Source organism: Peromyscus californicus, unplaced genomic scaffold, assembly GCF_007827085.1.
Source record: "Peromyscus californicus insignis strain IS unplaced genomic scaffold, ASM782708v3 Scaffold_12__1_contigs__length_115047231, whole genome shotgun sequence".
NCBI lineage: Eukaryota > Metazoa > Chordata > Mammalia > Rodentia > Cricetidae > Peromyscus > Peromyscus californicus.
Window position 1 is genome coordinate 56682015 of NW_026294413.1, and position 133056 is coordinate 56815070.

General features: G+C 47.3%; 2 protein-coding genes across 4 annotated transcripts; one reads left to right on the forward strand and one right to left on the reverse strand.

Moving 5' to 3' along the window:
• Nucleotides 1-7077: 7077 nt before the first annotated feature.
• Nucleotides 7078-16713, reverse strand: Pnma2 (PNMA family member 2). Of its 2 annotated transcripts, none has more exons than XM_052732876.1 (3): nt 16582-16713; nt 12055-12183; nt 7078-11778 (listed from the first exon to the last, which is right to left on the reverse strand). In XM_052732876.1, exon 3 carries the CDS (start codon nt 11387-11389, stop codon nt 10295-10297), a length of 1095 nt encoding a protein of 364 aa, XP_052588836.1. In that variant the 5' UTR covers nt 11390-11778; nt 12055-12183; nt 16582-16713; the 3' UTR covers nt 7078-10294. The 2 variants fall into 2 exon arrangements, with proteins under 2 accessions (XP_052588836.1, XP_052588837.1); XM_052732877.1 differs by lacking the exon at nt 16582-16713 and adding an exon at nt 16040-16145.
• A 198-nt stretch (nt 16714-16911) lies between these two features.
• Nucleotides 16912-120667, forward strand: Dpysl2 (dihydropyrimidinase like 2). Of its 2 annotated transcripts, none has more exons than XM_052732873.1 (14): nt 16912-17429; nt 59227-59315; nt 61802-61986; nt 90945-91109; nt 94750-94811; nt 95286-95366; nt 96072-96140; nt 100865-100985; nt 110555-110711; nt 111051-111192; nt 112673-112843; nt 115441-115620; nt 116370-116535; nt 118183-120667. In XM_052732873.1, exons 1-14 carry the CDS (start codon nt 17088-17090, stop codon nt 118272-118274), a joined length of 2022 nt encoding a protein of 673 aa, XP_052588833.1. In that variant the 5' UTR covers nt 16912-17087; the 3' UTR covers nt 118275-120667. The 2 variants fall into 2 exon arrangements, with proteins under 2 accessions (XP_052588833.1, XP_052588834.1); XM_052732874.1 differs by lacking the exon at nt 16912-17429 and adding an exon at nt 55380-55713.
• The last annotated feature ends 12389 nt before the right edge of the window (nt 120668-133056 follow it).

The window sequence follows — 133056 nt, forward strand, 5'->3', positions numbered from 1 at the left end:
TGGAGTCTCCCAAAGGCCGTGGCACCTGGCAGTTATTTGAAGAAGAAAACATTTTCCAGATTTGATGAAAACTATAATCTTGATATCCAAGAAGCCAGTGAACACCAAGCAGGATTTTAAAAATCACGTCAACGCATCTCTAATGTGTTGAAAACAAGTTAGAAAAAGAAATTCTAAAAAAAAAATTTCAACTAGACAAAGACACATGGTGTACAAAGGACAAAATTTAGAACCACAAATATTTCTCAGAAGTAGTACAAGCAACAGGATAAAGCAATCTTTGATGTCCAGAATTTTTTTAATTAATTTATTTTTATTTTATGTGCATTGGTGTTTTGCCATGGCTGCTGGGTTCCCTGGAACTGGAGTTACAGACAGGTGTGAGCTACCATGTGGGTGCTGGGAATTGAACCCAGGTCCTCTGGAAGAGTGGTCAGTGCTCTTAACCACTGAGCCATCTCTCCAGCTCCGATGTCCAGAATTTTAACACTTTTAATTTTATTTATTTATTTATTTTGCTGGAAGAGGCACGTGTTTGCCTTAGCATGCGTGTGGAGGTCAGAAGACCCCTTGCAGGAACCGGATCTGCGCTTCTGTCATGTGCATTCTGGGGACGAACTCTGGTCACCAGACTTGGCAGCAATCACCCTCACTTGCTGAGCCATCTCGCCAGCTCACATGCAGAACTTTCCAAAAGTCAACCTATAACTCTCTATTTAAGGAAAATAGCCTTCCACAACGCACAGAACGTCAACACGTGTTCCGCACAAGCAGGCTATGATCATTCCTTGTCACAGTCTGTGAAACGTTATTGAAAGAGTTTCCTGGCTGAGAGAACTAGAAAAACGTAAGAATAAATATGAAGCACATTAGCTCTCATTTTCCAGTCTCTGGGGAAAAAAAAAGTTGAAGCCAGAAGACTTCATTTCCAGCTTAGATGGAGTATGTTGGATTGGGTTTGCAGACACACATATGGCTGTGTCTTAGTTAGGGTTTCTCTCGCTGTGAAGAGACACCATGACCATGACAACTTCTATAAAGGAAAATATTTAATTGGGGTGGCTTGCTTACAGTTTCAGAGGTTCAGTCCATTATCATCATGGTGGGGAGCATGGTGGCAGGCAGGCAGACATGATGCTGGCTACATCTTGATCAGAAGGCAACAGAAAGTGTCTGTCTCACTGGGCATGGCTTGAGCGTATATGAACCTGCAAAGCCCACCTCCACAAAGAGACACACTTCCTCCAACAAAGCCACATCTCCTAATAGTGCCACTCCCTTTGGGGGCCATTTTCTTTCAACCATCACAGGGTGAGTATATTAAAAGTATTTTAAATAACAATTTGAAGATATTAAATAATAAGCAACAAGACTGGGCAATTAAGTCAAGTGCCCTCCCCAATTACTCCGGATTACTGACCAGAGGGAACATCAATCACAGTACAGGGATGTTGGTGCCTGTCAGTAATCCCAGCACTTGGAAGGCTGAGACAGGATAAAAAGAAAGTGTGTGGAAGACAGAGATGATTTTCCAAAGCAAATAAGGTATTTATAAAAATGAAGCACCAAAACATTAAAAATATTCCCACTTGCCAGATCCTGTCTCAAACAAATAAATGCATCCATTAATTACATTTCAATTACCTAAAAATATCTTTAAAAAATGCCAGGCGGTGGTGGCCCACGCCTTTAATCCCAGCACTCGGGAGGCAGAGGCAGGCGGATATCTGTGAGTTCAAGGCCAGCCTGGTCTACAGAGCGAGATCCAGAACAGGCACCAAAACTACACAGAGAAACCCCCCCCCCAAAAAAAAAGTCTTAAAATGAAAAGATGGTGATGCTATTCTGTCCCTCCATTGACCGAATTCTTGAATAAAAAAGGCTATAAAACATTTAATGGGCTGGAGAGATGGCTTAGCAGTCAAGAGGGTTTGCATCTCTTGCAGAGGACTCAACTTCAGTTCCCAGCACCCACACTGAGTGGTTCACAACCACCTGTAGCTCCAGCTTCAGGGTCTCTGATGCCCTCTTTTGGTCTCTGCAGGCACTGCACTCATGTGCATATGCCTGTCCATATAGACACACACAAATAAAAACAAGAACTTAAAAATACATACAAGTATATATGTATATATAATGTATACATATATATTTACAAACACATATATACAATAGAGAAGCTGGCGATGTAGCTCAGTGATACAGTGCTTGCCTAGCATGTGTGTTTTCCTAGGTTTAATCACTAGTATTGCCAAAAAAAAAGTGAGATATAAAAACTGATACTTGGACATACAATTCTATGCTTCTATATATTTGTGAAAGACAGATAACAAAGACCAGGGCTGGGAGATAGCTCAGTGATGTGAAACCCTAGGTCTTATACCCAGCGTTAGAAAAAAATAAAAAGACAAGGAATAATCTTAGATGAGAGGAAAGACAGAATAAAGCTAAGGGTGGAAGTTAATTCAATAAAGATGGAGATGGTAAGACAGTAAGAGCTGATTCTCCGCAAAATATCAACAAAATAGCTGAACTTATGGAAAATTATGAACACACATAGACAGACCGACAGACAGATTGGTAGATAATAGATAGATAGATAAGTGATACATAGATAAGTGATAGACAGAGAGATTGATTCAGAATGGAAATGAAGCCATAACCACAAAGTATTAATAATTTAAAACAAGAAAGGGAGATCAACAAATTTGTGTCTTTTCATGTTGAAAACCTGTAAAAACAGAAAATCTGAATGATTAAAATTGACCCCAGAGGAAATTAGAAATCCTGAATGGTTCGATTGCCGTTAAAGAAACCCATTCTTCAGGCAGGCGTCTTCTCAGCGCCCAGGTCCCTCCCCTGGCAAGCACCTCCATGTGGCTCCCAGCTTCAGATGGCACCGAGGGCAGTTTGTACTGAATCCCGCTGAGCTGATAGTCCTCCTTATCCAGTGCACAATAGCATCATTGTCTTTTGCCTGCATATTTCCTCATGTCATATCAGCAGCTGTTTCTCTCATCATTCCTCTATGCAAATATCATTTCCTTATAGCTGCTTCCAGGCTTCTTTATTTGTGTATGTGAGTGGATGGGTGAGTGCCACAGCATGCATGTGAGGGCATCAGAGGACAGCTTGCAGGAGAAGTAAGCTCTCTCCCTCTGCCACGTGTGTTCTGGGCGTTGGACTCAGGTAGTCCGGCTTGTTGGCAAGCACCCTTCCTTGCTGAACCACCTCACAATCCCATCTTTACATTTTATTCTCATCTATTTCTAAATCTGTCTTTTTGTTTCTGATGTCAATAACAAGTGCCAGGGGTGCTCTATGTGTTGGGTAGGTGGTCGATGTGGTCCCTGCCTCTCTTCTTTTTAATTTTTTGGATTTGTTATGGTTGTGTGTGCACGATGTGTGTAGGGGCACTCAGGTCACAGGGCATGTATGGGGTTCAGAGGACAACTTTGTGGAGTCAGTTCTCTCCATCGTGAGATCTAGGGACCGAGCTCAGCTTGTCAGGGGTGTAAGGTAGTCACTTTATCCACTGAGACATCTCAATGGCCCTGGCCCTGGGTGCTTTTTCCACCCCAAGATGCCCAGCCTAGGTACATACAACCTACCCACTCCTGTCCTGATGTCAAAAAAGCAGCTGTGCCAACCTTCCTCCTGGAACAGAAATGTCTAAATTGAGCCAAAATATGTCCAATGGAATACATTTTCTTTTCTTTTGGAACATTTATTTGTTCTTCTTTTATGCATATGGGTATTTGACTGCATGTTTGTATGAGTACCAGGTGTGTGCAGTGACTTCCAAGGCCAGAAGATGGCATCAGACCCCCTGGAATCAACGTTACAGATGGTTGTGAGCCACCACGTGGGTGCTGGGAACTAAACCTGAGTCCTCTGTAAGTCTGGCCAGTTTTCCTAACTGCTGAACCATGTCCCCAGCCCCTGGAATACATTTTAGATCATGCCATCAATAACTTTGAAGTATAAAGGACTTGTGGACAGGCCCAGACTCCATGGTCCATCAATCTGGTTTATATTGTCTTTTGCTCAAATAACAATATAAAATCGACTTCTGTGACAACTATCTGCTCAGGAAAGCTTTTATTTTGGTAATTAAGTTTGTTGGGAAAGACCTCTGGAGACTGGGAGAGACCAGCACAGGGCAGACTGTGTGGAGGAGGGACAGGCCTGGGCAGGACAGAGTGGGGGAACATCTTCCCTTTCTGTGGAGCCTTTCCCAGTGGCTCCCAGCATGGCCCACTGCACAATTCTTAGCCACTGCCACCCCTCCCCCTTGGTAAGCAGAGGTGGGGTGGCTGAGAAAGCCTCAGCTGGTGCTGAAAAAAAAACAAAAACCCTGACAACTAATGGGCAGTCCCAGCTGGTATCTGGAAAGCAAGAGGGAAACCCTACACCTTTCCTGACAGGCACATTGATTTGGGTTTGTGCTCCTGGAGTTTCACTGATCTTTATGAGGATGTCCATCTGGGATGTCAAGGAGCACATGGGCACAGAGAGGAGCAATGTCGTGGAGGTCTGGTCCAGGGCAACTTCCTGCTTCCATCCCTTGGGAAGGCTAGGTTGACAAGTGAGGTGTCTGCCTTGGCCTTAGTGCTCGCTCGCTCTGTGTGTGTGTGTGTGTGTGTGTGTGTGTGTGTGTGTGTGTGTGTGCGCGCGCACATGCTCACATGCGTGTGCCTGCCGTGTTACACATGTGGAGGTCAGAGGACAACTTGCAGGGGCAGGGTTTTCCTGCCACCCTGTGCATTCTGGGGATTGAACTCAGGTCATCAGGCTTGTTGGCAAGTGCCTTTAACCATCTCTCTAGGCCCTGGTTCTAGGTGTTTAGAGCACCAAAGACTGCTGGTGGAGCCCATTTGACAATACCTGTTTGTGTTGGATCCTCTTTCTTCACTCTGCTTCAGGCTCTGTCCCTTCTCATCAGTGAGTTCTGATCTTCCTGCTTTGTCCAGGCTTACAGGACTGTCTCGGACACAGATTGCAATCATTATTATTTTCTTTTTGCTTTTTTTTCCCCTCTGCTTTGGATAACACCCATCTGGATCAGGTCTAAGTGGACAATGTGTGATGGGTCAGAGGCATGAACACACACCAGAAAGAAATGAATATCTTCCTGAGTAGAGCCTAGGTGATGTAGAGCCTGCAGGAATGCTACTACCACCTCCCAGTCTTCCTTGGGGTGGAGGGGACAGAGCAGCTTTGTACTGAGGAGTTTGGAAGGGCTGCAGAACCCTGGGAGCAAGACTAGGGTTCAGTGAAGGGTGTGGGTGGCTACTGTGGGGCGATCTTTCTGTGCATTGTGAATCTATGTTGCTACCATTGGTTAATAAAGAAGCTGCTTTGACATATGGCAAGATAGGAGACAGCCAGGTGGGAAATCCAAGAGAGATAGAGGGAGAAGAAAGGCGGGGTCAGAGGAGATACTGTGAGCCACAAGGGTGGGGGTGGGGAAGAGAGCAAGATGTAATAGAACACAGATAAAGCCACAAGACATGTGGCAATACATAGATGAATATAAATGGGCTAATTTAAGATGTAATTGCTAGCTATCAATAAGCCTGAGCAATAGACCAAACAATTTGTAATTAGTATTAAGCCTCTGAGTGATTATTTTATAAAAATGGCTGCTGCCCAGGTGAGACCGGGAGGGACTGAAAAACTTCAGTTTACAGATGACAGTCATTCAATCAAGACTGTAGCACGATTTTTCTTTGGGCTGCCAGCTCACAAAAAAAAACAAAAACAAAAACAAAAAAAAAAACAACTTACTATTATGGAGACTTATTATTATGAAAGCTCGGCCTATAGCTTAGGCTTGTCCCATTAAGTTTTATAACGAAAATTAACCCATTTATATTAATCTACATTTTGCTTCATGGCTTTTTACCTCTCTTCCATCTTGCATCTCCTGTTTTCTCTCTGTGTCCTCTAGCGATTCCCTGCTTCTTCCCAGAGCTCTTTCTGTCCAGAGGTCCTGCCTATACCTCCTGCCTAGCTATAGGCTGCTTAGCCTTTTATTAAACCAATCACAGTGATGCATCTTCACACAGTGTAAAGGAATATTCCACAACCCAAGACTCTGCTGGTCTTGGCCATTTGTGTAGCAAACCATGGGATGTCCGGAAGATCTGCTGAACATCATGGACATTTGGTAAAACTGATGACAACCTTGCATTTAGTTTGGGAAGCAGAAGCTAGCAGGATGCACAAGCCTGAGTGGCTGATGCAGCTGTGGACATCAGATGGCATCAATGTCCTGAAACCTGCAGGAAGCTGATGGCGTGGCCTGCAGTTTCCACCGGGGACACTGAAAAGGAAAGTGAACTTCAGCATTGGTTCAGGGATCTTGGATTTTTTCCATCCTTGAGGGTTAGGAGTGGAGATGGGACATGAGATGAGAGCCCTTCCTGGAAGGGTTTTGCTCACATGATGGAGATGTGGAGCAGGGCATCCCTTGGAGCGCTCGCTCCTAGTGGTTTGATCACAGTGTGTCTAGCACAATGTGGAATGCTCTCCCAATGCACTCCAGAGAGGTGACACAGCTTCAAGGCCTCCAAAGGCAAGAGGCAATCCCTCTGTACAGATCTACACAGGAGAGCTGACTTCAGCCCTGAATGCAGAGTCTGCCCTTAGGTCCTCTTACCCTTGGCACAACAAAGGCTGGAGAACCGATCTGGGCTTTTACTTTGCCCCTGGAGACACCACTCAAGTAGTTACTAGAAAAGTTCAAGGCCTTTGACTTTAGTTTAACTTTTTTTTTCTTGAATATTTTTTTTATTACTTTTATATGTGTGTGTGAATACCATGTGTGTGTTGGTACCCTCAGAGGCCAAAGAGGGTGTTAGATCCCCTGGAGCTGGAGTTACAGGTACCTATGAGCCACCAGGTGTGGGTGCTGGGAACCAACTCAGGTCCTCTGGATCAGCAAAGCTCTTAACCATTGAGCCATCTCTCCAGTCCCTTTAGTTTGATTTTGTTTTGTTTTTAGTAATGAAACACCTTCAAACATTCACTCAGACGTATTATGTAGGAAGTAGGAAAAAAAAAAACTCAGGATTTCACTAACTCTGATTTATTTCATAACTTCACAGGGGTAACATTTAATTTTTCAGCCTGTTGATAAGTGACAATGGTGAAGCCATTCTCAAGAACACAAAGCCACATGAAGTCAGGATATAATGGTCAATAATGACAATCACTGTGGTTAGGCGGCGTGGACAAAATGCATTTCAGAAAGATAAGTCATCGCAGATGATGACTTTTAAAAAACACTTCTCTTGCAACTTCTTATTCTTCAATTAAACCAACTCACAATCTAGAAGAGCATGTTATCACTTCAAAATCAAGTCAGCTAGGTCACCAGCCACTTCTGGAATACTTACCACGGATGTGGAAGACAGCCAGTGCAAAAGAGCTGAAATGCTTCCCGGTGGGAGCATCACGGCTGGCAGCCTGTTACATCTTTACTTGTTTCCACACAACCAGAACAGTCAGGAGAGCATGCACTGAGTTGACAACAACTACCACGAAAATACCAAGACCCTCAGTGTGTCGAGGGGTTTCTAACTTCCAAAACGTTACTTGAAGTGCTTAAAGGGCACTGTGCCCTTTGATCCTAATGGCAGTCCATTTTCAGATGAGGAAACTGATGTTAAGAGAAGCTAAGCCACTTGCTTACAGCACACAAGGACCTACCACAAGGCTGTACATGAACTGGGCCAGAGCTCTGCCTGGCATGTAAGTGTTGGTTGTTCATGGTGTTCTAGTGCACTCGAACCTGGGGCACACACACAGGACACTACAGTTTTCAAGTCTACGTACAATTACAGAAAGCTTGAAATAGGTACACCAATGCCAGCAGGGGAACTTGGTTTTGCTGCAAATGGGTCAGTCTAGAAACAAAAGCAAGCGTGGTGGACACTGATCATGCTGAGACTTGGTCATCAGGACACTTTAGACCACCTGCTGTGTGTTTGAGATTTAAGGAGTTTAAAATACAATTTGCTTAACATCAGTCTTCTACTGAACTAAGAAAAACACGTTTGAGTGACACACAGCTAGGGGAGGGTGGGTTCCCAAAGTCCCTTCCGGGCTTCTGTCCAGGTATCACTTCTGAGCATTTTGTTGTTGAGACCATTGAACTCATTTGACCTTTGCTTCTTTCTCTTTATAAAGAGTAACACAGCACCCCACACCAGTGACACACACCCCGTAAACGCATACACCACGCTACAAAGAGTAGCTTGCCACACAAATGAAGTGGGGCTTATGTGAAACACATTGCATGTTGAAGCCCTCAGCAGGTTGTGAGGTCCTTTGCTCTGCTTTGCTCACTGCGGCCAGTTAAAGTCTTGGTGGTTAAACAGACCAGAGTGACAGTCACACCACTCCGTGCATGTCCACTTCTGTGCATGTCTCTAAACGTCCGTCTTTTTCTCAAAGACGTCTCTCGATGGCTGTGTACCTCTTGGTAACAGACCAGGTGAACCATCCACGGGTCGAGAGACTGACATTGCAGCTCCTTCTGGAACCATCTACACGAAGTAGAAGGAAGATGTGTGTGGAAGGGGACACACTGCAGGTGACATTAGAAACCCAAAGGCATGATGGTCCTACATCCGGAAGAGGAGGGCCTGCCCCCCAGCTCCCCAGATCCCTAGTACAAGGCCTGTGACTGCTTAGCTATAGATGACAGCTGGAGGAAGTTTCCAGAGTCTAACAGAATTTGCTGATTTGAGACAGGAAATGTCCCGACAAGCCACTCCATCTCATCTTTCAAACTTTATTGCAAAAGCTGTTTATTTTTTTTTTTAAAAACAAGGTCAATTCATTTTTCTATGGTATGAGTCAACACTGGTCTTTCTGATGTGGTTTAAAACATTACGTGTGTGTGTGTGTGTGTGTGTGTGTGTGTGTGTGTGTGTGTGTGTGTGTGTAATGACAGCTTGCAGGAGTTGGTTCTCTCCTTCTACCATGGGGACCGAACCTTCCTGCAGAGGGACACGGAAGAGGAAGAAAGGAAGCCATGCCTTATTTTGTGGTGGCTCTGTAGTGGCTACACAGACAGCAGAGATCCCGGGGAGAAAGAGTATGTGATCTCGTTAAAGGTATTAGGTGAATCCACCTTCCTAATGGGCAATCCATCAGACAGGTGATGGACATTCCCAACTGGATTAACTCTTATGTTTTGGTGAGTTCGGAATGTTAGGTCTCCACCTAGGCAAGTGGTAGATTCCATTTTTCTGACCAGAAGGCAATGGTTTTCTCTTAATGAGACTCAGTAAAGCCCCAATCAAGGCCACTATAAAATTCTCTCCTCTGAAGAGGTAACCCTAAAATCATTTAGGAGATGGGCTAAAATTGGGGAACAGATATAAGCCATTTTTATCATGAAAATCTAGAGATCTACTTCTAAAGCTATTTACAAAGGGATTAGTGTCTGGCTGAGGTCCCAGTCCCACCCTAAAGTGTAACTTCTATGAAGGTGACAAGGAGAAGTCAGAGCTCCTTTGTGGCACTCGTGAGTCAGAGAACCCACTCTTGAAATGCTCCTAAACTGCCTTCTTTTTTTCTAAAGATCTATTTATTTTTATTTTATGTGTGTGCTCTGCACGTATGTATGCATACCACATGTGTGCAGTGCCCAAAGGGACCAGAAGAAGGTGTTGGATCCTCTGAAACTGGAGTTATGGATGGTTGTGAACCACCATGTGGGTGCTAGGTTCTGAACTCCTCTGTAAGAGTAGCAAGTGCACTTAACCACTGAGCCATCACTTCAGCTCCTGCCAGCCAATTTCTATTTCCTGTTCACATCATTACCCCCTCTGAAGACGTTGGCAAGCAACATTACCAACCCAGCTATCTGGCTGACCCTTGGTGGGCTTAAAGGAAACTAACGTACAGGAGTTTTAGGTATTTTAGGGACTTGGTCTTGTATTTACTAACAATCTACTTTAGAGTCCACCAAACCAATCTACTTTAGAGTCCAGGCATTTTTTTTTTTTCTCAGAAAGAAAAATTGAGATGGGACACTAGTGGTGGTACATTCTTCTAATCCCAGAACTCAACTTGGGAGGCCTGATGCAGGGAGAGAGCAAACTCTAGGCCAGCCTGGGCTATAAGGTGAGACCCTGTCAAAACAAAAAAAAAAAAGACTTGGTTCTAATGCTTGTCTTCAATTCTGTATATTAGAGAAAAACCCAGTGTAACAAGATCAGCCTTGTCAAGCACTATCCCTATGCCCACCAAGAGGTGGAAGGAGTGGGGGTAGCTCTCAGTTGCTCCTTCCATTGTCCCAGCGGCTGTAACCCTCTCTTTCCCCTGACTCCTCCCTGCTCTCATGTTCAAAGTAGGCCTCTTCTTCTTCTTCCTCCCGTATGACCTTCATCAGCTCCAAAAAGGTGGGTAGTGGGCCCTGATCCTTCATCTCCCGCAGCCGGCACCAGAGAACATTGTTAAGGTTGGCCCCAGCCATGACCTGCTCCAGGCGTACCTGGTCAGCAATGTTTCGGGGAATAGCCCGTTTTTCCACAGCTCTTCGAAGCAGAGTTTCCAGTCGGAGCACGTAGGCTGAGATTTTCTCCCCGTCTTGCTGATAGGTCTTTAGGTATCTTACCTGCGAGGATCTACGGCTCTCCAGGCTCCCAAACACCTGCTTAAAGGCCTCCAGACACTCTTCCACACTGGCAGAAGGGTTGTCCGCCTGTACGATGTGCATGAGGTCCAGGGCGGGGCCACGGAGGCTCTCCGTCATCCACTTTTTCTTTTCTGCCTCAGGGATGGGCCACTCTTTGGCTATCTCAGTGGCCTGTTCCAACCAGACCTCAAAGGACTCCTCCTCTGGGGCAGGTACTGTGCTCCCAGAGAATACTCGCAACTTACAGTACCTCATAGGCAGCAGAGACCTTGGGGTTTGAGCCATTGCCTGCCCCACCAAATGGACCAGTAACTCAGAGGATGTGCAGGTCGCGGTAGCTGGAGCCACTCCCTCCTGCTTAAGGGCTCGGAACATTCCTGCAACCGTCTGCCCTTCTTTTTCTAGAAAGAGGTTCAGTCTTTGGAGAAACTCAGTGTCCTGATTAGCGGTCTTAAAGATCACTTTCCAGACACCCCCTTTTCCCTGAACCTCACTGGGGACCACAGACATATCTGTGTCCTCCAGGAGTTCTAGTAAAACAGCATTGGTGTTATCTTGCTTCTGGAATATCTTGCCTAGCAGTTGGTAGTTGCCCACACACTTCAGTGCCTCCTGAAGAACCGCCTGGATCTCAGGCTCACCACAGTCCATGGGTATGCCAATCACCATCAATGACTTCCGGTCATCCACACTCATGATCTTACACCACTCCTCCAACAGTGCCACCGCCATCGTCCCAGGATATGCTTTTGTGCTTAGGCCTGGCCTGGCTCACGCCCCAAGCAGCTCAAAGCCTTGTGGGTGGCTTTGTCCTTTTACTTAGTATCAAGAACCAGGCACTTCCTGGGTGTCTTCAGACCCTCAGCAAAGTTGATGGATACTACAGGGTGGACGGGGGTGGGCTGCAGTTATCAGCCCTGTGGCTCTGCAGTGGGTTCGATGCTGTTTCTGAGAGCTGTAGGCTGTGTGGTGCTGACTCTTGTCACTGTGAGGCACCTGGGACAACTGCTTTTCCCATCAAATGTTTCCTGTCACTTCGCCTCTCTCTAGTCAGCGGGGAGGCAGCATCCACTCTAGCACCCAAAGCTCTGGGGAGTCACACAGCAAAATGGCGAGGACTCCTAGGGAAAGAGAGGTTCATTTTTACTATACAGACCTCTACTTCCCAGGACACACCCACATTCTAGTTTGAAATGGGACTAGGGGTGGACCAAGGGCTATGACGCCCACTGCACCTGTGTCTGCCCCACTCTGGCAAGCTCCCTTCTTTACTTACTGTACTTTTGGACTGTGGGGACCAGCTTAAGTCCCATCTCTCCACCCTGAACCCCCACCAGTGGGCAGGATTCGAGACCTTCACCATTTGAAAGATGAGATCAGGAGACATAGTTAAATACCTGTTTATATGTTCCAGAATGTTCCTCAAGAATCAAGGGGCCATGTATTCAGCTTCCAGCTCAGGAAGATGTCTCCCACCTCTATACAATAGTGTGTATGCGTCTTAACTTCAGCCAAATCAAGCTGTCCTGTTACACACAAACATGAATAATGTTTTTAGGCTGGATATCTAGTAATAAAGATTAATGCACTTATTAAAAACATAACAGTTCAGGAAAGTAAAAAAAAAGTGAGTCCTGCACAATTTAATGGATCATCCTAAAGAAGATAGTTGCTACACTTCTTTGAAGAAAAAGCCCACCCAGTTCTGGGGACACTCTTCGGTCTGCAGAGTGCTTGCCTGGCACACATGCAGGAAGCTTGGAGTTCAAGTTCCAGCACCATATAAACTGGGCGTGGTGGTCCATGCCTGTAATCCCAGCACTTGGGAAGTGAAGGCAAGAGGGTCAGGAACTGAAGATCATTCTTGACCACATAGGGAGCTTGAGGCCAGCCTGGGCTACATGAGAACCATCTTTAAAAATAAGTCCAACTGTACTGTGTGTGGTGGCACTCCCAGCATTTGTGAAGATGAGGCAGGAGGATTGTAAGTTTGAAGTCAATCTGGGCTACATAGAGAAATCTTGTCTCCAAAGAAGAAAAAGACATAAAAAAAACTAAACAGAATCATTCAAACATTTAAAAATGATTTTAATGGGTATAACAGAGAAAAATGGAACCTCAGAAAAATAAGTGCACTTCGGAGTTATGAATCAATCCCCTTTGGTTGTGTCTAGCATGGCTTTTCCAGTGTTACACATGGTAAGTTACCAACTCAACTCTTCCTGTAGTGCTTTCAAGGAGAATGGGCCCCATAGCTCATGTATTCAAATGCTCGGTCCTTAGTTGGTGGAACTGTCTGGGAGGGATTTTGGAGGTGTGTCACTGGGGGTGGGCTTTGAGATTTCAAAAGTCCACCCCATTCCCACTGTCAATCTCGGTGCCCTATGCTTGTGGATCAGAAAGCTCTTAGCTCCTGCCCCAGACTGTGCTTGCCTACCTGCTGCCATACTCCCAGCCACAGTGGTCATGAACTCACCCTCTGAAGCTGTATAAATGCTTTCTTCTCTAAGTTGCCTTGGTCATGATCCTTTGCCACAGAGGCAGAAAAGTAACTAAGACACTTCCTGTCATTTAAATTTGACTGGGCCGTTGAGAGAAAGGCAAACAGCAGAAAACATGCCCACACCAGAGTGAAGTATCCATGAAGCAGCTTGCTCTGCATGGAAAGGGAAACCTAAGAATGTAAAAGGGAGTGGTCCTGTGACAGCGTGGTCACTTAGCCATGGGGATGCCTTCAGAGAAGCACCTTAGGTGGCTTCCTAATTGGCTGAACACCACAGAGTGCACTTATGTAAACTAAGATATCCGTAACATCACTAGACCACGCATTCTTTTTTTTTTTTTTTGGTTTTTCGAGACAGGGTTTCTCTGTGTAGCTTTGCGCCTGTCCTGGAACTCACTTGGTAGCCCAGGCTGGCCTTGAACTCACAGAGATCCGCCTGGCTCTGCCTCCCGAGTGCTGGGATTAAAGGCGTGCGCCACCACCGTCCGGCTAGACCACGCATTCTTATGGAGTCATTGTGGTATACCAACTGAAATGTTGACTTGACTGTGCCTTTCAGAGACCTTTGTAGGGTGTATGTTAGGATGCTACAACCATTTCTACCCTTAGCCTGAACATTTCCCATCAGTCTGAGGGAGGCCATATGCCACAGATGCTGACCAGAACTAAAGCAGCAGCTGCCTCAGGAGCAGCTTCCATCTTCCTGTGAAATGCTAAAGGCTGTTCCAGTGTGCCAGAACCAGGGGGGCAAGATGCTGTCTCATCCTGTGCCTGGGAGCATGGGGACCTGGGACTTCAGACCAATCCAGGCCTGAGATTTCCTTGTAAAATATGGGAGTGAATTTCCTTCTCTTGGAGTATTTGGAGGAATCAGAAATGTAAAGAGCACTGGAAGGGCTAAGGATGTAGCTCAAGTTGGTGGAGTGCTTGCCACCATGCAGGAAGTTAGACCCCAGCATTGCATAAGCCAATAGTGGCAATGCCCATTACCCCAACACTTAAGAGGTGAAGGCAGACAGATCAGACATTCAAGCACGTCCTTGGCTATGTAAGGAGTTTGAGGTTAACCTGGGGTTACATACAGGACCTTGTCCCAATAACAACAAAAATAACCAAACAGAAGGCTTTGAATGCCCAGATCCACAGAAAAACTGTCATAGTAAAATTGGTTAGCTTGTGAGGCCTTTCCCCTGAAGGTAATCCTACAAGGGATGGCCTGAAAGAAAGAAAGAAAGAAAGAAAGAAAGAAAGAAGCCCCAAGTGTCTGGAGAGATTGCTCAGTGGTTAAAAGCACAAGTTTGGTTCCTAGCAGCACTGATGTGGTGACTCACAGTTATCTATAACTTCAGTGCCAAGGGATCTGACACCTTCTACAAGGGCCCCAGGCATGCATGTGGTACATATACGTGCATTCAGGCAAAACACCCATATATATATGTATATATAATTAACACATGCCATGAGGTGGTGGTGCACGCCTTTAATCCCAGCACTCGGGAGGCAGAGCCAGGCTCTGTGAGTTCGAGGCTAGCCTGGTCTACAGAGTGAGATCCAGGACAGGCACAAAAGCTACACAGAGAAGCCTTGTCTCAAAAAAAAAAAAAAAAAAAAAAAAAAAAAAAAAAAAAAAAAAAAAAAAAAAAAAACCAAAATAAATAAATAAATTAATTAAATAAAATAAAATAAATCACCCCCCCCCAATTTAAGACCCCAAGTGAAACACCCTTGATGTACAACAGGGTCATGAAAAAATGTTTGGATGTGAGAGAACGCAAGGGTTTCATATTTTTCTCACGTAAAGGGGGCCCACAGGATAACCTGTTAAAGGAACCAGGCTCTGAGGTCAAAGACGCCACTTGAATTACCAAACTAGACACGTGTCCTTCATAAACTCCTCCTAAACCCGTGTCCTAACCTGGAAGGCTTGGAGCGATGAAAGCCCTCATCTCACCGGGCCTTGGTGAAGCATTGGCAAATGAAGCTACTGGAAGCTTTTAACAAAATGCCAAGCACATCCGGTGCTGATGTCCAAAGGCCCTACGCACATAGGGGTCCTCTCAGCTCCTACATAAGCTTGGCGTGGAGTGTGTGTGTGTGTGTGTGTGTGTGTGAACTGTGACTGCATCCATCAAACTATCTCTGGCAACTGGGGGCGTTGGTATCCGCATACAATCCTTCCCTAAGCAAAGGCTGACAATGGGCCTGATTTCTTGGTCACACCGCCCTGTGAGAACATGCTGCAGTAAACTGTCTTTCATAGACCAAACCCATTCTCCTTAGTGAGCATGCTCAGATCTCCCGGCCCCTAAAGGATGGGCAACGCTTCTGCAGGTTTCAGCCACTCTGGAAAAACAAGGGGGGGCCTAAATCCACCAGAAGCAGAACCAGGGGTTGAGATTAAGCAAGGAAGGGCCCAAGATTAGAATGCTGGTTGGAAAAGCCTCCAACCTGGCGACCGTGGCTGGACCGCGGGCACGCGCCCCCCCCAAGACATACACCCTCAAATCCTCACACACTTTGGCTGCGCATAATTCACAGCATGTAATCCTCCCCTAAGCCTCGATAGAACTCTACCCTTAGCTCAAAGCGTTGCCGCCCTAGAGAAATGGCATCTGGTAACCGTGGGGCTCTGGCGCAGTGTGCAACAGGGCGGGGGAGCTGCGGGGGGAGCTAGGCGGGGCGCCCTGAAAACAAGATGTGCCTGGAGTGAGCCTCAGTCTGCTTAGTCCTCAACCATTTTGGGTGGGAGTGGTGGTAACCAGGTGTGTGTGTGTGTGTGTGTGTGTGTGTGTGTGTGTGTGTGTGTGTGTATGTGTGTGTGTAGTGGTGGGAGATACCAAATCCGACCCTCCTGGGCCTCTCCCGGGGCAGTAGCCTACCTGCAGGGCATGAGACTTTCAGATAATGTTGAGGGTCCTCAATCTCTATGTTGAGAAGCAGTGCTGTGATTCGCAGCCCGCATTCTCCTCTACGCCCCCATGCACCACAGGCCTGCATCTTTCTCCGGGTCATTCCTCCCTTTCGCTACGCCCCTCTGCTTTTTTCCGTCCCCGCCATGTTGTGAGCCTCACCTCCCAACCACCGCGGCTGCAAGGAGCGAGATTATTCCCCTTTTCCTCTGCTCCTTGAAGTCGCCCCCGCCCCCAACCCCCAGGTCGTGGGGTAAACTGAAGCTTTGGTGTCGGGCACTTGGGTGTCTGAGACCAGCCCTTGGCTATTTCCAGGATCACCCCTCCCCAGCGACATAGCATCCCAACGCCTGCAGGCTTGACCCTTGGCTCCCCCAACCCTCCGCCCTCAACCAGGGACAGGGGAGCTCCAGAGCCACCTCGCAAAGCCGCGAGGCAGGTGGAGGAGAGGGGCTCAGGGCCAGGATCTGCGCCCTCGGGTCCTCGCCCAGCTGTAGCTGTCCAACACTCACCCTGGCGCCGAGAGCTGTCTGCTGGGCGGCCGCTGCGCATCCATTAGCGGGTGGAGTGGCCGCTTCACTTCCGGAGCGCGGGCTCCGGGTGCCCCCCACCCCCTTGTACCCTCCCTTCTCCGTCCCCTCCCTCTGGGTCCCCTCCCTCCCTGTCCCTCCCTCCTGATCGCGCGTTCAGCCCGCCCCGCCCCGCCCCGCGTTGCCGGGAACTGGCATCCTCTGCCGCAGCGACCGCCCGCCCAGATCCAACTTTGCCGCTCGCTCGGAGGTGGCGCGGCGGCGCCGGGGGGCGTGGGCAGGGAGGGAGAAAGCAGGGTCAGGAGGAGGGACCGCGAGGGGTGGGTCGCCGGCTCGCCAGCCCTCCATCCTTTCTGTGCACCTTGCGGTAGGCAGGGAGCGGCAACCGCGGCGGCAGCTAGGGGCTAGTGCACACCCAGCCAGGAAGACTTAGGGAACCACAGACAGACGGACGGACGGAGAAAATCCTCCCCAGCGCCCCCCGAGCCATGGCCGAGAGAAAGCAATCTGGGAAGGCGGCAGAGGACGAAGAGGTCCCTGCCTTTTTTAAAAACCTGGGCTCGGGCAGTCCCAAGCCCCGGCAGAAATTCTGCGGCATGTTCTGCCCGGTGGAAGGGTCCTCGGAGAACAAGACCATCGATTTCGATTCGCTTTCGGTGGGCCGGGGCTCAGGGCAGGTGGTGGCTCAGCAGCGAGATGTCGCCCACTTGGGCCCGGACCCGCACCGGCAGAGCCGGCGTGCCAGCGGGGAGCCATCTGTTGAATCGGGCCGGAAGGTGGAGATCCGGCGGGCCTCGGGCAAGGAAGCCCTGCAGAACATCTACGATCAGGTTGGTATGGGGGGGTGGGGACGGAGAGCGGGGCTGAACCCTGGCATCTCGCGGAGGACCGAGCATCCCCGCGTGGCGACCGGCACGCGGCGCTTGGAGCTCTGCCTCCCGCATCTGCACGCGCACCGCGCCCTGCCCGCCCCTTCACCGCGCAGGGTGCGGCGAGGCACGGGTTAGCCGGTGGGCGTCTGAGCGCCCACAAAGGCTGCCCTCGCTTCCTTGTGCCTGGGAGGTGGGGAACCCGCGTCAGGGACCAGCTGATCCCTGGGCTGGAGGCAACGAGTGGCGATTGGGGTGGACCACTGTGCTGTTCTTAAATCCTCCCGGGCGGCATCCGATTGCAGCTGTGGCTCAGTGCCCCACCCTTTTTTGATGCAGCTCAAAGAGCGCAGTGGTGGGCTGCAGTCAAGGCCAGAGGACTTTCCTGGGGTCGAGGGGGGAAGGGGCTCACATGGCTCCTCGGAGTGGCAAGGTCTGCGCCTTCGGAGCGCTCGACACCACGGTCCTGAGCTCTGAGGTCAGGACCACGGCCAGCGCCCCGAGCCGTCACCAGTGCCTGGACTCCGGTTCACAGCCAGTTAAGAGTCAGGGAGGCCGTGATGTCACCGAGAAAAGCTAGATAGCCCATGTGGAGAACAAAGTTCTGCTAAGTGTCTCGGCAAGGGCTTCCCAGAGCGCTTCCCCAGCGCTGTTTGGGAGGCACTTTGGGAATGGGGAGAGACTAAGCGGATGATATTCAAACAGCCAAAAAGGAAAGGAAAAAAGAGGATGGGAGGGGAAGAAGGCTTACATTTGGAGACAAGACTCCCTGATTAGAGACAAAGAAGGCGAGCCTGATTATCCGTGGTCATAGAAAATGTTTGACATGGTCCAGTAAATCACAGCAGTGCACATTTCAAATCTAGTGGTCTTTTCACACACATGTCCCTCTATTTCAGGGTGACATTTATACTCGTGTATTTTTTTTCACAGCTTTAATGTCTCAACTGATCATTTATAGTGCACAGTGCTTTAATGCTCGATTGCTGCTTCTCTTCCATGCCCGTGGTGAAGATAACACACCAATCTATGAATGACTCTATATTGAACCTCCATGTGCCTTCCCTTCTAGGGCAGGAGGAAGATTAGTCCTAAAAGTGCTTCCTTTCAGACAGCCACTGGAGAAGTTGGGGGCTGTTTGCACATGCTCACTTCAGGGCTTGCCCAGAGAATGCTCCAGAGAGAGCCTCAGAGAGCAGCTCTGGGGCAATGACTGGGACACCGCTTCCCTGTTTCCTAACATGGCAGAGTGTTTTAGCTTTTGACTTTCTTAGGACCACTTCTAGGAAAAAAAAATCACTTAATTTACACCCACCCACCCATCCTCTGATTTTTAAATTTATACTTTACTAAGAGGTGACTGGAATCTAAATCCAAAAATCTTGTTTTGTTCCAAGTGAACAATTGAAAAGTTTCTTTTTTCTATCTTTCTTCTTTTCTTTCTTTCCTTCTCATTTCTTTTTTTTTTCATTCTTTTTTGGGACAGAATCTCATTCTGGACTTGAACTCATGACAATCCCAGTGCCTTCTGGGTGCTGGGATTGCAGATGTGACCCACCATGACCACCAGCTCCGTCTGTCTGTCTGTCTGTATATCTATCTATCTATCTATCTATCTATCTATCTATCTATCTATCTATCATCTATCTATCTATCTATCTATCTATCTATCTATCTATCTATCTATCTTTTCTTTCTTTTGTGGTGCTGGGGCCTGAACCCAGGGACTAGTGTGTGCTTAAACAAGCATTCTGTCGCTGAGCTACATCCCTAATCCTGATGTTTCAATATTTTACCTTGTAGTAAAAATGGGGTAAGTATAAAATGAGTCCTCATGGGAGCACGTTGGTGAAAGTCAAGACCACATTGCACCGAGGTTGAGTGAGCACTCTCAAGTCAGACACGGTGTAGGGTCACTCCAACAATCTGCAGGAAGCAGAACTATACCTGGAGAATCTGTAAGAGGACACGTGAAAGTGACAGATGAGGTGACCTCTGCATGACAATGGAAGAGCCACTGGCTGGGTGACCGGAGTGACTGTTGGAACACACCCTAAATTTAACATAAACTCTAAGTTGCAAATCTAGGGAACACAGAGGAGGCAATTTGAAGACAAAAGCACCAGATCCAATCCTTAGTTTCAACCCCTGCAAATCCATCTCTGCCTCAGCTTCCTGGTCATCAGCTCTGGAGGTTGGTTCTGGCGCGGCCTTTCTGCAGCCCTCTCTGGTTCATTTATCACAAAAGGGGCATTCCTGTGGGACTTGGTCATCCATAACTAGCAGCATTTACCCAGTTTGGTGCTTACAATGCATGAATTTTTCATGTTTCGCAAGAGGGTGTGCATATATGTATAATGATGGTGACTTCAGAAAGCACAGTTGGCTCACGGTTTTGACAGAATCAGTGGTCATTACTTAGATTTAGCTCATCAGCAGGGTGTCTTCAGGCTTTCAAGGAATTCTAGAAGCTCTGGCACAGGGGAGGGTAGATGGAATGGGCCATATTCCCTTCTCCTCCCTTGAATCTGTTGGTAAGGGGTCAGAGTTGCTAGGCATGATGGCACACACCTTTAATCCAGCACTGTGGAGGCAGAGGTAGGTGGCCTGCGCTACACAATGAGTTCTAGGCCCACCAGAGCTACTTGGCAACATCATGTTTAAAAAAAAAGAAAGAAAGAAAGAAAGAAAGAAAGGAAAAAGGAAGGAAAGAAGAAAAAAAGGAAAAGAAAAGGAAAAAGTATTTTGCTCACCTATGACACCAAGAATCCTTCTGTTGTAGAAAGGCCAAGAAAAGCCAGAGCAGGCTCCTTAGCCACGTAGCTCATGGGGGATGAGAGGGGCTAGTGGATACATTCCCAGGGACTAGTGACACATGATGCACAGACTGAGCAAGCCATGGCCACAAAACCCTAGGAGTGGCTTGCCCCAGGCTTCCAAGCTTGGGGAAAGGGAAAAAGTCAGTAGAGGGGTTAGGAACGAGGAGAGCATCCATCTTCTTGCTTCTCTTTCCCGTGTGTGTGGACAGAGGCCGGTTTGGGCTGCAATGAAGCCATATTGATCCTGAGCCTCTTGGGATAGAGAACAGACGGACAGCTCTCCCACCACTATCAGAAAACACCTGGAGTGGGATACTTATGAAATAAATACAGATAGATCTGCTTGGGCTCGTGGTTCTGGAAGTTCAGATCAGGTTGCCTTATGAGACTGGCAAGGGGGGTATAACATGGAGTAGGGGGGAGGAGGGAGGGAGGGAGGGAGGGACAGAGAGAGAGAGACAGAGAGAAGAGAGCACATAAGCCCCTTTGAGGGCACACCCACAATAACATTGGGAGTTCCTATCAAACCATACATGTTAAAGGTCTGTAATAGCACCTCCCCGAGGATCCAGATTTCACCTGTAAACCTTTGGAAGACACTCAGTGCTTAACTATGGTAGTTGCCCTGCTCACCAGTGAACATGGGTCTTTGAGCCCCACCCTTTCTCCTGGGATCCTTCCCTTCTAGTGGAGATACATTAGGTCAGAAACCTCCTCTCATCCTGGGATACTGGATGCTGAACCCCTTTCAAAGAACTTCCAGGCACATTTAACCATGAGCAACCTGTGCAGACTACAGAGGTGGGCAAGAAACTGTCCTCTGGTCCAGGGCAAATGCCAGTGAGTGGGCCCTATAGAACTCTGCTGAGCTTGGCAGCATCTTGCTGTAGCTCAAACATATCCCCTAAGACCTTTGCTGGAAACGTAATTCCTTGTGTAGCGCCATGTTGGGAAGCAAGGCTAGTGGGAACACCCTATCCTTATGCTGTCAACACTGATGACACAAGAACCTGAGACTCTTGAGTTGCGTCGCTTTTCCTCGTTGGCCAATGTGATGCTTTCTCCCAGGTCACGTGGCAATGATGAAGGCTCACGGTGTGTAACCTCGGTCTTAGACTTCCCGGCCTCTAGACTCAAGCACCAAATGTAATTCTTGTCTAGGGCTGGGGAAATGGCTCAGTCGGTAAAATGCTTGCCGCATAAGTGTGAGGACCTGAGTTGATCACCAGTGCTGACATAAAAACCTGGGTGTGGGCTGGGCACGGTGGTGCACACCTCTAATCGCAGCCCTTGGGAGGCAGAGGCAGGCAAACCGCTGTGAGTTCAAGGCCTCCCCGTCTATGTAATACATTCCAGATCTGCCTTGGGCACACAGTGAGATGTCTCAAAACGATGCCGTGGATTGTGGTGGTGTGTGTTTGTAATTTCAGAGCTGGGGAGACACAGCTGGGGAGAGCCCTGTGGCTCACAGTCAGCCACCCTAGTCAAAGCAGCAAGCCAGAGGGCCCAGTAAGAGACTTCGTCTCAAAAAAACCCAAGATGGATGACTCCTGGAAGGATACCTGAGGTATCTGGCTTTCATACAGTGTGCATACATGTACAGTCACGATATATGATCATGCATGCAAATCTGTACATGCGCATATAAATACATAATAGAATAAAATGAAGAACAAGGAAAATGTCTTTGTTATACGTTACCCAACTCAGGTATTCCGTGACAGTAGCACATAAAATGAATCGAGACAGTCACCACACCTATACACTGCTTTCTAATATTCCTTTCCATTCTGGAGCCATAGCCCCTCTCTCCAAGCTATTTCTCAGCCTTGGATTCCCAGTGTTCCACAACACCATCCCTACCCCATCCTCCTAGGGTAACCCTTCTTCCTCCAAAGGGTGCCATGTTCTAAATTCCCTCTCTTCTCCCTCGTTCTTCCCTCTTCTACTCAACATTCCCAATTCTGAGCAACAGTGAAATCCTGATGGTTAAAATTTCCACACCTGTGTCAATGGCTCATAACCAAGCTGTCCTTTGAGATTCTTGTTGATGACAGATGTGTAGTGGAGGTTTGTCTGGGAGCCTAGAACCAGGCCAATAACTTGATACTCTTAGTGGTCCTCCTGCCTCAGTCTTCCCAGTGCTGGGACTACAAGTATGTCTCTACTTCCAGCTTTCAGTGAGTTCTAGGGGTCAGCTTGTAAGACAAGCACTTCATCAACTGAGACAGCTCCCCAGTCTTTTCTTTTTTTCTCCTAAAGATTTTATAATTCTTAAAATCACAACAAATCATTAGTAACTTAAGAATTCTTGTTCAGCTAGTAGATGTGCAATTAGCTAACTAACTGTAGAGGAAGAAGTAAAAGACTGAGCTCAGATGAGACAGGATTCTCCAGCCTTTTGCCTAAGGCCTGAGCTGACTGAAAGCCTGCCAGCCTGCCAGCTGTAGGCATCGCTCCACAGCAGCTCAAGAGGAAGGTAAAGGTTACCGCTCCACCACCAGCAAACCCTGTACAGATTCCATGCCGTAGACGTTAAGGCTGGGCAGAGCTGTTGCTGTAGCCCTGACAGCAGCAGACAGCTTTTCTTGGGTGTCCTTTGGTACAAGAGTCCCTTTCTACTTCCTTGAGAAGGGAGGGAGAGTCCGAATTGACCATTGTTTGAATGTCACCTGTGTTGTGTCTTTACCTTGGATGTCAGAGCTCAAATGAGACTTAGTCATTGGAGCAGTGGAGAAAGACGTCACCCCTGGACCTCAGGGGGCGGTCCTGTGACTAGAGTGGAGGCCTCTTGGTTTCACCCTCGCCCCAGCCTCGTTACTAGCCGGATAATGTTGGCACATGCTTGCAATCCCAGTACTTGGGAAGTGGAGGCAGGAGAATGAGGGGTTCACGGTCAACCTTGGCCATGTCTAACCTGGAATTTTTTTTTTTTTTTTTTTTTCCGAGACAGAGTTTCTCTGTGTAGCTTTGCGCCTTTCCTGGATCTCGCTCTGTAGACCAGGCTGGCCTCTGCCTGCCTCTGCCTCCCAAGTGCTGGGATTAAAGGCGTGCGCCACCACCGCCCGGCCTAACCTGGAATTTTGAGACCCTGTTCCCAACCAGTGAGATGTCTCACTGGGTAAAGGCACTTGCAATCAAACCTAACAACCTGACTTCAATCCCTAGAACCCACACGGTGGAAGGAGAGGACCAACTCCTGCCAAGTTGTCCTCTGACTTCCATGTTTGCTGTGGCTGACACACCTGCTCATACACACAGTGAATGAATGTAATTAAAAAGTTTTAAAAGGAGACCCTATTTCTATGACTCATGACATCGCTGTATTTCAAAACTAGGAATGTGCTCCAAATAGGGAAATGTATAAATTCTTGAAGAAAAATAAGCAAGCGAACAAACCAAGCAAAAAACTCAACCCATCACTTACACGTCACATCCTGACTCTCAACCGTGACTTGCCTTGCCACACTAGCGTCTCCATCGCAGGGTATACAGCCGCATCCCTTTGAAACCTTCCCTTTGATGGATGTGCTGTCAACCTCCTGGAACTAAGGAAGGGGAGATGCACGGCTGTTTACTGCCCTGACTGCTTAGGCCTTGATAACCCGGGAAGTGCGTGGACAGGGCTTTGAAAGGAGCTGTCCTAATCTGCTCTGTGTTCTTCCCCATTTGTTCTGCAGCTGGGGTCCATCGTGCGTCGTGAACTTCAAGTGTGATTTACTTCTACTGGCGGAGTACCTTATATCCATCCCATTGAACGTCATAGCTTTCTGGGGCAGGCCTGGAAGCAATGTTTGTGTGTTCTGTTAATCCTGCACTGACTTTATGAAGCATGTGCCACTGTGACCCTTATCTTGCAATGGAAGTATCTGAAGTTAAAAGCAATGTCCTAATGAAGTGCAAAGGGTGGGATCTGAACTCAGAACTAGGCATCTGATAACTTCTTAATCACTAAGATGTACTGAGCTCTTCCCTGCCCTCGCTTATTTGACACAGGATCTCATTATGTAGCTCTGGCTGGCCTGGAACTCACTGTGTAGACTAGACTACTCTTAAACTTTTAGCAATCCTCCAGCCTCTGTGGCCTAAGTGCTAGGAGTAAAGCTGTATACTGTCATGCTTGGCTCTAAATCACTTTTTATACTCATCATTTCCTACCCATCTCCAAAAGAACAATTATTGCAAACATGTTCTGAGTGACTACACTTTTTTACTATGCACTCTTCAGTGTCATTTGTCAAATGGACCATTGATTTGTCTTTATGAATGTGCTCCTAACGAACGATATTCTGTCCACTTATTTTTAAACACAAGAAGTATCTTCAACTACCCCCGGGACACAGGCCAAGTCTCAACAGCATGAATGACACCCCTTTCTAAGATTAGAGCTCTGTGATGACAGTGTACCTTTTCCAGTTGCTGTCAATCATTGTCTAAGGCAGCTGGAACTGCTGTAGCAGATTACTATAGACTAGGCTTCTGGAACGCCAGGCATTCATTCTCACAGCTGTGCACTCTTGAAGTTCAAGATCAAGAAGCTTGTAGATCCCCTGTCTGGGGAGAGCAGCTTCATACTCCTCATGCAGTGGAGCAGACTCTCTGTTATAAGGACATTAATCTCACCGGGCAGTTCCACCTTTATGATCTAACATCTTCCAGAAGTCTCACGTTGTGATACAATCTTAGGGATTAGGGTTTAACATACGGATAGTTGAGGGACATACATGGAATCCTCAACAGTCATGGTTGATACATGAGCAGTGAGGGAGTTCTTGTAAAAGCAGTGGCAGGCGGACAGGATTGCCAGACACTTGAGTTGTTTCCAGCAACAAAAAGCTTGGTGGCATAGGTCAAAAGCAGCACACAAGTGGTACCTTGCCAGGGTCAGAGCCTCCCAGTTGAGGGAGAGAACCTGGCCTCAGAGAGCCAGAGCATGGCCTTGAGGGAAGAAAGCCTCGCCTTGAAGAGCCAAAGCCTGGCCTTGAGGAGAGAACTTTGCCTTGAAGGTACTTCTGGGTTTGCGTGGCATATGTGGGCTGGTATTCCTGGAGAAATGTCTAGAAGTGAGAAGGCTGTGTGAGGAGACAGGAAGCCCATTGCTAATCTGGCTCTGCCACCACAGGGCTGTGTGGCCTGCACGGTCCTATGACCTTGAGCTGCCACTGAGTGGGCCTAGGTCTCCAAGGCTTCTTTATCCATTTCCACTAAAGGATCAGAAAGAAAGCTGTGATATTCCTAGTTGTTTTTTATAGCATAAAAGTTGTGTTTTTTACAGTTCAGTGCATGACGCCATAACTATCTAATTCCAAACACTTTCATCACCTTCAAACTAAACCTTGTGCCCAGGAAGTAGACACTTCTATCAGACCTCTGCCAACTATGTATCTGTCCTTATGTCTCTGTGTGTGAATTCGCCTTTAGTGGACATTTTGTGTCCACAGAGTCAAACAGTATGTGGCTGTTTGTTTCTTCTTTAATGTGTGCAGTATTGTCGAGGTTCACATTGTAGTGCGTGTGTGTGTGTGTGTGTGTGTGTGTGTGTGTGTGTGTGTGTGTGTGTGCATTTGCCTTTTTTGTATATTTCATGTCCACAAAGCAAACGATATGTGGCCATTTGTTTCTTCCTTATCTTACTGAGCGCAGTATTGTCGAGGTTCACATTGTAGTTTGTGTGTGTGTGGCGGGGGGAGCTTTCTTCCTTTTACTGGCTGAATAATATGCCTCATTTTTGTGCTTTTCCATCTGTCCCTTAATGGGCAGTGGGGTCATTTTCACCTTTTGGCAATTCTGAATAACTTGGTGACTCACAGTCTTCTCAAAGTAGAACCATATTCTCCACTTTCTTGGATTCTACCTTAGGAGTGGAATTCCTGGGCTCTACGGTAAATAATTCTAGGTTCAGCTATTTTGGGAACAAGCCCACTCCTTTACATTTTATGTCCTCGAGAGTGTGTCTGCAGTCTTTCCAACACTGGTTATTTCTCTTTCTGTGAGTTTGTGGGACCTCCGGGTGGTTTCATTCCCATTCCCAGTTAACACATTGTCCTGCTTGCCGGATGTTGATGTGTCTGTCTAAAAACACCTCTGTTTTTAAGTTTGATTCCTTGTCTTGTTGAGTGATAAGAATTCTTTACATATTCTGGATCCTGCCTCTTCATTGGATAGATGATGGTTGTTTAGTGCTAATTCTGGGTATCAAACCTAGGATTTTGCAGATGACAGCCAAGCTCTCTATCCCTCAGCTCCCTTCAGCCGTGGTATATGGTTTCTGATAATATTTTCTCCCTTTCCAGGTTATTTTTTACTTTTTCAAATATTTATTTTGTTTTTGTTTTTAGTTATGAGCACATGTGTGTCTATGTCTCTCTGTGTGTGAATCATGTGTGCAGGTGACCTTAGAGGTCAGGAGAGGATGTGGATCTCCTGAAAATGGGAACTACAACTGGTGGTTGTGAGATGCCCTCATGGTTGCTGAGAACCAAACCTCAGTCCCCTGGAAGAGCATTGAGGTATCTTAACTTCTGAGCCATCTCCCCAACCCTGTTTTGTTTTTTTTTTTAACTTTTTACAATAGTGTTCTTGAAGAAACAAAAGTTTTAAATTTTAATTTAGTCAACTTATCTCTTTTTTTTTTTTGCTTCTGTTTTTGCTGCATTATCCTTTGCTGTGCTCAGAACCACAGAAGTGCCTGGAATCTCTCCTGGAGCTTGGGGTGTCCTTCCCGCAATCACTGTCACATCACTGAGTCCTCAGGGAGCCTTGAAATTCATTTACAATAGCTGGGTGTCCCCCAAGGGCTTTTTGCTCTGAATAATGAGCCCTCTATCTTCTGGTCCTGCTCATGTAAAAAGGACTCCTTCATTATTCCTGTGCATATGCACATCTAATTATATAACTATGATATTTAATATATACAATAGATTAATGAAATTGTGCGTACATAAACTGTATACTTAATAATATGGGAAAACTGCTTCCCAAGCAAACAGCTTTGGAATGCCAGGGGTGGCGCTGAGGAACAGTGACCAACAAGTGGAACTTAAAACTATTAAATTTGGAAAGCTGTATTCACTGATTTTTTTTCCTATTAGAGTAAAACATATATAACGCAAAATTCACCATCTTAATGATTTAAGTGGGCAGTTCAGCGATAAGTGCAAACATATGTTTGCTCATTCATCAGAATTCTTTGCAGTGTGCAGATCTGAAGCTTTGTCCTCACCGCACTACTGTTCTTCGGCACAAACACACACACACACACACACACACACACACACACACACACACGCACACACGCACGCACGCACGCACACACACACGCACACACACACACACACACACACACACACGCACACACACACACACACGCGCGCGCGCACGCGCGCACACGCGCACACACAAGAACTTGGCTAGCCGGGCGGTGGTGGCGCACGCCTTTAATCCCAGCACTCGGGAGGCAGAGGCAGGCGGATCTCTGTGAGTTCGAGGCCAGCCTGGTCTCCAAAGCGAGTTCCAGGAAAGGCGCAAAGCTACACAGAGAAACCCTGTCTCGAAAAACCAAAAAAAAAAAAAAAAAAGAACTTGGCAACCCTGGTGTATTCTGGTCTCTAAACCCTCAGCACTGCAGGTGTGCCCTGTCTGGAAGCTGCACCGTTACATTCCTGTAACTGACTGCTTTCACTCACCATGACAACATGTTTACCCACGTTACAGCGTGGACAGAACTGCCTTCTTTAGACTGAATGCTATTTCATTGCTAAGACCACATTTTTTTTTTCTCATGGTGCTGGGATCAAATTCAGGGCCTTGCACGTGCTAGGTAAGCACCTTCCACCAAGCTACACCCCCAGCCAAAAACCACATTCTGTTTATCCACTCTTTCACCTGTGGATACGCTGAATCATTTTGTTATGAATGTGGTGTTGAAAATGTCTCTGTGAGCTCTTGATTTCAGTTCTTCTGAGCATCTACCCAGAGGTGGAGTATCATTTGATAACACTGCTTTACTTACAATTTTTATTTCTTGTCAGACAGGGTCTCGTATAGTCCATAGTGAGCTTTGAACTCATTATGTCACGGAAGGTGACCTTGGACTTCGGGATCTTCCTGCCTCTGCATCCTGAGTCCTGAAATTACAGGCATGTGCCACCACATCCAATGTATGCAGCTGGGGATGGAGCAAAGACTTCCTTTGGAAGAGCAGTCAATGCTCTTCATGGCTGAACCATCTCCAGGCCTTTATTTTTTAAGTGTATATTTGTGTGTGTCTCTCTCTGTGTGTATGTGCATGTGAGTGCATTGCCCGAAGAGACCAGAGGCAAAGGATCTCCCTAGAACTTGAGTTTCAGGTGGAGCCGTTCAATATCAGTGCTAGGAGCAGAATTTAGGTCCTCTGCAAGAATAGTGCATGCAATTAACTGCTGGGCCATCTGGCTAGCCTTTTTTTAGTTTTTCTGAGAGGCCACAAAATGTTTCCAAAGCAGGTATGCTGTTTTATCAGTAGAGCAAAGGGCTCCTATTTTCCCACTTCTTAGCCTTTTAAAATCTTCTCTCTCCCTCCCTCTTTTCATCCCTCTTCTTCTTCCTCCCTTCTCTTCTTCCTCCTCATTTGAAATGACATCTCACTGTGTTGTCAGCTCTGGTCCCCAACTCTTGGGCCCAATCAATCCTCCTGCCTCAGCCTCCCAAGCAGCTGGGAGTACAGGTGTGTACCACTACACTTAGCTGTTGCTTTTGTTTTGATAGTAGCCATCCCAGTGGGTGTGAATTGGTATCTCATGGTGGGTGTGATCTGCATTTCCCTAATGATTTGACCAGAGGTGTCATCGTGCTTTCAGCTGCTTCCTGGCCATTTGCACATGTCCTTTGGAGAAATAGTTGTTCACTCCCTTGACCGTTTTTTTTTTTTTTTTTTGAGTTGGATTAAACAGTTCCTGTGTTATAGAAATGTGCCCATGTACTATTAGTAACCACTTCACAGACACATGATGTGCAAATATTTGCACCCTGTCTATAGCTTTCTTCTCACTGTATTGATTATGAACTTTGGTACAGGGAAGTTTTAAAGTCAATTTTGATTTTGGAAGCTGCATGACAAGATGACCTTAGATGACACTGATAGATGCTGTGGTTGGAGTTGAAAGTAAACTTACCACTGCCTAGAATCTCCTGGAAAGAGAGTCTTCGTGAAGAATCATTTAGATGAGGTTGGCTTGTGAGCATGTCTGTGGGGGAGAGTCTGGATTGTTCACTGACGTTAGAAGATCCAGCCCATTAGGTGGCGCCATTCCCGTTATAGAGGGGTTCCCATCCTCTTTTGCTCTCCCTCTCCCTCCAAGGCCTCAAATAACCCCAGCTGGCCTTGAGCCAACCAGCTACGTAGCTGGAGATGATCCTGAACTCCTGATCTCACTACTTCCACTTCTCACCAGGCCTGATTTGTAGTTTTCTTCTCAATGGAGTGTGAAAATCAGGATTGATGTGATGGATTCTATTCTCTAGTGTTTTACCTCTGTTTCTGTTTTAGAACAATCTTTGTCTTTCATTGTCAGTCACAGTCCATTCCTGTCCACCCTTTCTCATCTCATGCCCTATCTCTCTTCAAGGCTCCAGTGAGATTTCCAGGCAGGATCTGCTTTACCTCCTGACCTTGAGCTTGTCCATCAGCAGAGAGCTCCACCATGGAGGATTAACTGCAGCACATCAGCTGAGATATCTTTATAATGGCATTTCTTACAATAACCTCTGATTGGCCTGTGGTATTTTTGGTTGTGTCCTCATTGGGTATAGTCTGAAGTTATCATGGATCATTCAATAATTAATCACTGAACAGAATTATCCAGGTTTAGATAGAATCTCCTAGAGCAATATGGAAACATTATAAGGCTTCTTAGGCTGTCTTAGGGTTTCTATTGCTGTGACGAAACACTATAACCAAAAAGCAAGCTGCGGAGGAAAGGGTTTATTGGGCTTCACTTCCACATTGGGATCTGTCACTGAAGGAAGACAGAGCAGGAACCTGGAGGCAGGAGCTGATGATGTAGGGGCCACAGAGAGCTGCTTCCTGGCTGTCTCCACTTGGCTTGCCTGGCCTGCTTTCTTATAGAACCCAGGACAACCTGTCTAGGGGTGGCCCCACACACAATGGTCTGGACCCTCCCCCGTCAATCATTCATTAAGAAAATGTTCTACAGGCTAGCCCGCAGCCCAACCTTATGGAGGCATATTTCAATTGAAGTTTCCTTCTCTCAGATGACTATAGTTTGTGTCAAGTTTACATAAATCTAGCTTGCACACAGGCCAAATAAGTCTCTGGGCACCCCCACCCCCCCCAAAATGTTTTAAACTCAGTCTTTAAGCTAGTGGGTTCCATCATGACACTGTCATTCATATGTACCATTGGATCTTGCTTATGTTTGTATTTCCTCCCCCTTTTCGGGTTTCATGGATGTTTTTAGGTCAGTTAAGATGTAAAATCAATGGTAAAACTCACAAATGCTCAAGTCCCTGATATAAATGAGATATTTGCATAGAACCTGCACACAGCATCCCGTCTACCTCACACCAGCTGTAAATGACCTGCAATGCCTGCTGCGATATGAATTGCTATAAGGTGCCATTTGGAGGGTATGAGAAGAGGGCAAGTCCATAGGTGTTCTGTGCTGGCTTGTCCATCTTAGTCCTAACCACGTGGTATACATCAGTAATAATATAACATAGTTTTTTATCTAAGTTGGTGGAATCCGTAGGGTGGAACCTGCAGAGTCAGAGAGCCAAGATAAGGACATTTAACATTATTATAGGTATTGTCAGGTGGCCCTCACATGTGACTATGCGTTTAAAACTTTGTAAAGTTAGACTTTTATTTATTTATTCACTGTGTGAGCCCACACGTATGGTCACCTGTACTAAGGCACATGGGTATGGAAGTCAGAAGCCAGCCTGCTGGAGTTGGATATCTCCTCCCACTATGTGGGTCCTGGGGATTGAACTCAGGTGGTTAGATTTGCTTTAAGTCACTTTTAGCCTGCCGAGCCATCTCACTGGCCCTGCGACTGTTTATTTTAGACTCCCACCAGCCGTTCCTGAGGAGCAGACCCATCTCCCATGATGTTACCATCACTTGATAGCAAACTACTTGCCAGTAATGTGGGTTATTGAACTCTTGTAATTTTCTTTTCCTTAAAAAAAAAAAAGGACTTATTTTAATGGTGTGTGTGTGTGTGTGTGTGTGTGTGTGTGTGTGTGTGTGTGTCCACAGAGACCCCTCGGAGCTGGAGTTACAGGTTTTTGTGAGATGGGACTGCTGGACTCTGAATTCAGATCCTCTGACAGAGCGGCAAGCACTCCTAACTGCTGAGCCATCGCTCCAGAATCCCTTGTGATTTTTATTTGCCTTTTCCCTGGTGCTTGTGAGCTGTGTATCTTTTCATATGGTGCCTGGTTATTCATGGCCTTTCTCTCGTGAACTGCGTATTTATAATCTGATTCCATTCTTCTGTGGAGAGGATAATTGTCTTTTTAATTTGTGAGCATTACATATATAATTTGGTTACCACTGCTCACTCTTCAGCCCACTCCAATGCAGCTTGTGTCTCCACCCCAAACTTGTCAGGTTTGGTAAATTCAGCGGCCCCGCCCCACCATTGTCTCGGTGGATAGTCCAGTGTTGTGTAATCTGTTGTTCATTTTCTCTCTGTGGCCACAAAATCCCCCGACAAAGCAACTCAAGGAAGGAGGGGCTTGTTGTGGCCCCCAGTTGGTGGGTGCAGTCCATCATGGCGAGGCAGGCATGACGGCGGCGGCGGCGGTGGCAGGAGCGGCGGCTGGAGCTTGTGGTAACATTGCATCCACAGTCAGTAAGCAAAAAGAGTCTCCCTTTTACCGTCAGGGATCCCAGTGCATGGAAAATGGCACTCACATTCAGGATGAGCTTTCCTTTCCCAGCTAAACCTTTGGGGAAATGCCTCCATAGACAGAGCTCCTCTGTCTCAGGGCTGAGAAACAAAGAAACATCACTGGGACTTAACAGTAGCAATGGTGGGCTTTCTTCGGAGGGCATTTTGAGAAAATGCTTGAGACAGGAAGTCTTTCAGAGCTAGAGATTGGACAGAGAGAACGGTGGGCCATCACCCCATAGAGGAGGGGTACTTCATCCGGGGCGGGATGAGGACACATGTCCAAGGGAATTTCTGAGTCAACAAGTTTTGAATGGTGACAGCAGTGGCAGGGGGCCTTCTATGGTGACTCAGCTCATTTTGGAAGGTGACAGCAGCAGAGGCCTTTTATGGTGGCTCTGCTCATCCATTGCTTGGCTCCGGCTGACAAACGCTGGGTGTTGGCTAACAGATGCTGGGTGTCGTTTTGTAGAGGGAGACGCAGGAAGTCTTGGGACAGTTGAAGGTGCTTATTGAGGTGATGTAAGATGATTGGGTGTGGAAAGTTTTGAGTTTGGTGCTGGCAAGCTTGCCAGCAGTTCCAGTCCGTGTGAAGAAGAGGACACAGGGACCAGTGGCCAGGTTCATCTTCACCCCTTTTATGCCTTCAAGAAACATGGCCTGACTTCCACCAATCCATACAGTTGGTTCTCTGCCAGCTCTGTCTCTTCTGTTGGCCTGCCTGTTAGCCTCTCATACCTTCAGGTCTCAGGGTTCTGTTACGTCTTTAAAAATTGCCGACAGCTTTTGTCTGTGTGGGCTCATATCGACACTTCATGTTAGAAAATAAGGCTGGGAACTAAGGAAGGATACTTATTCATTCATTAAAAATAATCACAGCCCCAATAAGAAGAATAAACCCATCAAAATAAATAATAAGTCCAATAATAAATTGAATTATTTAAATAACAATAAAAGAAACAATATTTGAAAAACGAAAATAAGCTGGGCGATAGTGGCGCACGCCTTTAATCCCAGCACTCTGAAGGCAGAGGCAAGCGGATCTCTGTGAGTTTGAGGCCAGCCTGGTCTACAAAATGAGTTCCAGGGCTACCCAGAGAAATCCTGTCTTGAAAACAAAACAAACAAAAAGAAAGAAAGAAAAAGAAACAAAACCATCCACAGTTTCCACCATTCAGCCGATTTCATCTTCTCTATCATCTTTAGATGTAGGCTTGCAGTTGTTTAGAGACAGATTGTTGAAGCCATCACAGAAAACAGAGCGGAGGGTCCTCAGAACATTAACAACAGAACTAGCAGAGGGAATGGGGCGTGGCCCGGGAGGCTCCCTCATTGATAAGGTCTGAGCTGAATAAAGACTTGAAGAAGTTGGCTAGAAGGCTCTGGAGAGGAATTCCAGGTAGAAGAAAGACAATCCCAAGGAAGGACTGTCTGGAACCCTTGAGCTGCAGAAGGTCTGTGTGTCTGCAGGACTGAGCCAAGGACAATCAGTGGCTGGGAGTGTCATGGTGTTGGCAGGGTTTTGTCAGCCATCCTGAAAATGCTGCCTTTGAAGCTTCTGGACATGGAGAGTCAGTGCAGGGGAGTGACATGATAGACCTGAGGTTCTGAACTGGACCCCTGTGGACAATGGTGGAGCCGAAGAGCTGCAGGAGGCTCTGTAACAAGCCACACAGGAGAGGGCAGTGACCTGGGCCTGTGGGAGGGAGGGGATGGGCTCCAGATTCAGGAGCTGGTGGGAGATCCTGGGGTGGAAGGCTGTAAGGAAGAGTGGGTGTGGCAGTCTCTCTGTTCCTCATTTGGATAAAGTGAGATTCAGAACCACAGGGAGCAGGATGGGGGTGGGTGGGTGGCTGGAAAAGAGCAGCTATAGACTGCTCTTGCTATAGACATTTTGACTGGGAGGTACCTGAGGGACATTTACGTGGGTGTCACATACTGGCTTTGAGTTGGGGGAGGTGATTTCAAAGCCAAAGATAGCTCCAGAATGTGAGCAGGCAGATATCAAATTCAATATGGGTGTCAAGAAATGAAGAAAAAGAAGTCTGAGCACAAAAATTAAAATGCCAAGGCTGAGCATAAGTAAAGGGGCCATCAGAACCGGCTTCCAGGCCTGTCTCAGTCTGTATGTGGCTATAACCAAGTAACTGAGGCTATATAGCATATTTTCAATTTGTCTGTTTGCTGGCTTGTTTGTTTAATTAGCTAAGGCTGTCCTTGAATTCACTGTGTACTAGATCAAGGTCTGCCTTGATCTTCTGAGCTCTTCCCCCACCTCCCAAGCAGTAGGATCACAGGCATGTGCTACCACATCTGGCTTGAGGAGTTTATAAAAGAACACCTTTCTCTTAGTTCAGGAAACTGCAAGTTCAAGAGCGAGGCGTCAGCACCCGCTAAGGGCACTCCTGCTGTGTCCCCACAGAATGGCACAGTGGCAGTGACCTCTATATAGTTAGCCTTGGCTAACAAAGCAAGTAACTAATGGTCTCAGTGCAATCAATCCATTCATGAATGTGGGGCTCTTGTGACCCAAACACACCGTCCACCTCCCAGTACTGCTGCATTGGGGTTCATTCACATCTACTTTGGGGGACACATTTAGGCCACAACAGTGACATGAAGCGAAAAGGAAAAGGCAGAGGGAGTCGTGGAAGGAGGCGATGGGGACTTAGAGAGAACATAGCGATGGTCCAGTGTAGTGGAAAAGGTGCTTGAGGGTTTATAGATGCTTTTAAAGGGTCCTGATGCAACTCTCTCAGGCAGTGAATGGACTGCCTTCTGATCTGCCACAACCTGCAGGAAGTAATCCCAGAAGCCACCTGGAGACTGAGATGGAGATGGGGTGCCATTGGTATGGAGGGGCTACTAGAAGCCCTGGATAGAAAAGTCCATTCAGAGATAACAAGGGCTGGATGACTAGAGCTAGCTGGACTGTGGGAAATGTGCCATCCTTAGTCGCGGATGGAGGGGAGACAGCCTGAAGACGTGCAGGAGAATGGCCAGAAGACGCACAGTACAGGGAGTGATCAAGTGGCTGAAAGAGCACAGAGGTGCAGGGCGGCTGGCAGTGTCATCGACTGTAAGATGGAGTAGGAGGAGACTGCAAAAGGCCCCTCTATCTGGGTTCCCATCTATCCACTGTTCCATGTAGGTCTTTTTTTTTTTTTAAAAAAAAAAAAACATTAATGTATTGATTTATTACATTCATGATATTTATGTCCTGATACTACTGTCCATTTGTGGGGTTTTTCCATCATACAAAATAGAGAGTCTGTCCTTAGGAAATCATTGCTCTATATTCCTTTCTTCTCCATCTTGAGATAACATCTAATCTTTCTGTCTCTATGAATTTGTATATTCTATATATTCCATGTAGGTCTTAGTGTGAACTGTCTCCACAGAGCAGCGTGGGTGGTGGCAACTGTCATGTGCTGTGAGGTGGGAGGGGTCAGGAGTGGGGAGTAGGGGCAGGTCGGGACTTTCAGGGGCATTCAGGGAAGGCAGGTGGGTTGTTAGGGAAGGTCCCATGCATTCATGCATTCCTCTGTTTGGGGACAGATGGGATCTTAGGTCACATTGTATAGTAAGGGGAGGTCCCAGTGATGGTCAAAACAATGGAGTTGAGGATGTAGCTCCCTCCCGAGGCGGAGTCTGGCTTCCAATGTGGAGGCAGGCATGACTTGAGGATGGGGAAGGCACGGGGCTGGTGTCGGAGGGCAGAACACTCAAGTTATATATTTTTGGTGCCATCTATACATAGAAGAGGAGGGTAGGGTCTTCTCCAAGGGCAAGTTGGAGTAGAATAACTTCTGGAGATAGCTGAGTTTTGATAAAAGTATATTTTGATTGAGATATAATCCACATATCTTAAAATTATCTTGGAGTGTTAGTGTTTTTAAAAGTACATGGTTATTTATTGAATATATAATTTTCCCCTTAAGATCTATCTGTCTGTCTATCTATCTATCTATCTATCTATCTATCTATCTATCTATCTATCTATCTATCTATCTATCTATCTATTCATCCATCCATCCATCCATCCATCCATCCATCTATCTATCTACCTGTCTGTCTGTCCGTCCACCCGCCCGCCCGTCCATCCGTCCATCCATTTATCCATCTATCTGTTGAGATAGGGTCTCTCTATGTAGTCCTGGCTGTCCTGGAATGCTCTATGTAGTCCAGGCTGGCCTCAAACTCACAGAGATCACCTGTCTCTGCCTTTTGAGTGCTGGGATTAAAGGCGTGTGCCACCATGCCTGGTCTTCCTTTTAATACTTTGAATTAACACACAAGGTGTTAGTTGTCATTATGACATTTTCAAGCAGAGCACATCTTAGTGCTTCTCCTCCCCTGTCTCTGACCCCTGTAATCCCACCACCCTCACATTCTCCCCACTCTATCTTCTTCACGTCCCACATGTTCTTTTCTGGCCCCTATTCTTACTCATTGCCCGTTTTCATCTTCTCTTGGTTTCCTTCCTTGTTTTCTTAGGCTTCACCTGCATTTTCACACTTTTGTGCATTATGTATGGGCTAGCAATGGTCTATGACATGTGGTTTTGTCTTTTTTGGGGTTGGGTCCCCTCATTTAATATTATACTTTCCAAATTCATTCATTTTTCCTTCCAGTTTCGTGATTTTATTTTCTTTCCAGCTGACTACAGTTTTCTTGTGTGTGTGACTACGTTTTCAGCTCCACGCATGGGTGGATGGGCATCTAGGCAGTGCCCATTCTCTTGCTGTCACAGAGCAGCAATGAACACAGAGATGTGTGAGTATCAGGTATGCAGTCCTTCGGATAGAAAAACTCTCCTCTTCAGCGTATGCAGCTCAGTAGCTTTTACTGTTTACACAAGCTGTGCACCGCCACCGTCGAATATTTACCGAAGTGTTCTCATCAGCCCTCACCCTGACCAAGAGGCCCATTAGAAAGTCCCCATTTCCTCCACTGGTGCCTCTGCCAGTTTCTAATTTCCTCTCTGCCACTATGGATTTGTTCATTCTTGAGATTTTATTTATATGAAAAACAAAAACAAAAACAATAACAAAAAAACCAAGATGTAGCCTTTGGTGATGAGTTTCTCTCCCTGTGCACAATGTTTCAAGGGCAGCCCATGCAGCCTGTGTCAGGCATCCATTCCTTCCTTCAGGGCTGAACAGTGTTACCTTGTGTTGATATACACAGTTGTATCACTACATGAGGAGTGCAGTCTGGGAACTATGTTGCCGAGTGGGTGGTGGTTTGAATGTGAATGGCCCTCAGAGGCTCATATATTTGAATGCTTAGTCACCAGGGAGTGGCACTGTTTGAAAGGATTAAAAGGATTAGCAGGTGTGGCCTTGTTGGAATAGGTGTGGTTTTGTTGGCGGAAGTATGTCACTGGGGGCGGGCTTTGAAGTGTCAAAAGCCCTTGTTGAGCCCAGTTTCTCTCTCTGCCTGATGCCTGCAGACCAGGTTGTAGCTCTCAGCTACTGCTCCATGGCCATGTGTGTCACCATGCTCCCTACTATGAGGATAATGATCTAAGCCTCTGGGACTGTAAGCAAGCTCCCAATTAAATGCTTTCTTTGTTAAGAATTGGCTTGGCTCTAGTGTCTCTTTACAGCAATAGAACAGTGACCAAGATACTACATGACTTCGTTGTTATAGGAATATTATAGAGCAGTATTTCTGTGAGCAACTTTTCCTCATTACTTGGGATAAGAACAGTATGTGAGATGCCCTGATTTGGGCTGATAGAACCAGTTACCACAGACTCATAGCTTAAACACTGAATATTTATTTCTCATGGTTGTGTACACTGGATGTCTGAGGCCAGATGCCATCCTGACTGGGTTCTGGTGAGGGTGCTCTTCCTAGTCACAGGCAGTCAGCTTCTTGTATCCTGACATGACAGCTAGAGTACATGCTAGCCTATATTCTTTTTAAAATGAGGGCATTAGCTCCATTCATGAGGGCTCCATTCTCATGAAATAATGACCTACCAAACACTCTCCCTCTAAATATCATCACACAGGGTCAAATTTCAATAAAATAGAAATCTGAGTGACAAACATTAAGTCCATAATGTTAAGGTTGTTTTGGGGGATTAAATGTATAATAATTGAAGTTTTTGAGTAAGGAGCTGAAAAATAGTAAAAACTCCTATAGTCCCAGCACCAGGGAGGCTGAGGCAGGAGGATTATGAGTTTGAGGACAGCCTGGTTCACATTGTGAGTGCTTGTGTCAGAAAAGAAAACAACAATAAGAAAAAGTTAGCTTTTACACCTTAAGGTTTATTTTTATTTATTTATTGTGTGTGTATATGCGTATCTGTGTATGGGCACAGGATTGCCACTGTTGTGGAGGTCAGAGGTTTGTGAGAATCAGTTCTATCCTTGAACCACATTGGATACTGGGGGTCAAACTTAGATCATCAGGCTTGGTGGTAAGTGCCTTTACCCACTGACCCATCTCATCGGCCCCTATACTATGGTTTTAGTCCGTTTATGCAAAACAGAATGTGAGATATGGATCTTTGTTTCAGTGTAGAGACACACAGATCATTTTTATGAATTTGGATATGCAGCATTGATATATAGTCTTCGTGATTTCTCCCTCTCTGAATTACACATGCTCTATATTTTAAAAAGTAAATTTTTAGGTGGTTGGGCACCAATGGTGGATTTAGGAAAGGGGGAAAATTATGTTTGAACAAAGAGGAATTTGAAATTGAGCCCAGTAGGAGTAGTAGGGCAGACAAATCCTTTTTCCATATAATAGAGAAAAGCGATGGCTGAGTCTGATGTAGGTGTGCAGATGAACAAGGTGGAAGATGAGAGCTAGAAAGATGTGGCTGCCTCTTGACCTGGGTCCCTACAGGGACTCTGAGGATTGGTGAAAAATGTCTGGTGAATTCGATTTCCTTCACAGGTGAATGTATGAAGGCTAGGATCTGTGATGAAGATTGTTTTTGCTGGGTTTCTTTCTTTTTCTTATTCTCTTTCTTTCTTTTTTTCTTTTCTTTTCTTCTTTTTTTTTTTTTTTTTGAGACAGGGTTTCTCTGTGCAGCCCTGGCTGTCCTGGAACTCACTCTGCAGATCAGGCTGGCCTCGAACTCAGAGATCCACCTGGCTCTGCCTCCCGAGTGCTGGGATTAAAGGCGTGCGCCACCACCGCCCAGCTGGTTCTCTTTCTTTCACAATCTTTCTGTCACAGCTGTCACCAACCTCAGTGTTGAGATTGCACATATGTACCATCATTACACACACCCTAATGTCTGCTTACAAAGATTTTGTGGGGGCTGGAACTGGGGTGATACCTCAGCATGTAAAATGCTTGCCCTGCACTCATGAGGACCTGGGTTTGATCTGCAGAGTCTGTGGGTTTTTTTTTTTTGTTTGTTGGTTTATTTTTAAATCCCAGGCATGGTGGAGCACACTTGTAACCCTGAGATAAGTGGCCCCCGGGCTCCCTGGACAGGCAGTCTAGCCTGTTTTGTGAGCTCCAGGCCCGTGAGAGATCCAAGATGGACACAGTTCCTGAAAAATGACAGCCAAGGCTGTCTTCTGGCCTCTACACACATGTGCACACACATGCACCTGTACATACATGCACCTGCGCACACATGGAAACACAGATATGAATAAAGAAGTTATCTTGTGGAAAGCTTTTTTTTTTAACGAAGAGTTTATTTTGGCTTGTATTTCCAGAAGGCAAGAGTCTAAAGTGGTGGAGAGGGTGTGGCATGCCGGCAGCAGCAGGAAGCTGGGTGGTTACATTTTCTTTATGTGTATACATATATGTATACATGCATACGTATATACAGAGATGTAATTTAAAACATTTTAAAATTTAAATAGAATTCAATCATATTCTTCTTCTCCCCCAAGTTCATGCAGATCCTCTCCTCTGTCCTATCCACCCAACTTTAACTTCTTTATCAAAAAATCAAACCAAAAACCTAATATAACAACAAAACGCCCAAAAATCTAGAAAAAAATACATCACCCTAAAAACAAACAAACAAACAAACCCCCCCCCAAAAATCAGACTACTGAGAAATCCTATCTCAAAAGTCAAGATGGACAGCTCTTGAAAAGTAATAGCTGAATTTGTCTTCTGGACTCTACATACATATGCACACACACATGCACCTGTATATAACCGCACCTGCACACACATGAATACACACATACACGCATATAAACTGTAACCCTCACCAAACTGTAACCAAATAAAAGAACACACAGTACAAACCATTATGTATTGGCCAACTACTCCTCAACATGAGACGTGCCGTGGAGTGGTTGATACACCCAGTGTCACTCCATTGGAGAAAATGGATTTTCTCTTTCTAGCAGATATAAATGACAGTTTAGTTGTTAGCTGTTTCCCTAGTGGCTTAGTATTCCATTCATTCATTTATTCATTTTTAGATGTATTTAAATTCAATCATTTTTAAGTGTAACAAAATAAAATATAAGATAAAACAAAAACTAACACATCAGAGTTGGACAAAACAAACCAACAGAAGGAAAAGAGGGCAGGAGAAGGCACAAGAATCAGAGACCCACCTGTTCACACACTCAGGATCCCATAAAAACACTAAACTGGAAGCCGTGATATAAGCACAGAGGACCTGGTGCAGACCCATGCAGGCCGTGTGCATGATCCTTCAGTCTCTGTGAGTTTATGTGAGTATTGATCCTGCTGATATAGAAGTCCTTCTTTTCTGGGTGTCCTCCATCCCCTTTGACGCTTATATTCTTTCTGCCTCCTCTTCCCCTGAGCTCTGAGGGAAGGAAGGGATTTGATGGAGACATCCCATTTAGGACTGAGTGTTCCAAGATGTGGCTGTGGATCTGTATATTTGTTCCCATCTGCTGCAGGAGGAAGCTTCTCTGATGATGGTTAAACCAGGCACTGATATGAATCTGGCAGAATGTATCATTAAGAGTCATTTTATCATTACATTCTCTTTCTCTCTCTCTCTCTCTCTCTCTCTCTCTCTCTCTCTCTCTCCTTTCCTTCCTTCCTTCTTTCCTCCATCCCTCCCCTCTTTCCTCCCTCCCTCCTCCTTTCCTTCCTTCCTTCCTTCCTTCCTTCTTTCCTTCCTTCCTTCCTTCCTTCCTTCCTTCCTTCCTTCCTTCCTTCCTTCCTTCCTTCCTTCCGACCAGTATTACTTGGTTTTCCCCCAGGTCCGTGGACTATCTAGTCTCAGGTTCTTGGTCACCCTAGCAGTGTCAGGTTTGGGTCCCATCTCCTGGAGCGGGCCTTCAGTCAGGTCAGTATTGGTTGGTGACTCCCACAAGCTTTGTGCCGCTATTGCCCTAGCATGTTACAGGTAGAACACCACTGTAGACAGAGGGCTTGTGGCTGGCCTGGTGTTTACATTTCTCTTTTGATATCATGCTGAGTACCTTTCTGAACCAAAGACACTGGAACACAGTGCTGTAGATTCTGTGCAGACACCAGCTTGACATCTCCATGTTCAGTGAGTTGTGTAGGTGTTGTCTTCAGCAACTCGGCCTTGGTGTCAGCTTGTGGAAAGTAACCTATGCTTTTGGCAACAGCCTGGGTTGTTTGGGGATTCCACAGAGCCTGTGGAAAGCTTTTTTTAAGTTGATTTTCTAATGAGTGACTTAAATAAATACGTTCATAGCTAAATTAAGGGCTATAGAGATCCCAGGGAAATCCTCTTGGTCTCCTTGTTGTTGTGTAAATATTTAGATAATTAGGGCAAGGTCTCTAGATCTGGGGGAAGCACCTTTACCTTCTCGCTGGCCCATCTTGATGGCCCATATACTAAGTTTTTGGTCTGTTTATACAAAAAGGAATGTGAGATTTGGACTTTTGTCTCTGTGTGGGGACACACATAATCAGTTTTAAAAGTCATGGCCTTGGATCTTGACTTTCCCTTGTGGCAGAGCCAGGTCTGGGCCAGCTGCCCCAGAGACTTCGAGGTCAAGGCAAATTCAGAGCTTCAGGATGAGGCAGCAAGGGGCCCCAATACCAGCATTTGTGAGGGTTTTTTTGGGGGGGGATTTTTTTGTCATATTTGTAAATAACTTTTTTCTTTTTTATTATTAAGAAATTTTCTATTCATTTTACATACCAACCACAGGTGCCCCTCTCCTCCCTCTTCCCTCCCCCCAGCCTTCGCCCCCCCCAGTCCCCCTCCTATTCCGACATCCTCTAAGGCAAGGACTTCCATGGGGAGTCAGCAGAACCTGGTATATTCAATTGAGGCAGGTCCAAGCTCCTTCCCATGAACCAAGGCTGTGTAAGATGTCCTACCATAGGCACTGGGCTCCAAAAAACCTGCTCATGCAGCAGGGATGGATCCTTGTAAACAACTTTTAATATTATTAATACAAAATTTTATAAAATGACTTTGGGCTTTAACAGTGTTTTAAATAAGTTTGCCTTTTGAAGTCATGTAATGTTTAGAGGATTTTGGAGGCCATGCATGGTAATGAATAGGTGTAGTGCATGTGAATGTTTGGGAGCAGAAGCAGAGGATTAATGCAAGTTCAAGGCCATCAGAATCTACATAGTGAGTTCCAAGTCTGCTGGGGAAACACAGTAAGAAAATAAAAACAGTGAGAAAGAGAATTTGGGTATGCTACATTTTCACTTAGCTTCCCTAATGCTGACACTTTACTACAGTCCCGCTCTCTGTCCCCCTGCTTTCCCCCTATGTTTTTCCTGCATCGCTTGAGAATAAGTGCTCCATCATCGCTTAACATTCTAGTGTTCATTTCCTAAAAACACAAGAACGTTCTCCTTGTGACCAAAGTGAACCATCAAATCAGAAAGTCACAGTTGACATGGTACCACTTTCCATTCCCCCAGAAAGTGTCCCCTGCTTTTTGATTTAGGGACGAGTTTAAGAAGGCCTCAACTCTTTGAGTTGAGATGTTCACCGTGGCAGTGAGACATTAGAGTCCTTGTGATCTCCTTTCTGGTCAACAAAGTCATGGTCAACAAGACCTGTCTAGGTTTAGTTAATAGCCACACTTACTATCCTGGTAATGCCAATGTCCAGGGCACAGGGACACTCAGAGCAGCCACAAAGCTAGTCATGGAACAGACTGACATCTTGTACCCCATGATGTGGGTAGGTCATGGAGGAGACCAGGAATGACTTTAAAGATAAGCTTACAGAAAGCACACAGATTACAAAGACATGACAGATACATTTAAATTGAGGGACAGGCTACAAATAAGTGACCTGTAATCTCCATTAGGTGCTAGAGTCAAAAGGCCAGGCAAAGATTAGTTATTCCAGATTGAAAATCGCAGGGAAACATGAGAACTAAATGCAGACGTTGCTTTGGACAGTGGACCCACCAAAGGACATCAATAAAGAACAGTGTAATATGAAGGAAGGAACCAAAACCTGATGGGCGCACACAAGCTGAGGATAACTGCAGAGAAAAGTGTAGCAAGCAGGTGCTATCTCCTCCTGACACACACTCGAGCTTTGTGGCTGCTCTGTGTGTCCCTGTGCCCTGGACATTGGCACTACCAGGGTAGTAAGTGTGGCTATTAACTAAACCTACAGGGGTCTTGTTGACCATGACTTTGTCACACCGGCAAAAAGGAGATCACAAGGACTCTAATGTCTCACTGCCATGGTGAATGTCTTAACTCAGAGTTGAGGCCTTCTTAAACTCGTTCCTAAATCAGAAAGCAGGGGACACTTTCCAGTCCACGTCATGAATCAGGATTATTTGCCTGGGTTTCAAAACCAGGTGAAGACACCACTAGGAAAATAAGAAAGGCCACAGGCCAGCATTCCTGATGAGCACGGATACTTATAAACACTCTCAACCAAATTCAGTCTCACATGGTTGCACAGCATGACAGGGTGAGATTTGCTTGGGGAATAAAAGGATGTTTTAACACAGGCAAACCAACCTACAACATGCAGACAAGATGGAAGGAAAACCCTACAAAGCCACCTGAAGAAATGTAAAACAGCTTTTCACAGAGACTAACAGTTGTTGGTTAATAAAAGTCTCAATCAAGCAGGTGTAGAAGATGCCTTAGTCACTGTTCTATCTGTGTGAAGTGACACCATGGCCAAGGCAACGCTTACAAAAGAAAGCATTTAACTGCGGCTTACATACAGTTCCAGAGGGTTAGTCCATTATCATCATGGAGGGAAGTGGACAGGCATGGTGCTGGAGCGGGAGCTGAGAGCTTTACATCCTGATCCACGGGTAGCAGGCAGAGAGAGAGAGAGAGAGAGAGAGAGAGAGGAGAGAGAGAGAGACACAGAGAGACAGAGAGACAGAGACAGAGAGAAACTGGACCTGGCATGGGCTTTTAAAATCTCAAAGCTCGCCGGGCGGTGGTGGCGCACGCCTTTAATCCCAGCACTCGGGAGGCAGAGCCAGGCGGATCTCTGTGAGTTCGAGGCCAGCCTGGACTACCAAGTGAGTTCCAGGACAGGCGCAAAGCTACACAGAGAAACCCTGTCTCAAAAAACCAAAAAAAAAAAAAAAAAAAAAACTCAAAGCTCACTCCCATTGACACACCTTCTCCAATGAGGCCACTCCTCCTAATCCTTCCCAAACAGTTCCACTAAATGGTGACTAAACATTCAAATACATAAGCCTATGGGGGCCATTCTCATTCAAACCACCACAGAAGGATCCCATGTCACTGCAGTGAAGCCATTCTTGTATACTCACAGCTGGGGCAAGGAGATGGTTGAATGGGTACAGAACACTTGCTATGAAAGCATGAGGACCTGAGTTTGAACCACTAGCACCCATATTACAAAACCCAGCCAGGCATGGCCGTGTGTCTAACCCTAGCATTGTGAGCAGTGGAGACAAGAGGATTGGTGTGGTGTGCTGGCTGCCAGCCTAGCTCTACATTCAGTGAGACTCAAGGGAATAAGATGGAAAATGATACAGCAGGAAACCTGGCTTTCTCCTCCAGCCTCCTTCTACTTACACACATGTTTGTTTATGTCACAGTGAGTGGGGTCAGGGTAATCCCAAAGCTGGTCCCATAACCAATGGGGAAATTCAAAAATTCTCTCAGTTGGGGGCAAAGTAAGGATGCCCATGTCTTTTGAAGAGAACTAGATAAGGAAAAGAAGGAAAAGCTGCCTGTATTAGTCACTGCTCTCTAGAGGAACAGAGCCAGTGGATAAATTATCCATCCATCTATCTATCTATCTATCTATCTATCTATCTATCTATCTATCTATCTATCTAATTATCTACCTATCATCTATCTACCTACCTACCTATCAATTATGTATCTACCTACCTATCTGTCTATCTATCTATCTATCATCTATCTATCTATCTATCTATCTATCTATCTATCTATCTATATCCACCTATCATCCATCAATTATCTATCATCTATCTATCAATCAATCATCTGTCTATCTTTTTATCCATATATATGTATATATATCTATATAAAATCTATAGCTACATGTGTTCACCCATTGAGCCATCTTATGGCCCCTTTCCCCTCACATCTTGATTTTAAAAAGTTATTTATTGTTTTGAGACAAAGTCTTCCTATGCAGTCTAAGCTGGTCTCAAACTTGTGATCCTCCTGCCTCAGTCTCTCTAGTACTGGTATTACAAGCAGGGATCACATGCCTGACTTCCATCTTGCTTTGGTACACCATAAACTATCCTAAAAAGGAAATTTAGAAAACAATTCCATTCACATGAGCAAGAGAACAATAAAATATGTGGGAATAAATGTAACCAAGGAAGTGAAAGACTAGTACATTGCAGTGTATTGAAAAGTAAAAACTATTCATAAAGGAATTAAGGAAGAGAAAGATAAATGGAAAGAATCCCATGTTCATTTTTAGAATTAATATGTTTTTAAATATTCACCCTGGCTGGGGAGATGACTTAGTGGTTCAAGTGCTTGACCCTCAGAAGTGTGAGGACTGGAGTTCAGATCCCCAGAAATCCAGATAAATGCTGGGTGAGTGTGGTGGCCATCCTGTAATTCCAGCCTCGGAAGGTGAAAATGGGATCTCCAAGGGCAAGCTGGCTATCAAAACATGTCAATGAGCTCTGGGTTTGATTGAGAGACCCTGCCTCAGTAAGTAAAGTAGGAGAGCAAGAGAAGATGAGTCCAACACCCTTGGGCCTTCACATGCTCCTGCACACACGTGTACTCACACACATGCAAAAGCATGTGCACAGGCACGAAAACTGGAAAAAGAAAAACAAACTGTCCACATCACCTACACAAGTGACAGACTTAATGTGATTCCTTCAGATCCTGTTGGCACTTTTTACAGAAATAGAAATCAGTCTTAGCTAATGCAGATCCACCAAGGAACATGACTAATCTGAGCATTTTTGAGCAAGAAGAACAAATCTGGAGGCATCAAAGTTTCTTACTTGAAAATATATGAAAAGCTATGGTGATAAATACAGGGTAGTAATGGCATAAAGACAGAGGCACAGACCAATGCAACCAGATAGGATGCCCAGAAGTCAAACGACATCTCATGGGGATGAAGACCAGTGGTGGAGCCCTTGCCTAGCAGCATGAAGGGCTGGGTTCAGTCCCAGCATCGTGAACAAACGGACAGATCTCCCAAACCAACCACCAAGCCCAGCAACAACCTTTACTTAAACAAAGACAATAGCTGGGAGGTGGTGGTGCACACCTTTAGTCTCAGCGCCTGTGAGGCAGAGGCAGGTGGATCTCTGAGTTCCAGGACAGCCAGGGCTATACAGAGAAACCCTGTCTCAAAAACAAAACAAACAACAACAACAGCAACAACAAACTAGAACAAAGAAAAGAAATGAAACAAAAAGCCCCTCCCACCCAGGTGGTCAGCCAATCCCTGATGAAGGTGCTAAGCACTCACATTGAAGGGAAGCCAGATGCCAATATGATGCAAAACAGCCATGTTGGGAGACAGCTGAGCAATTTCTTACAAAAGGGAATATGCTCTTGCTAGGTGATCAAGTGACCCTACACTTTGAAGTGATGAAGCATGTGTCCAGACAAAACTCTGTATGGAAATGTTTACAGCAGCATGATCATAATTGCAAAACCTTGGAGGCCACCAAGTTGTCTTTCTTTTTTAAAGATCTGTTGTTTTTAAACTTTCTTAATGTGTATGTTTTTGCTTGCATGAGTTTATTCATATGCAGTGTGCCATGTGTATGCAGTGTCTCAGAGTACAGAAGAGGCCATCAAATCTCCTGGAGTGAGCCACCATGTGGATGATGGGAACTGAACCTGAGTTCTCTGCAAGAGTGGTTTAGCGTTCTTAACTGCTGAGTTCTCTCCAACCCCCAAGATGGATATTTTTCAGTAGTGAAGAAAAAAAAAAAAGGTTTATTCACTTGATAGAATAGTAAGTGATAAAAATAAATAAGCTACCAAGCTATGAAAAGACAGAGAATCTTACCCATGTATTGATGAATGTAAGAAGCTAATTTTGAAAGGCTACATGATATATGACTTCAACAATATGACGTTCTTGAAGAAACAAAACAACAAAGTCAGCAAGAAGATTGATGTTTGCCGTGTGTGTGTGTGTGTGTGTGTGTGTGTGTGTGTGTGTGTGTGTGTGTGGTGTGTGTGTGTGATAATCTGTAGAGTGCAAAGGACTTTTTAGGGCAACAAAACAATTCTGTATGATACTGTAATTGTGGATACCTGTCATTGGCTTTCATAACCCATAGACTGTACATTCAAGAGAAAACCTGCTGGACATGGTAGTGCATGCCTGCAATGCCTCCGAGCACTTGAGAGGTGAAGGCAGAAGGATCAAGAGTTCAAATACATCCTCAGCTACATAATGAGTTGGAACTCAATCTATGCTATACAACATCCTGTCTTAAAAACAAGAAAGCAAACCACAGCAATGCAGACTGAACTTTAATGTGAGCTATGTTTTTTAATTAATACTGTGTCAAAGTTGGATATGATGGCTCATACCTGTAATCCCAGAACTTGGAGAATGGAGGTAGAAAGATCACCATGAGTTTGAGGTCAGCTTGAGTTACAGAACAAAGCCCAGCGCTCGGGAGGCAGAGGCAGGCAGATCTCTGTGAGTTTGAGGCCAGTATGGAGTACAGAGTGAGTTCCAGGACAGCCAGGACAGTTTCACAGAGAAACCCTGTCTTGAAAAAAAAATTAAAGAGTTACAGAATAAATTCTTGGTCACCTGGCTCTAGAATGAGACCTTTCCTCATATATATATATATTATATATATATATATTATATATTATATATATATATATATATAATATGCTCACTTGTGGTAATAAATTTATTTCAGGACGTAAGATGCTAATGTGTTAATGTATTAATAATAAGAGAAACTGTGTGTTTGTTGTGGAGGACATATGGAACTCTTGTTACTTTCTGCCCATTTTGTCCTGTGAACTTAAATACTCTAAAATCAAGTTTATTGATTATTTTGAATGGGATCATATTATATAATAATATAGTGTAACTTACTTTTATTCATTTAGTCATATGTTGTGGACACTAAACAGCTAATAGTTGTTGAAAGAAAACAGGTAGAGACAACAGTTAATTGTCACAGCCGGGTCCCTTAGGGTGAAGTCTACAAAGGGGTCCTGAGGTTGACCAGTTGCCAACTCTGTGTTCGATCTCTTTCAACAGCAGGGGAAAAAGCCAGTGGTTGTGGCTTGAGAAGCTGATGGGAAAGGAAGCTGAGGAAGTGAAGACCATGAAAACAGCCCACAGTTCGCCAGAGTAGAGCTGTGGAAGAAGGATAGTGGCAGGGCAGTAGCTGGTGAGGACACAGAGCCCAGGGGTGAAAGGGCTGGAGCATTTCCCCAAGTTCAAGGAAGTAAAGAGTAGAGACATTGATAGCAGTCAGTCTAGAAAGAATATTGCTGCTGTAACAAACAGACCTTGGGTTGTATGGCTTGAGCACAGGAGTGAGTGATTTGAAAGAACCTCAGGTGTGTATGTACATGAAAATCAATGTAATATTGTTGAAATAAACCTAAAAAAAAATCCTTCAGTCACCCTAGCTATATGACAGGGCACCACAGCCACATGGGTCAAGAGGTGTCTTGGCTGGACACAGCAAGTACAGCATTGTCTCCTTCGCTGCAAGATGTTCATTGGTGGAGACATCGCTGCCTGAATAGAAGGGCTGTGGGAGACAGCCTGTATCATGCTAGGAGAGGTTTTCTCTGAGACATGGACACACTGCCACCCTCTGTCAGTGTTGTGTTCTGAAGTGTTGCTGTGGGGACAGTCTGGTGAGATTGGAGGTCAGAGCAGATGACTCTTGCAGAGGCTCTATTCTCTTGCATGCGAGTATGGGCCAGTCTTCTGGGCTGTAATTCTGGTGAGTAGTCAAGATTTACCTGTGTTGGGCCAGTGGGGGATTTCTCCATCATGCTCTGACTGTGCAAGTAGATACACCATGCATCTAGATCTCCACATGCCTTTGAGGTAAACCTTATTCTTCTAGTGGGAAGAACCATTAAGCATTTTCATTTAATTTTGGTGTCCTTCTGTACTGATTCTCATGACAGGAAGTCCAGGGATGCTCAAAGAAGCTACTTTCTGTGTGTGTGTATGGGGTGGGGTGTAAGGCAAGAAAGGGATGGATTTGGGGGGTAACGGGAAGTGCATTAGGAATGGGGGTCAGGGATAGAAATGAGTGAAGACAGATGGTAGATCCCCCATGCCTTCCTCTTGTACAAGGCAGGGCCTGGGTTCTAAATCAAGTTCTTTATTACAGAGAGGACACACCTGCTGAACTATGGGGCTCTTGGATTTGAATATTTCTCTCGCTCCAGTGGGAAGCTGTGCTTGACTAGAGACCTCTTTGTACCTTACTCTATCTGTAAGATAGGACACACTTTGTAGGGCTTGGGGGAAGGTGAAAGATGGGTACTGTTTTTGAAAATGTATTTAACTTGAACTTTGGCAGTGTTGGGGACCAAAGCCAGAGACTTGCATATTCTAGATAAACTCAACCACTGAGGCGCACCTGCACCTGGAGTAGGTGTTTAAGCTCTCAGCCTCATAACTGAATCAGTCTGTGCTCTGTTTCCTACCTTCTTAGCTACAGAGCAACATTGTAGCAGATTGGATTGTTAGTGGAAACCAGACAAGTTGATGAAAGCTAGACTATTACACTATTTTGTAGAAAGAACAGGCCACATTGCGCTTTGGGAAGTAGAGGGAGTTCTGAGTAGGGGTAAAACCTTCCTTTTAGCTCATGGTAGCTCATTTTTTTTTCTTTTTTGTTTTCCTCCTTTAGAAATAGAAGGTCTGGGTCTGCGGCTCAATGCCCAGAGGAGAATAATCTTCCTGAACCTGGCTTTGGGAGGCTCTGGTCCTGAGGGTGGAGCCAGGGTCAGATGATTCTGATGGGCAGACAGGCTGAGGACACTAGGACCAGTACCCTAAAGGCTCTCTCGTAGTGTGCAGACCACTTCTCCAGGACAAAGGAACAAACTGTATGCATACTCCTCATTGGCCACCAGAGGGAAGACCTGAGACGGGAAGGCCAGAGCCAGGTGCCTTGTGTCTCCAGCAGGGACAGAGACCCCAAGGATATCTGTATTCACACATATTGGGGTGCAAGGTGTGTCATGTGGGGTCCTTTGGGTGGTATCCGTGCTAACTGGAGACTGGAAGAGAAAGCTGGATTCTGTTAATTTCTGTGGAGGGCACACTTCCATCTGTGCCCTAAGACTCCTCTCGGCCTCATGTAGCCAGGGGATCTTTAGGACCTTTTCAGAGCCCCAAAGGGGCTGTTCATACCTGCCCAGTTCTGGTAAAAGCAGTGTATGGCTGCCCTAATGGTCCTCATTGATCACTACCCAAAAGATGTACCCATTGAAGGTGGTAGTGGGCTGGCCTCATGTATGGCTGCTTAGCTCTTCTTTGGCAATCTGTGTCCTGTGGGGTTCCATAAAGCAGTCATCATTGCTCGTGGCCATCACAGCAGAGCACTTTAGCCAAAGCTCTTTGATTTAGGCAATGCTCCTGAATACTGTGTCATCCTAACCTCTGCAGAGCACATCGGAGGCTGCAGCCCTGGGCGGCTGGCTGCAGTGGCGCAGGGGTTTGTGGCTTTTTCTTCCTGGCCACATCTGGGTTCTGCTTTTCCTGTCAGCATTTCGTTTCCAAGTGTCTCTTAACATTCTCAGCATTGTTTTCTGTGACATTCTCAGCATTGTGCTTGCACGGTGCCCCTTGGGTGCTGCAGAAGCAGAAATGGTTACTCCAGCTTCCCACACAGGGGGAAGATGAAACCGAGAGCCTTGGTGGGTTGGGCCTGGATAGAATTCATACTGGGTAGATAGTGAGGAACTGAGAATAGCCAGTCACCCCGGAGCGTCAGAACGACAGCCCTCTGCTCACCACCCCATTTTCTGGTAGAAAGATCTTATAAATCTCCTGTGGGTGCTATCTCTACTCCATCCATCTGCATAGCCATCTTTTCCTCCTGCTGCATTCTTTATCAGGGTGAGCAATCACTAAGACTTCGTAATAGGTTCTTAGCTCCGTGAGTTCAAACAGAATTACCCTCTTCCAGGCTCGGTGCTGGGGTGCGCCATGTGGTATGGGTGGCACGATAGGACAAATATCGTACAAGCACAGGATGGAATGATGGAGTGGAGGAAGGAGCCGCTTCAGAGGACAAGGGTGTGGCTCCATATGGGGGTGCTTGCCTAGCAAGCATAAGACTCTGGGTTAGAACCCTTCTTCCCCTACTTGTCTCCAAAATACAACTTCAGAAATCAGTAATGGTGATATTTTCCTAGGGACACCTTGTATGATTCTGAGGTCCATTTTAAGATTAATGACTCTCCCTGATATCAGGCTTAGTCGAACACAGTGGTTTTGTTAGAGGAAACATAGCATAAAAACATAGGCAGCTTTCCCCTCTCCCACAAAAATAAGCTTTGCAAGCAGAATTCTGTTGTGGTTCCAGGGACTTGGGGAAGAGGGGACTGTGTGGACAGAAAAGCAAGACCCAGCACAGTAATAGTGTCAAAAGAAAGAGTGAGTTTGGGGTGGGGTTTTTGGTTTGTTTTGTTGTTTTTTTTGTTTTGTTTTGGCATGGTGGTAATGTGGAAAAGCCTTTTTGGTTTTACCTTAATAATTAAAGTGACAAAGCCTATTTATTTATGTACCAATCATTAATGCCTGCTATGGGTCTCACAGCTTGCTGGACTGCATCTTATATGGTATGAAAAAATAAACAAAAACCAGAAGTGAAAGAAAAGGAAGCACAAAGTTTGCTTTTTTACCTCTTTTATTTTAGGATTTAGTCTTGATAAGTTGGCCAGGCTGGCATTGAACTTGTGTTCCTCCTGCCTCAGCTTCCTGAGGAGCTGCAGTTCCAAGTCTGTGCTACTAAGCCCAGCTAACCACAACGGAGCTCTGGGCATGCTAGGCTAGCACTCTACTACTGGATTGTAGCTCTCTCTCTCTCTCTCTGCAAGGAGAGGTTTGATTTGAAGCTCTGTGTATCTGCTAAGCATCGTGACAGGGTATGAGTCCAGGGGGAGGGGCCTGCAACTGCAGTGGAGGCTGACGTCAGTCTCTGGCTGGGCACCTCCAACTCACCTCTCAGCTCATTGCCCCAGACGACACCAGATACCTGGGGTATTCCATCATAAGGACTGTCTCAGTAGACACCACTGCTTGCCCTCTTCTGGTGCTGGGTGAGGAACTGCAGGGAGATGGGCTCTGGAAGAGACTGTGAATTCAGAATAGACAGGTTGATCCTTGTTGCTGGGCATTTAATTTTTAAATACCCAGAAGTCGGGCTGGAGACTGATAATCATTTCCTAGGAATTTTCCATTGACTGTTTTTAAAGAGAGCTAACAAACACAGTTCGGATTAACCCATCTGTCAGTGTGGATGCTTCTTGCCCACCTTTTTAATCTTCCTGTATTGAACTGGGCAGTAAGTTTGCTAAGATATGCAAACTACAATTATTGTCCTTCATTAATGAAAGTTGTTTTCTCTTCAGGGCCTTCTATGTGCCAAATATTCTCTTAAGCTCCAGTCAGAACAGATAAATCAATTTTAACCTTATGTCTCTGGGCATTTATAGGGAGAAATGTCAATTATCATGGGTTAAGAACCTTGTGTGTATGGCTGTGGGAAGGAGATTGGCACTAATAGGATGGATGGATGCGACAAAAACAAAATATTCCATAGCAAATTGGGAAATAACAAGATGTCTTTAAATCCATTAAGATCAAGAGCAGGAAAGTGCAGCAAAAACAAACGAAGTAACTAGAGGCTATTTTGTTTAAATTAATTTAAATCTCATTATCCTTGCCTGACAAGTAGTTATTTGTTCCTGTGATTTAATAGGACCCTCCTTCCCCTGCTGATTTCTAGCTGAACTTTACTGTTGGCTTTCCCAAGGGAAAGCATATTTTTTGATTTATTTATTTATCTATCTGTTTATCTATTTATTTTCCAGTCTATATTGCCCAGATGGATCTGGCTTTCCCAGAAAGGAAAGCATATATTTATCTCTCTCTCTCTCTCTTTCTTTCTTTCTTGTCCATGATATTGCCCAGGTGGATCTTGATCCTCCTGTCTCAGCATCCTGAGTGCTGAGATTATAGGATCCACCTGCTAAGCTTTCTGAGCCTGAAGTCTGTAGCCATTACCGGCTGACACCAGTACTTAAGATCTGGGCTCGCCCTGCTAGTGCATGTCATACAGTTGGAACAGGAAGCAGGGACTGGCTTCTGTTTTCTTTTCAAGATGTACAGCTTAAATCCAACTTGAACTTGAATGAACTGGCCAGAAGCCGCACAGTCCCTCCGGGACTGTAGATTTTAAGGCAGGAATTGAAAGGGTGGATTTTACACCTCCTTTGAGTCTGGAAAGACAGAAGACCCCTACAGTGGCCAGGTGCAGAAAACAAAACAAAACAAAACAAAACAAAACGGGGAAACAGAGCCCCCAGGATAATTCTGTCTTTATCTGGCTAATCGTTGCTGAGCAGGTGTGAGCCAATTAAACAGATACCCCCCTCCCCGAAAGGCTGCCCAGTGACCTAGATTAAGCAGTAACCACAGGCATTCTTTGATCTCAAGGTGAGAAGGTCAAAGCTGTGCCTCTGGCAGAAGTTCTGTCATCTGCCCGGGGCACCCTTTCCCGGGTCCACAGCACCAGCTCTTCCCCTTCCCCTAGTATTGTTACAACATCACAGCCTGGTTTGACAGTCAAAGGCTCACAGGCCTATTATTGCACTACTAGCACCGTGAAGAGAGGCCTGGAATGCTCTTAGTGACTAGAGGCTGAGTTTCTCCATTACTCAGTTTCTCCTTTCTGTGGGATATAACCTCTCCTATCTCTTGTTCTTGCTCCTTATAACCTATCACGTTGCTTCCGGCTGTGGGGGCCTTAGGACTGACTCCCTGCAGTTAGATTCGCAGCAGCTTTTCCTCCCCAGATCAGAAGGCGCCGCAACCACACAAAAGGAGTCGGTCTTGGTGTGCCAGCTAAAAGGGCGACCAGGGCGCAAGACTGGGCCCTTTTTGCCTCATAGGCGACGGCCTCCATCTCTTGTTCTTGGTAGCCTGCAGTCACAAAAAACCGTTCTGGGGCGGGGCGTCCGGTGCCCAGCAGCCCACGACCTTCCCGGATGCTGTTCGCGTTCTTCCAGCCGTCAGTCCCCTGTCGCAGCAGCCGCTGCAGGGCGGAGGCCGCTCTGGCGAGCAGGGCGGGGGAGGCCGCGGTGCAGTCGCGCGCTCGCCGCCAGCGAGGCCATTGGCTCAGCGCAGTCACCCCACGCGGGGCTGCAGCGGCGGCCTCCGCGGATTGGCGCGCGGGCGGGCGTGTGCGTGCCGCCCGGGCCGTACTGAAGCCCCTCCATCGCGGGCTTGCGCCCCCTCCTCACCCTCCCGGGACGACCACCCCTCCATTGTGCCCTGAATTGCAGATGCAGCATCTGGGTTCGCTGCCAGCCGCAGTGCCCGCTCGCCCGCCCAGGATCAGAGAAAGGGCGCGAAAGGCGCGCTCCCTGCTCGGGCGCACGCACCGCGCCCTGCGCGCACTGCAGCAGTCGCAGCCCGGGCGCTGCGCCTTGCCCCGCCCCTCTCATTTGCATATCTCACGATCCTGGCCAATCAGTGAGCGTCTCTCGCGAAGCGGATGGCTTTTGCCTGGGAGGAAAGGGAGTGGCTGGCGGCGCATGCGCGGTGGTGGCCGACTGGAACCAAGGCTTTTATTGCTGTAGTTTATTTCCACCCCCTTCCCTCCTGTTCTCTCTCCCTCTCTTTCTTTTTTTCCGCCCTAGCTGGATCTGTGTTGGAGGAGAGGAGAAGAGACAGAGGATTGCATTTGTCTCATAGTTTTGAAATCTCCTAACAGCAAGGCCAGCTAAGGGATTGTACCTTTTTCCTACAAAAAATACATATATTTTAAACCAAATCTTTTTTTCCGGCTATCTTTGCTTTAAAGCTGTCCTCTTGAAATTACTCCCCCACCCCCAGGAGAGATGTCTTATCAGGGGAAGAAAAATATTCCACGCATCACGGTAAGTTTGGCACTCCAGAAAGGCGAACAACCTTTTGTGACATAGAATAGCTAAAGAATGTATTTTAAAGGTGGAGGAGAGAAAGAGATTCAACTTTTCCTTCTTGTTGCCAACCGAGGGGATGGTGGCGATGGTGGTGAAGGTGGGGGTGGGGTGGGGGTTGGGAGAGGTAATAACAGTTATAAGGCACGCAATTTGCAAGGCATTGAAATAGGCGCGCGAGTGTATGGAGGTAGCGCGCCAGATCCTCTGTATCCTTCATTGTCAGCACGAGATGCTGCAGCGCTGCCCGCGGGGTGCAAGCAAATGGATGCCAGATTGAATATGCATGGTCGACGCTCGGATATTGTTCTCCGGCTGCGTGCCGCAAGGCTGGGCTCCGGGAGTCCGGTGGTGGGGAGCTTGGAAAACAGACCTTCCCGTGTCCCCCGCCCCCTCCAGAAAGAGCTTTCTGGAGCCTTCTTCCTGCAAGAAGGAGCGAGTTCCAGCCTGGAGGCGTCATGACAGCGAAGGGATGCTGGAAAGGGCAGGGTGTACCGGAATGATGCAGAAGGAAGGGAGGATCGGGACTCGATGATGAGCAGAGAAGGGCGGGAGCTTTTTGTGGACGAAGAGGACCTGGGGAGCCCTCTGGTTTGGGGCTGGGGTCTTGGCAGGGTTCCCGGCTGGCTTTCTCCGTCTTTCCTGCCCCTTCCGCCACCAGGGAGGCGGTTGTGGTGGCGCATACAAAGCGGACTGGGCGGGTGGGCGCTGGGGACAGCAGCTAGCAGGCTCTCGGAGGTAATGGCGCTGGCTGCGACTCGCGCAGATGGCCGGGCCTGCCCTAGACAATGATCACCGGGGCTGAGGTGCTGGCCTCGTTCAAGGCCTGCATCCCTGCCAAGCATCTCTGCGAAGAATTCGGGGATGCAGCGGGGATGCCCCCGCGCCCCCCATCCCACCCTCCGCTTTGCATCTTTTACTGAAAAAAAAAAAAAAAATCTCACCAGTCCAGTTTTCTGCATCCTCGAAGGAAATCCCGGGCAGGGAGAATCGCCAAGGAAATTGATTGTTATATAATGCTGTGTGTTTGCACTGGCCGGCGTGTGGCCGGCTAGGACCCAGGGACACGCAGATTTGAAGGCATCTTCCAAATAGTGAAGATAGGTTTTAAGGTCGGATTTGATGGTGAGCTTTTTTCCCTGCTTGTCTCTGGGTCCCTGGGACCCCGGCCTTCTTTCCTTGGTGCACAAGGACACACCCATCTGCAGGAGCGGTGTAAGAACAGTTGCCCAGAGGAGGGGGCGTGTGCCGGGGGTTTCTAGCTTGGGCTGGGTAGTTCTCAGACAACGGTGGGTACTAGCCTTTTTTTCAAGCCCCCCCCCCCCCCCATCCTTGGTACCAGATCCCAAAGGACTGGCACACAGGATACAACGTAAAATGTTCACTGCTCTGAAGGACCGCATCTGGGGAACTGGGCAGTGGGGGTGGGGAGATTTCCTGCAAACCTCTTGTGATTTGCTGTCTTCGTGCACGAATAAGACAATTTCATTTTGACAGTATGAGGAGGGGGAAAATACGCAACCCACAAACCACTTTTTAAAAGAGCGCCCCCTCTATCCTTTAAAAACATCTAGTTGTATGCCCTAGGACCTATTGGTTCTCTCTGTCACTGTGGCCCGCCTCTTATGTAAGAAGCTTTCTTCTAGAAGGCTCAAGATTGAATAAACTATGATCCGATCTCCCCCCATCCCCCTCCACTGGCTGGAGGATTCTCAATGATGGTTCCTATAGGAACTTCTGTGAGGAAGGGGAGGTAGTGAAGGGCAGGACTTACTGCCTCCCAGACTACAGATATTCCTCTCGAGGAGAAAAGGAGGGGTCCCTGCAGGCTTAAGCCCACTGAGCCTCGGTTTCCCCATGTGTCACGGGAGTAGAATCCTGCTCCGTTCACTTCACAAAGGTTCCAAGACTCTGACTGCTTGGTATGAAGAGCAGGACTAGTAAAGATTTTTTGTTTACCCTCTCCATGTTGACTGTTCTCAAGGCTTTTTCAGTGCTTACATCTGGATAGAGGATCCTACAGCGTAAAACTGAACTGACCTTGTTTTTCAATGTAACAGAAACAATAAATATTTTCTAAGCCCAAGAGTGTTTGCACTTATGTGCAACTGTATCTTGTTTTCTTTGTTCTATAGCACCATGTGTATATTTTAAGGAAATTTTTCCTTTTCTTGGTAGTTGCAAAAGGCAAGTAGTAGTTGCTGAGATTTTATTTTGTCCTAGACTTCTGGGTTGACTGTTATCAAGATGAATGCTGTTCTTTGAAAGGTGTAGCAAAATCAAAGGGGATGACTCTGCTTGGAAGGCTTATATCTACTCTGAAATAAATAATAAACCTGTACATCCACCCAAACCAGGATGATGAATGACATCACATACATCCCATCCACAGCCTTTTGGATAGCTGTGAGTCAGAACATAGCATTTCTTTTATACACTCTTGGCTCTCTCAGTTGGACTAGCCTTTATAATAATAATTATTATTATTATTATTTTTTTTTTTGGTTTTTCGAGACAGGGTTTCTCTGTGTAGCTTTGCACCTTTCCTGGAACTCACTTGGTAGTCCAGGCTGGCCTCGAACTCACAGAGATCCACCTGGCTCTGCCTCCCGAGTGCTGGGATTAAAGGCGTGCGCCACCACCGCCCGGCCAATAATTATTATTTTTTTTTACACAAAAGTGGGTCAGCCATCTGTAGTGGTATTAGACTTAAAAACATCCCCCATGTCTCTAATTTATCATAAAGCTGTTTCTTACCTGCTAAATGGATGTATGTCCCTCCCTCGACCATGTGCTTGTTGTGATTTACCCCAAAGATAAATGCACACGGAATGGACACACTAAGCTGCTGACATCTTGTTATGGCTGAAGTCTCTGTGTTTGTGTAGCATATGCTATGACAACAGACTTTTGGTCAGTTTTCCCCGACAAAAACTTTGCCAAGATGTGATTTTCCTACATGTGGGTGGATTTTTTTTTTTTTTTAAAGTATGAGGTTTAGCCAAAAATCATTTCAAAAGCATTGTCTTCTTTAGCTGGAGTGTTCTATAATGGCCTTTTTGTTTTCAGGTCTAAGGTGTTCTTGAAAAGGTGGTTTGTTTGTTTAGGGTGAGCTTTGCCAGTGTGTTCTGACTCATCATAAACTCAGGGGGCTTAAGCCTGCAGGGACCCCTCCTTTTGTCCTCTGAGAGGAATGTCTATAGTCTGGGAGGCAGTAAGTCCTGCCCTTCACTACTTCCCCTTCCTCACAGAAGTTCCTGTAGGAACCATCATCGAGAATCCTCCAGCCAACGGAGGGAGGGAAGGAGAATAGATTCACCTTGGTTAAGGTACCGCCCCAAATTCCCTGGCTTTGAGCATCACCATTGAATGATGAAAATGTGCTCCTAGCCCCCCTCTCCCTTGGGGATTGGTGCTTCTCTTCTCCTAGGTCAGTTATGTGTTATGACCTTGCTCCCCTCTTCGTTATAGAGTGATCGCCTTCTGATCAAAGGTGGCAAGATTGTGAATGATGACCAGTCCTTTTATGCGGACATATATATGGAAGATGGGTTGATCAAGTAAGTACGATTCATTGCTATGTAGAGGTATATATGTGTACACACACACACACACACACACACACACACACACACACACACACACACACCTTGTTCCTAAGCTTTAGCTCCTTTCATGTAAGTAGTCTCAAGCTTTAATGACTCCAAGAATTGCTAAGCTTGGGCTGGGAATGTTGCAACATTGGTAGAATGTGCATCTGGCATTAGTCAGCCGCCGCCAAAAAACCAAAAGTGACCAATGTAGCATATTTTAAGCTCATTTTTATTGGTGGTAATTAATGAATTTGGGAATTCAGATGCAGGGAATTGGAAGTCACAGCACACACGAACACCCATGTATTATGTAATTGACTATTTTTAACAGAGGTGACACAACATCCTTTTGTTGCCAGCTCACATACTTGCATGCACTTCAGTTTTCCTGGACTGTTGTTGTTTGGGATGGAATACTCAGTCATAGGACATCAATGTGGAATGCAGCCTGGCCTATTAAGATGTATATCTGTTTGCTTAATCAGGAAGGGCCACAGGACATTGAGTTAATTACCAGGAACTCAGATAAATGGCTGCCTAGTGCTGGAGGGATTTTAGGTTTCATTCCTTTTTAAAATTTTTTTTCAGCTGGGTGGTGGTGGTGCACACTTTAATCCCAGCACTCGGGAGGCAGAGCCAGGCTGATCTCTGTGAGTTCGAGGCCAGCCTGGTCTACAGAGTGAGATCCAGGACAGGCACAAAAACAACACAGAGAAACACATCTGTGCCCTTGAAAGTCAGAAAAGGGCATTGGACCCTCTGGAACTATGGATGGTTGTGAGCCATCTTGTGGGTGCTGAGAATTGAACCTGCATCCTCTGGAAGAGCAGCCAGTGCTCTTAACCCCTGAGCCATCTCGCCAACCCTGTTTCATTCTTGAACTGGTTCCTAGAATAAATAAGGCCACCCTGTGCTGCTTATGTATTATGTTCTGGGTTTGGGTATTCTAGGACTCTGGAGGGTTAATTGAGTGGGGTGTAGCAATCTCTTCATGCCTTTCCTCTGGGGATGGCCCATGGGCTCTGGAGAGGGAGCACATCTGTTGAAAGGCAAACATTCCAGCGAACGACATCTTTTAAATAAGCAGTGCTCATCAAACTCTAGCAGCAAGTGAGTCTGGAGAGGGGTGAGCTGGATTGGCTGTGACTGCTTGGAAGCTCTCACCCTGATGGATGAAGCCAGAATGGGTCTTAATGTTTCCACAGCTAATGCTTTCTCCATGTGTGTTTGTCTGGCAGAGTCTCAGCTCTGGCAATCACAGGCTACAACTTTCTTGTTCCTTTTGCATCTCCAGTCATAGGAGAGCGTGATGGGTCTAGCTGAAGGACGCTGGCCTGGAATGGAGCCGCCCAATGCTATTTTTAGTCACAGTTTATTTGTCTTAGAAATTTCACTCCTCCTTGATTAATTTTTCCTTTTAAAAATTGAAAGATGTAAAATAGAAAGATGTAAAATTAAAAAAACACAATTAATTGGATGGTGAGATCTCGACTCAAAAATGAAACCCTACAGCTGTGTGTGGTGGCATACACCTTTAATCCCAGCACTCAGGGGGTAGAGACAGGTGGATCTTTTTGAGTTTGAGGTCAGCTTGGACTACATAGTGAGTTTCAGGACAGCTAGGGCTTTGTAGAGAGGCACTGTCTCAACAAAACAAAACAACAACAAAACCCCCAAGAAACCTCCACAAAACCCTCAAAAACAAACAAAAAACACTGCTACAACATCCCCTCACCTAATGGATATGATGCATGTCCCAAACAGCATGGATATTTGTTTTTCTGCCTTTATCTGAATCCATGAGCACCTGCTTCCATGTTCTACAGTTGTTGGAATTATAGTGTTTACTTTTTACTTTTCTTTTTTCCTCTTGTTTTGCTCTCTCTGCACTTTTCCACCTCTGTTTTCTCTACATTGAAAAGGAAAGTGGTGGAAAAAAATGTTGGGAAGTAGAGTCAGGTCAAGAGAGAACTGTTCTGGAAAACTAGCTGGCTGATGTGTTAGAAGGCGACGGAGTGAATGATATAGAAGTGTTTTGGGGCCTCGTTAGTATTCAAGCCTAGGGGTTTCTGATAACTAGTCATTGGATTAGGAATTTGCTGCCTTGTGTATAAGTTATGTTTGGAGACAGGGGCCTCATTCTTCAGTCTAGGTGGGCCAGGAACTCACTCTGTGGCCAAGACTACAGAATTTGAACTAGAGGTAATTCTCGTGTCAGCCTCCCAAATTGTTGGGATTGTGTGAGCCGCTGTGCCTAGTTTCATAGTTCATTCTACATCTGCTCATGTTTGGGGATGAGGAGTGGGCGGTGCTCCCATGAAAGATTATAGCAACAACCCCAAAAGTGCTCATCATGTAGTGAGGGTCTGTTTACAGCTTAATGAAAACAGATGTCAGATCCGATTTGATTCCACATATCATTGGCCTCTCTCTCACTAACTCTGCTTTCTTAGGCAAATAGGAGAAAACCTGATTGTGCCAGGAGGAGTGAAGACCATCGAAGCCCATTCCAGAATGGTGATCCCAGGAGGCATTGACGTGCACACTCGCTTCCAGATGCCTGACCAGGGAATGACGTCAGCTGATGACTTCTTCCAGGGAACCAAGGCAGCCCTGGCTGGGGGAACCACCATGATCAGTAAGGCTTGGGCACCATCACCTTAGTAGGGTTCCAGGGCAGTGTGAAAATGAGTCTGGGTTGCTAGACCCTAATGTTGGCGAGCCTAGCAGAGCTCCGAGTGAGGGCACAGAGAGAGAGTAAACTGTCTTATTCCCTTGGCCTCATTTTCTGCTAAGCTTTGCTCCTGCAGTTGAACTTGAGGATGGGCTCCTGGGGAGTTATGTAGGATAAGAGGAAGGCTTGCTGCTCAGTCTGATCTGGCGCTTTTGTCCTCCTTGACCTCCAAATATGACTGGGTTCTGAAAGTAAGGCATTTGAAGTCATCCATATTCGATTACGAACATTCCAAGGATAGTTCTCAGAATGAAGATAGGATAAACGAAGTGTTTCCTGTTCGTTTGTTTTTCAGACAGGGTCCTCTGTCGCCCAGGCTGGTCTCAATCCCTCTTTATAGCTGAGATTAGTTACTGATCTTCATATCCCTGCCTCCCAAATGCTTGGGTGATGGGCGTATGCCACCACACTCGGGTGCAGATGGAGTGTTAGCCTGAAGCCTCTACTCCAATGATATGAAGCTCAGTCAAGGGAGACTGGGGCTGGACACTGAAGGACTTAGACTCCTATGCTTTGGAACAAAAACTACCAATAGTAGCTGTTTGTTAAATAGACAAGCCACAGGCTCCCACAATGGTGTCTTTTCATGTGTCCCTCTCAGGGTATTGTGTCTTGGTTCAATCTAATCTAAAGCGTATTCACTGGACATAGCAGCTGTGTTCAGAGTTTGCTTGTGAGCAGTTTGATTCCAGCATGCCTTTTGACAAGTGACTGGGGAGATGGGGAAGCCGCACAGTGGCCTCTCAGAGTCCTGTGTTAGAAAAGGGATTCTGTCCACGAGCAAAAGGCAGGGTACTGTGTCACGGAGGAAGAGTTAAGAGTCGGGCTGGGAGGATGGTTCGGGTCAACACCGAAAGAACCTCGGTTTGTGCTTTTTGAAGCCTGATTTCCTGGGTGTTTTTTGGTGATGACCGTGGCTTTAGGGTCTGTCTAGAAGGTTTCCATCTGTCTTCCTGAAGCGAGAGGAGCAACGTCCAGTGTCTCCTGCATTTTGAATCACACCTGACTCCCTGGTGTTCCCATCGTCCTGGTCTTTGATCGGAAGCACTGGGGACAGCACTCTGTTCCCTTGTCACACCCGTGAGACAGCCCCTCCAGGAGTGTTCTTTGCTGCTCTGCCTTGCTCCAGCCTTGTGGGTGCCGTTCTTGGAAGAGGCCTTCATGCAAACCCCACTTTAACTTGCTGCTCTGTTGGCTGCTTGGGGCTCGCTTGGCTGAATAGGCACTTCCTGACCCCCTTTTTTTTCTGAGTAGCACCTGTGGACCTCCTTCCCTAGGTGGAGGCATCACAGTATGTCTTGTGCTGATCCAGGAGACCTCAGATGCTCACTAGAGGGCCCCCGAGGAGATTTCCAGGGAAGGGGAGTGGGCGCGCTGGCCAGCTCTGTCTGTTGGGATGGTATGTGATGGTGTTAGTGCGGGTTCAAGATGCAGTCAGTTTGGCTCAATAGTAAGGGGGTTCGATGAAAGATCTCATTGAACAGAAGGGTGGAGCCTATCTCTCAGCAGTAGAACTCACGTGTGGGAGGTCCTGAGTTCGAACCACAGCACCGTAGAAGGTAGAAAGAGAAAGACTGTGTGGGTAAACTGTGTGCTCGGGGTTGTCACCCTCTACTTCCATTGCTTTGGTAGTTTGTGAAAAATGCTAACGACTCTTGCAAAAACCATGGTTGCTGATGTGGGCAGGATTCCCAGCAGCCCCACTGCCTTCCCCCTGGAGAGGGGCTCTAATGATACAGGTGAGGAATCAGGATTTTTTTTTTTTCTGTCTTCTGCTTGCTGGGCGCACATACATTCTGCTTGGCTTAAGTGTGTGGCTGAAGCTTGCTCTGCGGGGCAGGGGTAAAACTTCATGTCACTCGGTGCCTGCTTCCCGAAAGAGGCCCCTGGCTTCCCGAGTACATGTTGAAGCCAGAAAGAAAGGCTTTGGGTGTTTTCAAGTGCAAACTTGAAGGGCTTCTGGCTGTTGTAGAAACAAGCAGTTGGGTAAATTGGTACAAAAACTGCCCACACCTTCTCCTCTCGTCCCTCTCAGCTCCTCTAATCCCTGTCACCTGCACCAGGGGTGAATCTTTACCTCTTTCCTTGCTGGCTGTGTTTCCCCTGGCCCTGGAGGCTCCGTTTGTGTGTGGCAAGGCTCTGCCTGCTGAAGAAAAGGCCGCCGAATGTTCCAGTGTAAAAAAGGCGACACATCACCAGCAGAACGTATTATTATCGCCCTGCCAAGCTGCTGTTGATCATTACACAATGGGATCTTTGTGAGGTGACCCAGTGTAGGGTGGTAGGATACCCTTTGCCCTTTCCATCCAGGGATGGGCGGGCAGAGACACCAGACATAGAGCATCCAGACTGGCCCCAGAGTCATGGTGGTGGCTGGAGGTGGTTTGTGGGGGTGGCTGGAATTCTATACTGGGAAAATGGGGGTTGGTTCTAGGACTCCCCACAAGGATAACAAAATTTGAGTGTGTTAAAGTCTCTTATGTAAGACTAGCATAGTATTTACATATCTTCTCCACACACCTTCCTGGAGACTTTGAATAACCTCTAGATTATTTATAACACCTAATGCAATGTAAATGTTGGCGGAAGTTGCTGTCATGCTGTATTATTTCAGGGCGTGTTCTACTTTGCTTTTCTGTGGCTGTGATAAACATCACGACCAAAACCAATTTGTGGAGGAAAGGGTTTTTTTTTTTTTTTTTTTTTTTTGTCAACTTACACTTCCAGGTCTCATCATTGAGAAAAGTGAGGCTAGGAACTCAAGAAGAAGCTTCAGAGGAATGCTGCATACTGTTCACTTGGCTTGTGCTTAGCTAGCTTTCTTATAGGGCCTGCCTGCCTAGGTGTGATGCCGCCCGCAGTGGACCGGGCCCTCTCACACCAGTCATTGGCCACAGGACAATCTGATGGAGCAGTTCTCTAGTTGAGGTTCTTTCTTCCCAGGTGACTCTAGGTTGTCAGGTTTACAGCAGAAACTCACCAGCACAGGACTTAATGACAAAAGTCTGCACATGTTCAGTAAGATGCAATAAAAGAAAAAAACAAACAAACATGGATCTGGAGTTAGTTGAATTAATTATCAGGTGTAGAGTGTATGACCACAGGGCACTGTGCATCTCTCTGAAGCCTGTGCTGGCTGCACAGGCTGGATCTCCAAGGACAGAAGTTGCTGCTGCTGACCTAAGTCCAAGGTTTTTCCTTGAGGTGTGGAGCCTGGGCACGGTGAACACGAGTGGCTCCTCTGCTGTGTTTCCAGTGCCCAGTTCCAGAGCATCGCCTCACAGTCCCACTGGCTTGATTCCCGGAGCCTCCCTGGGTCTTCACTCATTCTAGTGTGGTTTGCCTCTGTAGCCAGCCGATTCTCACCTTTTCTTTCTGTTTCGATTATGTGGCCTCAGCTTTCTGCGGCTGGACTCTTTCTTTCCAAGCTTTGCTCATGTTGTCTCCTTCCTCTGACTCCTGCTGGGGTTCCCTCCTGCTCACAGAATGCAACCCAAGCTGTCTGCAATGTGTTGCGAACCTGCTGGCCAGCCTCGGCTCCCATTGCCTCCCTGACTGCCCTTCCTTCTGCCTGTGAGAATCCTCACCCCTTTGAGGCTCAGCGTAGGTGCCCCCTCCGGGTAGCCCATACTTTCTCTGTACCTTGGCAAAAGGTGGATTTTTATTTCATACTTTGTGACATGTAGTTTCATGTCATGTGTCCATTGAAGCCCTCTGTTTTGTTTTCAAGTTTCCCACCCAAGCAGTATCAGTGCTAGGAGGGATGGATGGACGGATGGAGGGATGGATGGAGGGAGGGATGATGGATGGATGGATAAATAAAAGAAAACTCCGAGGACACTTGATTTGAGTGATGCTGCGTGACTGAGTCAGGTGGGTTTAGGAAGTCTGTGTCTTGTGCGGACTGTGATGGCAGTGGCCGCTCGCTCCCTTAGTGCTCCAGCCACCCCCACCAATGCCAATGCTGTGATCAACTCTGCCAGCGGCTGGGGAGATCCCAGAGCTCAGACGTGTCGGCCTGTGGTTGTGAACGAGGCAGGCTCTCTCCCTGAGTTGTCCTGGCATAAATGCTGGGGCTGGAGACTCACGATGGTTTGCAGAGCGTAGAGAGCTTGCTGTCTGTGGACAGTAGCTGTAGAAGTCATGTGTCCCTGGAGACCCTGGTGGACTCAGAAGCCTTTCCCAGGACCCTTTGTACTTGTCCCAGCTCTCTCTGTGGGTGGAGGAAGATCGAGGGGACGTGGCTCAGGAGTGCCACTGTGGTACATCCATTGCTTGTCATTTGTGCATCCATGTGGCGTTTGGGTTTGCTCCTTGCCTGTGGCAGGCCTGCGTGTGAACACGCAGTGTGAGCTGGATGTGTCTGTAATGGATACTTTGATTATTCCCTCTGCAGTGCTCATTTGAATCTGGTTAGAAAGTGTTTACCAAATATGCGACCACATCACACTGAAGTTTCCAAGTCCGGGCCCAAAGTTGTCACCACAAAATCTGCCTGTGGTGGTGCTTAGAAAGCCACGTTATCCAGTGTACTGTCTGTGTGGATGCTCCCCACTGCCTTTCAGCTTCTTATCTCCCAAGCCCTACATGGATGAAGTCACATAATTTGCCTAAGGACATGAAGGCCTTTTCTGGGCTTGCTCAGGTGTCACTGGCTGGCTGGCTGGATTGGAAGTTTTTTTCCGTGACTGGACCAATTACTTGATACCTGTTGCTGAGGAGAATAAGGAGCATCCTGGAGGACAGTAGAGCTCTTCCCAAAGGTTTAGCCCTCATGTCTTAATGAGGGGATTTAACAAGGCAACTCCACGTAGTTTATCTGGTAGTTAAAAGGAGGTTTATTTTGGGGTAACTTACAGCCAGTAAAGGGGTTGGTTACAGGATCCGAGAGAGGTGAGGTGCAGTCCAACGTGGTTCTCTGGAGAACTCTGACTTGGTCTGCAATCCAGCATCCAGGATCATGAGGAGCAAAGCGGGTGGCACATATGGATCTTGGGCCTTAAGGGCTCCTGTCTTGGCTACACCCCAGGTCATAGGTAGGTGTGGCAGTTACCGGCTGCCTCACTGGGGTGGTGCTTCAAGGTCAAAGCTGGAACCCACTACAAAATCTCACAGGGATTTTCTCTTGAAGGAGCCTGAAGTGTTAGGCTTGTTCAGCCTGCTGCATACAATATTGCAGTTCATTCAGTTATAGCCTACAGAAGGACTTAACTATGTGCCTGGCTAGATCCATTGCAGGGGCACTGTGGGAGTTACCACAACCCACCAGGGTTTCTTTCTTGTATCCTGGTTCTGAGAGTTGGCAGTAACAACCTTAGAGATCAAACCAGCTTAGGAAGGGAGGGATGGGAGTCTTCATCTCCTGAGACATCCCCCTCCTCCTAGATGGAAGTCTCTACTCTGCTGGTGGTGTTGCACACAGATCTGGGTGAGTCTCAGTCCTCCGATGCTTCCAGAGCCTCGTCTCCAGTTTTCCCTAGATGTGCAGGCTGTTAGGAACTTTCCATCAGTCCGATTCCAATTCGTGAGAATGATGACTGGGGCCAGGAGGAGTGGTGGGGCGGCAGGGAACGTATTGGGGCTACAGCCAGGCCTCCCCAACCTTCAACGGTGGATGAGTGACAGGCTTCCATGGCTCAGTCTCTCAGTCTCAGGGTTTCTGTTGGTAGATAAAATTCCATGATCCAAAGATGCCCTGTTCTGTATCCCAGCTGTGTAAATGGGGCAGAGACGTCTGGAGGGCAGGGCTGGAGCTCTGGCCATGTCTGTATGCCCATGGCTTTCTGGGAGCTGGCTACACTGGCTGCTTGGCAGGTTGCTTTATGGTGGTCCTGGACAGCCCTTTGTCCCCGACCTGACAGAGGACTGATGAGGGTACGTCTAGTGGGGATGGTGGATGTTGGTGGGCTGTGGAAGACCCGGGTCCTTGTCCCCATTTTCTCCTGTCTGCCTCCTGTTGGTAGCTGTCCCACCCCCCCACCCCCCAGATTTTGGAGCATCCTAGAATTTGGGGAAGGGCAGTGTGGAAACTACCCCCTTCATCACTTACCTTCCTTCTGCAGTGTGGTGATGCTGCAGCTGTCCCTGGCCAGCTTCTGTATTGAGTCATCAGGTAGAAGTGGTTTAGAAAACATTGCCAGCATGCTTAGTCACTTCAGGAACTTCATGCTGCTTATTGGTCAGCGAGCACCCCTCCTGTGCTCACACAGGAGCTGGGGAAGGACGCCTGTTTAATCACTAAACGGCTTCCCATGCAAGCTTGAGGACCGGAGTTCATTCCCCAGAACCCATGCACCAAAAGCTGGCGTGGTAGGGAGGTTCGTACTTATAATCTCAGCACTGAGGAGACTGGACAATTCCTGGGGCTTCCTGGACAGTCAACTTAACCTGCTTGGTCTATCCCAGGCCCCCCACCCCCACGGGGGAAAGCACAGTAGGAACAACATCAGAGGTTTCCTCTGACTTCTCTATTGGTTACCTTTCTGTTGCTATAATAAGTTACCTTGTGACCAAGGTAACTTAAAGGAGAAAGGGCTTATTTTGTTTTATTGGTCCAGAGAGAAAAGAGTCCAGCGTGGCTGTGAGGCAGGGCAGCAGGGTAGCAGGAATAAGGAACTCCTCAACCATCCTCACGTAGCAGAGAGAGCAAACTGGAAGTGGTTGGAGGATTTAAGTTCTGAAAGTCTGACCCCTGTGAAGTACTTCCTCCAGCAAGATTCTGCTGCCTAAACCTACCCAAACAGCGCCACCAACAGGGGACCAAATGTTCAAATACCCATGACTGTGGGGGACATTTCTCATTCAGATCACAGGAGCTTGTATCTGTTCATGTAGAATAAACACACACACACACACACACACACACACACACACACACACACACACACACATCTGCTCATGCAGAATACACCAGTAGGTACACAGACAATAAATGGTGTGTAATGGTTAAAAACAAAACTGAGTGCCTTAGGCACTAGTTGGCCAAGAGACGTGTTGTTGGGTTGTGGTGGCTGTCGTCGATAGCTTTGGCCCTGTTACTCCCTTAAGGCTCTTTTTGTGCCATTCTTTTCCTCTTTGGGTAGCCATATTTTCCATTTCTTCCCAAGCAATAATCCCTTATTTCTCTGGGTTTTGAGGGCTCTGCCTCAGACTTGTGGCCATTGTTGGGTGAAGCCATTTATTCAAGTTCTTTGCCGTTTGTCAGCCTCATTGCTGTGGTTAATGGTAAAGGGGGTTACAGTGAGTAGAAATTAGAGTTCTTTCTGGCTAGCCCATTCGGGAGGCAGCCCCTTTAGAATGTGACTGAACGTTCCCCTAATGATAGAGCAGATACTGCCCGAAGTTGGGTCGTGGTGGTTCAGGCCCCTCTCCAGTAGAGGGAATTTTGTAGTGATCTCTGGCCAACATTAAAAAGTATAACTGCACATTTGGACCCCCCTGGGGAGTTTTTAACAAACCCCAGGCACAGAAACTTCTATTTCTAGATGGGTTTCGCATTGCTAGTTTGGAAGCTTCCAACATCTAAGATCTTGTTTCGACAGTTGGACTTCTGGTGAAATGGAATGAATGGATGTTCACGGAGGTCTGTAGAAGCTAGAGGTGCCCTCTGGGCTGTTCCCTGCTCTGCTCTCTCCTCTTTGCAAGGGGAGGGGCGTCACTGCTAAGACCTGGTTGGGGGCGTGGCTTGCAAAGCCGCTTTTCCTCAAGAATCTTAGGAAAGCAATGGGACTGAGCCTCCTGATTCCATTGCTGTTGCTGTCCTTGGTGTCTGGAAGGTTTCTCTTCCTTCCTTCCCCAACACTGGTTAGGACTTGGAGTGAGTAGGAGAGGCAGTGAGCAGGAGGAGAGGCGGGAGTTCCGAGATGAGAGGAGTGCTGGGCAGAAGTACATCAGGCAGGGGTGGCTGCCTTCCCCAGGCCCACGGGCCACCCGCTGTGCTGTGTTTCTGCCAGAAGCCTACTGTCTTAGGTTGACTCAGTAGTGTTTATGACCTAGTCTCCCTCTAATGATAGGTCAGGACTGGAGTCCGTCCTTGTGGGGAGCCTGTGTGCAAGGAATCAAAAGATCTTGGTAATAACATAGAATCAGGGTATTCCGGGCAACCATTCAGATCTTTTATCCCAGCTCCACTCTTGAGGCTAGGTGAAACTCACTGGACCGCTTCAGAGGATAAGCTTTATGTGACAGGAGAGCACCAAGAATCAGACCTGACCTGGTTTTCCCTTATAGTGTTTGCTGTTTGGAAGCCACCGTCCCAATGTGTTTCTAGGTAGCAATTTCACATCTGTGAGCATGACAAGGCTTTTATTTCTTATGGTTATGTACAGAACAAGTGAGATTTGTAGATTTTTTTTTTTGTACCATGATATTTGCAAAATGGTTATTCTGATACGTATAGAGTGTGTGTGAATCTCACGTAGCTTATCCATCTTCATCTGTTAGTCTAGCTGGTATGGCTCATCTGTGTATTTGTGTATGTATTTATCTGCCAACCTATCATCTGTCTATATTTACCATCTATCTTTTTCTCTATCATCTGTAAGTTGTTTATCATATATTTATATCTGCCACCTATCTCTACCTACCTATCTATCTATCTAATCATAAGATCCATCTGTCCACCCACTTACCTACTTACTAACCTAGGGCTACTATGACAAAATACCGTATGAGGGCTGTTTACAGACCACTGAAATGTTTTCCTCACAGCTGGGAAGTCTGAGATCAAGACGCTAGCAGATTTGGTGTCTGTGAGGGCCCGCCTTATGAGTCACAGACGCTTGTTTTCTCACTGTGTCTTTACATGGTGGAAATGATTGGGGGGTTCTCTTGGACCTCTTTAGTGAGCACAATAAGTCCATTCATGGAGTTACCACCTCCTAAAGCCCTACCTCTTAATGCTATCTTCTTGGGGGTTGGTATTTCAGTTTTGAAATTTTTGGGGGATGCTACCATTCTTCAGGTCGTTGCTCGCTCTATGACCCATCCATCTACATCTGTCTCTCTGTCTGTCATCCATTCATCTTTTTTATTTAATCTGTCACATGTGCATCAATTTAATATATATATATATATATATATATATATATATATATATATATATCGGCCTCTGTCTAGCTCGTCTATTGCAGGATTAAATGTGCCTTTCTAGAATCTATTGAGTTGCCCACCTATGTGTTGTCTGTCCCATCAGTCATCTGTCTGTCTCTGTCACCTACCGCCTCACTGTGTTTGTTATTTCACAGTACTTGATGGAACCAGGAAGAGAGTTCAAAGTGTGTTTTATGATCAAGTCTACGTAAAGCGGTCCCTCCTTTGAGTACAGCAAGAAAAAACACTGACAAACTAAAGTCAAAATTGTAACTTTTACTTTTTCTTTCCTCTGGGGTCTGGATTTTCTTGGCGGCATGTCTGGCCCTGTAGATATAAAGTTGTGCCTCTGGGACACTCTTCTTATTGGATCTCAGTTCTCAGCTGTCTTTGGAATTCGAATGAGGCCAGTGCTGCACCTCTTCTGAACTACTGTGCACACTGAGCTCTGTGGTGTTCATGGTGGACCCTGCTACCCAGTCTGTATGCTGGTGTCCATTCCTCCCTGAGTTGGTACCCATATGCCCTGCTCCACAGTCGTGCCCTGTCACTTGTTGAGGAACCCAGGCTACAACCCTGGGTCTTTCCTCTCCCAGCCTTGGTGACAAATCCTTTCCAGTGGGTATTTTGGCTAAGGGACCATTTAGTCATATAATGCCTGTGACTCAGGGAAGTGGGCTCGGGAAAGGCCTGCCAGGAAGCAGAGCTCCTTCCCCTCTGGGTGGGCACTGTGAGCCCTGTATTCCTGTTTCATAGCATCAGACCAAGGGCTCCAGTATCAAAGTACTGGTCTCTGTACCATGAGTGGCTGATTCAGGAAGAGACATATGGCAGATGCCTCTCCTGCTTCCCATAGCTGGTAGTCGTTACTTTGTGCTTTCGTTCATTATCAGCACACATCATAATAGATAAAAGCCAGGCTGAATAGAGCCTCTCTTAAACCCAGGAGAGAGTATAAGTCAGAGACCCTGTCCCCAGAGACCTGACAAGTATTCAGGGTTACTCTGAAACCTACTGTGTGGAGCAGGGGTTGTGGGCATTTAATATTTTGGAGGAAAAGAAACTTTGGCTTTAGAGTGGGAAGTGGGAAGTGACAGGAAGTCACAGCTTGAGTAGTTGTGGTTGTGTGATGGGTCATTTTGTGCGTGGAACTTCTCTGAGGACAAACATTTAAGGTCCTGTCCAGTGGATTAATGCACTTCAGTCTACATCCTGTTAATGTGTCTGACACTGGGACTGTCTCACCAGCCAGGCTGATCCAAGCAAAGGCAGACACGTGTTGCTGGACCACTAAGGCGCTCTTCTGTTTTGTTCCCTTGTCCTCCGATGAACTCTGATGAGAACTGACCTCATAGATGCCCTCTGAACTCCTCTACGGACCAGCAGGAGTCACGGACAGGATTCTGTCCTCGTCACAAGACCTGAGAAGAAAGTTCCTTTTCAAGTGCAGATAATTGATTCGGTGCACTGGCAATAGGCAAACTCTGGGCCCCCATTTCCGGTCCTCCCTTTGACCTTGAAGGTCAAGAGCTGATTATCAGGCTAGAACTGAAGGAATGGGAAAAAGCCCAGAGAAGCCACGGGACTTGCTTTGTTACTCTGAGCATAGATAAGGACCTCAGACCAGAGCCAGAGAACTTGACTGCATGCATGCGTGTGTGCATGTACATGCATGTTTGTGTTACTCAGGCACCATCTAACTATTTTTTTGGTCTCTCTGAATTGGTCTATCACTGACCTGGAACTTGCCAAGGAAGCTAGGCCAGCCAGCTCGAGAGATCCACTTATCTCCATTTCTCCAGTATTGGGGTCATAAGCGAATACCACCATGTCCAAGTTTTTTATGTGGACTCTGGGGATTGAACCCAGGTCTTTATGCTTGTAAGGCAAGTACCAAGCTCTTAACCAGCTAAGCTGTTTCCTCAGCCCAAAGCGTTCATGATTATTTATTTATTTACTTACTTATTTATTTATTTATTATTAGAATGTCTGTGGATGCCACAGAAATCCTGGGCACAGCCCTCCCGTGAGTTTGCCTGCAGGATTAGGCTCCGTCCAATCTCCCAGCAGCAGGAAGATTCTGGTATTCAGGCTTTATACTGCATTCCCAACCAACCATCACTTCAAAGGGCCTTTCCTTTTTCTGTAATATAGAGGGAGAAAATGATCAGTTATTGTCCATCTCCCACTAAGAGGGTGGCTACACCCAGGAGGAGAGGCTTGCCACTGTGGTAGTCTACCAAGTGTCTCTGATCTCCCCACAGAAGCCCTGCCTCCATGACCTAGATTTCCCCTGCATCCCAGAGGGCTATTTGGACAGCAGCCCCCAGTAGTGACTGATGCCCTGAATTCACCAGTCTAACTTAATCCCATTTGTGAGCGGCCCCAAGCCCTGTTCAGTGTAGGGCCAGCTTGAGCCAACTGTCCCCAGGCAGGCTGTCCCCAAAGGCTTCTGGGTCTCCTCTTTCTCATGTCTCTGTGAGGTTCATCAGCTCAGCCCTCCTTATTTCTGACTGCGACACACCCCAGGGATGAGGTGTCTTCTGAAGTTGGGGGAGTCCGGGGGACAGGGAGGAGCATCGCCCAAGTCTGGGGTTGGGATCCGGTCTCGCATTGTTTTTCCTTTGTGTAGCTATCCCAGGGATTCACTGAGGAAGCATGAGGTGGAGTGGAAAGAATGTGAGGCCTCACTTTCTCAAGGACATATCAAGGAGGGAATCAGGAGACCTTAGTTCTGGGATAGACTGCTGCTTGTTAGCTCCAGTGAGTAGCTCCGTGTCTGCCTGGCCTTCCTTGCCTGTCTGAAGCCTCTCTTGCCACCTAGCACTTCAGTGAGGGTTCGGGGTGTTGTAGATTAGACAGAACTGGGGTGAGTTCCAGGGGTGGCCTACTAGTTTCCCCTCTGACAGCTCAACTGTTTTTTTAAGACTATCTGACTCCTGGGAGATTTGGGGGCTAGATTTGTTTTGCGAAGTGACTTTGGCATTGGCCATTGTTTTATTGTCCATCTCTCATGCTTCTGTCCTCTCCTTAAAGGGCTGTCATTGCTCTGAAGTGGTTTTTGATGTGTTCCAGAGGTGCATTCTTATTGTTACCTGATTTCTCTCTCTTGTTAAGAGTGTTCAGCTGGGGCTGCTGGAGACTTCCTGTCTTCTGCTACTTTCTATGGCTCTACTACCACAGGTTGGGGCATTTATAAAGCACAGAGGGTTTGGGGTTCATTGATGAGAGTCTAGAAGTCCAAGAACATGGTGGTGGCTTTGGGAGAGGGCAGTGGGGCTGGGGCAAAGCGACAGAGGGGAGGTGCTACATGGTGAGACATGGCCAGACTTGGCCTCTCTTTCTCTTGTAAAATCATCATTGCCATCATGGGAGCCCCATCCCTATGACCTCCTCTAGCCCTAATCACTTCCTAAAGTCCCTGCCTCTGACATAAGAACTTAGAGGTGAAATTTTAAACACATTAATTTTGGGAGCGCTGTGAACTTTGGGGGACACACTCAAATAATAGCAATTCTCCCCGTCTCACTGTCTAGAGAAACATTTTTCTTGCCTTGCTTTGAAGATGAGGACTTGCTTCACTGAGCCCTGTGCCTCACAGGGGAGGGCGGCCCGTGTACTTCCTCCTTCACCACCTTGGTGGGACATCTCTCCTGCTGGGCACGGATTCCAGTTCAGGAGAGAGTCTGGTATCCTAGATCACGGTTACAAAGCCCTTATAAGTCCTGGCTGTAACACCCATGTCAGTCTGTCCCTTGAGGGAGTGGTGGAGCTGGACACCCTGGACTTAGATCTTCTTTGTTATCGTCATTTCTTGGGTGGTGCACTGAGGGGATTTGTTCTTAGGGCAGGGTTGAGGTCACCTGTGTCTTTTCCTCATTCCACACTCATGAAAACCGTGAGTCCATTTTCTGTCTGTGTGGATTTTCTTATTTGGACAGTTCATGTAAGTAGAATCATAACCTGGGTGCTTTTATACTTGACTTTCTTCGGCGGCTCATTCTCAGGGTTCCCCTGAGCTGTGCCGTGTATCAGTGCCCCCGGACACCCCCCATCCCCCCAGCGCTAGGATTATAGACATGTACGTGCTCAGTTTTTAACCTGTTTTGCTAATCCTGATATAACAAGTTCAAGGTCATACATAGAAAACAAGCAGATTATTGGATATCAGGGTCACCACAGGAAAGTGGGACTCAGAACTGCTGCCTGCACAAACAAAGCAAATAAAATCATTGCAATATTTTTTCAATGCATTTCTTAACTATTCAAAGGGACTGATGGAAGAAAATATTTGCTATTTTTTTATAGAGAAGTTTATTAAGCTTATCAGCTTGAAAATATGTACTAAGGTTAAAAGCTTCTATGTACTGTAATAAGCCATAAATAACCAATGGGAAAAGATAATTTAAATATCCTTTTTACAGGAGCAACACAAAACTAAGGATTTTAAGAATATAATATTACATATGCTACCTAAGAGAAAAGCTTAGTGAATTAAAAGAAAGACTCTTTAATTCTGTTGTGAAGAAAGATTCTTCAATAATTACTTTCTACAAACTCAGAGTCTCAGGAGGTGGACCTGGGGAGAAGGAAGGCTCAGCAGGTAAGAACTCGTGTTACCTTTGCAGAGGACCCGAGTTCCATTTCCAGCACCTGCGTTTTGTTCTCAGCTGCATGCAGCTCCAGCTCCAGGGATCCAACACCTGCCTTGTTCTCCTGCACTCGTGTGCACATGAATGTGTGTGTGTGTGTGTGTGTGTGTGTGTCTGTCTACTTCACGACATGCACATGGAGGCTGGAGGAGAAGTTGGGGGACTTGGAACTCCCATTCTACTGTGTAGATCTGGGGATTGAACAGCCATTAGGCTTGGCTGTCAGTGCCATAATTAGTTCATTTTTTATTTTATTTTTTATTTATTTTTTGCTTTACAGTCTCTTTGTTGCCTAGAATGGTCTTAAACTCTTAGGCTCACGAGATCTTCCTGTCTCACCCTCTGAATTCTGGAACGACAGGCAAATAGCATTGTGCCGAATGGACTCCCCCCCTTTTTATTTTAAAGAGAGCGTTTTAATGATGAATAATTTATATAGTATACTATTTTAATGCTGTATTTAAAATACATTTGTGTGTATAGATGGATAGAAGAATGATACAGATATTCATGAAAACAAATGACCATTGAGTATTTTCTTCGGCTGATTGGATGAAGTGCGGTTAGGGGTCGCCAGGTTTTCAGCTTTCAGCTGGTTTTGCATTTGGAGCTGTGCTTGGCCACCTGGGTTGCCCTGCCTTAGCCCTGCTGTCCCTGAGAACAGGGAGAGACTGTTGTGAGCCTGTGTTATTGCGAGCACATGCCGGTGTTGATGTGAGGTGGGGTGCTGGTGGGCATCCCCGGGATGCTAACTGAGCACAGGTCCCTTTTCAGGTTTCTGTCCTGACAGTCCCTGTCAGGCACTGTCCAGATCGGCTCTATTCAGCCTTTCTAATTAACCAGGGACAAAACAGACCCATTGAGCCATCATCCCCAGTGGAAAAGGGAGGCCCCGGCCAGTGTCGTGGCTGTGTCAGGCTCCAGCGAGGCCGTGATATGGTTTGTGCTGTGCTTTTGAAATCAGTCCAGGTTCCTAGGAGGAAAACACCCATCACTTTTTCTTTCTTCTTTTTTTTTTTTTTTTTTTTTGCTTTAAATTGAACCCAGTCAACAAATGACCTCACCGAGTCTTCCTTCCCTGTGGGACTTCATTTGGAGGGGATGGAAGAGGCATTGTGCAATGTTGGAACAAACAGTGAAGGCCAGTTCCTTTGTTTTTGTTTCTTAGTTTAGCTCCAAGCCCAGAAAGCTGATCTATTCCTGACTGCACAGGGAGCCGTCCTGGCAGCTTTTGTACAAGGGGAGCGGGGGTATGTTTGTCCGTGTACTGATGGGGTCCTGTATCCCCTGTGGGTAGTATCTGAGCCAGTCGCTCCTTCCGGTATGCTAATCATGTATTAGCTGTAAACTGTGCCCTCAGATAGAGGTGTGAGCATTGTTGTGTTTGTTTCAATCTGTGTTTTCACAGAGGGTCGTTGTCATCGGGCTGTAGTATTTCTGTGTGGACATCAGGAGTAATGTAAACACGACCCTTCTCATGGATTGGCACAGCGTCCTTTCCTGTTATTGTCTGTGGCCTTTGGGCTTTTGGGAGTATACTAGCTTTGCATAAGTAAATGTGCGTGCTGCTGTTAGTCCCTGCTAACGGGAAGACTAAGTCCTCAAGTGTGTCCTTGGGCTGTCTTCTGGACGAGGAACCTTCTGGAATGAAAACCAAGTTAATTGCATTTTTGCACATGGGAGCCTTGTGGTATATGACCTTTCTTAACTTTCTCTCTCTCTCTCTCTCTCTCTCTCTCTCTCTCTCTCTCTCTCTCTCTCTGTCTTTCCTTCCTTCTTTCTTTCTCTTCTGATGTTCCACCCTGCCCCCAAATCTCTTATTTTTGGCAAGCTGGCACCAAATCTGTGGTCCTGTAGCCCAGGGCAACTGAAAGCTGACATAAACAGAGGAAGTGTCATGAATGACATATTTTTCCAGCCACCTCATCTGGCTAGCCTGGCCAGTGTCGAGGTGGTGCTCACAGAGCCCAGCCCGGCCAGTGCTGAGGTGGTGCTCACAGAGCCCAGCCCGGCCAGTGCTGAGGTGGTGCTCACAGAGCCCAGCCCGGCCAGTGCTGAGGTGGTGCTCACAGAGCCCAGCCCGGCCGGCGAGGGTTGACCTAGCGTCATGTGGAAAATGTTTAGTTTGTCCTCCACGGTCCCCCAGGCTCATCACATCTCTTCACTCTTTCTGCAATTTGCTCATCGTCTGGAGTTTATTTCTGGCAGACTGTGGTGAAAATTGGGAAGTGTCTCTTCTATTTCCCTTAAATGGCCCAAAGGCCCCAAGAAGTAGGGTAGGGGAGCTTGCCTCCACCCCACCTCCTCCTTGTCACTCACACACAGGCCTCCATGCATGTATGAACTCCCATATGCATGCATATACACCCACCCATGTGCACATGAACACACACACACACACACACACACACACACACACACACACACACACATCCGTGTGCATATATATACACATGGGAAAGGGAGTGAGTCAGGTATCCAGCCAGCCTGGGCTTCCTGTGTCCCTAGGGGTTTTGAAAGTAAGCATTGCTCATGCACTTGCAAAGCCTGCTGTGGATGGGCCTGATGTTTGGGGAGATCTCTAGGAACCTGTAGGATCAGGTTGCTTTGCTTTTTATTGGAATGACAGAGAGCTCTGCTAATGAGGCCAGTTTGCTATCTGCTCTGATTGGCAGCTTTCCCGCCCACATTCGAGTCCTCTTAACATTGGGAAGCAAATTTACCTGATCCTAACACTTTCCAGATAGGAAGATTTGTTTTGTTTTGTTTTGTATCCTGGTGTCCCGTTGTGGGGGGTGGTGGGGGTTAGTGCAGGGAATTTCCCCAGGAACTGAGATGTCGCCTTTGCGGACAATCCTCAGAGGATCTCTGCCATTTACCCACTTGTCCCGTAAATAGGACAGCTTCGTCTTGTTCCTTGGGTTTTGGTCTGTTTCTGAAGAAGCCTGTTCCTCTTCAGGGATGACTCATAGTTCCAAGCCTTTCTTGTGGTGCTGTGGCCTTGGCCTTCCCTCTGCAGAGTCTTTATCCAGTTTCCGCCCCCCCCCTCCCCCCCCCACCCTGTTCTTCCTTGCTGGAACTCCCTGCTCGAGGCCACCCTCCTTCCCCTTCCCCTGCTGCTGGGTCGTGTGGCTGGTCTCCCCAAGAGAAGCTTCACCCTTTAGGGACCACGGCACTGGCCGGGAATTGCAGAAATAGCTTTGTCCCGTGTTACTTAGTCATTTGACGAAGACTTCATAGGATGTCCTGTCGTAAGGCCTGGACAGCTGCTGTGCTACAACAGGTGTTAGAATAATGTCTGTTTTACAGATAAGAAAACTGAGGCCCAGAGAGGGTCAAGAACCCTGAAGTTCTACAAGCAGTGAGAGGGGTACCCAGGTGCGAACCCGACACTGTGGTTTCAGTTTCCCAATACTATGGGGTAGACACGTGGCTATACCTCTTTTGCAGATGGGGAAAATGAGGCACTGAGGAGTTATTAACTTGCTCAGCTTCCTGGACCTCATCTGTGGTAGTGCCTGGATTCAAGGCCAGACCTGCAGCTTGTCATGTCCTCATTTCCTGCGAGCTTGGAGTGGACAGTTAGGGCCCTGGGGCCTGTTCTCACGTAATAAGGATTTTCCTGGTCCTCTGACATGTCTTTGAACAAGCAAGTATTTCATTCTGTCTTTTCAGATGAGTGAGTCCCCATGGTCTGCACTGAGCACGTGAGAGCTGGTGAGCTTGGGAACTTGCAGTGTTTCTGAGGGCAGGGTGCTGGCAGGGCTGGGCACAGTCCCTCTTAGGATGTCAGAGCTAGAGGAATTCCAGGCATGACACACCCATCAGAATCAGAGTGTGTTTCTCTCTCTGGTGAGGGGACATAAGCTGCTGTCAGTGATGGTGTTTGTGCAGCGTCTGACCCAGAGTGCCTGTCTAATGACAGGAAACAGGAACCCCACCCCTCCCTCAGCCAGTGACTTCAACATTTCTTGGAGAAATGCTGAGCAGCCCGGAGCCTGCAGCATTTGGCTAGGGCGTTCACCTTTGCTTCTCCTCGATTCCTTCCCCAGGCGACAGTAGTGTCATTCTGCTGCAGGGATGGTATTATCTATGAATTGTTGGTGCCGGGAGGTGAACGTGAAGTAGAGATGGGCCATGGCTTTCTCAGTGCTAGGAACTAGGGCCTGGGCTGTCCTCCTAACCCTGTCTCCATTGTGCGCGCCTAACGGGTCAGCGTTAGCTGGGAATTGTCCTGGATGCAGGTTGGTAGCTGAAGAAAGACTGGACAAGAGTGAGCGCTACTATGGCCCAAGTGGCCACTGGACCAGGCTCTCGTGAGACTGTGAGTCACTCTGCACAGCTGGCCTACTGAATCCTTCCTGTCTTCCTCGGTCCTCCTAGATGGAGCTTGGAAAGTGGCCAGTTTTCTAAAACAAAGGCAGCCAAGAAGAGTGAAGGGGGTGTTGTGTTCACCCCTTGAAATAGCAAACCCGTAAAGTGGGCACCAGTATTATCTGGAGTGACGTCCCCGTGAATTGCTTGGGGCAGAGTGAAGCCGTTCTGCTTTGGTCATGTGAATTGAGTGCCATAGTCCATCCCTTTGTGCTGACCCCAGCATCCTCTCCAGGGAAGACTTTGAAGTAGGGGACCGGTTAGGAACATGAGTGTGTTCATAAGAACATTATGCATCATTGGGGGATGTAGAAAAAGCCATAAGTTGTTCCTCAGGGAAATTGATGGACACCCCCACGGATAATTCTTACTAGAAGATGGATCAAAAAGATGGTAACACAACATGCTCTTAAGATAAAATAAAGTCCCACACAACTAAAAATGAGCATGGCCTGTGATTACACCCCATTAAATATATGTGTCTATCTGACAGATCTGGGGAATAATATGGATGATGAATAATTATTAGTAAGGTGGTAGGATGATGGGCAACATTTTCTTCTATTATAGTGAAAAGGAAAACAAGTATTTAGGATTCAGACCTGAGTTAAATTCCAAAGCTGTTCCATCTGATTATGCATCTTTAAAAAAATCTTTTTTTTAATAACCAATACATTTATTTAGTGTTTAGGGTATGTTCATGCATGGTGGGGGAGTGCATGGAGTGGAGGCTGGAGGACAACCTCCAGGAGTCAGTTCTCTTCCTCTACATTGTGGGTTCTGGACATCAAACATCGGGTCACCAGGCCTGGCGGAAGGTACTTCCACCCACTGGGCCATCTTGACAGCCCTGACCATGTCATGTTCAAAACTTGCCCAGAACCTGGATTCTTTGTCAGGAAAACGGTGGGTGGTCCCAGCAGACCTTTGACATCCTTCTGATTTCAGTTGCAAAATCTCTCCAGGTAGAGGCTGCCCAGCTAGCTTATGTCAGTGGGCTTCGTGGTCACATGGTAACAGCCCGTGTACAAAGCCCCCTGAGGGCTTCTGCAGATCAATAGTTAGGTCTGAAGGTTTCTGGGGTGTGTGTGTGTGTGTGTGTGTGTGTGTGTGTGTGTGTGTGTGTGTGTGTGTGTGTGTATTCACTTGTGTATGTACATGTCTCCCCCACATTGCTCTCTACCTTGTTTTATGAAGTGGTCTCTCACTGAACATAGAACTCAGTGTTGGCTAGACTAGCTGGTCAGCAAGTCCCAGGGGACGTGCTTGTGGCTGCCCCTGTACTGGGGTGCACGCTTGCCTTTCATGTGGATGCCGGGATCTAAACTGTAGTCCTCATGCTTGGACAGCAAGCCTTTTGACCACTTTGCCCACTGGACCATCTCTCCAGCCATGTGACTTGTCTTAGTTCTGTTGCTGAGAAGAGATACCATGACCAAGGCAGCTTATAAAAGGAAGCATTTAATTGAGGGCTTGCTTACAGTTTCAGAGGGTTAGTCCTTTATCATCATGGCAGGGAGCATGGCTTCAGGCAGACAAGCATGGCACTGGAGCGGAAGCTGAGACCTTACATCTGATCCACAACCATGAGAGAAGGGAAGGAGCGAGCGGGCGGGAGGCAGGGATCTGAAGCACTAACTGGGGATGGTGTGGGCACCCCCTCACACACACCCAAGTGATATACTTCCTCCAACAGGTGACACTTCCTAATCCTTCCCAAACAGTTCTACCAACTGCTGATCAGGCATTCAAATATATGAGCCTGTGTGGGCCATTCTTATTCAAAACACCACATGGCTCATGGTTTGATAAAACTTTTAGATAATGCCCAAACCGTGTACAACCTTTACGAATGAATGAGCTCAAACCATCAAGCCCTAGAATGCAAGTAAAGCTGTTTGTGGTGGAGAGGATTGTTCTGAGCCTTCTCTTCCTGTGCCTGGGCCATGCCCAGTTGAGTCTGGTGGACCTGCTCTTGACGTCTTGACCTCCTGCTGTCTGCAGATGGCCTGAGAGCTCTCACCCCCTCCATGTTTTCTCTTACCCCCTCTGCATCTGCTTTTGATGAGTCAGGGAATTACTGCTCATCATTTGACTCATCACTCTCCAAGGGATTTGCATGTTATAAATGACCCTTCATCACGACACACAGATTTCATTAGCCTGGCTTTGATCTGGGTTGCCAGGAGTACATGTGTGAGCTGCAAGGAGGAAAGGGTTTTATGAGGTGCTGACATGTTGACAAGCTCTTAACCTGATGCCCTGAATCCATATTCTCCCACACAGGGGGGTATTTGTCTTTTGACCCTGGGGTTCCCTTTAGAGCTGCCTGCTTCAGGGGACCTGCCTGTGTTTGGAAGGCAGACAAGAGTGTGGTAATGGGTAACCAGCACAATGCCTGGAAGATGGTTGTCGCCGGAGTCTGGGGGCAAGGGCAACTGCTTCACACCCCCAGTTTGGACGGGTTACTTTTCTGTTGCCATGATAAAACCCCATGACCAAAGCAGCTTAGGGGAGAAAGGATTTATTTTGGCTCACAGTTCAGAAACAGAGTCCATAATGGTGGGAAAGGCATGGCGGCAGGCTGCTGGAACAAGAAGCAGAGAGAGAAATCACATCTCCACCCACATGCAGGAAGCAGGGAGGGTGAAACAGAAATGCATCAAGGCAAAGGACTGTCAGAGTGATCCACTTCCTTCAGCTAGGCCACTCCTCCTAAACGATCCAAACCTCCCTAAGCAGTGCCACCAGCTGAGGGCCAAGTTGACAAAAAACTGAGCTCCTAGAGGGGCATTTCTCATTCAAATTACTATAGCAGATAAACCACAGGGCTTGCGTGTCCCCCAGCTGTGACTGGAGGGTCATACTCCCACCCTGCCCACCTACACCGAGTATCAGTGAAAGGAAAGGTCCATGACATCACTTTGGGATGAGCTCAGCCAGGATGCCATGTGAGTCGACAGGATTGCTGTGAAAGAATACAGGCTGGGGTGTGACACTGTAACAGCTTCATGGTCCCCTCCTCACCACTGATGATTCCTGGAGAGGAGGAGAGCTGCTGTTTCTTGAATTGGGTGCTGTGAACACGCAGGCTTCTCTGGGATAGGCGTGAAGACTCGAGATGCTGTTCGAAGGGCTTGAGCGTCAGACTTCTCTGAGTTAGCAGTGCCGACCTCCTCTGCCTCGCTCCCAACTTCCGCCTCCTGTTCTGACTGCGTCCTCCTAGAACTATCCTTCCTGAAGCTCGGAAGGAGTGGGTCACGTCCTCCCACCAGGCACACTCTGAGAAGGAAGTCTGGGTGGGTGGACTTCAGAGGTAGGCAGCTCTAGGTATCTTGTGACAGGCAGCTCCCTTGGTGTGACAGGTGCCATCACCAATGTCCCCCACTTAAGTGCTTATGGGGGGAATTTTGCTTGGTATGAAGAGGGAGCCATCCCTCAACTCCATTGTCTGGCAAGTGCTAGGACCAAGACTGGTTCTGGGGGACACTGAGGCAAATGAAGGTCATGGGAGAGGAGAGGAGGTAAGGGGCCGGTATCACTCAGCTGGGCAGAGGCCTGCTGTTTAGCTGTTCAGATCCCCTCCCAAGTACGTGTCAGAAATGGGAACGGAAGCCAGAGAAGGGTACAAACTGGGAAGTTAGATGAAGGGTGTGAGACATCTTTCTGCACCATTTTTTTTAAAAATCGCATGTGAGGGCTTGGGAAGTGCTTGTCATGTAAGTGTGTGGGTTCCCAGCGCTCAGAAGGTGGAAACAGGAAAACCCCAGATCTGGCTGGCTAGCTATACTAGCCAAACTGGTGAGCTCTGGGTTCAAGTGAGAGACTCTGCCTCAGTGTAGAATGACTGAGGAAGACATCAGATGGCAACCTCTGACCTCTACATGTGTGTTCACAAGGATGCACACTCACTCATACACACGTATGAAAACACACGCACACTCATACCACACATTACACAAATAAAACCTACAATGATCTTAAAAAAAAAAATTAAAATTTCTGAGTCTTTTGAAATACTGCAGATTCCAAAGGGACTTTGTATTCGGGTTTTCCAAGTTTGCAGTTGATTTCCTTGTGTCTTAATATTTTGCTCATGTCCAAAAGCTTAAGGATGGGCTATCAAAGCCGCTGCAGGTCATAAAGAGGGATAAAGTGCTGACTCATGCTGGAGTGGCTGGTCTGGGCTGGTCTTGGAAGCTTCATGATGTGTGGAAGTGCCAGAGGCGACCCCGAAGACCCCACAGCGTACACTTCTATTTCCTGTGATGTGACAGGGATCAGATTAGCGGCTGCTTTGGGCTGGAGCTAATGGGAAGGAAGGGATGAGGAGGGACGGCTGATGGGTGTCGGACTTCTTTGGGGATTGTGTTTTAAAATTAGATGGGATGATGCTTGTATGGAAATGTGAATATACTAAAAATATAGAGTTGTGCCCTTAACTGGGTGAATTTTGTCTTATGTTCAGTCAAGCTCTTAAAAAGAGGTAGAATCCCTTGACAGTTTTTGTAGAAATAGTACAGGCTATAATACAGGTCCAGTGTCCCTCATCTGAAGTGTTTGGGATAAGAAGAGCTTCAAATTTCAGAGTAAGATATTTGCGTATACATAAAGAGTTATTTTGAAGATAAGTCTCAGGTCTAAATATGAAATTCCTAAGAAAGGTTTATTACTGACCTTATGTAATGTCCAGGCCTTTTTTTTTTTTTTTTTTTTTCCTTCTTTGAGACAGTTTCATGTATACCAGGCTGGCCTCCATCTTACTCTGATCTATCAGCCTCCTCCACCTCCTGAATGCTGGGATTACAGACCTGATTTTTCTCAGTGCTGGAGACCGAGACACAGGCATGCTAGGAAAACCTTCTACCTATCAAGCTCTTCCCCTGACCCCTGAAAGCAATTCTGTACAACTGGGTAGCAGGCCTGCAATTTGGCTGGCACTTGTGGTATGAGATCAGTGTGGAACGTCGCACGGGTGTCACGATATTTCAGATTTTGGAGCATTTTGGAATTTAGAACTTTCAGAATTAAGACAATTTGTAGTCATCACTCTCTGGAAATTCTGGGATTTTTCACGGAGAGCATGTCCAGGCCATCCTTCCAGGGCATGCGCTTGGCTCATCATATAACAGGAGGACCGGTGTCAATGGACTCTATGGAGATGCTCTGAGGAGGGAATGAGAGCCATCATGTGGAAGGCATTTCACAGATACTCTTCCCTATGCCTCGTGTTACCCTCCTCCGCTGTGCATGGTTATAGATGAGTCCGGAAATCTCAGTAAACACCCACAAGGGAAGCCACCACAGGCAGCAGACCCAGGTTTTGGGGTGCTTCGACCCTGTTGTTCACCCCTTGTCATTGCCGGCTGCTGGCCAGTGGCTGTGCCTTTCTCACAGGGACAGCTAACCCAGGAAGGTCACCAGAGAAATGTTCTGTGAGTGGTTTTCTGCTTTGCATCCTCATCAAGGACCCCTGCTCCCTCCGGAAATGGTCATAACCCTCTGCCCTGTTCCCGAGAAACAGCTCTTCCCAGGAGACCTTCCATGGAAGGAGAACGGTGGGAAAGTTCACGCAGGCGTTCAGGGACACCAGGGACACGTTTGCAAGTGTCATTAGCTTAGAGGAAATAGGCCTCTTTCTCTCAAGTGCTGGGTATCCCACAGCTCACTAATCAGATACTGCCTTTGGCTGTGGAGGGAGGGCCTAGCCTGGTAGCTAGGGAACTGGTTCTGTTTTGAAAGTGGCATTGCCATTGTGTGGTGGACAGGCCCTCAAAGGCCTAGTGGGTGGAAATGGAAGGAGAGGCGAATGGAAAAACAGTCTGTCCTCAGCCAGAATCAGAATGGCTGCTTATCAGAAACTCACTTCCTCAGGTTCCCATCTGGACCCGTGGTCCCAGAACAGAGGCAAGGGATGAGGGCATGAACCGGGGTTTACACTCAAGACACTTCTCGTGTTCCTTGAAGATGGAGAAGCATGGCGTCACAGTGTCTGAGTCTCTTTCTGGGTCTTGTTACTGGTCTGTAGGTGTCCCTGGCCACTGTCCCTACAGCTTTGTGGAAGGCTGAGCCACAGCAGGCTCTTTGCTTGAGCTGTCCCCGGAGCAGGCATCCCGCATGGAGCATCCTGCATGGAGCTCTCTCGGGTTCGTTAGGTGCAGAAGGAAGCAGACAGATCTTACAGAAAGAAGTGGGCTGTTGAAAGAAACTTTTTTTCTCATAAAAGTCAGAGGACTGACAGTGTAGCTCAGTTACTCAGAAATGGTCTTGCCTGCCACCCACAAGACACTAGATTTGATGCCCAGCCCTGGGGGAGCATGAACATGTATGTTTTTAATGGTAAGGATCTCACATAGGATCTTAAAGGGTATCATGGAGGCTGGAGAGATGGCTCAGTGGTTAAAGAGCACTGGCTGCTCTTCCAGAGGACCCAGGTTTGGTTCCCAGCACCCACATGGTGACACAACCTCCTGTAGCTCCAGTTCCAGGGGATCGGTGCCCTTTTCTGGCCTCTGTAGGCACCATGGATACACATGGTGCATAGACTTCCATGGCAGGCAAAATACCCCTACACATAAAATGAAAATATGAAATCTTAAGAGTATCTCAAAGCAGCCATGTTTATTACTGACAGGATAAATAGAATGAAAGAGAGCCAGTCTAGGGACAGAACTTAGAGAATTTAGTCTTTATTCTCTGGAATGGGCAAATCAAAGCATTCACCGTGTAGATGTAAACCATTTTATCCAATCCAGTATTAAGACATTTAAAATAATCATTATACTCAGTGGGTTGAGCATTATTCCCAGACTGAGCGTTGCTGTTCTCAGTGTCCTCTTGAGCAATGGTTCCCAGGAAAGAGATCTGCTTGATGTCAGACTTCCTGGCCTGAGAGCCTAACTTGAAATCTAATAGATGTGTGAAGCTTGCAAAACGTTCATCTACTGATTCGTACACAACGTAGATGCAAACATGCATGCATGCATGTATGCCTCTGCATAGGTGGAAACATGCATAGGCACGAACAAAGCATTTATATAGGTCTGCACACATGTACACACAAATATGCATGCATTTATGTACGTCTTCACACACACACATACACACACACACATGCAACATACAACTTTGTTCTTGAATTTGTTTAATGTCCCCCCATTTTTTCCCTTCCTTCTTGTTATCTATTTTTCCTGAGTGTCTTTGGCTGACTTATTCACTGTGTAGCCCAGGTTGGCCTCAAACTTGTCAAGCTCCTCCTGCCTCTAACACCTGCATTCTGGTGTGTCAGCCGGGACTAGGTTGTGTATCTTTTTAAAGCCGCTTTAAAGCTTCTGGGAAGGAGATAGACTATAGATAAGGAAATAGAATAAAATACAGCATGTAGAAAAAAAAGATGTAGAGAAAATGTACCAAGTTGAGTTGGTTGATTTGACGGAGGGTGCTGGTGATTGAGTAGATGTAATATTAACTTTGCCTAAAATCACCTCTATTTTAGAAAACTCAGCTTTGAGGAAGGCCGTTTTCCTACCTTGTCTGGTAGAAGGAACATTCCTCATCCAGCAGGGTGGGGCAGGAGGATCTCCAGGTTTCATAGCAGCCCTATGGGTTGGATGGGAAAGCTGACCCTGTTACCAGGAGAGCACAGTTGACCCATCGGATCTAAAGATTCTGCATCTGTGGATTCAATTAATTCTGGGTTCAGCCAAACCGCAAATAAGAAACATTTGGAAAAAATTTCTGGAAAGTTACAAAATGCAAAGTTGAAATTTGCCTCAATGCAAACACCAGGTCCACACAGGCAGAGTGCTATGTGGTATTGCATCAGGTCCTGCAAGCAAGCAATATAGAGAGGCTATAAGGTGTATGGAGGGGGTCTGGAGTGGAGCCCAACTGTAGCATGCTGGGATCTGGGGATCAATTCTCAGCCTCCCCGCAAAATATACAGATGGATGTAGCAGGCAGTGTGCACATATGAATGCAAGGGATCTAGTTGTCTGTGGGGTTTTGGCATCCTAGGGATGTCCTAGAATGTTGCTCACAGATATCGAGGGAACACTTAACCCCATTTGTTTTTTCAACTGATTGAAAGGCGAGATGTGCGTGCCAAGAAGTGATTACATAGGGCATTCAGTGAGCTTCTCCTGTATCTGAACATGGCCCTTGCTCTGAGGAGCGTATACTTTGTACTGTGTGTGTGTGTGTGTGTGTGTGTGTGTGTGTGTGTGTGTCTGTGTGTGTCTGTGTTTGTGAGTGTATATGCAAGTAAACTGCGTGTGTCTCTGAGTGTGTATGTGTGTATGAATGTGTGTGTGAGGATATGTGTGGATATGTCTGTGACTGAGGATATGTGTGTGTGTGTGAGGATATGTGTGTATGTGTCGCTCAGAAGCTATTGCAGATGGTAGTACAATCCAAGATGGTGGCAGTCTCATGAGCTTGATGGGGAGGTGCTGTCTGAGAAAGCATTGAGGGAGAGGATTTCAGCGAGGGGCCACTGCCAGAGCAAGGAGCATGGCGTGGGCAGGAACAGGGTGAGTCAAAGGGGTAAGAGACCCACAGGATGGCCGTGGATGGCGACCGTGTCAGGGACAGAGGCTGTGATGGAGACTGGAGATGTCTGCTAGGGTCAGATCTAGCCAGGCTCTGGGGAGATGCTTGAGTCTGCCCTTCCTGGCAGATGTGCATGGGGATTGCAGCTGCAGATAAAGGGTATTCCAAGGTCTGCCTGGCTTCCTGGGAGCGTGGGATGGGGGAGAGGGAGGGAAGGGGGAGGCAGGCTTTAGCCACAGACAGGCCAGAATGCTTGCTGCTAACAAAGTGATATTTTTGTTGTTGCTGGGGGTAGTAGGGTGGAGTAGAGAGCACAGATTAGGGTGAAAAATTGGAATTGTCTTGATGGAGTGTTGGTTTAAATATTAAGGCAACTCCACGTAGTTAAAAGGGAGGTTTATTTTGTGGGGTAACTTACAAGTGAAGGGATAGGTTACAAGGTCTGGGAAAGGTGAAGCGCAGTCCAGAGGTGTTCTCTGGAGAACTCTGCTTGGTCTACCTCCAGCGTCCAGGGCCCAGGAACCAAGAGAGTCAGCCCATCCGGATCAGGTCTTCAAGGTCCTCTCTCGGCTCCACCTTTTAGGCTTGACAGTTACCGAAACCTCAATGGGGGTAGTACTTCAGGTCAAAGCTGGACCGACTACCCACTACAATGGAGTTTCTAAGGTAGCATTTGGCCAACGCCCTCATCAGTTGACACCATGTTCTAGACACTAGGTAGCTGTGGAACCCTGTCGTTACATAGACCGGTTCTTTGAGATGGTACCTGAGAAGTCCCCAGTGAGCAAGTGTGAAAAAAAAAAAAAGAATTCTGACAAAGGAACCTAGAAGCGTGTTTTAAAATACATCTATTTTAATTGCCATCTGGTAATGATATTGGCTTACGAGGTTCACAGGGGTAACTGCTGTATCTGATGATCATATCTCTGATATGTATGAAGCCAAGTTAAGCCAATCACAGTGTAGTTGCATCTGAAAAGTTTTGATCCTGGGCATAGGAAATATTCCATTTTGGAAGAAAAGTTCATTGCTTTAGGAGCCCAGAGTCCTGAGCCTTTTCCATATTGTTGCATGAATTTGATTGAACCTTGGACAACTAATTTCAGATGGAATCTTAGTGCTTTGTTGTGTGTGTGTGTGTGTGTGTGTGTGTGTGTGTGTGTGTGCAAAAGATGGGCGATAATAGTTCTAGAAAACCTCATGTCATCAAGGAAGCTGGGGCAAGAGCTCTCCAGGGAACCTATGAGCGGTAATAACATGTGCAAAGGCCCTGGGGTGAGGGGAAGCAGCCTGATGTAACAACTGAAAGATGGCCTGTTCAGCTGGAGATAGAGGACAAGACAGAGACGTCTCAGGGTCCTGTTGTGGGGGTCAGCCAGGCTCTTGAAGGGCTTGCTGGGGACTTTAAACTGTATTTGAAGTGCAAAGGAAGGCACCGGGGGATTTCAATCAAGGAGCCCTGTAAGGTTGGTAGACATTCTGTCTGTGCGTGATCTTCATAACAAAGTCTGCAGGTAATACAATCCCCTTTAAAAGCAGCACTGAGACTTAGGACAGCAGAGCAGTGTACCCAGGGGCACCTGCGGGCAACCAGTGGGGCCAGCGGACAAACTGAGCAGCCTGAGTTCATGGTCTTTGTCCTAAATATCAGCCTGCCTTAGTAATAATATTACAGCAAGCTCAGCTTCAAAATGTTTTAAACTCTTAAGATGAAAGATTGTCCTTAAATTACGGAGTGGAATTACACTGTAGAAACCTGAGTGGCTAGGAGTGAGCTGCTGGCTGTTTTGGAGAGGCCCGTCGTACATGGCCCCGTTCCAGCCTCTCCGAGGCCTGGCTGTCTACTGGGGCATCTCACAGCAGCTGGGAGCACAAAGAAAGGCTTGGCTCCTCTAGTTGGCCCTCTGACACCGCCATTGTCCATAAGGACTCATTGTCCTCGGAATGCGCCCCAGGTCTCAGGCACGCGGATTTGATAAATTGGATCTGAGTCGTTCATGCCCGGTTTCACGTGTCTGCTGTCCCATGCGAAGTTTTTCCCTGTTGGGCACTCAGCTGGCTTAAGTGCATTCCTAGACATTGTTGGAGAGATCGCTGTCTCCAGTGGGAACCCAGGAGGCTCAGTGCAGGGTTCAAGTGGGTGAGTACCTGCTCATGCGTTTCCCGTGGTGACGACCAATGTCTGTTCCTTCCTAGTTGACCATGTGGTTCCTGAGCCGGGGACAAGCCTCCTGGCTGCTTTCGATCAATGGAGGGAGTGGGCGGACAGCAAGTCCTGCTGTGACTATTCTCTGCACGTGGACATCACGGAGTGGCACAAGGGCATCCAGGAGGAGATGGAAGCTCTGGTGAAGGACCACGGTAGGTCTTGCAACTCCACTGGAGATGCTTTGTTTTGACTCAAAGCCTTCCTCGAGCAATCGATGGGAGGTTGTAGGCTACAGCTTATGCTGACTACAGGGGTCCTACCCCAGTGTGGGAGCAGAAGCCTATAGGAGTAAGACAGTGTGGCTTTGCCCTGGGGTGTCTTCTTGTGTAACAGCTTCCGACTGATCGCTGGCTTGAGGGATCTGGTCTCAAGGAGTGATTGGCCCTCCAAGGACCAGTGTGGCACTAGGTTTGTCTTTGAAGTTTTGGGGCAAGCATGTCATACAAACCTGTAAGAATGAGGCTCGCTGAGGAGGTTATGAGACTCTTCAAACCTGGGACAACCTGAAGGGTCTTTTCTGCTTCAGAGAATCCCAGGGATTGAGGAGGAAGGGTTCTCAGGCAGACCAGAGGTGTCTTCACTTACCTCTAGGTGCCCCAGGACTCTTGCCCACAGGAGACTTGGGGGGACTCAGTTGGTGGAGCTGAACCACATGGTTTTCCTGGGCCCCCTTCGGCTTGGCTGTGGAATAGGAGTCACTCTTTGGTATGGCGGGGTCTTGATTTGTGGGGAAGTAGTACTAACTTTTTTGTTCTTAGCAGTTCAGAGTCAGAAACAGTACGTGCTGTGAGTGAAAAGTGGAGGCAAATATCTAGTCGTGGAAGCTGATGAGAAAAGCACCCACAGATCCGGTATAAAAGGCTCTAGAATGGGAAGCCAGCTTGTCCATAGACTAGCTGTGCGATGTGGGGCAATTTATGAAACACTTGAATCTTAATAATTTGAAAATCTGCCCTGTGAATAATGGACTAAGATGTTCTTTAAGTTTCTTCCTAGCATGGAGGTAACCATCCCCCTCCCCCAACCCTGCAAACTCCTACTTTTTCTTTTTTGACACTCAAGAGCCATTTTAATAGAGTTTAAAAGAAAAAAAAAAAACCCAAGATAGGTGAGTTGCCTGGAGGGCGGAGGAAGAGAGAAGAGAGAAAGAGAAAAGATCATGCTGCTTGGGTTAAACTGGCATCATGGCAGCCACATGGCAGACAGGCAGCCATGGAGGGGGGTGTCGGGGTGAGGAGGGGGGAGCTGGAGAAGCAGCAAAGCTCAGAGTGTTAGAGAGAGCACGCTTTGAAAACAGGTAGAAAGAAGTGGAAAAGTTGACGTTTTTCTGAGTAATTCAGAAAATCGAGCAGATAGATGTGTGAAGCCTCATGGCTGTAGCCTTGAAACCTACTCCAGGAGGGAGCTGGAATTCTAGGATGGAAAGTTCGTGACCTTAGCTAAAGGGTAATTATTCCTCCCGTCTTTTTAGCATGGCTTAAGGTGAACCTGCCTTCCAGAGGGGCAGTCCCTTAGCCAGGTGATTCCCTCTTAGGAGAGGAGACAGTGATACATCTCCATCCAGAAGTAGATCTCATTTTTTCAGCTAGGAGGCAACAGCTTTCCTTAATGGCCATTCAATGCTACGGTAACTTTTTTCCCACCTCTGAAGAGGTAACCCTAAAATCATTTTGGAACCAGACTAGGGCCCAGAGCTTCCAAACACATTTCTGGCATTTCTAGCTTCTAGTTAGAACCGCTCTTGCTTCTTGAGGATAACCAGATGATGTTGGATTTTAACTTCTAATTCTTAGGGTCAGTCTATCCTAAATCAGTCTAGGCAGGTTACCATAGCAACTGTTGCCTGGCATGGAATGAAAAACTGGGATGCCCAGAGGCCTTTAGCTCAGGCAGCTTCCAGCATCCCCAGGTGGCTTGAATTAAGCTCTGAAGCTCTGAGGTTGTCAAGACAATTGTTTAGAATTGTGATGGTTCTTGGACAGGGATATTTGGTCTGGTGCCTCGGGAGGCAAGAATTCCAAGATGCTAGGATGGACAGCTGCTTGCCAAACTAATGGATTTTTTTCTCATTTAAAAAAAAAAAAATGCTTCTTCAAACCAGCCACAGCTTGCCAAAGAAAAGGCCATTTTCATAGTCAGAAGTTTGTAATTCATCTTCTTGTCAAAGTCAGAATAAATACTTATTTTGGGATAGGTTTTTTTTTGAAAAAAGGTGATAAATGATATGTATATACATATATATATATATATATATATATATATAAAACGTTAGAATTTTTTTAAGAAAATTATTCATTTATTTTATGTGTATGAGTGTTTTGCTTGCACATGTCTCTCTGCACTGTGTGGGTGCCTGGTGCATGCAGAAGCCAGAAGAGGCTATTAGGTCCACTGGGACTGGAGTTACAGACAGCTATGAGCCACCAGGTGGGTGCTGGAAACCAAACCTGAAGCCTTTAGAAAAGCAGCCAGTGTTCTTAACCTCTGAGCGATCTCTTCAGCCTAAGATGCACAGTTTGAATCACTTCTAAGTGTGCAGTGGAGTGGATTCGCTCAACTTACACCTTGGTTTGAATCCATCAGTGTGGGCCTCTGAGATGGGTCAACAGGTAAAGGCACTTGGCACCAAGCTTGATGACCTGAATTTGATTCCCAATGCATACATGGTGTAAGGAAAGAACTGACTCCCCACAAGTTGTCCTCTGACCTCTATGTGCATGCTGTGGCATAAGCGTGCGCGCACGCGCGCGCGTGTGCACACACACACACAACACACACACACACACACACACACACACACACACACACACACACACACACTGCAATAAAAACTCCCCAAACCATCACCACTATCCACCTCCACCTGCATGATCTTGATAAAATGAAAATCTGTCTCCATAATTCCCCCTCCCCTTCCTCCAGCCCGGGTAACCCCATTCTGCCCTCTGTGACACTGACTGCTCTGTGTCCCTCCTGCACATGGGGTGTTGCAGCACCTACCTTTTGTAACTGGGGTATTTCATTCAGTAGGATGGCTTCTGTGCTCGTCCTCATTGTCCCATGCAGCCACATTTCATTTGTAAGGCTAAATGGTGTTCCAGCTTACACAGAGACCTCATTTTGTGTGTGTGTTCATCCACTGATGTTCACCGGGCGTGGGATGGGGTGGGGCGGGTCGTTCCAGCTTCTGATTGTTGTGAGTTATGCTGCTATGTGAGTGCATTCACACTGCAGCTTTAAATTTTGCCAGACTTTCAATGTCCCCAAACAGGAAAATCATAAGAACTCCAAAACAATTTCCAGAAATCCTGTTCCAAGCTTCTTGTTTGCTTTGTCATTCTGTCTGTCTGTCTCTGTTGTGCTTTTTTCCTCTTTCACTCTGTGATGCTGAAGATTAAACCAGGGCTTCATCTATGCTAGTCCAGCCCTCTACTGCTGAGCTGTGTGCCAGCCCTTTGGAGTTTTGGTTTTTTGAGACAGGGTCTCTCTAACCTTCCAACGTTGCCTTGAACTCACTCTGAAGCTCACAGAGGTCTTGAAAGTGTGATCCCCCTGTTTCAGCTTTCCAAGTAGCTGGGATGACAGGCATGTGGCTGCACAGCTGTTTTGTTGTTCCCACGGCATCTCCACCTCTTTTTCTCTTCTTCTGCTTCCTCTACACGCCCCTCCTCCCACGCAGATATGCACGGGCTCACGCCCATGTGTGAACAGCACTGTCGCTGTCTTCTAGATTGTTTAGTTTAGGTGTATCTATTAAAACTCACATGTCTACCTCTCTTTGTCTGTCACTAGGTGTAAACTCCTTCCTCGTGTACATGGCTTTCAAAGATCGATTCCAGCTGACGGATTCCCAGGTAAGAAAGTCAGCCTTTCTGAGAAGGCTCCTGATGTTCTCTTTGGTCTGGTCACCGCTGCCATCTGGGGAAACATTCTTCCATGTGTATATAGCCTGCCCATAGATTAATGGGCCATGGCTGGCAGATTTGGTTTCTGATGGAATTGGCCTTTGATGGGGTCGTGCTCTGCCAGACTCTGGAATCCAACCTTGTAACCTCTACTCAGGATACCATGTGGCCTGGAGGTGGTATTGAGGGCCCCTCATCACACCTGTGCAGAGCTGTCCTCCTCTGCCTCTCACACCTCACTCCTGTCCTTTTGGTTGGGCTGTCTCTGTGAGTGGCAGAGTGGCCTGACGCAGTCCCCTTGAGAGTATGGCTAAGCCTGGCCTACCAGAGCAGCCTGGATGCCATTTCTCCCCCACCAAGGGGGTTTCCTTTGACCTGGAAGATTCAGGTTCTGGTCTCTGAGCTTGCCCTCTTCTTCTTCAGATCTATGAAGTGCTGAGCGTCATCCGGGATATTGGTGCCATAGCCCAAGTCCATGCAGAGAATGGTGACATCATTGCGGAGGTACGGGACTCTTCCTCTCACATCTTTTTTCATCCTGCAGAAAGCAAGCCCAAGAATGTAGGACAGCTTTAGGAGCTGAACACCGGTGTGGGAATCCAGAGGGCCTGGTGTTCTGGTACTGGGGCTCAGTCAGTGATCTCCTGCTAGTGTTCTTAGGGCATGTGGCTCGTTCCCATTCTAGAAAGGCCCTTTCCCTTGGCACAGCAATGCAGCTGTTCTGGATGCAGTCTAGGAACACCCTGGTTACACCTGGGCATCATCATATACTCTGCTGTGGGCCAGGAGTGTGTCTCTACTTGTAGCTTTCCCAGGGAAGGTTCTCAACCTTCCTAATGCTGTGACCCTTTAATACAGTTCCTCATATTGTGGTGACCCCAACAGTAAAATTATTTCATTGCTACTTCATAACTGTAATTTTGCCACTGTTATGAATCATAATGCAAATATCTGATGTGCAGGACATCCATTGACCCCCAAAAGGGTCAAGACCACTGGTTGAGAACCACTGCTCTAGTGGGAGCCGTCTTGCTCAAGTGGGACTGGGATTAGTGGAGTGACCCCTTTGTTTTTGAGGTCTGGGATGGCACTGTGGATCCAGCAGGGCCCACTGTACTTCTTGCTAGGGAACGTTTTGCCCTGGTCTCTAGCTGTCAGCCAACTGAAACCCACCTCCTCTGACCACTTGGCTTTTTCTGCACATTACAGGAACAGCAGAGGATCCTGGATCTGGGCATCACAGGCCCCGAGGGACATGTGCTGAGCCGACCAGAGGAGGTGAACATCTGAGAGTGGGATGTGTGACTTGGTATCTCTTGGACTCTGTGCAGAGCATAGACCCCCCCCCCCCCCCACACACACACCAAGTACCCATTAAAGGTGGGGCTATTTGGATGCACACTGGTCTTTCAAAGAAATGAGTGCATGTGTGCGCATGTGCATACCCACCAGCAATGCCGTCAGGCCCCCAAACATATGATGGAATCACAGAGCCCTTTTATATCTCTGAAACACACATGAGGAGCCCTTATCCAGTGCAGTACGCTCAGTGGGGACTCGTGGTCAGAACCAATTGAAAACTGTGAGCAGGATTAGCCCAGGCTGTAAAGCACAAAGTTACCACACTAGACAATGGAGTCTGTAAGTCAGAGGCTGCAGGTATCGTGTTGTGGGAGATGGAGTTTTTATCACTAGAGTTTTAACCTTGCATTACTTTACAGAGTGTCGTAGTTAGGGTCCTTATTGCTGTGAAGAGACACCATGAGCAAGGCAGCTTCTTATAAAGAAAACATTTGATTGGGGCTGGCTTGCTTACAGTTTCAGAGGTTCAATCCCTTATCATCATTGACAGGGAGCATGGCAGTGTGCAGGAAGTCAGCTGAAAGTCACACTGAGAGAAACTTGAACAAAAGAGACCTCAAAACCTGCTCCCACAGTGACACACTTCCTCCAACAAGGCCACACCTCCGAATAGTGCCACTCCCTTTGGGGACCGTTTTTCTTTCCAACCACCACACGGAGGCTGGTCCTTCAGTAAGGGTGAAGGTCGGTCTAACATCCATCTGACAACTCTGAGGGAAGAGGATGATGGGGGAGTTCTGCAAGGAACATTCTAGATGGTAAAGATGTGGTAGAGGTTAAGAGGAGACCCTCAGGGGCCTGGATGGATGGAGGCTCAACATTTAAGGTATCCCTTCCAGAAACAGACCAGACCAGAGGAGGATGTTTGGTAAGTGGTCTGTGAAGGAGCTGGGGCCACCAGATCCCAGAGCTTGCCAGAACAAAGCACGGAAGGAAACAGGAAGGATGCCCGTGGGTCTCCATGAAGGAGATAGCTATCAGGGAGCCCCCTGTTGTGGTTGAGCCTTTAAACAGAAAGCTTCAATCCATTCATCTGTGGCCCAGCATAGGGGGCCTGTCTTAGGCCATTGTCATACAGAATTGCAAAATACCCCGGGGCCGTGACAGACATCCCCCGAGGGCCAGCGGGTCTAGGAGCGTGGCATGGTGGGAGGAGGCTTTTCAGCTGATTTGGAGGTGCCCAACTTATGCCCGGCTCTGAGCCTGATGATGCCCTGAGTAACTTCACCCCGTGACAGTCCTGTGAGGTGAGGCCAGATATAGGGACTTTAGAGGTACGGATACTGGGGATGGCAGGAAGGAGGGAGGGAGGGAGTGGCAGAATAGTCAGGACTCCGGGCCCTCCACTCTTGCTGTTCCTTCGGGGGAGTGTTCAGTGTGCCAAGCTGAGTCCGTTGTGTGTTCAACTCTGAGGGGGCGGCGGGGAGAATCAAACACGGAGCCATTCTGAGTGGACTTGCAGTATATAGCCCACTTCGGAAGAAACCGCCAGCCGCACACAGGACACAACGTTAGATAACGATTTCACTTTCGTGCGGCGTCAGGATCTCTTCCATGGCAGGTGCCATGATGGCCAGCTTGCGTTTGAGCTTTACCGAACACCTTCCTGCCACCATATGCTTCTCTTTGCAGCCCACCAGGTGGCCAGCTCAGTGGGGTTGCCCCTGGTTTTTAGCTAAGAAGATGGAAAAGGAGAGACTTTTTAAGAATGCAGGACTCTAGGGATCGCCCGTCGGAGGCGGTTCAGTGTGACAAGCCCGTGAGCCTGGCCCCAGGTGGCAGTGAGCTGAGCCGGGGGAATGGGCCTCTCTGAGAGGGACTGTCAATGAGCTGGTGACAGAGAGGCAGACAGGAAGTGTCTATGTAGGCTAGAATGTGACTGGCTACCAGCGAGGGGCAGCTGTCAGAGCCTGGGGCCTGTGAAGAAGGTGGCCACTCAGATGTGTACAGTGAAGCCATCGCAGAGACGACACCTCCCCAGCTAGGCCTGATTTGTGCAGGTCGCCAAGGGGGGAGGGGCTGTCCAGAGACTGCGGTACCTGGACTCTGCTGTGGGTCCCTGGATAGGTCGTTTCCCTGTGGTGTTGGTGCAGGTCCATCTATGACATCACACAGATAACCTCCCAGATGTCTGAGATCCCTAGAAGGAGAAGAGGTTTTATTTTTAAGCTGTTATATATCCTTTCCAGAAGATGTAAAGAGACTTCCGTCAGGGCCCAGTGCACGTACAGCGGTATCTGCTGCGGCTCAGGGGCTGGAGTGTTTTGATGGGATGGTGGAGAGCGAGGTTTAAATACCCTCTTCTTCCAGAGAGCCAGCATTTTAGTTTGGCCTCTGTCCAATTTCAGGCCACTCTGTGGGGCCAGATGGAGTCTGAATTCCATTCACAGTGTGTATGCAAATCCAAACAGACCCCTGGGACCAGGATTTTTCTTCACTAGTTTTAGTGGAAGCCGGTCCCATTTGGCCTCTTAATTAGAGCCACTGTACACCCCACTTTACTGAGGGCAGGCCTGTAGACCCAGTCATTATTTATAGTGTCCCTGTCCCTTTGTGAAGGGTCTGTGCTGCGACATCAATAGGGCTGTTTCTGGCATCCCGGCAAAGTGTTGAGCATCTTGGAGTCCCCTTCATTCACACTTCACACTAGAGACATCTGAGCTGGCGGCCCCGCAGGAGGCTCCCGGGAGGGGAAGGAGGCCAGGGAGCCAGAGGGAGGCTCCCTTCAGACATCCCTGGAATGGGAAACATTTGAGTGTTGGGTGAGTGTTTTTGAAGCCGTGTGCTTTCCTGTAGATCTGTGGACTCTCTTCACATAGTTTCATGCCCAGAAGCTGAGTGTGAATGAGGCTTGGTCTCTCTCACTGGAATGAGCACTTAGAGCTGCGACAGACCCCAGCCCTGCATGCCCCAGTGGAAATAGGATTAGCCAAGTCAACTCAGGGAGGAGTGCAGCTCTCTCCTGGGAGAAGTGACAGCTTGGCCTTCAAAGTTACATTAATAAGATGAAACCATTCATTTGTGCAGCAATGAGTTTTGAGCGTCTAGTGGGTACCAGCTCTGCTTTGAGGATGTTAGGAGTGGGGCATGATGGGTAGAGAAAGAATAAGACCATCCCCACTTCTCACCTGCTAGAGTTTATACCACCATGTCTCCTTAGGTTTTGGCAGTGGCCTTTTGGGATCCGCTTTGAATAGGTTTCATTGGTCACAATGAACACACATTGTTGTACATAACGTATACCTCCATACAAGGCGGCTTTCCTGGTTGGGCGTTCAGCAGACATGACATGGGATCTGAAATTCCATTCCCTGAGGATCAGATATAAAGAGCCAGATGGTTGACTTGGGTGGCTCTTCATCTGTGCTGAAGGTCGTACCAGGCTGTGGCTGACCAGTCATGCTCTTGGAGAGCAGGCTGCTGCCTACTTCATTCCCGAGCCCTGTGAAGCTTGTTTTGTTTTGTGGGTGATGCTGGCTGGGCTCACAAGTTATCTGGCAGACTCGGCTCCAGAGTCACAAATATTGAATGTCCTCACTCAGGATCGTGAGAGCAGAGTGAATAGCCACATTGAGATCAGCCAGGGGCTGTGAATGTATGGTGCTTCTCCAACGTGAGCAAGTGAAATTGTTACCAGAGTTAGGGGCAAAGCCTGGGCGCTGGCTGCCCTAACAAGCTTGGCTTGACCGTCTTCTCAGTGGATGAGTTAGAGAAATAAGCTGTTGATGGGAAGCAGAGAAAGGAAGCAGTTCAGTGTAGTCACATAGGAAGAGGAACAGAGAGATCCGTAAGCTCATCTTCAGAGGCCTGACGAAGTTTCAGTTTAAGCAGTAGGCCGCTGGTCATGGTGGTACACTTAGTGGGCTATGATGAAGAGGCAAGGAGGCGGGATCAGGAGTTCCTGGCCAGCCTAGAACTTTAGTGGCGATACAGCTCAGCAGCTAAGAATGCACCCGAGCTCATACTGCTCTTGCAAGGGACCTGAATTTGGGTCTCAGCACCCACGTCAGGCAGCTCCCGACTGCCTGTACTTTGGGTAGATCTAAAGCCTCCGGTCTCCACAGGCACCAGAACTCATGTACACAGACCTACACACAGATGGACACATAGTTAAAAAAAAAAAAATAACAGCTTTTAAATAGAAGACAAGAAGTATGCATAGCCAGGCAGTCCCGATCGTGGTATGGTCCCTCCCAACCATCGTTGTCTTGGCTGCGGCGTCCTGGAAGGTGTTCTGTCAAGTCAGAACTGTATGAACTGTCTTCCCTGGGGACAAGTTCCTCTTCTGGCAGGCGCCCAGCTTCAGCCTTTTCCTTCTCCCGTCATAAAATTTCTCAGGAAATTCTAATTTCTTAGGGACCATTGTTTCAGTAGTTTGAAAACTAAAGGGAGTGACCCAAGTATCTCTTCAGAATTCCTTGTTTCCTGCCAATAATCCCGCAGGGTGGTTACAACCCACATGGCTAGGTTCTCTTCCAGAGTTACTAGTGTGAGTCTAGGCGGGGCCTGAGGATCTATGTCCTGGGTGCCACTTGGGAAAGAACCTTGCGGGAACGCATCTGTCTCTGTGGGTGAGTGAGGACAAAGGTGGGCCGGCGGGTGGGCTGGGTTTTCATGCTTGTCTGTCTGTCCTCCTGTAGGTCGAGGCTGAAGCTGTTAACCGCTCGGTCACCATTGCCAATCAGACCAACTGCCCCCTGTATGTCACCAAAGTGATGAGCAAGAGCGCGGCTGACGTCATCGCCCAGGCACGGAAGAAGGGTGAGCTGTGTGGGCCTTGCGGACATACTGTGGGCAGGTGGAAGGAAGGAGCCTGCGCACTGAGGACTCTCTTTTTTCCGACCCCCATGCCAACTGGGCCACTTTGATCACGTCCCAACATTAACCTAATTGTAGCCCAGCAGAGCGGGGAGCTCTAGTTTCCTCTCTTTGTTCCATGTCCGTGGCCTTGTTTGTATCTAGTTAAAGCCAAGGCCATGTGGGCAGGGAGCCCCCCCTCTCTATAAGTTGATTTTTCAACATGGTCCTGTGTAAACAGACTAGTTACACACATTAAAGCGTCAACCAGCGAGGCAGTTCCACGTAGTTTATCTGAGAGTCAAAAGGGGTTTCTTTGGGGGCGTCTTACAACCAGCCAAGGGATCGGTTACAGAATCCAGGAGAGTTGAGGTGCAGTCCAAGGCAGCTAGCTCTCTGGAGAACTCTGACTTGGTCTGCAATCCAGCATCCAGGATCACAAGGTGGCCAAGAGAGCGAGCACGTACGCATCTCGGGTCTTAAGGGGTCCCCGTCTCAGCCACGACCCGGGTGGGGGCAGGTACCTGCTGCCTTCTAGGCGCAGTGCTTCAGGGGTGAAGCACAGACAACCACCCCTACAATACATAGGTTATATCACTTTTCACTGGCTACAGATCCCCTCTGGGAAATGCTATTGTACAAAATGTGTCTTCCCTACATCTTGGGGGGCGGGTGGTTTCTACTAGGGGACAGTCAGTCTTGTGCGGGACACATATGTTTAGCCACCTCAAGTTACTCCCTGCCAGTGTACTGTGGATGCCTTCTGAGTGAAGCTGAGACAAGTCCTGGAAACTAATCTACTAAGTGTAGCTTCCAGCACTTTCCCTCGGGGATGTTCCGTGGAGCACCTTGTACATTATGAATAAGCAGCTCCCTTGTCAGCTGCAGAGTCTGGCTAACCACACCACATGCTTTATGCTTAGGAGTTAGCCCAGCATATAGAGCTGGCAAGCAGGGCACAGACTGATGGGAACCTTAGCCTGATGCGAAGTGAACATTGCCAAAGGGATTCCTATCTCCCTTCTTGTGTATCTTTCCAGCTCGCGTATCTCCATTTATCTCTCTTTTCCATCCTCGCTGGTGCTCCCCTCCCCCTCTGCCTCTGCCTCTGTCTGGTTTGGTCTGTACAGCTGTTCCCACTTCACTGTGTGATCCACATGGATCAGTAGGGGCTGTGGGATGTTTTCAGTGGTGGGTGACTGGGTACAAGCTCTGGAAGGAATTGCTCAATGGCTACTCAGTTAGCCTGTCCCAAAGATGGCCTCCAGACATACCCTGTGATTTCTGGCCCCTGCTCTTCGGAGCTTTCTGGGGCTCCATTTGACCAGTTGCTAGGCTATTAATTTTTGTGAGCCTGCCCTCTCCTGACTGCTTGGAGAAATTGCCTTTTATTTAGTAGTAGGAGTAGTAGGAGTAGCAGTAGTGGTAGTAGTAGCAATATCATTTTGATATTTTCAGACATGTAGCCCAGGCTGACCCGGAACTCACTGTGTAGCTTTGGATGACCATGAGTTTCCGACCCTCCTGCTTCCCCCTCCTGAGTGCTGGAATCACAGGTGTGCACCACTATTCCCTGTTGAAATAAGCATCTAGAATTTGGTCAGCGTTGGCCTTGAGTTATTTTTTGAGGAGACCCTGTAGGTGGTGACTGAACCCGTGGTCCTTTGTTACCCAGGCACACTTGTGAGGTGGCTGGGCGTTCAGCTTCAGCATCGAACACCTTTCCTGGTGCCACTGCTTCCATGTAGCATGGGCACGGTGGGTACAGTGTCTGAAAAGGGGGGACATGGTAGACAGCGAATTTTGTGTATTTTACTGGTCATTTTGCACCCATATGCTAATAAGGAGTCAGGTAAGGCAAACATTCACATGACTTTGTATCGTGTCCTTCCTGTCCAAAGTGTAAAACATCATAGACTCACCTGGGCAGAGGGAGGGGTCAGCCTTTTGACAGACCATAGCTGGTGTGGAGTCACGAGCCAGCTTTCCCACAGCACCGAAGTCTCTATTCCTTCCCAAACCTCTGGTCATCCCCGAAGGGTGAAGCTAATGCATGCTCATGAAGTGTACAGTTTCACTCCAGCATTCTGCTTTGGGACCAGAGCAGAATGTTGTTTTTGTTAACCTTTGAGCCTGGCCAAAAGAGGAAGCAATTCAGTTAGTTCTGTTCCAGAACCTTCCATGCATGCATCCAGCCGTGCCCATACCGTCCTCCTCAGGGTGGCTTGGCATTCAAGCTGTTGCTCTGCCATTCTTCAAAACCTTGAAGTCAGACAGACCCACGTCACTGGGGAGTTCCACGGTCTACAGGTGCTAACAGAGCAGCAGAAAACTAGCCCTCTAGAGGGCTGAGAAGGCTCTTGCCACCCTGTTGGAATTTCTTATCCTCCTCAGGAGGCAGCCCGGCCAGCAGCCTTCATCTCTTTTATTCAGAGCTTGGGAAGAGCGGAACTGAGCTTGGTGACTGGGCCTCTAACTTCAGGCTCCAAATCTCCATGTTAATGTTTGACGAACTCACCTTTCCCCTTGAGGGTTGTTTTAGTAGAGGAAAATTTTTGTGGTCTGTGTGGGTTGGGGCTTAGTTCAACAAATATTCTTGAACACCAAGGAAACAGTAGCAGACTGTATTAGGGTTTGTTCCCTGGGATTAATAACACTGTTCAGGATCAGACCCTCCTTTATGGTGCTTCAGTCACGTGACTTATCATCTCAAGGTCTGTTTCCCACTTGCGAAGGGATGGCCGTAGTAGTGACTCTCCTCCCAGAGGGATGCTTGTGTTTAAAGGAGATAATGAGAGTAGAAATGTGTCCAGTAACCAGTCATCCTTGCCATTGAGGGGTGAAATGATGGTGTAATCTGGAGTGTGCTCAACAAACCAAGATGGAGTTGTTGGTGTGCTTTCCCCATGAGATATTTTAGGCCTCAGTGCCAGGAGTAAAAAGTGGTCTTGACCCCAAGCATCCCTTGGAGGGAGGGTGAGGCGGGAGCAGAAAGTCATGAGGGGAGTGATCAGTGCTGTTGTGACCAGGCGGGACTAGAGTATGGGATAGAGAGCCTGTGAGCTTCAGGCTATGGGAAGGACTCAGAACAACGGTTGTAATGTTAGTAAACATTGGTGGGCCCTTCTTTGCATCTGCCATAAACTTCCCTACCACAGACCCACTGGTCCTCTGTTCAAGGTGGGAGACGTTAGGGCTAATAGGGAAATGAGATGAACACGAGACTATGGGGTGAAATGCCCCCGAGGGCTATAGCTGATGCCAGCTAGACCCAGCACAATGGCAGCCTGCCTTTTCTGAGTGACCCCGTGGTCACTATTATTCTGTGCCATGCATCAGGACACCCCTTTACCAACCTCATTGTGTGGAGAGGGAAATTAAATACACCAGGACTGGAATACATTATCCAGCCTTTAATTTTTTCTTGTCTTTCTTACTTTCTGTTTAATTTTCATGAATCCCTGGGATTTGAACCCACAACCTTTCTCGTTAGACAAGTTAGACAAGCGTTCTTTCTCTAAACTGTAGCCTGGCACCTCATCTTACTTTGTATTTTGGGGCAAGGTCTCACTTTGTTGCTCAGGCTGGACATGAACTTGTAATCCTCTTGCTTCAGCCTCCTGAGTAGCTGGGATTATAGGCCTGTACTATCAAGTCCTGGCTTGGATTTTAGTCTTAAGAAGAATTTAGACAGTGGTTGATTTAATAAGCTCATGTCACGGAAGAGAAATTGAAATGCAGAAACTGAACATGTTGTTCCCAATCATCCAGCCAGTGAGAAGTAACAGCCGTGATTCCAGATACCTGCCGTCTGTTTGTCCTGAGTGTCCAGGGTGGGGACTTCTCCCTCAGACTGCCTTTTGTTCTTGTGAGCAGTCTTGGGTGGCTGTAGATACCTTCCTGAGGGAGTGATAACCTGTGGGCAGTACCTGCTGATGTCACCCCATGGGCACCCTTCTTGCCCCTCCTTACTCACCCTTAGAACCAAAGAACAGCCACATTTAAACAATCATGGCTGCTGAGGGACACGAAACCCAAGTCCAAGACAAGACTTCTCTTGACCTACAGGCCAATAGGGAGGGATGTTGGACATCATGAAAATCCTGTGGTCATGTGATCCATGAAGACTATTTCACCTTGGGGATGAGTCCTTAGAGTTAAACTAATTTACCACGTAGTAATCTTGAACCAGACTTGAGATTGAGGGTGGCAGGTAGGTTGGATTGTGAATGTCACAGACTCCTAGCAGAGTCCCTTAGTCAGAGAAACAGCCCACTGGGTAATGGGGGAGAGGACAAGAAGAAGACAGAGGTGGATTTATTTCAAGGCATTGCCTCATGCAGTAATGGAGCTAGAGTGTGAAATCTCCAGAGAAGGCCAGCAGGCTGGAGATGTAGGTGATAGATGGTGGTGGCACTTGCATCTGAAGGCTGTGTGGAGACAGAAGCATTCCCTAGTAAATGTCCCATTTGGACAGCATGTGCCCCGGAGGCTGGGAATTCAGATTGCATTGTAATTCAGTCAGATAGGTTAAGATCCTAGGTTTGACTTTCAGCCACCTGTGCTCGGCGTCTGTAAGATATATGTGGGTTCTTTCAAGGTAGAGAGAAGAGTGGCTTCTGACCTGGGAATTTGAATTCATAAATTCATTCTTTTCTTTCCAACCGTTTTGTCCAGTACCAGTAGAGGCAACCAATAAGTGTCATTCTGTCCGTTAATTTAAAAAAATGATCTGTGGCATCAAATACAACACCCACAGCTTTGCCTCATAGAATTATTTGACTCAGGGTCCCAGTGGTGTTTGTGCATTTCATCATGCCATTGTGGCATGGACTACATGTGTTTTCTTCACTATAAGAATAATCATTAGTGCCCCCGAATCACCTCAGATTAGAGAATCAGTTATAGGAACTTCTGAAAACTTATCCTGAATATTTTGTTTAATATCCCAAGGGATGGTATTTGCCTATGATCCCAGCACAGGAATAGGGACTTATATCATGAGAAGTCTGTGATCATGAAACTGTAAGGGATCATCCTTAGGACTAAGCTAAAAGAGGTGTAAGCAAGATTGCTAGTTTAAGGTCAGCCTGGGCTATATATTAGCACGATATTGACCCAAAAACCCAAACCAAGGATGGGGAGATAGAGTTGGCAAGTGAGCACAGGACCTGAATTTGTCTCCCAGGATCTGTGTAAAGAAAATGGGTGGTGCATGTCTGGAATCCAAGTGCCGGGGAGGCAGATCTCTGGGGCTCATTGTCAGCCTGGCTAGCTTAGTTAGAGAGCTCCAGGCTAATGAGATACACTGTCTTGTCTATATGCAACTCCCCACCCCATGTGCATCACACACACACACACACACACACACACACACACACACACACACACACACACACACATACACACATGTACACACACATACACACATGCAAACACACATACCATAAACATACACACACAGGCACACACATACAAACACATACATACCATACACACACACACACACACACACACACACACACACACACACACACCACACACACACACACACACACACACACACACACACACACACACACACAACTTGTTGCTTTAGAACTGAATCATTCTTGCTATCAACATCTCATTGCATAGCCCACCAACAGTTGGGGCTGCGGCCTGAGCACTCCAAGAGAAAGGCGGAGTGATGTGGGTCTGTCTGTCTTTCCACTGGGTCTCATTTCCCCGGGCTTCTGTGGCTGAGCTTTGCGCTCCCTATCCATGGTTTTCCATTGTTCTTGCTTTGGATTTGTCCTGCTTCTCGTCCACGGGAAGTGACAAACTGTCGGAGCCCAGAGCTGTCAAACATTTTCAAACCCCAGCTTGCAGTTATTCTTCATGAACGTGCTCAGCCCGGGGCTGGTTGTGAATAAACATCACCCGTCCGGCCCCTGCATTCCTGGCCCGACTAGAGCGTCTGCCAGAGTCTGGCTTGGGGTCACATCCTTCAGTTTAGACTTTCCCTGGAGAAGAGAATCATGAAACTACAACAGCCGCCAAGAAAGCATCAGCAGTGTATTTAGAGAAGCATAAAAAAGGGCCAATTAAGCTGTTCGTGGTTTATTATTATTAGTGGTAATGATTGCTGGCACACAGCAGCTCACTGGTGTCTGTGGTCTGACTGAGCTCTGGAAGCCCGTCCATGGCTTCCTCCAGCACAGGCTTTATAGGGCAGGGAGAGGAGCTGACGGCAAGCTTCTGGGCCACTGAGATGGAGTTAGGGGGTTGGGGCGGGTAGAGCTCAGTGTGTGAACCACACTCCCCTGAAGGTGGAGGTCTTGGATATGATGGGTCCTATCCTAATTTGTGGAGCTAAAAATTAGAAATAAAGACCAGTGGGGACCTCGGACTCCCTCAGGAGGTTTGATTGGAGCAAAGCAGGATCTGGAGACATGGGCCATCAGTTAAGAATTCTTGCTTTTGCAGAAGACCACGCAGTTCCGTTCCCAGCTCCCACACTGGGAACTCCTCACAGCCACTTATAACTCCACCTTATGGGGGGAATCTAAGGCTTTCTTCTAGCCTCTGCTGGCACACACACACACACACACACACACACACACACACACACACACACACACACTCACATCTGCATATACATACACAAGCGCACACGTATACATAAATAAAAAATTTTTAAAAAATTCTGTGACTCCCTCTCCCCAGGTCTCTGCATGGCTCCATCTTGGGTTGGCCAGGAGTCCTCGCTCTGTGATGGCCTAAGGAAGAAATTATGTGTCCCCAGTGATCTTGGAAGCTCTGACCCATCTTGGGGTTTCCAGGGTCTAAAGGCTGAGTTCACTGTCCTATAAGGCTTATGCTAGGGTGACAGAGGGCAGGGGACCCAGGCTCTTGTCACGCAGCGCCACTCCCTCCCCAATCTCAGATGAAGCCCATCTGTTCCTAGTGCCTGCCTCCCTCAGCCAGGTTTCCAGAGCCAGGATGGGGGTGCAGACTCAGTGACAGGATGGAGGCTGACAAAATCCAGGGCATTCTGGGAATGTAGAGCTTCTGTTTTCTCCTCCAAGCACCATTGCTGCTCTGATTTTTTTTTTATGGTGACAAAACCTGTACGCCCCGAGAACTGTGAGTCCTTGGTGCGGAGGTGGGCAGTGGACAGCACGGCTCGCAGACCTGGCTGGATTGGGGGTTAGATTTCATCCGATCTGTTGAAGTTCCGACAAGAGCCACTGCTGCTCCTGCTCAGCCATGGTATGTCACGAGGGACCGAGGAACAGCTAACAGCTGGCCTTGGCTTTGTGCGGTCTTTTTCCATTTGGGGGTGTGGGCCCAGTGTGCTTGTACCAGCTTCTATTGGGAGAGCTTCCCACGGGTCAGGAATGCCGGGTTCCTCTCCTGGCTCTTCTTCCAGGGGTCTCCTCCCTCGGTTCTAGAAGCCTCCCTCCTGCCTGGAGACTGTTATGGAGGGTGGCTGGGAGGCAGCTGTGCCTGTGGCCTCCCAACACCCTCTCACTGAACAGCCACTTCTTTGTGACATTCCTGAGGCAGGAGGAGGCAGCTCCCTGGAGCCAGTTTTGAGTGTCTGGGCAAAGAGGGTGTTGTGGAATAGTATCCAGTGATAAGCCTCTGCAAGGACTGTGGAGAGGAAGGGAGACACATTCCTGACTGAGAAGGGTTTGGCTTTGAGGGTCCTGCGTTTGGAGAAGAGAAGTCGGGTGGGCGATGGGAGGAGAGGAAAATGGATTGGGTAACCTGAGAGCGAGTTCTGGCTTTCTGGCTTTGAATAAGTAAAACAGTAGGCCACTGAGTTGGCTGGACACACATTTGTTAAGTCCCTACTGTGTGCAGGCATAAAAATGATCATCAGTTATGTTGAGTGCCTACTGTGTACAGGCAGAAAAATGATCTTCAGGTGTCACCATCAAGAGTCCAAAAGTTTGAAAGTGAGTGATCATTTGAGTGTAGGATGCAGTGCTTAGGGGAGGGGTGGTGCCTGAGCCATGAAAGGGGAAGCTGAAGAGCCTGGCATGGTGGCACACCTCTGTAACCTCAGCTCTCCAGAGTCCCGGCAGGAGGATAAGAAGTTCAAGATCATCCTCTGCCACATACGTAGTGGGTTCTGTCAGGGACAAGGATAGAATCTCTAGTTAGTGGAAAAATACAGACCCCCATAAGACAGGGAACTAGATCATCTTACAGTCAGGTTGCCTAGCAACAGGACATTGAGGCAGAGCCCTTGACCCTTTCACCCTGTAAACATCCTATACAAACATCCTGTTAGCTTGCCCCATCTTATGCAGATGACAGCTTCTTGCTCCCCCCACTCTGCAGGAACTATATAAACCCTCTTGGAGAAAAATAAAGTTGCACCTTGATCAGAATCTAGACTTGGTGTATTTCCTTGTATCTCCTGTCCCTATCATTCCGTCCTTAGGGTGGTCGAGAACCCGTTAAAGCCCTGCAGGCGGGGCAGGTTCAAGGCCAGACTCAGCTAGGGAAAAAAGAAGAGCTTGGCTTTGAATCATGAGGGACATAGGTGAGGTTCGGGGGGGAGAAGGTAGGTTTTTTTTGTTGTTTAAACATGGAAGACTTGACATAAAAGGTTCTTAGAGGGATTGTGTAAAAGAGAATAGCATTCAGAGAGTGTTCTGTGAAGATGGAGTGTCTGAACACTCTGTGGGTATCACAGTACCACAGAGCATGGACGGAGCTGAGGAAGCATGCACAAACCTAAGATCTGCTGGAATGAGTTAGGAAAAGGGATGAGGCCTGGTCCAGGGAAGAAGGTATTTAAGACACACAAGGATGGACATTAGGCAGTGTAAGTGGTCCCAGTTATCTGGCTCCCTCCAAAGGGACAGAGAAGATACCGTTTGGACATCAAGGGAGCTGACGTTCTTTCTTGGACATCGTATGAAGTTATGCTGGGCTTCTGGAGACTCTGAAACCCCAGTGGCCTAACTGTAGACTCCGATGAAGTCAGCTGTGGCTCTGATGGCTGTAATTGGTGGTGCCCCTCTCGTGGCCACATAAGCATCCAGGCATCTCTAGAAGATTCTGACACTACTTGCTCTTTGATCCCTCAGCCTTGTGATCTCTGCTCTATAGCTAGAACTCGACGTAGTAAAGAGGGTAGGGGAGATGGCTGTTAGGTATTAGCAAGGAGGCCACCTTCTGCATAGTAAGGTTAAATCCACTCATCTTCTGAAAAAGAACATTCTAGATGGTTCTGATGGCCTGGGTGTTGGAAACCATTTGAGTTGGAGATCAGTGGTATATAACATGTATAGGGTTTAGGATTGCCTCAAGACAGAGGGTTGAGTCCATAGAGCAGGACATCTTAGTGTGTGCTAACTGGGTAGCCTTGGCTGCCCAGGGTCCCGGCATGGCGTCATCACCTGTGAGATGAGGTTGTATCCCCATGGAGGGAGTGCTGAGTGCACGCTGCAGTGCGAGCACGTGGTAACGTCTGCTGAGAGTGGTCTTTTGTTCTTGGGGTGTCCGACTGAACCACCTGTTCTGTTTCTCAGGAACCGTGGTGTATGGCGAGCCCATCACGGCCAGCTTGGGGACGGATGGCTCTCATTACTGGAGTAAGAACTGGGCCAAGGCGGCTGCTTTTGTCACCTCTCCTCCCTTGAGCCCTGACCCAACCACTCCAGACTTTCTCAACTCCTTGCTGTCCTGGTGAGTACCGGGGACTTGTTCACATCTACACCCTAGATCTCCTCGGACCAAAATGACCTAGTAGGTGGCAACATGGTAGCTGGGAACAGGCTTAAAAATAGACCCTTGTTGACCAGAGTTGGGGTTAGTAAGTGAGAACAAGGAGTTATTCTGTCACCGTCTTGGGTGGGAATTCCTGATAGGAACCTGGGTCATCCTGACAGCCAACTAAAAGTTCTGAAGGGAGGGATCAGAAGGATGCCAGCATGGCTGATGGGACATCACTTATGAAGTATCTCACCAGACAGACCGGAGTACCTTGCCCTGTGAGGAAGCCTCATGTCTTGTGTCTCCTAACAGTGGAGATCTCCAGGTCACTGGCAGTGCCCACTGTACCTTCAACACTGCTCAGAAGGCTGTGGGGAAGGACAACTTCACCTTGATTCCTGAGGGCACCAACGGCACAGAGGAGCGGATGTCTGTTATCTGGGATAAAGCTGTGGTAAGGACTGATGACTTCCCTCACCACTCAGGCATGCCCCTGTCTCCGTGGGTGTGGGACTCGTGTTGACCAGTTGAGAACATTCTAGAAACTTGAACTTGTGAGATGATGTTTCTCCAAGGCAGTTCCTAATAGCTCATTTCCTTCTAAATATTACATGTAAGTCCTGTGTCAATGAGGAAATAGCTTCCTGGTGACCTTCCCAGTCACCAATCCTCAACTCTACTTCTCCCAGCGTTCAGAGATTGTACCCACCACAGGCTTCTGTTTGACCTGTTTGGGGCAGATACTGACCTTGGGAGTTCTGAAGCTTTTTCACTTTAATTTTTAAAATATAGTAACAGGTTTTCTGATTCTTAATGAATTCTTTAGATTATGTGAGTTAAAAAAAATCATCTTGTGTCAGAGGTAATCAACAGTGAACATTTTGGGGAATGTCTTCAGTGTTTGTCAGCACATGTGTGCACAGTATGTGTCGGTATTCAGGTAACATGAGCATCACACACACTGCCTCACAGCCCGTTAAAAAGATCTGTAATACGTCATGAAGCTGTCATCATTCTTAAATCCACATGAGAATCAAGACACTTTTTAGTCTTCTTGTTTGTTTCCCTGAGACAAGGTCTCTCACTTTGTGGCCTTGGTTGGCTTGAAACTAACAATGTAGACCAGGCTGGCCTCCACCTCACAGAGATCCATCTTCTTCTGTCTCCCCAGTGCTGGGATGAAAGGCCACCACACCCAGTGAAAAGCTTGATTTTTTGATAGTAGATGGTTCTCTTTTTCTCCTAACACTAGTCATTTTTCTATAATTCTTTCACTAAAATTTTGTGTTTGTGTTGTTTCTATATTTTTTTTAACTGAGATGGGTATCCATGTAGACATATCCTTGGGTACATCTTTAATTATGTTTGCACGAGAAGTTTCTAGAAGTTACATTGCTAGGTCAAAGGGAGTCTGTTAAAGACCGTAAATACATATTATTAAAATTCCTTCTGCAAAGATTATGACCCTTGACATGATGTATGACACTCCTCAGTGGGTTTTAAGAGCAGAAGCCCAAAACACAGCTAATTTGGTAAATGTTGTCTTTCTTAGTTGATATTCAATTTCTTTGCTGATTGGAATGAATTTTTTAATATGCCTTTTGGCCATTTAAAATTTTTTCTTCCTCTCAATGCACACTCATTTTCTTCTTCTCCTGTGTTTAGAGCAGGTTTGGAAGGGGAGGGCTTCAGGAAGTGATTGGCCCTTACTATGTATCTCGGAAAGCCAGGCTGGCCTCAGACTCATTGACTAGAGGCTGAGCCCTCTGCCTAGCTTTGCTGAAGGGGAAATTCCAGAGTGCATTGCATGTCAACATGTGTTCCTTTGTTGCTGAACCTGATCCACCTTCAACTTTCTGACCACCTGCCCTCGTGTGTGTGTGTGTGTGTGTGTGTGTGTGTGTGTGTGTGTGTGTGTGTGCTGTGCCCCACAGGTCACTGGGAAGATGGATGAGAACCAGTTTGTGGCTGTGACCAGCACCAACGCAGCCAAAGTCTTCAACCTTTACCCTCGGAAAGGTCGCATCGCAGTGGGATCTGACGCAGACTTGGTCATCTGGGACCCTGACAGTGTGAAGACCATCTCTGCCAAGACGCACAACAGTGTAAGGCTTGCCCATCTTGGGTAGACACGTGTGCTCCAGGTACCGAGAGACGGGGCCAGTCCAGGGATTCGGGAAGGACCTCGGTTGGATAGGAGTGAAGTTTCCCAGGGATGTGCTGTAACTTCAGCCTTCCAAGGGCCAGATTGACACTCTCACTTTCTTTATTGAGGTCTACTAGACTGCAACTCTTGGCCATGTTTTAGAGGCAATGGCCTCTGCTCTTAGACTTTCAGAGACCCAGAGTGACACATTTGACGTCAGAACCTCAGAAGATTCTAGAAGTCAGGCACCAATCCATTGCCATGGTTTGAACAGTACCTCTTGTGGTGGGCTTACAGAAAGGGACCTAGCTAGAGCAGTCAAATGTCCACTCCTGAGGTGGCCACTGGGAACTTCCATTTTGTGTCAGCCTTCTCTCAGGCCAAAGGTCTGATTGATAGCTAAGCTAACTGCTCAGATTTGGATAACCTGTCAAGAAGGCAGTTCCTGAGGAAAAATGACTCTCCCTCCCACAGCAGTCACTGAACGCCTATAGCTCTTTGTGGGGCTTTGTGAGCCTTTCCTCCATCCAGGTTGGCCCCTCCAGTAGAGTAGTGTGATCTTGGGCAGACAACCTTATTGTTGTGAGTACATGGCTGCAGTCTGTCAGAAAATACTATCTTACAGCATCCCCCTGGTCCTCTGGCTCTTATATTCTGTTCCCTCTTCCATGCATTCCCCGAGATCCTTGGGTGTGGGGTTGTGTCATTGTGTCCCATTTGGAGCCAGGCATGGGCGTGAGTGGAGTGGATCTCTGGGCGAAGTTCTAAGTGACCAGCAGGCGCCACGGGAGCACAATTGCTACGACTCCTCTCAGTGGGCCAGAGACTCTAAGGACGGTCGGGCCCAAGTGCCACAGCTGCGTAGGGGCAGGTCCAGGCGTTTCCGGGATGGGCTCGGGCCTTCTGCCAGTCTGAATCCTCTCCGTTGAGCAGAAGGGTTTGGGTGGGGCATGCTAGCCTCAGTGCCAGCTTCTTGGGCCCCTGTGGGCACCGAGATGGTGGGTGCCTCATGGAGAGACTGCTGGACTCCATGTTTATGGCTGATCTTGCCTTGCTGGTTCAGCATAGTTTCGTGCCAAGCCCGCTTAAACTTGTATCATCCATCTTGGGCTCCTCAGTGACGTCCTCAGGGTGACCCTTTCTGGGCACATGTGTATCATTTCATATTCCCACTCTTTTCATTTGACCGTCTCACCGAAGGGTCTGGTGTGATTATCCCAAGTGGGAAGATAAATAAACTCGAGGTGCAGAGAACTTCACGACCACTCTAACGTTACATAGTGATCTTGCGGTGGAGCCCGAGTTAGAAGCCCTAATTTTCCAGCATTCTTCCCCCACCAGCCTGCGTATGCGTGTGCAGCGTCACAGCAGGGTGGGGTGGAGAAAGTGCAATCCCTCTTTTGTGGAGTCCCCTCTCCAGAGGGAATAAAAACTGCTGCCAGGCCCATAAAAGACACAGGTGACTGGGCTGGGAGCTGGCGTTGGGAGCTCTCTGCCTGGACAGACGGAGGACAGGAAGGAGTGAAGGTTTGGGAAGACCCTGGCTGCTGACTTTTCTATCTACACCTGTCTTGGGCAGTGTCTGTGCTCTGACTGATGTTCTCGAAGAAATGTGAGCCTTGCGGACACCCCATTGCCTTCTGCTTTAGGGGCTGGTATTAAGCATGCCTGTGTGGCGTTGCTCATCCACTGACGCACAAACAAGAGACTCCAGGTCTGGCTTCAGTGTGGAAACTCGAACTCATCCATAACCCTATTGTTACGTTAATCCATTTGGATTTTCCCACATTCTAACTTGCTCCATAATTTTTTGAGCAATCATGTGAAGTTAAAAATGTCCATACTTAGTGATAGTACAGCCTCCTATTTCAGAGAGGGGTAGGAAGTCTGGAATGCCAGCTTTAAAAAAAAAAAAAAAAAGAGCACTCAGAGAAGTGGTTCTCAACCTGTGGGTCTTGACCCCTCTGGAGGGCAAATGACCCTCTCACACAGGGTCACCTGAAACCATTGGAAAACACAGATATTTACATTATAGTTCATAATAGTAGTAAAATTACAGTTATAAGGTAGCAATAAAAAATAATTTTACGGTTGGGATCACCACAACATGAGGAATTGTATTAAAGGGTCGCAGCATTAGGAAGGCTGGAAACCATTGACTTATAGTCATGGTCCTGCTTCCCTCTGTATTTTAAAGGGGCAGATGACTCCCAAAGCCTTCTAATCAGCTCCTTCCTAGGCCACTAGCCCCAGTGTATATGTTGTTCATGGCCTCGGGTCCCGGGGACCTGTGCTCGGGGAGACAGAGTGCAGGACTCAGCCAACAGTGGATAGGACCCTGGATGCTCTTGTGTCTCTTATCCTTTCATAGGTTAGGCATGTCAGAAAGTATCTAAGGACACTTCACTGATGAGCATATTTAGACAGAAAGTGAGTGTCCCAGGGGTTGCCTGTGGGCTCCATCTCTGGGGTTTACCAGTAAGCTTCATCAGACTGATTCAGTTCAGTCCAGAAACAGGGATTGCTCTGATGGTGACTGTCCTTCCCCACCCTCAGGCTCTTGAGTACAACATCTTTGAAGGCATGGAGTGTCGTGGCTCCCCACTGGTAGTCATCAGCCAGGGCAAGATTGTCTTGGAGGATGGCACGCTTCATGTCACTGAAGGCTCAGGACGCTACATCCCCCGGAAGCCCTTCCCTGACTTTGTGTACAAGCGCATCAAGGCAAGGAGCAGGGTGAGTGATTTTGTTAACTTTTAAACATCATGCATTGAGTTGAACTCCACAGACATTCATTAAGTACGGTGAGTCAGAATCTTGGGACGGCGGACAGAAAGGTAAAGACAACTTGACATTGGAGGAGTCAAGGATGATCAGAGCTTCGATGATGAGTGAGGGGAAAGGACCCAGAGGAGGGAACCACTGCTGCAGAGTCATGGAGGGAGATGTTATGGAAGAATACATTTGGGTTTTGAAGTTTAAGTAAGAGTTTCTCAAGCCAAAGGAAGGAGATCGAGACACTAGGAAGACGGAATGTGTGAGGTGGAAATCATAGAGTGTGTTCAGGGCATGGTGTACAGCCCATGGATGGTGCTCAGAAACTGAGAGTTAAAAGAAGAGTGATATTAGAAAGACCGTTTGATCTTGAAAATGACGCCAGACCCTCTTCACAGCATGATCAGGGGCTTCTTGGAGAGTTCAAAGATGATGTGACCTGGTGGGGGAAAATTGGAAGAAACCAGTAGAGTAACCAGTTGTTGGGACCCAACTTGGGAGAGCTTTGGCCTGGAGCTTCAGGGGCTCTCCCTATTGTACCTGTCCATAAGCGGGGGGGGGGGGGGGGGGGGGGGGGGGGGGGGGGGGGGGGGGGCTAATCCCCAGGCATCGCTGGCCTGTCTTGGCCTCTGTTCCTTCACACTGGGAGGGTGCAGGGAAGATGTCCTTTGTGAATGTGACATGGGTTACAGGGTGACTGTGTGTTTCAGCTGGCCGAGCTGAGAGGGGTCCCGCGTGGCCTGTATGATGGACCCGTGTGCGAGGTGTCTGTGACACCCAAGACAGTCACGCCAGCCTCATCAGCTAAGACATCCCCTGCCAAGCAGCAGGCACCACCGGTTCGGAACCTGCACCAGTCTGGATTCAGCTTGTCTGGTACGGCCAGGGCTGGGTGGTTCTGGGGAGGTTCAGGCTCTGTAGAGCCAGCCTGAGGCTTTCGGCTCCGCTACTGCAGAAAAATGAAAGACAACAATAGTCTCCTTCACACTGGGAGGGTGCAGGGAAGATGTCCTTTGTGAATGTGACATGGGTTACATTCCAGCCACCAGACACGAACCTGTAAATGATGAACTGGGTTTCAGAATCTACAGGTTAGTTTTTGTGCCATGTGATGCTGAGACACCCACCCTGTGAGTGACGCCTTGTAGATGGAGGGGACATTTTTCCGATCTGTCACGTCCATTGTTAAAGAGGGACTGTGGCAGATGAGTGGGGAGCCTGGGTTCTCAGCAGCCTCACCCTGCTCAGGCTTTCTGCTCTTCAGTTTTCACCTGTGTGATGAGTCACAACTGCGGCTCCCTGTGGGACTGTGGTGACATCCGCTGAGTTATCATTCATGTTCGTTGCCTAGGACAAAGCCACTGGACCCCGATGAGCCATCTGCAGGGGTAAAACCTGTGACCTCCTCTCGGTGACAGAAAAGTAGACTTTCTGCCTTGGAAACTTCCTTCCCCTCTTCCTTCCGGCCCACAAGAGGGCCCTTCTATTCTCCCAGCTTCCTAAGCTTAGACAGACACCCAAAGTCCTGTGGCCTGTCACCGGCACAGTGCATGACACAGACTTCCTTTTCTTGTCATATCTGCTGGGTTTTAGAAAGTACCTCATGTGCCCATGATGGATCAGGACACTTCAAGGCGTTTTGGTGTGGGAGACAGGTTCTTAAACCCTAGTTCTGTCCCTACAGGATGAGATCAGTCACAATGTGTCTCCCCATATTATTCACGTAGATGGCACAGGTTGCCAGTCCCTTTTGTGAAAGAAATGCTTGGGACTGGAAGTTAGTTTGTGTTTTTAAAATAGGAAAAATATTATGTAGATAAAGAAATAATTTGTGACTAAGACCCAAGTCCAAACAGGACAGGTGACTCAGCAGTTAAGAGTGAACGCTGATCTTGTGGAGGACCCAAGTTTGTTCCTAGCAACCATGTCATGTGCCTTGCAAGCACTTGTAACTCCAGCTCCAGGAGATCCAGTGCCCTCTTCTGGCCTCCTCGGGCATTGCACTTATGTGCACGACTCCCACCCTCTTCATTCATATATATATAATAAAAAGAAAATCTTAAAGAGCAAACACACAATGCATCTGTGTTTCATACACATGTGACATGAAGTCTTGAAGGGGATTTCATACAGTATTTTTAGTATGCCAAGTCTGACCACAGTTAGTCAGAGCAGGTCAGGTGTGGAATTTACCACGTGTCATATCACATCAACTCTCAAGTAGTTTTAGAGTTTAGAGCATTTTGGGTTTGGGAGCTTCAGATCCAGGATTCTGTACCTGGACCACCGTACTCCTCTTCAGTAAGAGGCGTGGGTCCTCAGAAGAGCCCCCTGTGGGCTGCAGGGAGGTCCACCATACTTCCCGTAGTGTGAGCCTTTAGTGAGGTTTGGGGAAGGGGAAGGGCTGTGTGTGCTTGGTCCAGCCTCTCCCCAAGAGTGTACCCGAGCGTGCTGTAGGAGTCTGATTTTATTTATTTCCGAAGAGCCTCACCCTTTTTTTTTTTTTTTTTATCTTTTCTCTAGGAGCTCAGATCGACGACAACATTCCCCGCCGCACCACCCAGCGCATTGTGGCGCCCCCTGGTGGCCGTGCCAACATCACCAGCCTGGGCTAAAGCCCCTAGGCCTGTAGGCCACCTGGGGATGGGGGATGGGACACCTGAGGACATTCTGAGACTTCCTTCCTTCCATTTTTTTTTTTTTTTAAAAGAGCCTGTGATAGTTGCTGTGGGCAGCCAGTTCCTGGGGCTTCCTCTTGGGCCCCCCCACACTTGGTTTCCCCTTGGAGTTTCTGAATTCGCTCACCCAAGTCCCTACACAGTTATGAACACCACACCCAAGCCTAGCCACCCATCCCACACGGAGCTGCATCTAACACGCAGACATGCGCCACCAAGCAGATCCCAGCGAGGGTGCCCCATCACACCCTCGGCTGCACCTTCCTGTCCTGGGGAAGATAGAGTGAATTGCCCTGAGCTGCCTTCTTTTCTTTTTAAAAATTTTTAAAAAGGGGTTTTCTTTGTGGGGCTGGGGAGGGGTGGGGGGTGGGGTAGGAGAGGGTTTTTTTTTTTTTTAAATACTAAATTGAAAGCCTGATTCAATATTAATCCACGGGTCTTGAACTGGACATCCTAATGATGCAATTATGTAACCATTAAGCTGACCTGAGGCTGGCAGGCTGTTGCTGCCCCTCTGGAGAGGCTCCAGCGTCTACATCGCCATCCCTTATTCTTCCGGGTCAGCTGTTGAGAAGAGGCAGGTTTTCTTCATTGGCCTAGATTTTGAGGCAGATTAGACCTTTTGAAGGTTCTCTTTACCATTTCCCCGAATCTTCTGTCTGTTTTGGCTTTTTCTCCTACACTCATGGAGGGAGATTTTTTTTTTTTTTTTAAATTGTTTCCTGGACAATGTTCTTTTTTCCTCGTCCAGTAGTTTGCCCTTAAAGCCAGGCATCTTGCTTTGGCCTCGGGCTGTGCCTGAGAGGACTCTAGTTTTGCACTCACGAACATAGTTTTGTGCTATCCTGGTTTCTGTTAATATTGGTGCTATCCGATGCCCATCACTAGATATCTGAGTTTGAGACTTGCTGGACACAGGGATGGCCCGGATTATGTCACCAATATTGTCACATGTGGACCCAGAATAGAGTCACATGTGCTGGAAGGACGAGGAAGAATTAGGCTGTAGAAGTGACAGAGTTTCTGGTCAAATGTGTAAATCCAGTCCCCAAGCTCGTGTGAGCCCACCAAGTTGGGACCAGTCTCCCTGTGCGGGAGCCAACCAAGATGGGGCCAGTGTCTCTGTGGAGGAGCCCTTCTGGAACACTGCGAATTCTCAGTGTGTGTGGAGAGGGAAACATTTTTTTTTTTCTTACCAGTTATTTCAAAAGGTCTAACACGATGTGGGAAGTCCTCATAAGGGTAGAAATCTTGGGGCTCATTAGACTTCAAGCCAGTTTTACAAGAGGAAAAAAACCTGTCTTAGGAAACAATATTTCATGGGAAGAAAACTGTATAAATTGAATGCATGGCCCGCTTAGAGATCATATCACCTCTTAGAGACCATGTCACCTCATATCTGTCACCTTTCCTCTGCCTGTCATAGTGACAGTTTTTCACTAGCTGGCTTCTTTCTGTATTTGCTGACTTCTGTCCTGTTTATTTCCAGATGTGTTTACAGGTCCGTGTAAGCGGTGTTAGGTCCACAGGCCTTTATGAATCCAATCTGCTTGTATAAAGCAGGGCCTCAAAAAAAAAAAAAAAATACAGTGATACTTTTAGTGTCCACGCATTTTGCCTTTGGGGTTAATGGTTGGGGTTTTGGTTTGTTGTTAATTTTTTGTTATTTTAAAGGTAAATTGCACTTTTAAAAATTGGTTGACTTAATATATTTGCTTTTTTTTTTCCTTACCTGCACTTAGAGAAGAAATTTGAACAAGTTGGAAAACACATTTTTTCTTTGTTTGTTTGTTTGGATTCTGAGAAACACTCGCAGCTCTTCACTCGTCTTCCTGCTGTTTCTTGTACAGGGCTCTGGGCCTTTGGTTGTTTTAGATCATTTTCTTAAAAACCAAACCGAACAGTTTCAAACCTGAAGATTTCCGCAGTCCGTGTAAGCATGTTTACCTGTCGGCTCGCTCTCTGTGTCTGTTAAATGAATGTCATATGTAAATGCTAAAGTAAGTCAACAGTGTCTCAGAACTGATTAACTGCAGTGACTTGATGCTCTAAATCAACGTAGGATTTACTGCTAGACGGTTTTAACCCTTGAACTTGTGAGTGTGACCCATGACCGGGGGACCTTTCAGTGCTAAAGCTGATCATGTGTGTAGCCAGGAAGGTACTTTTGTTGTTGTTTTTTAAAATTTTTTGTTTTATTTTTTTGTAACCACTGTCTTAATGGCAAAATAATTATGGTAAAATACAAGTCTCGTGTTTATTATTCCTTAAGAAGAAGTCTGTGTTATATTACCACTGAACACCCAATAAAGCAGAATGTGGTTGTTTCAGAGCCGTTGTCTATATCGAGACCCTCCCAGCGCGTCGGCTTCCCCTCTGGAGTTACTCATGGGGAAGCCCTGGCTGTGGACCAGCTCGGGAGTGCTTACCCCCGTGCCACAGGTTGCTATGGATGCCCTGGCTACCGGATGAGTTGTCAGCCCAGACAATGCCACACCTGGGGCATGAGGGGCATGGAGGCTGAGGATCAGTGTCTAAAACCCCATCCTGGAGAGGCAGGAAGCCTCCAGGACTGCCAAGCCAAGTGGATTGCCAAATCTCCCTGGGATCCGAGCGGGACCACATGAGGTGGGGCGGGGCTTCAGTGTAGGTGCTAGTGTTTATCCTGGGAAATCTTCCAATTACTTGGGCTTAGGAGAGAAAAGAGACTGCCTAGAGGGTCCTGACACCTCATCAGAGGTGCTGTCAAAACCAAGAGCAAGGCCCAGGCTTCCACCCTCAGCCCAGGGTGGAGGATGCTGGTAGGGTGAAGTCACGCTGGGCTACACAGTTCCCTGCTTAAGGTGATATTGACCCTGACTGAAGAAGGTTTGTGCTTTGGGCACCCTGGGCCTATCATATATTAGGGCTGGTTTACCCCCCACCCCTCCCCACCCCTACTCCATAGCACCTTATATCATCATTGCCCTCCTCCTCCTCCTCCTCCTCCTCCTCCTCCCTCCTCCTCCTCCTCCCTCCTCCTCCTCCTCTTCCAAACTGGATATGAGGAAAAGTTCATAATTATACAAGCTTGGTGGTTCAGAGGGGTAAATGTCAAGCACTCAGGAGGCTGAGGCAAGACTGGGTGACATAATGAGGTCCTCCCTTAGAAAATTATCAGTGAAAAGAAAAAGACAATGTTATCATTATAAGCAAAGAGATGGGAAAGTAAGAGCAGAGAAAACAAGGCCCCAGGTGACTTAGACCAAGATACCTGCTTGGATCCTTTAAACATTGGCAGTGACCTACTACGACCAGTCACAACACTGACCGTGGTTAAGGGTGGAAAGAATTTGGTCTTTAAAAGAGACGCTGGATCGAGAGTGAAAGGCCTGGGTTCTCCTGGGAGCCACAGTGTGGAGTACATGGGTCTGGCTTTGTGACCAAGTGAGTCAAACAAATGTGGGAAAGGGGAGCATGGAGTCTTCAGATATGAGGATCCTGTGTGGGGATAATGAAGACCCCAGATCCATGCCATCATCTCCCAGACTCCACCCACACCAAGAAGGGCCTGTAGACTCTAGCTCCACAAGTCCACACTCTGTTCAACTCCTCATGAGTCTGTTCTTTGCAGGATAGACCCCACAGTGGCCCCTCCAGGTACTAGGAGGTGCAGGTCTACTTGCACAGGGACTCAGAGTGACCCAGGTACCTGAGCTTGAAGTCCAGGGTGTGGCCGGGTAGCGTCTCATCAACTGTCGGCCACTCCTCTTGCATGGCAAGGGGTAGGCTGGAGGAGGATGGATCAGGTAGCTAGTGGCATGGTCAAGTCCAGCCAGCTGTGTTAATGTTGGTATATTATATTCTAGACCAGTGGTTCTCAACCTCTCTAATGCTGTGACCCTTTAATACAGTTCCTCATGTCGTGCTGACCCCCAACCATAAACTTATTTTGTTGCTACATCATAACTAATTTTGCTACTGTTACGAATTGTAATGTAAATATCTGGTATGCAAACCCCGTGGGGTCTCGACCCACGGGTTGAGAACCACTGTTCTAGACACAAGCATTAAAGCTGAAGGAGGCCAGGAGAAAGTATGAGGCACAAGCTAGGAAGTCTGCGGCATGCCTAGCCCTGAGCATGTCCTTAAGCCTCACACTGTTCTGAGCAGAAGGCCCCATCCTTAGACAAGGTCCTGTAGCATGTGTTCTGTTAGGAGAGGCGGAGTGGGCTCTTCTTCCATCAGCTGTGATGGGGATCAGCCCCCATGATGCTCCTGAGCAGGAGTGATAGAGACAATCTAGCTCTCAGTATAGGACCTGGGACTTGTCTCACTGGCTCAGTCCCCAGCTTTCCCTGCCCTTTGGTGAATGACAGGCCAGGAATGGAGTATGGGTGGGGCAGAGACGTGCAAAAGGTCACCAGGAAACTTCCAGAAACAGTGTCCTCTATGTCTCTTCTAAGATCTAAACACCAAGAAATGATTGATAATCACCCAAGGTCTTTCTCTGGTGACTGCAGAGACGAATGGAGATGGTGGAGATGGTGGAGATGTTCCCCATTGTTTCCAAGCACTCTGTTGGTTAAAGTCACGTGGCTGACAGCTAGCATTCATTATGACACATGAGGCACTGTTCTATGAGCTTTCTGCCCATTAACAGAGATCATCTTTGCAAAAAGTCATGAAGAAGGTGCCATTGTGCTGGCAAGAGATGAGGAGATGGAGCACAGGGAGTCAAGGCAGTTTTTCAGAAGCAGCTTTGAGTCTGCAGCTTGGGACCAGTATACATGAAGGGGTGTGTGTGTGTGTGTGTGTGTGTGTGTATTTTCAAGGGATAATTTAAAATATTAAAGGATTATTATATTTATATATTTAATATATTATTTAATATAATATTACATATAAAAGGCCCAAGGAGGCCAGAAGAAGGTGTCGGATGCCCTGGAACTGGAGTTACAGATGATTAGGAGCCACCATGCAGGAGGTGCTGGGAACTGAACCTGGGTCCTTTGCAAGAGCAGCAAGTACTCTTAACCACTGAGCCATCTCTCCACCCTGCAGCTGGAGAGTCTTCACGTGCTGCTTATCATGGTGGCAGCTGGCAGTGTCTCCCTCCGCCTTCCTGCTCTCTCAATTCTCCTCTCTGTTAGTCCTGCCTATACTTCCTGCCTGGCTACTGGCCAATCTGCTTTATTTATTGACCAATCAGAGCAACACATTTGACATACAGACCATCCCACAGCACCACCCCTCACATATATTTGATTTTTGGAGACACCATTTCCTTAGGTATCTCAGGCTGGCCTTGAACCCGTGACTCTTCTGCCTCAGTTTCCTGAATGCTGAAATTACAGGCACATGCCACTCTACCCAGCCCAGAAAATATGTGGAGAAAAGAAAAACGAAAAGGCAAACTGGATTTTCTAGACATAAAGCCATTATAAATGAGTAATTAAGAGCGTGATAGCAATATAAATAAAGACAATGGAGAGGAAATAAGAATCTAGAGTCCTCCATAAGAGATGCAGGAAACACATTTCCGTCCCTGCCTAGCTGACTGACAACCAACCACTTCTGGAGGGAAAGGCTGAGGTCCTGGATGGGAGGGTGGAGGTGAGGGGGTGGAGAGCACTAGGGAGGTAGACCGCAGGTTGTCAAGCATGGGGGAATGCAGGCAAGCCAGCTTCACGAACTGGAGTGTGTAGGGTAGCCACACAGTGCAGATTCGGAAATATGTAGACTTTAGTCAGTGTATACTGCATACAAAAATCCAGGGGAATGGTGGGTGGCCTAGGAGACGATGCGACCTGTCAGGAAACTACTAATTTGAAGCTATTCCATTTTATAGAGAAATTTGGGGGGAAGTGTGTTGAAATGGTAGAAAACGACCAATGTGTATGTAAACATAGTTACATGCTATTAATTCTTACAAAGAACTTGGGCTGTAAGTAAAATAATGTCTATGAGAATCCTTTGCAAAAGCAGTCATTTGAAAAGGGCAAAGTGACCTAGACACTAAAGGCATTGTTACTTGATTAAGCTCGAGCATCAGGAGAGGGCTGGTGCCCACAGTGGGTGACAGACAAGGGGAGCCCTGAGCAAGGGTTCGGCTGACGCTGGAAGAAGCCCAGCTTTGGCTCAAGGCTACACTTAGCCTGAGGGCTTATGAGAGGAACACATAGAGGACTGGAGAAGACCACGCCCCAGGGCTTATAAAGTCTTATGATTAAATAATACATGACAGAGTCACGTGATGAACTTTGACAACTAAGCCTCATGGGTGTTAAGGTTACAGGAATGACCTTTGTTGTAACAAACACATTGTTCTATACAAGACCACCGCCATCTTGGCTTGTTCAATAGGAAGAGATGGAGGGCAGAGAAGACATCTATATATTCCTCCAGTCATGACCTTGTCTGGGCCTGAGGATTTTAGTTAGATCTTCTTTATTCCTAGATCGTGTGTGTGTGTGTGTGTGTGTGTGTGTGTGTGTGTGTGTGTGTGTGTGTGTGTGTGTATGAGAGAGAATATATATTTGAACATGCTCTGAATGCACTCAAAATCTTTCCCTTTTACACTTTTTCTAAGCATGGACCCAGATGCAGTACCTCTCTCTCTCTCTCTCTCTCTCTCTCTCTCTCTCTCTCTGGATGTGTGCAGAAACCAGATGCCACCCTCAAGTATCATCCCTCAGGATGTTATCTACGTTTTTTCCTCCCCCCTTTGAGACAGGGTTTCCCATTGGTTTGGAGCCTGCTGATTGGGCTGTTCGCTGGTTGACCAGCAAACCCCAAGGATCCTCCCATCTCTCTCTCCTCAGCACTGAAGTCACAAGGCTTTTTACATGGATTCTGGGCACTGAATTCAAGCCCTCATGCTTACACGACAAACCCTTTAGTGACTGAGCCATCTGCCAAGCTTCCCTGTTGTTGATGGTCATCTTGCTTGGGTCTCCCCCCTCATTCCAAGGATGCCTTTCTCATGCATCTGCAGATGTCTAAGGGAGAACACGCTGTTCTCTCCCACTTCTCTGTGATGTTGTGCGCCCTCTGCTGGGAGGAGATGCATCCTTCCTCACGTACTTAAGCAGTACTGAGAAAGCTGGCAGTGTAGTCCTAGATGGCTGCATCAGAAGAGGAAACAGGAAGAGGAGGTCAAGCCCTCCACCGAGCATGGTGCTCCATCTCAATGGAGGAAAGGAAGATGGATCCAGAGCCTTATCTCTCCCACCTGTTTTCTCACTCGCTCCCTCCTACTCATACTTTCTGCCCTATGATCTCCAGATGTATTAGCCACCCCCACAGCTTCCCCTCTGTACCCCCAGGATCAAGTGGGAGGCACTTTAACTTTCTGTACAGGTTTCATAATTTCCTCCAACCTATGCCTCCCACTTGGACATGAAGAACAGCCCCAACTCTACTGTCCCTGCCAACCAGCAGCCCCTGTTCCACAGTCTGGTCCCAGAGGCCAACTCCACAGGAAGCAGCTGACCTGTCCATGGCCTGATTGTTCCCTGGCAATTCATGCTAGCCAGACCCTAAAGATGGAGTGGGAATCATGGCCCAGCCGTGGCTGCCTGGCTTCTTTTCAGGCAATACACTGTGCAAAGGTGCTGTGGAAACCCAGTGAGCCACACTATTTTCCTTTCCTATCCATTTGAGTCCACATCTCCCTCTGGACATCTGTCTTCCTCTGGTTTTTCTCAAGTGGATCTCTCATCTCCAACTCTATAAATGTGTTCACGACCAACTCATTATTCAATAGGCCTCCTTCTCCACTGCACAGTACCTCCCTTCTCCAGGAAGGTCCCTCCTCATCTCGGTCTGCACACTCTTTAGGATGGCAGCAGGTTGATTGTTGCTTAAGTCTCGTCTCAGAACTTCTTCCTTCTTTTGGGTAATAGTCAGCATTGCAATACTGCAACCAAACACCAGAGGCAGATAGCTTATTAAGAGAAAAGGTCTATTTAAATGATAAGTCTGAAGATTTAAAGTTCACACTCCAGTGGCTGTATTTGTTTAATTTCTGATGAGGCTGGTGGATAGCAATGCTCCACAGCAAGAGTGTGTGTGAGCTCATGGTCCAATCTCAAGCTGAAAGGTGTGTGTGTGTGTGTGTGTGTGTGTGTGTGTGTGTGTGCGCACACACACTAGATCTTGCCTTCAGGGACCTATGGACCTTCTAACAGGTCACATGATGGTTAATTTTCATTGTCAACTTGACAGGATTTGGAATCACCTGGGAGACACACCTCCGGGACTCTCTTTGCAGGTACGTCTCCAGAGATTTATCTGAAGTGAGATGACCCATGCTCAACATGAGTGACACAATCCCATGAACTGGGGGTCCAGACTAGTGTGGGGGGAAGGAAAAAAAAGGAGGAAGGCAGATGGGCCCTAGAATTCATTGCTTTCTGCTTTCTGGCTGCAAACACCATATGACCAGCTGCCTCATGCTCTGCCACCATGCCCTCCCTGTCACCACAGATTGTACCCTCAAACCTCAAGCCCAAATAAACCCTTCTTTCCTTAAGTTGATTTCATCAGATGTCCCATCACAGTAATGAGAAACATTGCTGATAAAGGCCCCTCCCAACACCGCCACCTTTGTGACTGCTGCGGACAGTCACCACTCCATCCAAGCAACTGTGACACTCTGTTACATTGCTCTCACGGAATGGCTCCCTGCTGCTAAATACAATACAAGGGTTGTTTCCATCTTTCTCTCGACTGACTTCCCTCTGTGCTTGATTTTCATGCCCCTTGTCTTGTTTTCCTATGGTGTCTTCTCTATTATTCAATATTCCTCAGCAGCCTTCTCTGGATTTTGGTATTCAGAACCCACAGAGGATCTGTCATATGGGCCTTTTATGTCACTCCACTCCACCCTGTGACCCTAGGCAAGCTCCTCCACATTCACTTCCTGTGTGCTACACACACTCAAGAAGGCATTATCTGAAAAAAAAAAAAAAGACCACTTTAAGGTCAAATTTGAGTATCTAACATCCCTTAAACTTCCCTTCATAGTTTATGGTCACCACAAATATTACTCTCCCTCCCTTTCACATAGCTGTCTCAGCTTTCAGTGTCTCATAACTCTGAGCCCATAGGGCCCTTAGTTATTGCAAGCCAAGAATCTGGTGGTCACCATCTCCCAGCTGCTCTTCACTTACTCTGCATGAACGGTCTGTCCTGTCTGTTAGTTCTGCTGCATCAGTAGCTCTCAACTCTGCAGCGTTCTCTCCACCCCACGGTTATTCTCTTCCCTCCTTCTTTGCTTTTTGTCCCAAGCGCCATCACCCCCTTCCTTACATGTTGTTCGCAGTGACTCTCTTCCTCCAGGGAGACTCCACTTCCTGAAGGTGCTCTGCTTCCTGACTGGGAACACAAATGACCAGCTGCCACACACTCCTGTCACCGTGCCTCTCCCACCATGATGACTATACCCTCAACCTATGGGCAAAAATATAACCTTCCCCCACAAGTTGCTTATTGTCAAATGAGAAAAGTTACTAAAACAAGGACCCCCCCCCCCCTTTCCTTTAACTTAAACCCAAACAGCACCTCTTAGGTCTTCCCATACACTAACCAACCTCAGCATGGTGTTCATACCTAAAAAACAGGACTATAGCAACTGGCTACATGATTTCATCTGAATGTTCTTTCATAGAACCAACGTAGTCAGCTTCTCTAGAGAAAACCAGTCACAGTAGAAATGAAGTTCAGGGAAAGGAGTATGAAAAAAGACACAAAAGAAACAGGACGAGAGTGGACTAACTGTCCGTTGTCTGCCCTTCTCCTCCCCGGTCTCTAACCTACATCTTGCCAATTCTTACAAGAGGTAGCTGCAAGAAGATATTTATCTTGAATAAAATGGCATTTATCTCAACTGGGCCCAGAAAACTTTTGAGGCTGCTCTTGTTTTCAGATGAAGAATATAACAAAGAAGACATGGTCACCAAGAGTTTAGTAAAAAGTAGACAAAGATTTGGATATAAACATCTCACAATGATTTCATGTAACTTCTAGTTGCATCATAGGCCATTTTTTCCTCATTGCATGAATACTATATTCTCCCATGCCCCACTCCAATGGGTGCAGTTGGGTTTTTTATTTTTAATCTTTGGGGGCCCACCACCCAGCTCCCAAATAAATACACAGAGACTTATTCTTACTTATGAATGCCTGGTCTTAGCTTGGCTTGTTTCTAGCCAGCTTTTCTAACTTAAATTTCTCTTTAACTACATATTGCCCTTGAGATTTTTACCTTTGTTTATTCTATATTCTTTCTTCCCTCCCTTCTTACTCGTGTCTGGGTGGCCCGCCCCTGGTGTCCTCCTCTCCTTTCTCACTGTTTCTCACTCCTAGCTCTTCCCGTCCTTCTCTTCTCCTTCCCTCGAGCCTAGATTTGTTCTCCTATTTATTCTCTGCCTGGCAGCCCTGCCTATCCCTCTCCTGCCTAGCTATTGGCTGTTCAGCTCTTTAGTAGACCAATCAGGTGTTTTAGATAGGCAAAGTAACACAGCTTTACAGAGTTAAGCAAATGCAACACATCTTTGCATCATTAAACAAACATTCCTCAGCATAAAAAGTAACACATCTTAAACTAATATTCCACAACAAATGGGCTTCATTAGGATTGTTTACAGGAACATGGGGTGGTTAGACCACTGAAGAAAACATCTCCTGGTTGGCAAGATGGCTCAGGGGTTAAAGGCACTTGTACAAGCTGGGCAACATGAGTTTCATCACCTGAGCACACGGAAAGAGAGAACCGACTCCACGAAGCTGTCCTCTGACCTACACACTCGTGTCTTGTAGCTGTTTCCCCTATCCCTCAGATAAATAAATTAATTAAAGAAAAAGAAAGCTCCTCTCCTTACCCAGGTAACCACTAATTGCCCATAGATCCTCAGGGAAGTGTGGGAGCCCCTCCCCTTTCCATAATGGAATGTCGACCAGCCCAATCTTGTGCAGGTTTTGTGCAGATAACCACGGCTGCTGGATGTTCAAGAGTGCAAAAGCTGTGTTATGCCTGGTGGACAGAATCTCGCAGCTCTGCCCCCTCTCCCGGATGTTACACTCTTTCTGCCCTGTCTTCCACAGTTTTGCTGAGCCATGGAACAGGGGATCTCGATGTTCCATTTGTTGTTGAGCAGTCAACAATCTACTTACTTTTAGTACTTTGACCAGTTATGAGTCTCTGCAAGAGCCACCACCCCCTGCTGAAGCAGACAGCAGCACTCATCTACAGGTCTGAACACGAATATTTAGAAAGTAATTTGACAGGGACATCGTGTCCACTTAGCAATGAGCAGCAGTAGTTTCCCCATTAAGGTCAGTCTTCTCCCTAGTTACAGGCTTTTGACCAGGTTTATAGTACCGCAAACGAATTCCTGTGGAATGGAGCACAATCCAGTTATAAAGGAATTGGTTACTCTCCAAACAGCCATGCTGCTCTTGCACCAATAGGCGCAAATTGCCCAGCAGGCCAAAGGTATAGCCTCCCAAATCCATAGTTGAGAAAGATTATTAATGACAGTTCTCTCACAGTGGTCTCCATAGAACCTTCCTAGCTTTGAAAATGGCTGGTTCACTTCTATAATGTCCTGTAACCAAAGAGTACCCTTTGCTTGTTTTGTTCCACTCCTTCTGTGACACTTAACATTGATCATCAACATCACAGAATCTAGAATTATCCTGTAGATTCTGGTCTCTGGCCATGCCTACAAAGGATTATCTTTGTTATGTTTATTGATGTGGGAAGACCCAGCCTAAATATAGGCACCACCAATTCCTGGACTTGGAATCCTGTGTGTAACAAAAAGAGACATCCTAGCCGAGATGAGCATGGGCCTTCCAGCTCTTTGCTTTCCAGTTGTGGACACAGTGTATCCCGTTGTGGACACAATGCATCTAGTTGTAGACACAGTGTATCCAGTTGTGGACACAGTGTGCCCAGTTGTGGACACAGTGTACCCAGTTGTGGACACAGTGTATCCAGTTGTGGACACAATGTATCCAGTTGTGGCCACAATGTATCCAGTTGTGGACACAGTGTATCCAGTTGTGGACACAGTGTACCCAGTTGTGGACACAGTGTATTCAGTTGTGGACACAGTGTACCCAATTGTGGACACAGTGTATCCAGCTGCTTCAAGCTTCTGCTGCCTTGATTCCATACCTGGATGGATTGTGCCTTAAACCATGAGTCTGAAAGTATCCACTTTTCCTCAGTTTCTCTTGTTGGGGTATTTGTCATAGACAAGAAAGCTAAGACATCATCTTCTGCCTAGGTAAAGTCCGTCTCTTGGCAGATTAATGCTTTGGTTTATTCCATGAGAAGTGACTCACCTGGGAGATGACATATGTAGTTTCTCTCTTTTTGTAACTGAAGACTAGAGAGGTCCATCTCAAATGATGGGCAAAAATTGTGTTCCATGTGCTTTGCTAGCTCAAGCATACAGAGCTTGGCAGAGCAAAGTCAGTCAGTGCCCTGGAGTCAGAAGGTAGAAAGGCGGGGTGGGGTGGGATTGGGGGAGGAGCCTTGGGTCAGGGACTTCAGAAGAAAACCAGGAAAACCCTCCACTGACGGAAACACACTTGAGAAAGCCATCAAGAAACATTTGTGCCAGGGAAATTAGCATTTGCTGACTTGGGAAGAAGTTCCTCCTTGTAGTGGGATGAGAGCTCAGAGAGCTTTGGGGGCTAGTTACACATCTCTGTGTATTTCGACCCTTGAGTGTTTGCTTGAAATGCTCGCATCTACTCTTCTGTTTGCCTCAGTAGCTAACGAATTATACTAGTAGTAATAATAGCAGTACTGCGAAGAAAGGTAGATGGCGTGAGCTCTAATTAGAGATTGGGAAACAGGCTAGGAGAACTAAATAAAAGAGTCGGGTCTTTCAAAAATGATTTTCTTTTACTTATTTTGATTTTATGTATTTGTGTGAGTGCCTGCATGTATGTATGTACACTCTATGGGTGTCAGTGCCCAGAGAGGTCAGAGGATGGTGTCAGAATTGGAGCTACAAGTGAATATAAGCCATCCAATGTGAGTGCTGGGAGCAGACCCCAGGTCCTCTGCAAGGGCAGTGAATGCTATTAGCTGCTGAGCTACCTCTCCAACTCAAGTCTTAGGCTCCCAGGAAATGACAAAGTGCAGTCTTGGACTATTTTTGGCAGTCATGAGAAGATAAAGAAGCCAGTGTGGATGAGTGTGGGCTCTATGGTCGTGCACAGATGTGTATGTGTATTAGAACAAAAGCTGGGTCCCAGCACAGTCAAGAAGCTAGGCTGGGCCACCTGCTGTAATACACCAATTGAAGAGATGTGTCATGGTGGAATCCGGGGAGGGAGGTCTATTCCTGTGGCCACTATGGGAAGAGGAACGAAGACAGGAGTTCAGTGTCACCCCAAGTCTCTCCTCAAGGCTCTGACGTGAAGTTTAGTCTTAAATAGAAGAAGTGGGTCCGGGGGCAAGAGGCATGCGTCGTTCAACAGTCCCTGTCAAGGCATGGTCTCCCTGACCACAATTCAGGTTCTGCAGAATGGCTGGAGGAAGTCCGGGTATTTATCATCACTTAGGGGACCAGTCTGGTGCTCAGAAGACACTTATTCCAGCATGTGGCCTCACCATCATAGATGGCTGTCCTCTGGGAAATCATAAAGGGGCAGCCTGTTTTGAAAGGTTCAAGGTGATTGAAAGTTTAGGACAGTAACTTTTCTCGGTTTTCCAACTTGAAGCGGGTGAAAGGGGGGGCTCAACAGACACTCCTTGAGTAACTCACACACCTGTGTGCAGAGCTAAGCAGGTGGCCCAAAGCAAAGGAGGCAGACACAAACTGAAGACAGAGACACTGGCTTGCATCCTGCATTTGGTTACCTGGTGGGTCCAAGTGGGGAGTCCGTGCAGGTATGAGTGTGTGCTCCCTGCATGCCTAATTCTGTGCTGAATGTGCAAGCTGTTTGTGGAAACTCTGTATCCCCCTTTGAAGGATGGTTATGTGAAGTCCAGATGTGTTGGTGTGTAAAAAATGCACAAGGATCCATGCCAGGAACCCCTCCCCCAAGTTTCCAGGGGGTACCATTAGCCTTTGATTTCCAGGTCTCATGGGTTTCAGCAGTAGCATAAGTCTATTTTATTCTATATGCTATTATCAGATCCTTAAGGATGGACTCATGTTTTATTCGATGCTTGTAGCACTGAACAGTGTCTTCCACAAACAGGTGCTAAGTGTCCATGGGTCTGCCTTATAAAACAAACAGCGTAGTATCAAAAAAAACAGAAACACTGGAGCTTCCAGCATTTCCAGAATGAGCGTCCTAGCCCTCAGGGTCACTCTGAGGAGAGCAGTCCTTTGCCTGGTGACTTTAACTTCCCTTTCACAGAGACCTGGTGGACAGAAGTGAGCGAGACCTGTTCATCAGGGAATTCAGAATCAACGGCCCTTGCTTGTGCAGTGCGCCCGGTTCGCCCCTGGATGGCGACAGTGCACAGGCCTGAGAAGAGGACAACCCGGACAACCGAAAAGCTCTCAGACGTGAGCTTTTCCCTGACTATCAGGGACTATTCAGGGACCGTGCACTATCCAGAAGCGGGTTGTACAGCTAGGACGTTACTAAGTGGAGCCATTGGGTCAAGAGTATCAGATGGTCTTCGGGTGATAGTCGGTTCTGTAACAGTGTGTCTGCTTTGTAACTAAGAATCAAATGTAGGCGGGTGGGGAGAATCCGG

Bases quoted from the DNA above. Each gene is read 5' to 3' on its own strand.
- Pnma2 (XM_052732876.1), bottom strand. From the start codon at position 11,389: ATGGCGGTGGCACTGTTGGAGGAGTGGTGTAAGATCATGAGTGTGGAT.
- Dpysl2 (XM_052732873.1), top strand. From the start codon at position 17,088: ATGGCCGAGAGAAAGCAATCTGGGAAGGCGGCAGAGGACGAAGAGGTC. The intron at 17,430-59,226 runs GTTGGTATGGGG...TCTTCGTTATAG, and splicing joins TGCAGAACATCTACGATCAG to AGTGATCGCCTTCTGATCAA. The intron at 95,367-96,071 runs GTACGGGACTCT...TGCACATTACAG, and splicing joins ATGGTGACATCATTGCGGAG to GAACAGCAGAGGATCCTGGA.